This window comes from Uloborus diversus, chromosome 6 (assembly GCF_026930045.1).
Source record: "Uloborus diversus isolate 005 chromosome 6, Udiv.v.3.1, whole genome shotgun sequence".
NCBI lineage: Eukaryota > Metazoa > Arthropoda > Arachnida > Araneae > Uloboridae > Uloborus > Uloborus diversus.
The window spans coordinates 138,733,847-138,862,109 of NC_072736.1; the positions used below are offsets into that span (position 1 = coordinate 138,733,847).

Below are 128,263 nucleotides of genomic sequence, written 5' to 3' on the forward strand. Positions count from 1 at the left end.
AAAAATAATAATAGCTGTTTGGGGTGTTGTTATTTCGATAATATTAAGCCATAATAATTACCAAAAATGCGCCACACGAAAGTGGTAAGTGTAAACCACATAAGTGCCTCGATATGCTGAAATATTATCCAAACTTTTAATTCAATAATGTATAATATGAATTTGGTGTGAGATTTGAAGCGTTTAATAACAAAACAAGCTCAATTCATTTTTTAGAATTTTACAAGAAAGAAAAAAAAAAAAATGTCACGTTCCTCCTGCCTCATTTTCCGAAGAAATTAATTTGCGTTTGAACAGTCTTCGGTATACAACTTCATTTTTGTAGTCTTTTTAAAACTTAGCAGTATTGTACAACTATACAGATAAAAATAATTCAAATAGAGCTGGTTTTGACATAAATCGCCACTCCCCCTTTTGTTACCCATTTTCCTTTCGAATTCAATTTAATTTTTGTGGTATTTCCAAATTGCGCGATGTATTCGCCAGTAAAATAGAAATTGCGTGTTGAGAAAGAAAATTTTTATGAACACTACGTTAAATTTATTAATAATAGATTTATTTTTTAGAAAATAAAAGTGATTTTTCAAGATTTCGACTTAAACTCCTCTCTTGCTTGCTCAGTGGATCAGCTTAAAGTTTCTGATGAAAGCTTCTTTGGCAGTGAATTTACGGTCTGTGGCAACAAACCTCCCCCGACGTTATTATCACGTCGTAACGAATTAATTCTGTATTTCAATACTGATTATGTATTTACAAGCGGAGGAAGAGGATTCTCTCTGCTGGCGATAGCAACTCTCAATGGTAAGAACATATACAATTAAGTACAATATATTGTTACAAAGTTTGTAAATACGGTGTCATTTTTATGATTTATATCCTTATTTTGTTGTAATCTTGTTAAAATTAACTTTTATTCCACTAATTTTTACTGAAAATTACCTTACTTTTTTTTGAACTTTACCTACAGGTTAATTTTGCTTGCTTTATACTAGTTTTTAAAATATGAGCTTGGCGAAAAATTGGCGTGATTCCTTTTTGGCGACAAATTCTTGGGCCCAAATCTGGCAAGAAATCACCAAATGACGACATTTCGAGTTTCGTAGAAAACCCTAGAATTTACTAATATATTGAAGTGTAATTGCTTCAAAAGGTGTATAAATAGCAGCTGTATCGATGTTAATCAGCCAGTTTAGTTCCGAGTCTACCCCACGGGGGGGGGGGATACAAAGGGAGGGTCATGGGGGGTCATCACTGCCCCCTCCTTAAACCGTCGACAGTGTTATCCATCAATATCGTGTTGAAACAATTTATGAATAAAATATGAACAATTGCGGTGATCTTTTAAATTTATTTAAAAATTTTTAAATTAATTATTGGAAATACTATTTTTTCATCACTTATGAAATTAATTAGCAACGTTTTGTCCTATTAAATGCATCATTCCTTGCCAATTTGGTGCTTTGCATTGACACCCAAGCAGTTTCAGAAATGTTTTGAACACAAAACCGTATTTTTTTTTTTTTTGGGGGGGGGGGTATCATTCCTCAGCCTGATCCCTCCCTCTAAAATGATAGTATGTATCCGTCCCTGTTTTCGCCTGGCTGCGATTGCGTTTAGCTCTGTTTGCTTACCTGCTTTTTTAACTGTGATTTTTTTTCTGTTTATCGAATTGGGTGTAAATACGAGTTTACCGTTGCGCTATCGGTTTTTTTAAACTAAAAAAATATGCTGTGGCGCAAAGTAATCCGGACTGGCACAAAAATACCCTGAAAGACTTTATCCATCTCCCGGATCTCCATTTTATATGGATCAAATTTGTAAGAACGGAACTATAAATTACGTCAAATATTCGGTTTTTGTTTTGGTTAAAAGTACAGCTCCTGCATCGAATGCACAATAAAGTATAGTACTAATTTCACAAGCAATATAGCGTACTTTGGAGTGTCAGTCCGATACCATGGGTGCCTATATAGGAGGCGCCTATATCGGGTGCCTATATAGGAGGCGTCTATATCGGGTGCCTATATAGGGGCGCCTATATAGGGCACTTATATCAAACCTCCTCGCCCCCCCCCCTTAGAAATTATAACTTCCTTGCTTTTAGTACTTTTTTCTTTTCAACAACGTAAAAACATTCCTTCTCCAGCCATTTATGAATAAGTTATTAAAAATGTCAAACTTTAATAACTCTAATCTGTATTGAAATCGGTATCTATAAAGGAAAATATCCTGCTAAACCATGGAGAATATATCTGATCCCCCTTCCCCCTTAAAATTTGTTTATGGGCGCCCATGTCCGACACCCCTGCAATTGAATCATAATTGATAAAGTATTTGCTAGAAACGGTACTTTGTAATTTTGTTACATAGTAATAAAAGAAACATCTGCTCTGCAAAAAACGTGTTTTGCTTATTACCCGAATGATCCGGATTTTTGTTTATCCAGATCGTCTTTGGTCCCAGTTAGTCCAGATAAACGTGGTTGTACTGTATAAATAATTTTCTCAAGTTCTTCAAAATATTTTTTGTTTAATATTGATTTCAGATTCTTTATGTGAGAGGGGGTACACCGAGTGTGGAAATCGGAACTGCTATAAAAACAGCAAGAAATGTGATGGTATTGATGACTGCGGAGATGGCACAGATCAACAAAATTGTGGTAAAAGTTTATTTTCCTCTTATTGGCGGACTGATCGCCCTGAAAAAGAAGGTAGTTGCAATTAATTAGTTGCTATTTTAAAAAAAATAAAGGAAATGGGGATATAGAATTTTAGTTTTGGCCGATCACAAAAAATTGACCATTGTCAATCATTTGAGAAAACGAGTCCATTCCTTAAAATTGGTAAAGAAGATAGAAATGACACGTGCCATACTTTGGAGCTCAGCAACATTTTGGCGATAAAAAAAAATGTACTCCTAGTATATTTTTGGTAAGTGATTATTTAGACCTGAAAGGTTTAAGTTGCAGCAATAACAGCATTTAGTTGGAGAAAAAGTAAAAATAACAAGCTTTGCATTCTTTATTGCTATCCTACTCTCGCCAATTTTCAATTGAAATTAATTATAGGGGGCGTTGTTATATCTGATCAATGACTGCTGAGAGAAGTAAAACCAAGACCCACCTACTTACGTAGGATGTGACCTGTCCAATGAGACATCTGCCTTGACCGCACAAAATTAAAATTTTGTACCGTTTTGGCTAATTTCTTAAATTCCAAGGTGAAGTATTCAAGCTCAAGAACAAAAGACGCACTTGCAAATTCCATACTAACTTTTCCATCGATATAGCCAGTTCACGGCAAGGGACAATTCTGAAACAAAGCGGAGCCAAGGGCCAACTCTTCGCTGTCAGACTTCACTTTCATTGCAAAAATAGTTTATAGGAAGCTAAAAAGAGATTTAAGCTTGTAAAAAGTTTTTTAATATTTTTTTTTTGTTGATAATATGGTGTAGAGCTCTGTGTGGTAGATAATCATGATTTAGACTCTCTCATTTTCTACCCATGGCTAGAGGCCGAAGAAAATTGCGAAATCTGAGGAGCCAATAAACTGTTTTTGATGCCAGACAAATTATTTTTTATAGTTTAGAGGAAAATTCATGGCTTCTGAAAGAACTAGTCCCCCAGGTATTTTTTTTTAACCACCCGGGATTTGTCGGACTCTGCACATAGCTTCTCTTGACAATTTGCAAAATTTGGATCGATTATAAAGTATAACTTTAGCGGAGGCGGTCACCACACCGTTTTATTCTAAAATTGGCGAAAAAACAGACAATTTATCACTATTACACTGTTATACAAAAATTGACTATTAATTTTTTTCTAAAATGTAAATCTAATATTTCGGTTAGATACACTCATGGGCACACACAAATTATGGCAAACATATTTTCTTGGTTCTTAAGTTTTTCAAACGGAGAAGATGTATTTATGAATTATTACATTATCTGTTCTGGTTATTCTTCACTAAAATTTTTAATAACCTGCATTGTATTGGTATGCAGTTATGCAGCCAAACATATTTTAAGTGCATTAAATCAAGTACATAAGTATCTGTTTTCATTTATGTTTTCGTTCAGAAAGTTCTTTTGGTGAACCAATAGCAGCCGTTAGGCATTGCTTCCCAGAAGAATAGACATTACTTTTCTTTTCCATCAGTTTTCTCATTTAAAATCAATATACTTTAATGCAAGTAACAGTTATTTCAAGGTATTATAAGTTTATTTCCACCAAGCGCCAAAAAGGGAGGGGGAGGGGGAAGCTATGGAGGTCATGCGCCCACCTTAATCGACTAAGTATATAGCCTAAAACTGCAATTTTGTCGTCACCAATTTGATGTTTAAAACAATGTTTACAGGCAATTTAAATTAACGACCTCATTTTTCTTTTGTAAGTGCTCTGTGCTCTTGAATTTGGTTCATATAAACATTTTAAAAAGGTCCTTTTTTCATGTTATGAAATACTATGCAAATCAGTTATTTATTTTAAGTTCACGATAAAATTCGCTTTGCGACATAGTGTAAGAAGAAACTTATCTTAATGGATGCTACCACTCACTTTCATTAAAATTTTTGTGCAAAACCAAAGCACTATAGAAACCTCAAAATAGGTTCTTTTTAATTAAAGTGATAATATCTCTAAAATAAGAGTCAACTTCACTTTTTTATTAATGTTTTCGTAATTCCCACAGTGAAAAAACAATTTCAAAACGTTCCTGGAAAAGAAGGAGTAGCTAATTTGCCCAATTTGAGTCAGCAACATATCTTGCAAAAAAGCAGGAAAGGTTTCCTCTAAAATTCAGTAACGTTCCTGAAATTATCCTAGGCCCTTTCTGAACAATTCAGAAATCTCCCCGGTGAAAGTTAGTCATGTCTTCCATGGAACCTTCAGAGAAATCTATGGTAGGTTTCAAATAACAGCTTGACATTTTCCCAAGAAAGCTCCCAAAAAGCATTATTGTAATCATGGCCAAAACTGAGACAGTATTGCAAGTAAGTACCAAGCCTCTTTCTTACCTGAAATTCGTGCAAAGCTACGGAATCCAGGGATTTATTCGCTCTGATTGCGAGCTTAGTCAATCTGGACGGACCGTAATTGAACTGAAGCCGATATTACAACTACGCTCAAAAACTGGTAGCTAAAGATATTTTTCACAACAGTGAGAAGTCTGCATTCGTGCAACTTGTAGCAATTCATGAAATAGATGAAAAACCTGTGAAATCCCGAAACGTTCTACGGAAATAATCAGTGATGTTTTTGGGATTTCTTGCACTTGTAGGTAACCCATAAATTCATCAGATCAGTACATGCAAAAGTAGAAATCCCAATTACGCAATTATGGAAACCCCAACATTGCGCAACCACTTGAACTCCCACAAGGCTAACTGAGAATCTGCACTGGCTGTCAGAGGAAGATTGTCATTGGGAGGATGAACATCTAATTTCATGTACAGTAAAACCTGTCTACAACGATACTGTTGGGACCTAAAAAAAAAAATATCGTAATAGACAGGTTATCGTTATACAGTTTTATTATTCATGCTGACATTTTGCTGGGGCCAAAAAAAAAAAAAATGTTATAGACAGGTTATCGTTATAGACAGTATCGTTACACACAGGTTTCACTGTATTGAACAGTGATTTAACTCAAACCGAGTTATGTGGTCAATACCCCACTCCTGACACCACTGCATACGGAAATTTGTTAAAAATTCGCAAAAAAACATTTCTTGTTTATCAGTGTTGCAAATTTTTCCTAATTTTTTTATCCTTGGTTTCAACGCATCTGGCTTTTACTAACTTTAATTACTTAGGTTTGCCGATTGCTGTATCAGAATGCGGAAAACCTCCTATAGCACCAAATACGCATGACTCTACACGTGACCGCATAGTTGGTGGAGAAGTTGCAAGACCCCACAGTTGGCCTTGGCAAGTCTCTCTCAGAAGACAATATCTCATTCACATTTTCGTGGCGGCACTGTTCTTAATTCCTTGTGGGTTTTATCAGCAGCTCATTGTTTTCTCTTGTAAGTACAACGACACATTGTAATATATTTAGAAATAGGTAAAACACTATTTCAACTCTATTCTGCTGGTCTAATACAGAACCAGAAATTTAAATAAAGCATTTGTCTTGTCAACGCCTACTATATAAGCCTGACTTGCATTGCATCTTCTAGGTTTTTATTTTCTTCTGGTATCTTTGTTCTTTGTAATTTTTACGTCTTTTTTTTTATATATGTTACGGCCAAAGCCCGAAGTTCGGCCAGTTCGCGAATTGGCTGGCCAATTCGCGAACTGGCCAAGAGGTTTGGCCAAAGCCCGAAATACTTGCAATTAATATTGTATTTTCTACTTTGGCTGGCCATTTCGAGAAGTGGCCGGGAATCCTTGGCCAAAGCCCGAAATGATTACGGTAGATTTTAGGTTGACAGATAGATGACATATCTGTCGCTTCCAAAGGTACGGCGGAGCGTGCAAGTGATAGAAACTAGGAAGGAGGTTGGTCCAGGGCCGCCGAGAGCCAAAGCGAGCCCCTTGTCATTATCGTCACCTGCCCCCCCCCCCCCCCCCTCCTCACAACACCAGGAAAATTTATACTACCTTGATTCCGAGTTGGGCCCCTAGTTTTGGATTAGGCTGACATGATGGCATCTCGTCGGGCTCGGAGGATGCTACCACGTCCCTGAGAAGGTCCTGCCAATGGTTATTAAAAACTTCGATCGCGTTTTACTTGCCGTTAGTTCTTCGACGGAGCTATGAGTGTGTATTTCTCGTATTTGCACTTCTATATGTGAATACTTTCAGTTGAAATCATATTCGATAGCTAATAAGGGGTCATTCAAGTATTGTCTAAGCAACTTTTGGTCATTTTGTACCCCCTCCCCCTCTCTCACCTTGTGAGAAAAAATAAACATACGCTATACTCCCTTCCCCTTTTGCTTTCATAAGATTTTATGACATTTTGTACGTCACAGGATGCTCTTTCCCCACGTTTTTTGTTGTTGCACTGTAACTGCTTCGTTATTTAATGCTTACCTTAGAATTTTTGTGGCCCCTCACCTCTTCTCAGAGAAAATAAGTAGCCCTCGGGATATTTCCTTTCTGCTTACGTAATACTTGACCGACCCAGCTAAAATTAAACATAAGGCCGTGTTTCTCAACCTTTCAGTGTTTGCGACACAAATTTTAAATAGTATAATTTTCATTCCGAAACCAAACCTAATGACAAGTAAGGAATTTGTTGTGTCCTTAGAATTCTATTTAAGATCCCTCTACCACCCATACCCCCCAATAAGGGTAGATGTATGATCATTAGTTTCTATTACTCTAGAAACTTCAAAAAATCTTTACAAAACCATATCTCAGAGAAAATCTCCAACTCAAAATCAATTATGACTAAAAAAAATAACCATAAAATAGTGATAAGAGTCCAAATATTCTGGTATATATACTTAATTGTCGGTAGCACAAGTTTTGTAAGTGACTTATTGCATGAATAATATAGACTTGTTTCCATTTGAAAATTAATTAAATATCCATGTCTGATTTTTTTTCTTGAAATATATACTTTGTTGGGAGTAAAAAGTTTGAGATTTGGAAAGCTACAAATGTTTTTTTTTTCTGCTTTCAATTGTGTAGAATTGACAATTTAAAAACGAGATAGTGAAGAGGACAAATTTAGCCTGTTTTGCACCCAGTCCGTGCAATTAGTCTGTACCCACGGGCTATTCACACCGTTGCGTTGGTGCGATAAGCTATTTCGAAAATTATGCGAGTACTTTTATTAATTACGAGCTATACCTACATGACGATGCCCGTACAAAGAGTTTAAAGAAGGTTACTTGAATAAATGAAAAACTACCCCACCCCATCTCTCTGATGCAAAATAATTATTTTCTTATACTAAAATGCATACACTTTTTAAGAAAACCTAAAAACAATAATAATATATATCTGCAATTTAAAATATTTCACTAAATGAAAAGCAATTAAATTACATAAACAGTTGCTTTAAAATGTAAAATAATGAAAAAATTCCGTAGTTTTTTCTCCAAACTCGCCAAATAACAACGCTACCGTAACCCTGTCGATTAGCGAGCGAACCAAACTCGCATGGATTAATGATACCTTTCTTACGAAAACGGTTAAACGATAATCCCGCTCTTCCACCTTCCTCGCAGGAAAAAAGAAGGTAATTAAAAACCCGTTGTGTCTAGAATAAAAGGAAAATCTTGCTCCTTCATCCCCCTTAGAAAAAAAGAATTTAGCTCAAATACGCAGCACAATTTATGTAAATGATCACTCCGCATCCCCTAGAAGAAAAAGTTTTAAATTAAAATCCGCATTGCAAGTACAGCAAGACAAAAAGAAATTCAGTTAAGATACACACAATCAGATTAACATAAAATAAATGCAGTAAAACGTGAGTAAAAACGTTTGAAAAAAAGGAAGAATTAAAATAAATACTATGACAGTAAGAACAACATTTCCTTAATGTAAAAAGAAAAAAATAAGAAAAATGTGCTAAGTTTTCCAGATTGCATTCCCTTCCGAAATATTGATTCATAAAAATACGAACTGTTTTACAAAGGGAGAAAAACAATACTAAGTGTAAATTAAAATAAACATAATGACATTTATGTATAAAATATTAATAAGGACATGTCGGGGAATTTCGACAAAACGCGGCATTAAAGTAATGTCTTTAAATAATATTAACAAGAAAGCTATTTTTTCTTTATGTTTGTCTTAATGAACCCTTAGTATTGAGGCTTTGCAAAATACTTTAAAATCTTTTGAAACAATATTTCTTGGTACAATATGATCTAGAATCTTTAAAATTAGGTCTATGGAGCAGAAAAAGACTGTCGATCGTCCTTAATTCAATAGAGGCAGTGAGAAGCATACGGATGTATGTGACAAAATTAAAAATTTGGAGATAACGCGTACAAATGGTAGGTGAGCCCCTCCTTTGTCTTGGGGCAAGAGATAGTAATAGTAGCCCTGGTAGGTACTGCTGTACAGCATGATTTAGAAAAAAAAATCCATGAAAGCCTACCTAGGACGTTATCTTTATAGTCGTTTTGCTCAAAACTTGAAAATGTCCACTTACTTCCCTTGCTTCTCACTGCCTCAATTTACCTTTGTATTCGCACACTTAACACAACGCATTTATTTAAGATGTAATTCGCTCATATGCAGGCCGCAAATCCAATCTTCTTTACGCAATCACGTTGTTACATCATTTACTGTCACTGAATAATATCTATTATGGCTTTAATATAGAAACAGAATGACACGAGATCATATTTTTATGTGTTATAAGTTCATTTTTAACACAGAGGTATCCCTTATATTTGAACTCGTTTGTGAAACAAGTGAACTCCAAGAAAAAAAAACTGTACACAAAAGTACTTATTTTAAAATGCTACATTTTTAACAGTGAAACACAATCTAGTCTTGGTTTCTCTCTTCGTACTTTGGCCGATCGTCCATAGCCACTTCGCGAATTGGCCGGCCAAAGCCCGAAATGAAGAAAATTTCGGGCTAACTTTTCAGTAAGTTACTGAAAATACCATGTAACTTACTGAAAATACCATGCCTTGCCTGCAATTTTGAAGCTGAACCGAACCATTGCTTCGGTCACTCATCTGGTTAGTGCTAATTTATATTAGCTACCAGATTGTTGGCACTCTTGGCTTCCTAAGAGGTTTTCCACCTGCAGCTCAGTTACTTCTTACGCCGGGCTGATAAGTGCTAATAAGCACGAAACTGCAGTCCTCGCCTGGAATGACTAAGATGGCAGTGTATTTCATGCATAAACTAACTTCTTTTGCATCGAAAGTGTTCTTTGTAGCCAGCTCCAAGACATGTGCCTTCATTCTTTTGCAACTTTGTCTTTTCATAATGTACCTAATTATGTTTTCCAAACAAGCAGTTTCTAAGTAACTTTGATCGATCATAGCAGCAATAAATAAAGGGAAAAGTTATCCTAAAAAAAAACTAAGATTTAAAATGTACCAAGTGTAGTCCTTATCACGGATGCGGAATCGGAAGGAAAATAGATGACTCCAACTCTAACTTCGAATTCTTTACCTCAAAAGCAATTCAAATTCGACTCCACGACTTCGCTGCAGTCTTGGCAGAGTTACGAGCAAAACGGCTGATTTCGACTCCTGGAATTTAAGTCCTTCGACTCCCGACTCCGAATCTTTTAATGAAAAATCAGTTCGACTCCGTTCCACGACTCTGGCTCCGACTCCATAGCCCTGTTATTTACAACCAGGGCTGCTGAGTCAAAGTCGGAGTCGGACTAATTTTGGAGTACAGAAGTCGAAGTCAGATTCTGCAGTCTAAAGTTTAAAGTTCCAAGAGTCAGAGCCGGTCATTTTCTCTGAAAGTCCGAAACGCTGCCTGTTTCTTGCGAAGTTGGAGTCAAAGTCGAAGCCGGAGAGATTTCGGTGTAAAGAAGTCGCAGTCGGACTAATTTTGGAACACAGGAGTCCAAGTCGGAGTCTGGAGTCAAAAGTTTAAAGTTCCAAGAGCCGGACTCTGTCATTTTCCCTGAGAGTTCGAACTTCTCGTTCGAAGTTGCGGGTGCTTGCGGAGTTGTAGTCAGAGTCAAAGTTGGATTGATTTTGGGGTAAAGGAGTCGGAGTCGGTCATTTTCCTTCTGACTCCACAGACCTGGTTATAACCGAAACGTACCGTACTTTTTTTACCCACTTATTCAAGTTTATGAGCAATATAACAATGGAAAAAAAAAGCAGTAATAATAATGTATTTTTTTTTCCTCTGCCTGATATGGCTGACTGTATAATTCTGAACTAGAAACACATTCTAACAGAAAAGATAATCTTTCTTTCTGTTTCAGATATCAAAATTTTTTTTACTCGATGACGTCGCTTTGGTAAAGCTGAATGCACACATTCAATTCACAGATGGAGTCCAACTAGCCTGTTTGCCGGAGCAAGGATCGGAATTAGAAATCGGAGATGGATGTTTCGCTACAGGATGGGGCGAAACTAGAGGTAAACACGTGCGCAAGAAAGACTATAGCGCGGCTCTGGCAACTTGATACTCGACCTTGGACGAGCTCATTTATGCACTGTACCAGACAGCCCAGTTATCACATCCAGAGACTGCAATTTCGTTCTTAATAGAACTCATCAGTCTGGATTAGTGAATAACCGAGCTGGAGGCAGATGTCATTTCATTGAAGCTGAGAGTGCCAACAAACTGGTAGATAAAGTACATTTATCATCACATCCAGATATGATAACTGGGGCTGTCTGGTGTATTGCTCGTTGTTTTGCCTTAGCCCTGGCTTAGGGGCGGTAACTTACTGCTAAATACCAAAGTTTTGCCTTCAATTCGTGAGTCGAACCGCACCATGCTGCGAACGCTCTTTGGTGAGGATAAATTTACTTTATCTACCAGTTTGTTGGCACTCTCAGCTTCAATGAGATGACGTCTGTATCCAGCTCGGATATTCCCTATTCCAGACTGATGAGTTCTATTAAACACGAAACTGCAGTCGCTGGATGTGATAACCGGACTGTCTGGTATATTGCATGTAGTTCTGGGGCTTTAGCCCTGGCTTAAGGGTGGTAACTTACTGCTAAAGAACTCATTTATGTTTGGACTGAAAGAAAAGAAATTCCTAGTTCGGCACATTGCCACCAATCGTTATCGAGAGCTGCCTTTTCTCAACTATATTTTAACAATTGGAACCGAAAATTCAGTGGATCGGAAATCAACTTAGGAGTTGTCCGCAAATGACGTCACGCTTTGGGAGGGAAAGAGTTGGTGAAATTAAGACAGTTTGTGAGAGGGGAGGGAGAGATTAATTAACAAGAAATGTGACATCAAATTTTATTTGAAATAAAAACCCTTTTTGTAGCAATATGTCTGTCAGGATGCCCACGAGAGAGGTCCATGGCACAGGCTGCGCCATTGAAATTTTTAGGGGAAGGGGTAATTTGAGAGGGTTTTGAACTCATTTGAAAGGTCTCTCATTCTGGGAGGGGGGATTACATTGCATTTGAGGGAGGTACGCCATCGCCTACGTAAGGGATAAGCACCTTTGTGATTGTAAAATATAGCGTCACATGTGACAAGGAGTATGTGTAGGGGTATGGGGAAGTGTGATACTTTGAAAAAGGAGGAAGGGGGTTAAATATGCTGGAAAAAAGAGTGACATCGTTTAGGGAGAGCTCTTATTAACTTATCACAATCAGACTGTAGCTACACATTTTTGTGCATTAGTTTTTTGAGCAACTGTACTGCAGAATCAATCGAAGTTTTGCAATGCAAAAGGTAAGACATACCACCGATACCAAGCAAAAACAGCAATAGTAGGTATTTTGTAGTAAGTTACCGCCCTAAGCCAGAGCTAAGGCAGAAATACTTAAATACACCTCCAGCTCAGGCATTCCACCCGTGGACTGCAGTTTCGTGCTTTTTTGCACTCATCAGCCCGGAATAGGAACTACCTGAGCTGGAAGCGAAAAACCTCTTAAGGGAGCCAAGAGAGCCAAACAAACTGGTAGCTAATGTAGAATTAGCACACCAGATGAGTGACCGCAGCAATGCTTGCGGTTCAACTCAAAGATTGATGGCAAAGCATGGTATTTATAGTAAGTTACCGCCCTAAGCCAGGGCTAAGGCAGAAATACTTAAATACACCTCCAGCTCAGGCATTCCACCCGTGGACTGCAGTTTCGTGCTTTTTTGCACTCATCAGCCCGGAATAGGAACTACCTGAGCTGGAAGCGAAAAACCTCTTAAGGGAGCCAAGAGAGCCAAACAAACTGGTAGCTAATGTAGAATTAGCACACCAGATGAGTGACCGCAGCAATGCTTGCGGTTCAACTCAAAGATTGATGGCAAAGCATGGTATTTATAGTAAGTTACCGCCCTAAGCCAGGGCTAAGGCAGAAATACTTAAATACACCACCAGCTCAGGCATTCCATCCGTGGACTGCAGTTTCGTGCTTTTTTGCACTCATCAGCCCGGAATAGGAACTACCTGAGCTGGAAGCGAAAAACCTCTTAAGGGAGCCAAGAGAGCCAAACAAACTGGTAGCTAATGTAGAATTAGCACACCAGATGAGTGACCGCAGCAATGCTTGCGGTTCAACTCAAAGATTGATGGCAAAGCATGGTATTTATAGTAAGTTACCGCCCTAAGCCAGGGCTAAGGCAGAAATACTTAAATACACCACCAGCTCAGGCATTCCATCCGTGGACTGCAGTTTCGTGCTTTTTTGCACTCATCAGCCCGGAATAGGAACTACCTGAGCTGGAAGCGAAAAACCTCTTAAGGGAGCCAAGAGAGCCAAACAAACTGGTAGCTAATGTAGAATTAGCTCACCAGATGAGTGACCGCAGCAATGCTTGCGGTTCAACTCAAAGATTGATGGCAAAGCATGGTATTTATAGTAAGTTACCGCCCTAAGCCAGGGCTAAGGCAGAAATACTTAAATACACCTCCAGCTCAGGCATTACATCCGTGGACTGCATTTTCCTGCTTTTTAGCACCTCCATCTCAGGTAGTTCCTATTCCGGGCAGATGAGTGATAAAAAGCCCAAAACTGCAGTCCACGGATGGAATGCCTGAGCTGGCGGTGTATTTAGGCAATAGTGGTTGTTGAATATTGACGTAATATTTATACATAATGTATAGAATTGCGATACAATTTAATTGGGTAGCGTAATCATAAAAACTGAAAATTTGAACTACGAGTTAAACTAAAATTTATTAAATTTGTCCATCCCTAGGTTCCGGATCGGACGAGTTTTTGAAACAAGTCAAGCAAGTAGTGGTGATGGAAAGTGAATGTGGTTCTGACAAGTATAACCCAAAAACGCAAATATGTGTCCGTAATTACAGAAACACTCCTTGCATTGTAAGTACTACGCATATAATACACTCACTGGCCAATGAATTAGAAACCCAAGATCAGTATTCTATTGGACCACCTTTTGCACGGATAATTGCACTTATTCGTTTAGGCATCAAGTCCACAAGCTTCTGGAGTGCATTTACATCCAGAGAATACATGCATTGGCTATGCAGTTTTTTAGACCTTGTAAATTAGATGGAAGAAGAGATTGCGGTCGGCAGGCCTGGATTTACGTACAAGCTATAAGCAAGCTATGGCTTAGGGCCCCCGCTTTGCTAGAAGCCCCCAACTTCAAGGAATTAGTATGATTAATTCCAAAGAAAAGTACTTGAAAAAATAAATTTCATTTTCTCGTGCTTGAAAACCTTGAAAATTTGGAAAAGTGTGGCTTCAATCCATAAAGGGGAGGGGGTAGGGAGAAGGACTGCCAATAATGTCAAAATTCAATAAAATAAGTAAGAAGGAATAAAGTAGAGTAAAAAAAACATTAAAAAATGTACATACTTTTTTTCAAATTCAAAGTTTATTTCTGAAGAAATTGCGTGGTTTTTTTTGCAAAAGTGATGATATCCACTGTTTTACACCAAAAAGAATATATCCAAAACAAAATTGGCAATTTAGGTCTGACAAAATTGTGGAAAAATTCCTAGACTTAAGTCAATAATCACTTGTTATTCTACCAAAACATTGTGAAAAACTCGAAATTCTAATAGTTAAGTGTTTGTGTGTAAAACATTTTTTTTTTGCGAAAAAAATATAAAACTGGATATAATTCGTTTTGAAAGTATATAAGAAAATGCGTGTTTTTTTTTGCAAAAGGGATATCATCTACTGTTTTACATCAAAAAGATATATATCCGAAATAATATCGGCAATTTAGGTCTGATAAAATTAAGGAAAAATTCCAAGACTTATGCCAATAGTCACTAGTTATTCTACCAAAACATTGTGAAAAATTCGAAATTCAAACAGTTAAGTGTTTGTGCGTAAAACGTTTTTTTTTCTCGTTTTGCCAAAAAATAAATAAATAAATAAATATAAAACTGGATATAAACTGTTTTGAAAGTAAACTCCTCATATATTGATACTAGAAAATCGCCCGTCAAGGCATGACGGGTGAAAATTACTTCTACAATTGAACGAAGCAATTGCCCGTTTGATGATATTTTGATAGTTGAAATTTTTACCCTAACTCCAGTTGATGAACTCTCAACTCCAGTAGATAGCGTTCATTGTTATCACTTTTTCGTTTCTTCACTCCCCTGAAATAACAGCCTTACCATTAAAACAGTTAAGTTACAGGGATCCAGTTTAGCCTCGTCAAAATACAGCATGCTTGTCAAACATTACCAAAAAATATTATGAAATTATCATGCCACGGCGGGAGTTTCATTGTTGGTGACGTCAGGAGCATTACTCGATCAGTGAATTCGCTATTATATATATATCGTCACCTCAGAACAACATTAGGATATCTTAGTGTTATTTCTGGGATTAGAGGTCTTACTGTTGCTTTGAGGCGACGATATGAGGATATGAACTTGCGCACAAGGACTGATATGGTACTTTATATACACGTACGAGCAACGACGGTTTGAGTAGTATTTTTACAGTAGAAATTAGATGTTCGACGAATATTCTGATGTAAAAAAAAAGGTCTATTTAACTTTGAATTTAAGAAGCATTTGAATTTGTAACAAAGACCCTTTTGGACTGGTTTAACAGGATCCAAAGTTCGGGATTTCTTACGAATTACTTGAATCGAAACTAATGTGAATTTTATTAGAACGGAAGTTTTTATCTAACCACAGCAATGAATTTTTAACTGATTTTTGAAATTGAAAATCAAATATTTCACACGATACCTTAAAACCTATTTCTTACTTTTCAGGGTGATAGTGGAGGTCCTCTCGTTTGCAAGAAGGAAGATGGCAAATGGTACGTTTTTGGTGCAACCAGTCAATCCACTCTTGTCAATGGAATAGCAGCGCTTTGTGCAACCCCCGACTTAAATTTCCTCTTCGCAAAAATATTAGATAAAGCGAATTGGATAAAATTTACCATTGAAAACAACAAGTAAAGCTTCGAAAAGTAATTAATTTCGAACTTGTTATTTCCGTGGAGAGGAACAAATTTTGCTTTGTAATCCTTGATGTACTTCTTACAGGAAATTAAAGAACTTTAAGCACTTAACAAAATCACGAACTTTTGAAATGTTTCTTGCATTTCTTGAATTAAATATTTCTTGTCACAAGAAGTAATGAGAAAAACGAAGTTTTCAAAAATGAGTAGATCCGTGCTTTCAAATTTGACACCATGAAACTTTCATGGTGTCAAATTTGAAAGCATGTTTCATGAAACCTTTTATTTCAAAAATGAATATCCAATGTTTTCCAATCTGAAATTTTAGTGTGTTCAAATTTTAATAATAGGTACTAGATGCGTTGCCCGGCGTTGCACGACCGACCTTAAAAATTAAAGAGATGTCAAGTTGATGCTTTTGTAATACTCTGACACCAGTTTCTAAGGCGCTAAGGATTAAATAAATGCGTGTAATGCAGGATTTGCAAAAAAACAGTAAAACTTATTTTTGGCAAAAATCGCATTAGCGTTAATGATAATTGTCAATTATACAAATTATGAGTTTTTTCAATTAGCACAAAAGATGAAAATATATGCATTATCGATTACAACCTGTACTCACGTTAAACTGAATTACATCTGATAGACTAAATCCAAAGTATTTATATACCATAACCATCCGCTTTTTACATAAAATGACACATATTGTTTGGTGGATTACATGAAATTAAAGCATCAGCACATATTAAGTACAAATAATTGCATTCCTTTAATACGAAGTCATCAGCTTCCAATTAAGCGTTAGTTAAAATCACTAAAAGCAAACGGTTTTTGTTATGTTTTATTTAAACATATCTAAACAATCTGAATTTAACATGTTCTTTTAGCTATACAAAATGCATTTCAAAAGTAAAAACAGGAGAGAAACAGAGTTATTATAATTCGAAAACTCACCCCTGTGAAAGGAAAAGGTTCAACAAAATAAACATAATCAGTCGCACATTCTAAATTTGTTAAGATATGAATCTGGTCATGGTAAACTTACATTACAATAAAGAAACATAACTTAAGAAATAACTTTTATATGCTGAAAAAAGTTAAGAACTTTGGCTACCAAAAATAAACTAGTATGTTGTGGCCATTACAAAACTTTCTTGTATATCTTTCTTATAATTCTGATCCCTCCCCATGCTTGACGAGGAAGCAATATTCCCAATAAAAACAAAATTACACACGCCAAATCTTGACGATCTTCCCAATTCCCGATTTATCTCAAAAGCAAAGCAAAGAATGAAAATTGAAAATTATTTTAAAAGCCTTGCTTAAAATAGTTACAAACATTTATTTGTTAACAAACACAAGATGGCAACAGTTAAAAAGTTTAAATCATCGCAATTTTCTGGTCATTTTCCAACAATTAAAATCAATCGAAATACACAAACGACAGTCTATTACGATTTATCTTTCTTATTGTTGCAATTTCAAAGCTATTTTTATTCACAAATAAATAAATAAATAAATAAATAAATAAACAAAAATAGAAAAATGAAAAATTAATTTGAATTCTGAAATTTTGAATTCAAATTATGTTTTTCGCAATCACGAGTTGCGACTGGACCCTACTCATTGGAGTTACTGTTTCTGGAAACTGCTCTTCTCTCCCCCAAGCCTGTCCCTCCTCCTGGGAGGTTACGTGTGTATAGTTATGTGTGTGTGAGAGAGAGTAGGCGCGCGTTTGTGCATGTGTAGGCTTATGCGTGTACGTAGACTTATGTGTATGCACGTAGGCGTGTATGTATGTAAGTAAAAGCGTGTGTGTGTGAGGGTGTATGAGCATGTGTGTGTGTAGGACATGGACGCCACCAAGTGAAGCGGATTCCGGGGGACAGTGCTCAGGATCAGAGGTGCTGCGTCTGCACAGGCCGGTAGGCGGTCGTGCTGCAGAGGCTCTCGGACCAAGCTGAAAAAAGAAATACAACGCCAAGGACGGTCAAATGAAAACAATTAGCAATCGTGATTGTTCAAAAAAAAATCAGCCCCCTATGGAACGATTGGCGCAAAAATTGAATTAACGCCTGTTTACATATGGATTCACATTTATTCCAAATTTCTTCCAGAACGTAGCATTATTTCTTGCGATATGGCACTCACAATGGGGAAAAAAAAAACGTTCGCTTGCGCCACCCCTTTTCAGCTGTTGACGCCAAAATAAAATCAGCTCTTATACCCTCTAAGGGCTACTTGTCGATAAATTTTTGTTTGATTCCGTTCATTATTTCTTGAGATACAGCAGTCACAATTGACGGCAAAAAACGTTCTATAGCTCAACCCCCGTTTGAGGTATTGACAATAAAATTGAATCAGCACCTGTACCTGTTAGGAGCAACATATGGACCAAAGTTTGTTTGATTCCGCTAGTTACTTCCTGAGGAATAGGAAGCACGCATAACTCAAGAATCGTCCCATTCAAAAAATCAGTAATCCAACGTCAGAAAGCACAAATATTTGCAAAATATTGCAGACACGTGTTTCGGTGTTACAAGGAACACCTTTTTCAATGCAAAGAAATGTGAGCTTCTGGATGAAAAGTCATCCGAGAAAAGCAACTGGATTACTGATTTTTTGAATTTTCAGCACAAAGGTATTTATTCGTTAATCGTCCCATTGCTCCACCCCCTGGAGGAATTCGCGCCAAAAATCAATGGGCACAAGTTCACATAGAGGCACATATGTGTACCAAATTTCGTCCGACTTCATGCGGTAGTTTTTGCTGTTAAGCGGCCACAAAAAACTGGTCACACACATACGTGACACACACACACACATTTTCGAAAAATGGTCGAAATATTCTCAGCAAACCTCAAAACGTTCGAATCTGTCGAAATTCGAAAATTTGCACTAATCGAATACTTTCTTCTATGTATTAGATATAGAAGAAAGTAAAAAGGTAAACGGTAAAAATATATCGTTACGCTCGAATAAAGCAACCGTTTAACCCAATTGGTTGTTTTGATGACGTCAGTCCTACAGAAACATATTAAAATGTTATTTGTTACTTCATAATGTAAAATGGCAGCAGAAAAAAAAATAAATATCATTGCTTAGAATAAAAGAGAAACGAAGCTAATTTTTAAAATAGAATTCTAAACGAAAAAAATTCTTTAAAAAGTAATTTCAGGACTCCAGAATAAAAGAGAAATGATTATGATTTAAAATAAAATTCTAGGCGAAACAATTGTTTTAAAATTTGGGTAGATTATTATTCGCAACTCCAGCGCTCGAATACGCTACCTTGCGATGATTTACAAAATTACAGAAAAAGGTAAAACATTGCGTTCCACGCGTGTCTATTGAGGTAAACATAGGCAGTTTGTTATGAGTATATATTTAACATTCCCATGTGTCTTAGATTGCTTTTAGCAACACAAATTGATTTGTACCTCAATGGCATTCTCGAGCTTCTCAAAATAATGTAAGTTTTCATCATCTCTCCCTAAAAAGTTGAGTTGATTGTTGGAAATAGCGAAAGTGTAAATAGAAGAAAACTCTGGATTAACAAACTTCGCATCGACATGAAATTAGCGACGAATATGTTCGTCTGTTTGAAGCATTTCATTTAAAAGAGGGTAAAGTGTTTTACCAGGTTAATTTTTTTATCGTTTTGTGTGAATTTGTATAAATATGAGGTTTTTATTTTATCTAAAGCTCGAAAGGAGGATTTGATAACATTAGCTGAAGAATTAGGGCTTTCATCTCTACTTATTTTAAAAATTATTAATTTAACTGACCTTATTTTACTTCAGCATTTAGTTGGAATGGACAGTATGCAAAATATATTCTTGAAAATATTGTTGCAGAACGGAATGAAAAAATTTCACCGAGAGAAAGAATGTTCAGAATTTGAACTAGCAAAAAACAAAAGCTAAGAATTTTAATCGCTAAAATAGTGCGCCAACTTTACTTTATTGCTTACATTATCGGATTATCGGCTGAAGAGTTTCGAAAAACATGTGTTTAGGGTTATAGTTTTAGTATTGTGCTAGCAAGGAACCTAGCGAGATTTCGCTTATCAGTTAAACCATTTTTTACGATAAAAGTGGAATAAAAAGGTAGAAAGGTTATAGAATTCGATAACGTTGGATATTTCCTGTTATTTCTCGGCACAAAGGTATTTATTTATTGCTTAACAAACTACATGTTTTGCATTAATTTCTAACGTTTAGTAATGCTTCTTGATTTCTCATTTCTTTCTGCGTGGACCAGAATATCCACAAGACTCTAAAAACTAATTTCAAAATAATAAAACAAAAAACTCATACATACAAACAAAAATTACTAGACTTTTTTGCATTTTATACGATACGGCATGCGTTTGTTTTACCTTTTTCATCCACCATTTGACGGTGGCTGCAGTGCTTCCTATAGTTTATTGCAGTTGCGAATCAATTTGTTTCCTGTGGCTCCCAAAAGTCTTCGTACACCTACGACTTTCAACGAAATAGGCCCCAATCCATTGGTTAGAATTAATATTTCGGAATAGGTATTTAATTATAAGATCTATGATCAATTTTTAACAAAACAACATAAAAAGTTTTTAAAAAATATAAAAACTTAATTTTTTAAAAATCAAAAACCAAAAAGTTCCGGAAATTTTATCTCACAAAAGTCTTCGTACACTTTATAAAATGTCTATATATTGTTGAATAATCTAACTTTTGATTAGATTATTAATTACTAGAATATCATACAGTATTCATAACACTTTTTAAACGTCTTGGAATAGATTTCATTCTTTTTCTTTCTTTTTTTTTGCGTAATTTCTGAGTAAGTGTTCAACCACACTTCGAGTCTTACTGTTTCTAGCTCTATTTTCGTTTAAAAGCCCTATTTTCGAAATCTAGCCTCCAGATATCTCTAAATACGTTACATTAAGTTAAAATCTGGAGATTGAGGGTTTTATTTTCTAAACTTTAGGACAATTTTCGAGGCACTAGACGCAAAAGTTGAAAACCGTGTGCTTCTTATCGTTATCTTGATAAAAAACAAAGTTGTTTCCAATAACCAAATTTTTGGCTAAGAGTTCAAAATTGGTTTTTAAAATATAAAACGGAACAGCATGATTCATTATTTCATCAAAAAATTACAAACTATCAAGTCCTGATGCTGATATGCACCCTCACACTAGATCACCTCCACCGTACTGATTAACTGATCCAAATAAGTTCTTAAGATTAAGTTCTTAATTTTTTCTTTTACTTACAGTTTAACAACAATTTAACCAAAAATGGTGAATTCAATTTTATATGTAAGTAAGACGTAATTCCAAAACGTTTTGGGCATATTTATCATTGATTTTGCGACGAAGAGCATAAGCTTTCTGTTTTTCGCACGATCAAGAAAATTTCTGCGGGAAGAGGTCCCATTTAATCCAGCTAATCAGAGAACTTGGCGAACAATTTTAGGTGAAAATTAAATGTAAAATGTTTCACTTAACTCTGCAAAAACTTTGACAGCACTCAAATGTGTATTTTTCATAAATATTTTTACTGTAAATCTCCGATCGCGCTTTGTCAACTTTACCGGTTGACCTCTTGTTACCTTGTTTTCGGTCCGATTCTTTTCTTTAAAGCATTTTATCAAGCACTTTACTATAGAATGAAATAAATTAAGTAATTTAGAGACATTTCAAATCCATTTACCATTACTGTGAAGAAAAAATTCAAATTTCGAATGGTGTTTGTGGTTTTTACGAATACCAGCAACTTTAAAGTAATAAGCACAATATTCAGGAATAAATAAACAAAAAATTAAAGCCAAATGACTTTTAAGGGTCAACACAATGCAAAAATAATCAAAAAACGACATGTGATCATTTTAATCATGAATTTATTCGAAAATATTTGAGTGTACGATGACTTTTGTGGCGTATTATTTCTCTGTCTCTCCATTTTTTTGACCCATTTCAAAAAGATCAGTCAATATTTTGAAAAAACTACAGGGTTTTATTTAGAACTAATGGTACCCGCACGGCTTTGCCCGTAATAGAAAATTAAAAGGTCTTTTGGTTCGCCTGTATATTTATAAATAATGTATGGTGAATTTTCTCGCCAATTGGCTTGTACCAATGTTACGGTCCCACGTTATGATAATTTCGTAATTTACTCGTCCATCTTATGATATTTTCGTTCTTAAAATTGGATTGGAAAAAGAACCACATCGAATTTTCGAAAAATCACTTCGAGGTGCACACCCCCATGGTACAAACTAACTTTGTGCCAAATTTCATGAAAATCGGCCGAACGGTCTAGGCGCTAGAGATCCTGACAGACAGAGATCCGGACAGAGGACATTCAGCTTTATTATTAGTAAAAAAATAAAATGAAATGAAATAAAATAAAATAAAATAAAAATAAAAAGATAAAGATGACATAGGAATGATGTGAAAAAATATTGGACTTCATATTCGAATTCAGTTTCGCGTTATTTTGTTTTTACTAAAAAATTTCAAAGTGTACGAACACTTTTGGGAGCCACTGTATATGCAAAATGGCAACAGGAAAGAAATAAAAATTCCTGAAATGGAGATATTAATTGACGTTTTAATATCTCCACTAACTGAAGTCGTATAATTACGAGATTGGTTTTATTGTTTTCTTCGGAAACTTTCGAATCGATCGGTACCTGGATTGATTCTCGACTCGCAACGATTCTCGTTTCAGACGGACAGACTGACGGACGCGAACCGATTTGAATAGTATAGATTACTTTTAATGTACTTAATATTAGCGGGGTAGTTGAAATCTTTCATATTATTTCATCTACTGTTGCTGTTAAATAAAATGTAGTGAACTACCTTTTAAAAGGCTCGGCGTTTTAAAGTCGTAATCTGTACTGATTGCGGAAGCATACATACGCATTGAGTCAAAATGGCCGACCGTGTGAAGAGCAAGCAACGTGGAATTTAGAAGATTCTTTTATAGATTTTGAAAGTAAGTTCATGAATTTTGCAAAATTGAAAATATTTTCCTGTTTTTATAGTAGTTACTGTTATTTCTATAAGGTACAAAAGTTGAAACTTGAAAGAAAATCAAGGCATAAAAATGGTTTGGAATAGTAAATTGGCCCATATAATCATGAATATATGTTTCGTAATAATTTCCCATATTTAAAGGAGACAGCTTATTATTTTACACAAGGCATTCTTAAATTTTTGGGCTCTGCGCCCCCCTTTAAATATTAATGTGAGTTTACGCCCTCCCCCAATCAGACCGGCATATCTCACCCCGGCAAAGAAAGTGACACAGCACAAAATATGATAAAAACGTACTCTAGCTGCAGATTAAAAATCTAAATTTAATACTCTCTCTTACCGCAAAACTCTCAGAACGTTAGCTAACGTACCTGGTGCGTGGTGGCGTACAAAAATAACCAATACTGAAACATCATTAAATTTTCATAATTTAGAAGAAAATTTTTCGAACTAAAAGTGTGCAGTAGTTTAGACAAGAAAACTTAGCAGATAACAGCATTTTTACGCGTATTGTAATATTTGAGACAAAATCACTAAAATCTACCATTGCGTAAAACCTTGATTTTCTCGAATTCTGTTTTTTTTTTGGGGGGGGGGGGGGGTCGTCACTTTCCCTGTCCGGGTGCGATATGTGGTCAATACAAGACTACAATCAAAATTTGAAACTGAAGCCAACGGGATAGCTGAAGCTGGTTGTTAAATAAAAATACAGGTAATTTCGTAAACAAAATTTGATATTGCTAAATATAACTTTATACTGAACATAGTTATTAGAACACATGAAATTAAAGAACTAAATACGAATAAGTTGAAATTTATGTAGGACCTAGGTGAGGCTGGCATGTGTGTGTGTGTTTTATGCCAGTCACTTTCACAACAGTAGGAAGTTTACTACTGTTTGCTCTCTGAAAGAATTTGAATATTAGGTTGTAACGTGTGAAAATTATTACTCTGGTCACTTTTAATGTCTATCCTTGCTCAATATTTTGACTTTATGGTAGCTAATGCTACAAATACAGATTCGCTTGGATATGTTGATAAAAACCGCACTAAAAACTTCAAAATTGGTGATAATGTCAAAAATACTTACCCGTAACCTCAAAGTTGAGTGAAATATAATTAGTTTTACCTTATTTTTTGAAGACATTCACGTATCCTTGAAATTATTCTATGCCCCCCTATGGTCACGTCACCGGGTTGAGAACCCCTGTTTTTAAACCATTTTTAAGGTTTTTTTTTCTTTCAATCTTCAACTTTTTACAATTGTCACCTCAAAAGTAATTTAATTGTTACTACATTGCGAAAGTAATTTATAATCACTACATTAAGGAAACAGTTGTAGTTTCCCTCTATAGCCCTCGTGCTCCATAACTAGCGACTCTGATTTTTTAAACTTTTTGCTCTATCTAGCTTCCATTGGCACGACGACTACAACAACAGTTATTGTTGTTGAAGACACAGACTGCATTTTCTCAAAAATATTTGCAGTTAGCTATATCTACTAAATTAGTTATAGTTGTAGTTAGCTGTATTTGTGCAAATGTAGTTGTAGGTGCATTTAACTACAAACAAAATGTAGTCTTTCCGATCTCTTTCATTGAACTTTCAAGTACTGTTGGTTTAGGACTATAAACCTACAAAAAATAGACTGCATATGAAAGAACACACAGACTCAATTCACCTCAAACCAGTAAACTAGTCAAATTATCAGATCCTGTGAAATCAACTATCGATTCTAAAATTTTGGCTGACTTACAAATCTTAAGAAGTTGACCATTTTTGAAAAACCTTTATGTTTACGCAGAAATCTTTGTGAGTATTGCAACTCAAAACTTAATGTATGTAGTCGAACGTAATTTGCTACATATGTGCCCCCTATATGAACTTGTTTGCTAATTCCTAAGTTTTTGGTATACCAATTTCGATAAGGAGCAGATAAGGCAATCAACAGATTTTCTCAATAAACAATAGTTATCTCTTAAAAGGTATTGTGAGGATGCAAGTAGAGCTTAGTAAACCTTGATGTGAACAGGTACTCATTTGTTTCTATTGCTAATAATCGCTTCAAGGAACGTCGACATTGGACGTTTTTTTCGTTAAGCGTGACCATTCTATGTCAATAAGTAATGCAAGGGTTCAAAAAAAAAACTGGAAGGACACCAGATAGGGACTAATATTGATTAGGTTTCGGTAGTAATCTCAGCAGAGGAGTAGAACCTTTTGAGATATATAGAATGTAAATTCCAAAGTTATAGAAGAAAGTTTGATAATGACCACAACATACTAGTTTGATTTTGTTTTCATAATCGAGTTTTTAATTTAAAACATCGTTGTTAAGTGATCACAATTACATCTTTACTAGTGGATAACATGACTTCTCCGTCTTGTATGTTTATGTTTTAATGAACTTACACATGCATATCATTGTTTCTTGAAAGTACTAGTTTATGAATAAACGAAAAAAAAAACTACTGTAGGTTTTTAGAAATATAAAATAAAATATAGAAAAATTGAAGAAAGGAAATTTATTCTGAAAATATATTTTACAATATTCAGCTATATTTGTTGACAACAGTCTTGATCCAATCAGCCTTGGTAGCAGCATTGGAATAAATTGTCTTCGAATCCGGTCCGGTGCAAAGACCAGTCATCATATTCGAAGTTGTCCCAGTGCTTGTGGCGCCAAAAACAAACCATCTCCCGCCAAGCAAGCAAGCAAGTGGACCTCCACTGTCTCCCTGTTAGAAAGAATTTGAAGTTAGGCACGCTTTTCCAAAGAAAACACGGAGTAGTTTTTCCCTGAAAATGATTCCCGGTTCCCCTGTTTTTTCAATTTGTTCTGAAACTAGTTTCTGCCTGAAGATGAAATAAACCGTAATTTTTGTTCTTCTAATGAATCGCAAAAAGTTGCATCATAATTAAAAATATTATTATTTTTTAAACATGAATCGTTTTGGACGGCAGTGAAACATGAAATTCTGCATTGAATTGACTGATTGCAAATATCCCGAATGAATCTTGTACAAGGTAAGATTAAAAGTTATCCCCTTAGTAACGGAAAGAAAATTCCTATAGAAAACTTACCGTTAAACCGGGCAACATTGCAAACATTTTATTTCCTTCTTGTAATTTTTCTACAAGCACCCGGAGAAACTACAGTAAGTTGGGACAATCCTAATCTGGTAGCATTGTGAAGGCTATACAGATCCTAATCACAGTATTACGGCGTTGCCAGGTTAGGTTCGCCCCAACTATTAGGTATACCAACTATACAAATATATCGAGTTCAGTAAAACCTGTGAAGTTGACCACCTGTCTAAGTTGACCGATTTTTCATGCACGGAATTGGCCCTTATCATATAAATCAACCTTTGTAAGTTGACCACCTGTTTAAGTTGAGCACTAAAGTAGTGCACCGCAAGTGGTCAACTTACACAAGGTTCACTGTATAAGACAAAAAAAATGGTTAAGCTACAACTATTGGGGGTAAATTTGATATTTTCGGGTTTAACTTTGTGCCATTTCATGTGTTTTAATATATTTTACGACTATAATGTTTTAATAAAAAAGTATATGTCCTAATGCTGCACTCTGCAGGTAAGGTAATAGTATAAGTTTTGCACTTTTTTACTTTGTAGAATAAAATGGCAACACTGCACACAGTTCATTGTACACTCCAATAATTCTTCTTATTATTGGTGGAAGAATGCTCAGATTGGAAGTTTCGCTATTATCCCAAGGGTCAATTTGTTTGGGGAATACGGGTGTTAGTGGCTGAATGACATTGAATTTGGTCAGTAACTCATTTTCAACTGGTTTTGTAACTATTATTTTTAAATTATGGATAGCTATGCAATATTCGAAGAGTGTTTTTTCAATTTAGATCTCTATTGATGCAATAAAATTCTTACAAAATGTTAAATGGATAAATTGTGAAAAAGGTTACCTTAAATTCTGCGACAGCTTTACAAATCGAATACTTAACGCAGTGCTGTTTAAGTCGTTGGATGTGACTATTGTAAAATTGATGGGGAAGTCGTGGGGCTGAAGGTATACATTTGCTACAAAAACTGGATGCACGTGTTTTAGAGTTGCGAAGAGGAGAAAAAAAAAACTACGTAATAAAATTAGGGTATTTTATATCAACTTGCCCCTAGCGCTATTTTCTAGGTTAAAGGAAAGAGGTTTTTTTGTTACTCTGAAAAAAGCATATGCAATTTTAATACAAGCTTATGCTTTATAATTTTTCTTTTATTTATTTCATCGTTCGTCCAGTGAATTGTACGTAAAACTTCTTTCAATCTCGATGCAATTTAGATCCTTGAACAAAATCCTCAACTGAAAAGGATAAGGTATTGCTTTTACGGCTATATCAAATTTCGATTTCAACAAGAAAAGGGAAAAAAAGAGAAGAAAAGGAAAAAAAAATTATACTTATGGGAGGGGTGTGGAGGGAAGAGAAGAAAAGCACTCTTATTTATGTGAATATTATTTGCACTAGAGGCACCTAAATATGTTAATGCTATTATTAAATACATTTTCAAGGCTTTTCATCTTTTTGAAATACACATTAACTTAAAAATTCCAAGTAATTATCAATATTTTTTAATTACAAATTCTCTAATCAATATAAAAATTTGCCATTGTTTCCCAAACTATATCTGATTCTGTTCTGCCATTGTTTCACTATTAAATTGAGAATACTACACATTGTATCAGGCTACATTTTAAAATATAATTTGCAATTTAATATCGAAACTACCGCAGGCACGGCAAGACTTCTTACCAAAGGAAAAACTGAATAAATTCGACAATGAAAATATATTAGTTTTAATCTAGTTTATATCACGTTTAGCTAATTTAAGTTTTAACTTATTTTGTCTTATTAATTATTTTTTTAAGGTTTTATCCTACTGATTATTCAACCCGATTCTATTTTGTTTTTTCTTCCCAAACTATTATCATCATCATTTTCTATTTTGCACTGAATAGGTAAGCCATAAATAAGACATTGGTCTTGCATCGAAAAATTGTTACTCCGTGAATAAAATTTCCATGTAGAGGCACCTTTACCAAAATAAAATTTCATTCGATTATTCGTCTCTCTCAATTTCGAAAAAGTTCCAAATAGATCATAATTTTTCCAGTAATTATCAGTTAAAACTGTGGAAGAAGACAAAAATAGTTGATTTAATGTATCAAAAATTATTTGAAACTGCGTTTACTTAATTAACAGCATTGAAAATGTTAGCTTCAATAAAATTTCTAACATTTTTAATAAGTGCTCTAAGTCATAGACATTTTTAAAACGTCTCAATTTGGTGTAAAGACTAGACGCATGGAGGTTTTGAATTCTTGGAATTTATATATTACTGCTTCTTCTTCCGTAACTTGATGTCCGTTGGTTTTTATGATTTGTGTATTTTTGTGTTTAAAACTTGTATATATAAATTATTGTAAATTAATGAAACTTATGCATTTTTATGCAGTGCTATAAAAACACTTGTCAAGTGAATTGGCAAAGCAACATGATGATAAACTCCCAACAAAAAATAAATAAAATCTCGAAAAATGCAAAAACCTAGAAAACAACTCCAGGAATACTTGAAATTTGGGTTTAAAATTAATTGAAGTTACGTAAATTGAATAGAGTTAACAGTAAAAAGTAAATTAGTTAAGTCAGTTGGTTCAATTTTTTATGTGTGCATTTTATCCTGAACATAAAACTTTAAATTTTTTTTTTTTAAAGTTTAGCACGGTTTTTTGCAAATCGTTAAAATCAAGTTCTGCGGAATATTTTTTCTGGTATAAAGAAAAATTTAAAAATCCGTATGAAACATTTTTCTCAATGCTTAGCTATTTTCTACTAAATATATTTAACGCTTAAAGTTTGTGTTATACGTTGATTGGATTAAATGCTATAGGGCTCAGTGCACATGTCAGATCGTTGGCTTCAGGCGATGGGTACGTATCCAACCCTCGTTCTGGATGAATTTTCACTATATGTTGTAAATTCTTTCACATATGAAATATGTATCAATAAACTGATTGTTAGGGGGGCTAAAAGCAAAAATTCGCATAGCCCTCGTTCTGGTCAAAAGCCCCAGCAGAACCTCCAAGTGTAAATGATAAATGTTAGATGAATGGCACAGCTCCAGAAAAAAGTAACAAGAAACAATTTGTTCAGGAACAAGAAATCCTTTTATTCATAATATTTACTGATAAAACCAGATTTTTTTTTCCCATATTTTTTCGTTGGTTTCAGCAATCGATGGGTGCTACTAATCAAGTATTTTATGAATATTTATCAACAGTGGTTCGCACCCAATCCACTTTATCGGCTATATTTGCATAGACACTCATTGACTCGGGTCCTGTGCATAAACCCGTCATCATGTTTGTAGTGGTTACAAAACTAGCAGCTCCATGGACAAACCATTTGTCTCCTTGTTTGCAAGAAAAGGGTCCGCCGCTGTCACCCTAGAACGAATTAATTGACATCTGAAGCATGAATTTGGTTGTTAAATGAACTGCGAATTTTATACAGGTTAGTGATGAAGACTGAGTGTTTATTTTGTACAGGGTCCATGAATATAACTAGTTTACTTCATAATTATAAAAAAAACCATTTTATTAATTAGAATTTTTTCTTAAATTATTTAGTTAGGTACATATATAAAGTGTTGCCTTATACAGTTTTGAGTATCCCGTCAGGTTGGTGTTATCCTGTATTGTTCATATGCTGACAAAAACGATTCCTGGCGGTTTTCCTGACTCTTGCTGTGATATCTATATGGGTATGCCGGCAATCTCTGCCTAAATATTTTCAATTTTAGTTAATCCAGATTTTTTTTTCTTGAATGCGAAATAAAGAAGGCAGTCTGTAATCAATTTACCGCTCGAAACCGAAAGGCCGACAACTTTTATCCGCGCGCAATCTTTTAGCGTAACGCCAAAAAATTCTCTCTTTTTCAAATCTAATTTTAACACATTAACAAGTCTCTAAATAAATTTTTTCAGTGTGGATTCTCGGGAAAAAATACATACGAAACATCGCAAGACATCAAAGATAATTCGAAATTTAGGCTTCTTGCATAGGTTGAAGACGAAAATCAAAAAATAAATAAATACATAAAAAATAAATAAATAATAATATTTCAAAAAAAAAAAAAAGGCAATGGCACAACTATAAATAGAAATCGATTTAGGGTAGAACGAGTTCGTTTTTTTTTTGTAGCAAAGTAGTCTGCCCACGGATTATATGGAATTGGCAAGCGTCCAGTTAAGACGAGTCTATCCGAATGAGGGGGGGGGGGGGAGTAAAAAATTTGATGCTCGTGTTCCGCTCATTTGAATCTGACTCTGCTTGATTTAGAAGCTAACATACATCTGGAAAAACTAACATCCCTGAAGACTTAATAGATAGATCCATTAAACCAGATGTTTGCCTTTCCATCTAATTGGAGGTCAGAATCTTTGAGAACTTTTGTTTAGAATATAATATTGTCAGTTAAAGTTTCTTACGTGACATGGAGAAGCCTTTGGATTAGCAACACAAATTTGTGTCTTCACGTCATAACTGCAAGTCGCTGTAGACTGCACCTTCTGCAACTGTTGCTTGAGTGCTGCTGAGCCTCCAGTACCTAACGGTAATTAATTCAATATTAGCTTTATTTAGTTAAAATGTTAATATTTACAATTATTTTCGCTTGCAATTCAAATATTATTTTCTTTTCTTACATTTAAATTTTAATTTCATTCGACTATTATTTTCTTTTGTTGTATTTAAATATTCACTTCAATCAACTTTTATTTTCATTTTTTAAAAAATTCTTGGAAAAAATCATGCGTTAAATAATAATTAATAATTTAAACTGGAGGGCCTGCATTTAGTCAAAAAAGGAAACGTTTTCATTCAATTCTTCTAATACAAAAATGTTTGGATTAATACCATTGCTTTAAAAGCCCGGTTAAAACTCAATAGATTTGTTTCACGTTTTCAATAGGGAAAAATGTTTCGAGTTTACCTCTCGTCTCGCCCCATCCTGTGACGTAACAGTCCATTCCGGGTGTTAACGTCGTACCTAAACTCGGCAAACAAGCGGGCTGAACACCATCATTGAATTGCACTGGAGCATTAAGTTTGACCAGGGATATGTCATGGGTAAATGAAAACCGCATTGTCTGAAAGGAAAAAGAAAGTTCATAATTCAACAAGTAATTGCTTCCTGTATGTATGAATTTAAGGTTTTAAAAAGCAATGAAAAGCTGTTATATTATTTAGAGCCTTAAAAAAAAATTCTAATTTTTTTTTATTATTTTGTTTTATTTTAAAAATTGACAAGTTGTGATAGATGATGATATGAACTTTCATAAAACAAATTTGGATTGTCACTATATTACTGTAGTAAGAAAAAGTGTAATTTCTTTTGTTTGCTTTTACGTAGTAAATTTTCTTACAAAAGTATTCTGTTACGTTTTCTTCTCTCTTTTCAATTTAAAGCAAGCTTTTGCAAAATTCTGTTCGAACGGTAATAATAATTCTAAATTTTACAAATGCAAAACCTTTATGAGGAATAGTGTGTTTAATAGGTAACATTTAGGTCTTAAAATTAGGTTTAATATTCTACAATGTTGCCTGGAAAATAAGTAAATATAATCAGGCGTCTTGGTCTTTAAGTATGACCTTTTGCAAAAAGTCCCGAATTCATTGTCGAAATAGTACCTTCTTAATAACTTTTCAGTTCAACTCAATTTGCTCTTTAAGGTTTTGTAACACTTTAAGGAGTAAAAGTTAAAGTGTTACAAAAGTAGATTTATTTTCAAGCAACATAAGCTATTCATTCAAGAGAAATACAAAACTTTTGGATGACTAATTCCGTCGATAGCAAAGCAATAATTGAATAGTTAGTTGGTTTGAAAGTATGTGTCTTAAATCTCAGGGTCAACTATCTGGTATTCAATAGGACTTTGTTTTTGAAATGCATTTTGAGAACATTACATTGTTTGTGATTAAAGCGACGAAATATGATGTTTCTAATATGAGTAATTGGGTTTTCATTGGTTCCTGGCCATTTGCGGTCCTAGTGCATTCCCCAAGTAATGGTATTCATTCTTTCATGTGTATTCTCTATCAACGAATAACCATTGCCATTTTGAGAGTTTTAGCACCCAGTTTCTCACCAGATAAAAACCGAAACATCATCTAGTAGCAAAAGAACAACTTACATCTTCTCCTTCTAGGTCAGGATAGGCGATGATTTTTATTGCTCTCCTAACCTGCTCATATTTCGTCTTATTCAGAGGGCTGTGCGCACCCAAGTGAACTTTGACACCATCAGGCGCCCTCCTATAAAAGGTTCGAAAATTAGACAAGCATATAAGCTTTTTGGTGAAAGGATAAAGTAAGATTTCGGTTGTGAGTTGAATGATATTGATGACAAAAATAACAGTAATGATGGTAATGTTGAATATATTATCATTATTATATTAGTTATTTTATCATTATCACTATTTGTATATTAGTTTATATCATCATTATCGTTATTATTAGTATTATTTTTATATCATTTTCTGTAGATTATTATTATTGATATCACCATTATCATTAATAATAAATTTTCGCCAGTGATAAAAGCGCCAACTCTCAAAGTACTCATTGGGGTCACTCCTGGGCGTCTGTGCAAGCAGAAAAATATTGTTAATACTTTGAAATCTCGAATATATATACTCCGTAACAAAATTCCGTTTTTGCTTCAGTTTACCCAGAAATGCAAACGACTTGCAGTGAAAACCAGGGCATTTATAAAAGCTCCACCTCCAAAAGTGATCACTGGGTTCCCTCCAGGACATATGTACAAGAAACAGCTAGAACTTAGTAACACTCCCTAATTGGATCGCGAAGTGTATTGGATTCGGACTATTATTAACTTACCCACACAGGGGCGGACTGGCCCGACGACCTATAGGGCCTCTGGCCGATGCGCCATCCCTCCTATGCGCCCTAAAGTAAAAACACCTTTTTCTTCATTTTAATAATTTTATTTCATTTATTTATTTTTTTGGTGCAACTTTCTTTCTTTCCTTCTTTTTTTTTTTGCGCTTGCAAAACTGTGTACCATCTTTTTTTTTTGTGCCTTTTTAATTTTTTTAAACTTTTTTTTGCGCCCTTTAGAAGCTAAGGTTGGTGCCCTCTTGCGGGACCCAGTCTGCCCCTGACCCAGCAATGCAGTGACTTGCAGTAAAAATACATTGAACATTGATAAAAGCTCCGCCTACAAAAATGCTCTTTAGCCGTGTTCCCATCAAACTTTTGTACCTCGAATTTCCCTGCTCCAACTCCGAAAAAAGCCGGCCGTCAAATTCACCGTTCAAGTGCGAAAAGAGCTTGTACATTGTAAACGAGAAAGTGGTTTTACCCAGCATCCTTAGCTGCTATCACCAGCTAGTAAACAAACGCGTTTCGCGAAGTGCATTCTGGGTAAAAAAAAAACTCCGCATTTACTCCAGTCGAAAGCAAGAGGAAAAAAGATCCACATTTACCCGGGAAATAACCGGAATGCAGTTCAAAGCAAGTTTTCTCCGGGGTAGAAAAGGTTTATGTGAACGGGGCTATAGGGCTCACTTCTGACCCAGGACTTACGAATACAAGGGCTAGCTCGTTCCTTTGATCTTTTCATCCGCCGCCAAATGGACAGCGAGAGGAGAAAACTCGTTTTTGACGTCATCGGGTACACTCCGCGGGACAATTTCCACAGCGTATGCCCAAAGAACTGTGGTATGCCTTAGCTAAAATAGAATTTAAGAATTTTTACATTTGTACAAGGATTGTTGAAGAGGCAGTTGAAGGGGCCGAGGCCACTCCCAGACAAGGCTAAAAATCACTCATTATGAATAAGGATATGAATATTGTTTTCAAGGTTTGATTTTAATTTGGAAATATCTCATAACATTTGACTAGGGCTTCTTCAGATCCTGCGCTAAATCTGTTGACAGGTTATTTTCCCTTCACGTTAAGCTAAAGTAGACATAAAGGTCACATTTTTTAGAATCGAAAATATTTGTGGGTAATTATGTTTGAAAGTATTGAAAATGCCTTCACGTGCTGATGGCCTAGTTATTGAAAAAGTTCTAGAAACTTAAGTTTTCCCTCAAGATTGTCAAAGAGCTCAAAACACACCCAAAAAATTAGAAATACAACCTTCTTTTCTGTTTTGAAATGCTTTTTTTTTATTTTATTGAATACTAACTTTGAAGTTGCTTCAATAAATAATTGGGGAAGAATTTTAAAAAGTTAAGATATAGAGCAAGACAAATTTTATAAAATGTGGTATGCGAAGTTATTTTTTAATGCTGGATTTGGTTTAACCCTATCACAATGCAACTTTATGATATTTAATTAATTTAGTAACTGCACTGTGAGACCGTAATAAATTTCCTTCAACCGTAAAATTATAATGCATTTAGATGTAATGCACGAAATTTCTTTATAAATATTATTCAATAGATTTAACTTAACAATTTCTTGAACACTGTATCCCCATGCTTAAAATATATAATAATTCGCATTGATGCGACAATGACTCAAAGATGGGAGAAGGGAGATGAAAAATGAGCACTATATCGTGATTATCTCAATCGTGTATCTATTTTAGTATAGGAGCTTTTTTTTTTGTGATTATTTAAAGCTTCCAAATCAGATACATTAGTGTTTTTATGATAGTACAAAAGCTAGGCCATTTAATTGTTCTTCTGTATTGAAAGACCAATTTCCTGACCCATATAAAAAGGCTATTGAACTTTTTTCTCGAGTAAGAACATATGGAAGAATCCGATATTTGAATGAAAAACTTTCTGACGACAAAAGGTAAGCCGGCAATTTTTTTTTTTTTAAATGGACTTTATCACAGAAGAAAACTTTGTAGAATATTCGGAAAGATTTCATTTATTACTGTAACGTAATGTTTTGTAGAATTCAGACATGAAGAAATTTTTCAGTCTACAAATAAGTTAGCTTTATAAATTTGGTGATAATCATTGAAACTTAAAATTTGGTTTACGTTGCTAAATTTCAATTTGTTATTTTTAAATTGAAGTAATTAAAATACTGATTAGCAATTTCAGTAAACACCTATTAATCTGGACTTCGCTTTATCCGGACAACCATTTGAATGTACATACGGTGTAAATAAAGAACGCGTTAGCGCAATAATGTATTTTTGTAAGGCTGTATTTTTATTTTTTTAACTTTTTCTAATACAGCTTTATATTTCATTCTCTTGAATTAAAAACACAATTTTTACTGTGTTCAAGTATTTTACTTATGTATATTGGTTCATTTTATAGGTTATTTTGCTTAATTCGTTTTAAACAATCTAGAAGACCTGGATCCTCTCTTAGTCTAGGTTAATGAGGTTCTACTTCAGTTTTCAAAAACAACGTTTGTTAAGATTCTTGGTCAGAGTTATAGTTATTCGTAAAAAAAAAAAAACACTTCCTCTAAAAATTATCGGCAGTATTTATATTCAAAGGAGGTATCACGAAATTCAAATATGTTTAGTTATTCCTTATATCTATCTTATCTCTTTCATTTTCTTTGAGACAAGTTTGAAATAAAAATATTATTTTTTTTTTTAAAGTCTAAACTGACAAAATTATGTACACACAAGAGGAAACTTGACAAGCATAGTAAATTATTTTCATTTCTTTATAAGCTCAATTTTATTGTGCAAAATATCCGCTTTCTACCCCATTAAAACACGCATATTGGATAAAGAATATCCATAACTAAGCAAGAGAAACTAAAAATTTGTATTGTAGATTTTAATTATGTTTATAGTTTTTAGTATCGCTTATTAACTTGTCGATGGGACTCAAAACATTTACCCTTGTATTTCATTTCTTTTGAAGCTTAACCTCAAAAAACTTTTGAACATAAAAACGGGAAAAGAGAGTGAAGAATTACGCGCGCACTCACTATACAAAATTCAAATGTCCCAGATCGAGTCTACCCAGTGACGTCACTGGCACTTTCCCCCTCGTTCCTTCTTTCGCGGCGCTAAGACCCAGCCCTTCTATCTTCTATAGTCCTGCTTCTGACCATGTGTACAAGAAGCAACTAGAACTTATTAACAGTGTGAACTGTCGTTCATACGCCGTAATTGGTTTGTGATAATTATTAACTTACCCAGCAATACAGTGACTAGCAGTCAAAACCCATTGGGCATTGATAAGAGTCCCGCCGCAAAAGTGTCCATTGGGTTCGCTCCAGGACATCTGCAGGGATGCTTGCCAAGGCCAGCTGTTGGGTCGAGCTATATCTCCTCCTACCATGCGATCTGAACCGTTGAAGATTGTATTTGGTTTTATGGGAGTAACTCCGCACTCAGAAGGCGATGTGACAATTGGGAAACCTAAAATGGAATCAAAGTTCTATCTTTACTAATAATAAAGCTGAAAGTCTGCTGTGTATCTGGATCTCGGGATGTCTGTTATGCGCATAGCGCCTAGCCGATTGGGCCGATTTTCATGAAATTTGGCACAAAAATAGTTTGTAGCATAGGGGTGAGCAGCTCGAAGCGATTTTTTGAAAATTCGGTTTTGTTCTTTTTTTTGTTAAAATTTTAAGAACATTTTACCTAGCAAATTATCATAACGTGGACGAGTAAATTACCAAATTATCATAACGTGGAACCGTAACATGGGCGATCAAATGAAGGTAGCAAATTGGCGAGAAATTCATCATCCATTATTTGTAAATGTACTGGCCAATCAAATGTCCTTTTAATTTTCTACTACGGGCAAAGCCATGCGGGTACCACTAGTTCTTTATGAAACAAGAACGCTGAATATTAATAAACTACAGTGAAACCCAATTCCATGTTTTCCAAGGAATTAGTTATAAAAAAAGTAAAATACTTTAAATACATAGAGAGCAAAAATTAAGTAGAAAAAAGCCTAAAGGTAGTTTAAATGGCTCTTGCAAAAGGTATGACATCTACATTTTTCTAAAAAAGTTTTTTCCTGGGGGGGGGGTGAGCAAGAACGGTCTTTCATTATTTATAAGCTCTTCAATGTAATATTGAAAAAAAAAGGGCGAGCTGTACGGTTCTTCTCGTTCATCTTCATCGGCAGACGAAAAGTTTTTACGCATTTTGACGTCATTTCTGTACAGAACAAATGATTTTAAAATGTCCAACAGTGGGTCCGCAAACAGTGAGAAAAAGAAGAAACCAGTTTCAATGGTAGGGGCCTGTGAAATGTATTTCTGTTTTCATGGATTTCATAAACGTGGATTATTGCTTCAGCAATGAAATATTTCCGCCACTCATGCTATGGCGCGAGTTTCATTGTTGGTGACGTCAGAGCGTTACTCGATCAGTAATTTTGACTATTATTTATATGAGGATTTCCAGTTTGTTTTTAGAAACGATGAACATTACTTGTTTACATTATCTAACATTTAAATATTGATTTTCAGTAACGTTCCATTAACGTACCACAATTTTCTTCATCTGTTCCATCGCCACAATCATCAACTCCATCGCATTTCTTTTCGTTCTTGTAACAGTTACGGTTACTGCAGACAGTGTATCCCGACTCGCAAAGACCTGTAATTGGTGAAAAAAAAAACAAAGCATTAGTTTAGGGTTCTTAAAACGTTTTTTCGTAAGTCAAACAATTCATAAGTTTAAGAATGGTAGGAAGGGCAACCTTTGATTTTTGTAAATATTTGCGACAGTAGAACTAAAACTGATGTGTGAAAACAAGTGATATCGAAGATAGAATGCAGAAAATTTGCTGTATGATTAATATGTTTTAAGCTTCAGATTGATTTTCAATTTCTCATGTGCATAATCAAATTTTCCATAAACAAATTCAACAATAAGGTAAGAAACATATATACTAATAATTATTTTCATTGCTAATAGCTTTTATTTGCAAGTATGTAAATACAGTTTAGTTTGCAAAAAAGGTTCGATTTGCAGTGAGCTCGAATTGAACAGGATCATATAAAATACAAAAATTGTTTACTATTGTAATTATAAATTGATACTACAGCATTTTACGACATATTTTTAATCACTATTTTTTAAAAATATTTTAAATTTTATTTTCCAAAAGTTGTAATCATGGAATATGTGAGTGTCTTGGTTAAATTGCTGAAGATGATTTCATCACCATGTACGGTTGCTTGAAATAATACGTAAGATTTTATTTGTAGTTTTTAGTTTTATTACTCGTAGTTATTTCCAAAGAAATTTAGTTAACGTATTAAGAGTTCCGCGGATGTTCTTTCGCATACTCTCCAAAAATTTGGATATCTTCACCATAGAATTTTTTTATTACTGTCTGGAATTACTTCAAAATGAACCAAAACTACAATAATTTAAAATGAATTACTGATTGACATATCTATTTGGCATAGTTAAGAAGCCACTAAAAATATTTATTCCTAGTTACTAATAACTTAAATAAAAATCAGTTTCTGGGAATCCATCAGCTATGTGGTATATGTTAAAATAACCAATGCCATGGGGGCATTTTATTAGTATTTCATTCAGATTGAATATACTGCATACATTCTTGGTTATTTTTAAATTTTTAGAAATAAAATTTCAATTAATTAACCGTTTGTGTAAATACTGTTTAAGGCTTTCACGGCCGGCTTTAATATGGGGAGATAACATTTCCGGGTTTATTGGCAGTGGTCTAATTGGAGTAGAAATTCCAATGGAATTTCTACTCCAATTAGACCACGGCCAATAAGTCCGGAAATGTTATCTCCCCATATAACCGTTTGTGGTACGGTGGCTTCTTTAATCCACCAGTTGTTTTTTAGGCGATTGATACAGCGAAATCAACAATTAATTTGAGTGAAAATAAAAATACAAGTGGTCTCAAATGAAGCCAGCGAGCTCCAAAGGGTTTAAAGGGAAGAAAGTCGTAACTTGATACCACTGCTGCGTAAATTTCTTACACGTAAACTATTACGGTATCCTTCTTCGGTCCCTCTATTTCTCTTCTTCATATTTTTTTCTATTTTAAGGGAGGCGGTAATTAGAGTACAGTATTACTTCTAGTAATTAATCATGCAGTAAAACCTCGTTTATTCGGCCCTCGTTCATCCGGATTTTCGAATAATCCAAACAAATTTGAAGAATTCATTTATAATTATATTTCCACTCATATAACAAATTACAACCAAGATAGCAAAAATCTAACTATAAGTATGCCAAACATTAAATTTTTATTTTGATTAAATAAACAGCTTCTTCCTAGATTGTACCATAAATTATGGTAATCTAACTAAATCAGAGCGTAGAATATAAGCCCGCCGTCATATGCAGTGACGCCGTGGTTGAAACAAAAGACAGGAGAGTAATTCGTTGCTAAGAAAGGATAATTTTGTAAAAAGTTTTTTACAGTGTTGTTATCAATATTATATAATTTGGTTACGAAACATTATTTTAGACCGTAATAAACTGTAAGTGTAGGTTGCTTTGCTTATTAAAAATAGGATTATCCGAATTTTGGTTATTCGGATTGCCTTTGGTTATAGTTAGACCACATAAACAACATATTGTATGATAGAAAAATAAATTAATGACTGATCGTTACCGAGGTTAATTCCAGACTCGAAAGTTGCAACGAATCCTCTTCCTCCTGCCATGAAATCCGTCTGTATCAGTAGTCGAATTTCATTTTCACCTTCGTTCGAAAGAATAGGGTAGGGTTTCTGGGATCCGCAGAAGATGCCCAAAACGGACTCCTTGTCTTTACCGTAAATGACTAGCCTGTCTTGCATGCAACTACCTGAGGCTTGTAGATCGAAGTCCTCAAAAGTCATCTTAATTCGCTAAAGAAAAAAAAAAGTCCTATTGCATAAATAAAAAGAAAATATTTAAATAACGACAACTTACGATAGGGGATGATGCGGTTATAAGACAGAAACTAGTTTATTCAACTTCTTTTTCATACAAAAAATGAATATATTAATAATACGTTTTAAATTAAACTAGATGACCTGTGCAAAACATTAGCACTCGAAATTTATAACCCTGCTGTAAAATACCATGTAAAAGCACCCTATGTAAAAACTCGAATATTTCCCAGTTAGAAAATTAAACTAAACTCAGTGGTGCAACAGCACATGGGGGTCAAGGTCTGTGCCCATCTCAGTATTTGTGACTCAGGGCTCTAGGGTGACAGGCAGATGTTCCGGTTTGGTGGTCAGCCTAACGCGAAATCCCCAGTGTTTAGTTCATAAGCAGGCTTGGTACTCATTTTATTGACCTACTGAAGGGATAGAAAGCCGAGTCGATCGTGGCCAACATGGTAATCAGGTAGAAAATTACCGGACTCAATAACTCACGAGCTAGTTTCGATAATGACTTAAATATGCGTGATCTGTCACAGTTCAGTATGCTTAATGAACTTAGCTGTATAAGAACTGTTGGCTAGATTAAAAAATAAAAAAATTAAGAGCATTTCCGCTGCATTAATTTTAATACATAGATGTTATCTTCAAAATGCTTGCTTAAAAAATGCTATAAAGGCAGGCCACTCGAACAGAGACTTGACCCCGGGACCATTCGGTTGAAAGTTGAACACTCTATCAACTGAGCTATCTCGCCCTCCTTTTTAATTATCTAAGCGGAAATTTGTCATTTAACCGAACGAATCCATCCGGTTTCTTTAAATTAATATTTTTTGTAAATAAGTACTGTACACAATAAAGTTGTATTTTTAATTCAAGAGAATGAAATATAAAAACTACATTCGAGAAATTTGCAAAAACACAAAATACTTCCTACGGAAGAACATTACTACGCTAACTCGCTTTTATTTATACAGTATGTTGAAAACTACAGGTAAAAAAAAAAAAATCTTCTAGATAACAGGACACCCCTCAATATTTTTAGACTAGTAGATAGTAATATACTGGACGAATTTTAGCTTATTTCAACTGAAAGAGGGTGCTAAACCCCCTCCCCCCAACTTCATAAGTATGGGGAGGGGGTTAAAAAATACATTGAACTTGAAAAACAATGCTACATATTATAATATACACTAGTAATAGGCATTTACATGGCAATAAAATAATTATTTATAAAAAAAAAAAAAAAACAGCTGGGGAAATTAAATGTTTCTAAATTTGTAGCATTTTTTTATGCTACGGCTAATGTTAAATTGAGGGGTCATTGAGCACCGTTTAGTAAGAAGCTAAAACTTTTGTAGCATATTGCTATTATTAAGTCTAGAAAAAATAGGGGGTGTCCTGGACTCTAACTAAAAAAAATATATATATAATTTGAACCTCTCTAATGTACATCTAAATAGCTGTTTAGATTAAAAGAAGTCATGTTTAATGGGATCCGGGTTAATGAGGGTTTACTGCATCTTTTATGGTTTGTTAATATGGGAGAATTACTTAATACAGCTTGACTTAGCATATATTTCGTACTGAAAAATAATAAACTGAATCAGAAATGTTGTAAACTAGTTTCAAGACATTACTTACAGTTCCTGGTGGGGATCGTATTCTGTACTCGCACCACAATCCATTGTGATATTCAGGCCGCTTTCCATAGTAAGGACTGGTGACGGTTACTTTGTTCGTGGCATCGTATTCATACAATATGTGGCATTGAAAGTCATCCCCGCCATCACCATCATCCCAATCACCAGCTGAGAGAAAAAAAAAAAACATTGAACTACAGTAGACCGTTGTTTTACGCGGGTTTATTTTACGCGGTTTAAGATTTGACACCTTTATTTTATTTCACGCGGATGAGTTTCGGTTTTACGCCGATGTGGCAATGCAAACAGATAACATTTTCCCCTCTTTCAAATTCCAAACTCCTAAAGATTGCAGATTACGCGTAAACAACTGCATTTTGGTTTGCTAATACTCGAGCTGGGACCACTGGAGACATTTTATGCGATTGGTTCCAGAACTCTTTCCAGAAGTTGCGATTGGTTCCAGAACTCTTTCCAGAAGTAAAGTAATTAAACTCACACAGCTCAGAACTCACTGAAAGAAGAGCTTTTAGGAGTGATAAAGGGGGACAAAACCAACGAGGATACCGACGTCGGTGACGCACAACCGAAAACGTTTACATTGAAATTTTTGAGCCATTCCTAGACAATAGAAATGATCTGATTTGTTAGTGATGGAAGATTCTATCACGGAAATGACGCAAGTGATCATGGATGCGTTAATGCTCTGAGAAGAATTACAGAGAAAAATTCTTAATGACTGCCGAAAGGCTATCATAGCCAGCTCCTCTTTATAAACAGGACACGAAATTAATTTATGTTTTCCTTAAAAAGTCCATATAAGTACACATTAAACTTATTATACAATTCGTCATCACTAGAATGAAGTATTTTGTTATCTACGGAACCAAACCCCTATTTTAAGACTAGTATTAGGTCTCAATTTACGCGGTTTCGATTTATGCGGCATTTCTGTGGAACGTAACCCCCGCGTAATACGAGGGTCTACTGTAATACCGCTCCAAAAATACAGGCGTCTCTCGTATAACACGGTTAATACGTTCCGTGTAGTATCGAACCCGTGTTATACGAGACTTTTTTAAGAATAACTTTTAAACTTATTTTTTACACTAGTTAATCATGTACATAGTAAAATTCATGTCACTATGTATCGTGTTGCATCGAAACTGTGTGTCGTGTTATATCGAAATCGTGTTATACGAGACTTATAAATAATGTGAATCAAGGGATGTGTACCGTGTTATATCGAAACCATGCTTCATAAAAACAAAGTAAAAACTTATTAGAGTAATTATCAAACATTAAGAGAATGTATTAAACAAAAATGAAATTCAATCTTTTTCAAACATAACTTTCGTGTTATATCAAAACCATGAAGTATTAAATTCAAGTTTCGTACCGGTGTAATATCGAAACCGTGTTACAATAATCGCAAATTTGGTACATCGAAACCGTGTTGAACAAGTACCGTGTAATACGAGGGACGCCTGTATACCCGAAATCAGGACTGCAGAGTCGGACTAGAGTCGGAGTCGGGCTGATTTTGGGGGGTTAAAGAGTCGGAGTCTTGAGTCGAAGGTTTAAAGTTACATGAGTCGGAGTCGCTCATTCTCTGCAATTCTACCAGTGCTTGTAGAGTCGGAGTCAGAGTCGGAATCAGGCTTATTTTGGGGAAAAGAGTAGGAGTTGGGAGTCGAAGGTTCTAAAATTTCCGGAGTTGGACTTGGTCATTTTCCCTCCAAATCCGCAGCTCTGTACGAAATACCTCCAAAATAACCTTCAGAGTTCATTCTCCGGTTAAACTACAAACTTCTTACGTTTATGAAAAAGTTTATTTATTTATTTATTTATTTGCAATTTTAGGTGCTTATTTACATTTAAACATGTCAGTATAGTTCCGCCTATTTTAACTTTGATAATCGCCTCATAGTAGGTAAAAGTATATTTTTATCAAAAAATTATAATTCAAAATAGTATTCATTGATGCATCAATTTCTTTCATTCATAGGATGAATTCAAATTATTATGCTATATATATTCTTTAACCATTGATTGCACTATCAATTCAGTTTATTCTACATGTTCAAATAGAAAATCCTAATGTTGAAGAAATTCAACGAAACTGGTCTAACACAGGGAAATTTTCAGAAAAATTAATGCAATTGTAGAATAATGATAGTTGAAATTTGATAGCTGATGTGTTCTAACACATTTCATTTTTAGTGAGATCAAGAACAAAGTTTTTTTTTTTTTTTTTGACTGATTAAACTTCTTAAGCACTATTGTTAAGCTCCGTTAAGATAAATCGTGCTTGAAACGAAGTGATACGTTGAGAATCTTGAATGAGCATGATACGTTGAGAGTGTGTTAGAACATAAGAAATGTATTCTACTTCAGAAAGTTAATTACACTGATATTTTTCTTACTAGGGCAAGAAAATTATATTCAACTGTATTCTTTCATTATTATACGACACTCATAATGTGTCATTTTGTTCTTTCTTTATTTTGTTACTCACCTAGCCTATTTTGTTCTCCATGTTCAAAGGGCAAGTCGGACTTTTGAGGAAATCCTAGAAAAGAGAAAAGGTTAATTTTTTTATATTATTAAACAACCTTTTATAGAGATACTTTTGGTCCTCCACAAGCGTATGTCCCAAATTGAATGTCGGAAATACACCTCAAAAACTTAGACAAGTGTATTTTCACATTTTGCATTGTTTCAAATAAAATACGAACATGAAGAAAAATTGAAAAATTAAAACAACGTGAATTTTTGAAATGTTTCATGGAATATTTCGTACTTTTTTTAAAGTTCAAAATGAGGAACACTCTAAACGTTAATGATCAAAGCGTTAACTACACACAGGGGCGGATACAGAAAACTATTTTAGGGGGGGGGGGGCATGTTGAAGAATAACCTCCTCCCCCCGCCCATAAACGAACCTATGGTTTTAGGTACGAAAAATTTCTGATGATGCTTGGAGGTCAATAAAAAGCATCAAATTGTCCTGGAATAAGGGATCTAATTGGAGATAAACGTTGCAAATTAATTTCATAAGAAATGAAACGAAGTAGTAGTTCAAATATCTACTTTCAAAAATAATTAATGAAATGAAAAGATACTGTAGTCGTTCACATTTTATGCATAAAGTGTTAGAACACAATGCGGACGGAGACTGTTGTTGACGATTTAGGGGGGTTCATGACCCCCGTGACCCTCCCGTTGTGTCCGCCACTGACTACACATCTCTTCTTTTTTCGCCATCTTCTATTTCATCTACAGAAAGTTAATCATTTTATGGGACAGATCACTGTTTTCGTGTATTCCATTCCTCCAGAATGAATTATTAGGTTTAAAGTAACTCTTTATGAAACTGAGATTTTTTACGACTTCTTTTTCTAACTAAAGAGATCAATCTTTAACATGCCGAAATAACATGCCCGAACGCACCTTAAGGGCAAATTTTAAAATACTTGCAATTAGCTAAACCAGAATTCTTTTACATCAATTTTATCCAATATTGATTCATTATTCGTGACAATAATAAAATTTTATTTTATTTGAAACGCAAAACAGGTTTTTATTGTGTGATTGACTCATAGTTCCGTATTAAAAATTAAAAAAAAGTGCCGTAAACATGGTGGGGTTTACTGGAGCATTATGGTCCCCTTGAGAACCGTCCGCTGGATTTCCCAGCTAAAAATATAGAAATACAAGAGCTACGAGGAAAGCCAAAAGAGCCATGTAATACTTGTATCCCAGCTGGTAAAATATTTTGATATTTTGCATAGTTGAGACCAACTTTATTACAGGTGTAGAAATGATCAAGTAAGATTCATCTGTTAAAGAGTAGCAAAGCCTATAGTTTCAGTTGACTAAACACCCAATTTCTCAAAGTACACTTTTTTTTGTTGAATTGAAATAACAATCCCACATGCGTTTTTTAATCTTAGGACCAAAATACGGTGTATGCACTAAGAGGGCGGGGAGGGGGGGAGGACTCTGAAGCCTCTGATTTGCAAGTATTGCTTCACAAATGTTTGTTTTACACGTATCGCAAGTGTTTAAATTTGTGTAGTCTTTTCTTCAAATACAAAAAAAGTTACCACGGTTAAGTAGCCATTGGTTTTCTAGTGTTTGTTTTCTAACAGTTTATTTTAGATTTTATTGCAACAAAGTTCTTAAATTATAAAAAACTATATTTTTGATTTATACTAAAAAATATTGGCATATCAACACTCAATAACAATGTAATTCTTTAGTTGACCGTGTTATTCATCAACACTATAATTTATATAATCTTTTCAATCATGTAATTTACATAATTGTTTTCTTGACAATTATTTATTATAAGTTTTTAATAACTCTAGTAATAAATAGTATTTTTTGTAAATTATTTTACTTCTAGAACAGTACGTCTAGTAATTATGCTTTTACCCCCTCTAGTAAATGTGTGTATTTATCTAGTAAGTATATTTTAGTCCCTCTAGCAAAATATACGTAGTAACACTCAACGACAATGTAATTCTGAAGTAATCAATGAAGCTTACATGATCTTTCAGCATATTTTTTTCTTGATGATTATTTGTTTGAATTTTACTTTTTCTAGTAATTTTAGTATAATAATTTACTCCCTTCAGTAAAATATAGGTAGTAGTATTAGCACTCTATAACAATGTAATTCTGTAGTTGAAAGATTTTTTAAACAACAATGTAGCTTCAACAAATTTTCCCTTGATAATTATTTATTATAATTTTTTAATCCTTCTAGTAAATGCGTGCATTAATCTAGTAAGTATTTTTTACTAAAATATAAATATTAACACTCAATAACAATGCAATTCTATAGTTGAAGGTTTCATTAATCAACAATGTACCTTTCAACATATTTTTTCTTGATAATTAATTATTAGAATTGTTTACTCCCGATTATTATTACCGTTCAATCTGCCTTGCTTTCGGCTAGAAAAATTTAATTTTTTTTTAATGTTTCTAATTTCAGGTGCCAAAATCATTTTTGCTGCACTCAACGTTCTTCTACATAGAATGCTTTTTGCTCAATCCACTTGGACGGGCGTGACGTTTTTACGTATGTATTTGCACTTATCTGTTACAATTTTAAGCTTTGTTTTTCAAGTGTTTTTTTTAATATAAAGAACCAATTTGTAAAATGATATTAAGTGTCAACTTTCTAAAACATATATATAAAAAAAAAACGAATTCGCGTGTGTTGCCGGTGTGACGTAAAAAACTATGAGCGCCAACAAAAACGGAGGATCAACTGTCCTCAGTCTCCCCTAAAAAAATTAATATCCAAAAATGCAAATGAATACACGCATTTTATATGCTCAAAAATATGCATTAAAGAAGTTTATATAACTACTGACCTTTAACAGAAGCAATTAGGAAAATTCCTACTGCTAGAAGCCCGATTTTAGCCATAGTTCTCCACAATTGTCCCAAAAGTGTAGTAATCGATCTACACAACACTCAATTCATAGGCAGTAGTGAAAAGAACAGATGAACCGTTTCACATTCTTATCCGGAGTAAAGAGAAAAAATGCAGATGTCTTTTAATGTTAAAGATTTCGGGTTTATCGTTTAATTTATGTATATGAGAAAAACGTTTCAATTCAGCAACAATTTATGTAAATTTATGCAGTTACAAAGGAAACAGGTGAAGTTTTTGAAGAAATTTTACAAGTTTGAAGTTGTTTGTTTTAAGGACATTTTTTTCTGTTTTTTTTTTTTTTTTTTTTTTTTTTTTTTTAATTCCATGAACATTAACGGAACTAAATAAAAAGAAATTTCAAACATACATACATCTTTAAAAAAAAATTGAAATCTTTTTGAAATAATGTAATTACTTTTTATATTAATGCATTAGTCTCCTGAATGGAGCCTACGAATAAATTTTAGTTATTTAGTAACTATTAGGCAAGTGTAACAATGTTGTGAAATATATGTTTAAATTTATCAAAATGAAAGATGTAAATGGATTAAATTTTTGCCGGAAAAGCAGGACAAGGGGTCATTGTTTTAAGCTATTTAAATCTCAGGCTAACTTGGAAATCAGGAAAACTACTACTTTAGCAGGGTCGTCGGCACTTGGAATAGCTTACCGGAAGAGGCGGTAATGAGCAAGGGGGTGGATAGCTTTAAGAGGGCCATTGATCTCCATTGGGGACTAATTAATTGACTAGGACCAGCCTAGCTGGGCCCAGAGCCTGTTGCTGATCGTCACATTTGTATTTGTAAATATAGATGTACTGTTATTGGGTTATTCCATACCGTATATTGTAAGAAAAATATTTCCCCATGAGAGCAAATTTTCGTTAAAAAAATTACCACTAAAAGTTATGGTGATGAAACAGTCACATATCAATTTGTAAAACATTCAGTTCTTGATTGGCTGAGACCTAGACACTTGAAAAATGGTCATTTTTACAAAATTACTGTTTTCAAAATTACTTTACAACTGTTTTTATTACTGTTAAAAATTGCACTTCCTTAAAACTATTAGTACAAATTCAATAATTTTGTTTGTTCAATAATTATGTTTAAGTAACATAATAAATAAGTTAAACATACGTTTTACTATATTTTTGCATGATTTTTCAAAAAAATTTCTATTCAGAATTCAGAAAAATTTAATAGACTAAAATATGACACATTACATTCTTTCTTGAAATTTGGTAGAAACACTAACCAATATGTAGGGGATGTGGAGTTGGAATAAAAGAGTTGGAGTCGTTGGAAAACATGCCGACTCCGACTCCGGGCTTCTATTTTCTCCTCACATTTTCAAAAAAAAAAAAAAAACTAATTACATATTGGTTCGATTTATGTACGAAGACCTACAAATAAGAAAATAATTGCCATTGGCAATTAGCTGGCTTCTTCATTTATCGAACTTTCACTTTCTATAATAGCTACCTCCGCCGGCCGGCTAGTTTGCTCGTTTTTATAACTTTCTTCAACTAATAGCAACTGTCAGCAAAAGTTTTGTTCCTAATATTTTCCAAGTAGAAGCAGTTTTTGAATAGAAAGTAATTACTTTCAAATATATATTTTTTTTACTTTGATTTCAGTAATGAAATAGTAAAAGAAATGTATCCCTGGGGCAAGTCGGGGCTCGTACCCTGGGTGAAACTTCTGAGGGGCGGCACATTCAAATAAGTTTTGGCACGAAAGTATTAATATAAAAGATCCAATAGAGTATTAAAAATGTTTTTTAAATTTCAAGACTATTCTCGGTTCTCATTAAAAAGGATGAAATAAAATCAGTATATGATTTCTTGATTACAACGCTCAATAGAAGTTAATCTTAAAAATATTTATCTTAGGGTTAATTCTAAAGCACACAATAAAATTTAAATTCCAAATTTAGAGAAGAAAAAAGATAGGTATAGTTTTTAAAGCTATTCGTATACAGCTGTATACCGTTGCATTTTATGTAAAATTTGCACCAGACGCAAAAGTATGTAAGCATCCATCCTCTCTCAGAAACATAGTATCCTATTTGTTTTGAAATTCAAAAGGAGAAATATAATTTAAGATTTGTTTGGGGAAAGTTTCAAAATTTATATTTTTTTCTAAACTCTTATTTAACTTGAGGTGTACCCCCCCCCCCCGCCGACAGATGGATGTCAGTTGGGGGCTTTGAAAGAAAACTTCTTTCTCTAAAGTTACAGCTTTCAAAAACTGAATTTACACGATTTGATCAACATTAATTCGTTAATAATTAAAAGAAGAGCAAATTAATAATTTTCATTCTTTCAAAAAACGAAGTTTTTGAGTAATCCCACGTTAAAGATCGCAAATATTGGAAAACTAGATTTTCAAATTGAATTTTCATCGTTGTATGTATCTTACACTTGCAAAAAACACGACTTGAAAATTTCATAAAAAGGAACTAATATTTTTACAACTGTGTAGGGGATTTTCCCCTTCCAATGAGAGGGGAAAATGGGGGGGGGGAGAAAAAAGCCGGAGTCGTACGCTTTAAAATCCAGGAGTCGGAGTCGGCTACTTTCCATCCTACTTTCAACATGCGTACATCTTTTTTTACATTAACTTATATCCCTGAAATTGAAATTCACGGAGATGCGAATTGCCAATAATCACACTTGGTTTTTAAAACAAAATCTATGTTTTTGTTTTTCAACAAACATCTCACAGCTTCTTTATGGCTGAAAATAAAGAAGGGGGCTTCCTTGTATCATGGGAAATAAAGTGTGGCATAATTACAGCCATCTGTTAATGTGAACTGGCATTTTGTGTTTGGGTAATGGAGGTGAGAGTTTATTACGTGACGTAATTCCTTATCCTGCTAAATCGAACTGAAATACAATATTAACAAAATCAATATTGTTAAATAATTAGTATTTGAGACATTTGTGAAAGAAATAATAGATAAATAAGTACATACTTTTCATTAAACAAGATATTAACCAACATAAACTGTCACACCTGGTGTGTGACATACCACGGAGGTGAGAATTCTCATACTGTGAACCAAAAATATATTAAAGTAAAAGTTATTGCTAAAAAATTCTTGGCAGGTTTAAGTAGATATATTTTTGATGAAATTATTGTTAAATTAATTGTCCCTTAAAGGTTTTACTGTAAAAGGCATGTGACTGAAAAGTTACTTTTTGAAAAATGACCCATGTATGTATCTCTTTAGACAATAACGCTCAAGATGCTAGTGAATTTTTAAATTACGAGTTATCTACTCTGCCAACTGCACTATTTGACGATAGTACTCAGTACTCTACTTTTAAAATCATTACTTTTTAATGAAATATATGAACCGTCACGTGCGGAACAAAGGGTTGACTTTTTCGTGGAATGGCCCAATAGCTGCATCAGAGTATTTCCTACTTTCTTGATGGTGGTGCATTGGTTCATCAGGTACCATAATGTAAAAACATTTGGAGACATTATAAGTCAACATAAAGCATATGTAAGCAAAAGATGTGGAAATTATTTTTAAATTTAAAAAAAAAAAAAAAAAAAAAAACCGATTTCAAAAAACAAAGAGGAACTAAAAAGTAAAAAATAATTGGTCATACTTACATACGCTTTCCTACCCAAACCTACAAATGAAATTTATTTTACAATTCCAGTACAAAAATCAACTAAACTAAAATCCCAATAATAAAAAAAATACTGATTTTAATTAATATACGATAAATTATTTTAATACCTAACTAATTATATACGATCTCTTAATTTTTAATAACTTTTTGAAGTAGATGCCTCCTATAAACTACTACCTAACGTAACCGAGTAGGTTTAGATTTGAAGACTAATTTCGCGTTTAGTTATATTAGTGTTTTACTGAGGATTCGGTGGGGTTGTCAGTTACATTAGGTAGTAGTTTATAGGAGGCCCCGACTTCAAAGGGTTATTAAAAACTAAGATATCGTATATAATTATGTATTAAAATAATTCATCGTATAATAATTAAAATCAGTGCTTATTTTATAATTGGGTGTTTAGTTTAGTTGATTTTTGTACTGGAATTGTAAAATAAATTTGATCTATAGGTTTAGGTAGAAGATCAAATGTAAGTATGACTAATTATTTTTTGATTTTTAATTATCCTTTGTTTGTTGAAGTCGGTTCTTTTTTTATTTAAAAATAGTTCATTCCTAAATCCTGCTGTATAGTAGCTCTTACCAGGGCTACTGAAGCAATCTCTTGGACAGAGACAGAGCAGAGGTTTTCTTATAGCCAGCTTTCGAAGCACGTAAGATTAAGACTCCATTTGAAAAATATGGGAGGGAGAAGCCAGTTTCCTTTTGCAAATATGACGTTACGACTGTTGTTAATTTTGTGTCAATGTAATAATTCCCCACCTTCCTCCCCAAGGTGAAATGAATTCTTTCAAGTTCATGTGTTACAGAGACATTTCAAACTGTGAATTTTATTTTTGGTTTTATTTTATTGTTTTATTTTTGACGAACTTCTAGTTTGCTACATTTGGGTTGTTTTTTGATGTCATGCTTAAACACATTAAGCTGCTTTTGCAGATGTTACAAATTGCGCTTAGAAATGAAGTACCCCCCAACAGTTTTTTAAAATAACGTTAATCAAACGATCTATAGTTAAACAAATACACAGCTGAAAACCCCCAGAAAATTTCACAGTGGGGAAGGAGTTCCCATCTGGTTAATTCTACGCTGAAATGTAGCATTCAACTTTCTTTTCTCTGATACTATGACACATTCTATTAAAAAAACAAATCTTGGTTAAAAACTATTTTATTCGTATTACTTTGTATTGAAAATACTACAATTCGCTATGAATTTCTATTTATCAAATTTATTTTTGAACTCAACAGATTTGGTGCTGCAATCGCATATGTTGGAATTAGCATTAAATAATGAGATTCATCCTAATTTTTTTTTCGCTTTGTTTCATCGATTTTTTGTTTTTCTTTCAAAATTTATTTGAAACTATTGAAGATTTGAATACTATCTTTAAATCGAAAAGTCAGTAAGAAATTAAGAACTAGACAATAGAAAGAAAGAGCTTTGAAGACACATAGAGAAGAAATAATATCCAGTCATGGGGAACTGTCCAACTACCAAGTTAGCCAGCAGTAGTCATCATCATTATCAACTGTGAGCATCACAAGTCTTCATTAGTGATTAGTCGTCATTCTCGTCATACGGACTTCGTCAAAACCAGGAATTAGTCATCTTGGGTGATGGTTTGACATCAGTTAAATAGTCCGACATTATTTCGTTCTTGTAGTAGCTCCTTGTCCAAGGAAAAAGTAAAAACAATATGTACACAGTCCTAATTATTGGTCCATTGAACCTTTTGGTGAGCCGTACACACTCACATAGCAAACAATCGCCGTTTTATCAAGCAGCATCAAAAGCCATTCACATTTTGCAAAAAATTATCCGTAGCGAAATCAGTAAAAGCACTATATACACAACTATAATCATTGGTCCATTGAACCTTTTGGCGAGCAGTCAATAGTCACGTAGTAAACAGTCACATAGTTAACAGTCATCGTTTCATCAAGCAGCATAAAAGTCATTAACATCTTTCAAACAATTATTCATAACGTTATAAGTAAAAACGCTATATACACAGTCATAATTGTTGGTCCTTTGAACCTTTTTGTAAGCCATTAAAAATCACGTAGTAAACAGCCATCGTTTTATCAAGCAGCATTAAAAGACAATTACATTTTTCAAAAAATTATCCATGACGAAATAAGTAAAAAGACTATATACATAGTAATAATTATTGGTACATTGAAATTTTTGGTGAGCCACCAATAGACACGTTGTAAACAGTCACATAGTTAAAACTTGACCGCGAAGAAAAGACGGATGACCTTGAAGCAGAAACATCATTTGTATCGTTCGTAATGAGTTGACTGTTATTATTTTGTAATATATAGGATCAGTGAGAACGACTCTTTTTTTTTAGGTGCTTTCTGGCTGATTGTACTTATTTCAACTGATACAAAATCTGGTTTCATTTCAAGGTCATCCGCCTTCTCTTCGCGGTCAAGCTTTAATAGTCATCGTTTCATCAAACACCATAAAATTCATTCACATTTTACAAAAAATTATCCATAATAAAATAAGTAAAAACGCTATATACAGAGTCATAATTAGTGGTCCATTGAAATTTTTTGGTGAGCCGTCAATAGCCACGCAGTAAACAGTCAGCGTTAAAAGTCACATTCTTTGAAAATTCCCTTTTTGGTAAATTAATATAAATTGGTAACAATAATTAAAAAAGAAATCTATACAGCCATCGTGCTTAAAGGTTAATTCATACTTTAATATAGTAACCAGAGCTGCAAGTTTTTTTCACTAGAAACTGCAAGCTCTTTTAAAATGATTTTTTTTTTTTTGGGTAGCCGCAGGTTTTCGCGGCGGTTTTTGAGGTGGAGTTTGCGTGACCTCATTGTTTTTGCTGTAATTTAGTTTGCATACATTAACTACTGTCAGGCATTGCTGAACAGTTACTTGTGAGGCCACGTATATTTTATTCACCACCGACTTTGTGTGAAGTACTTTAATATATTTCCGTGTAGAAAAAATAAGGTCGAGAGGCAGAAAAGGAATCCAGCCCCATCTTGATATCCGATGTAAAAAGATAGTTTAGCTTCGAGATAGAAGAGCAAAGCAAGGTAAAAAAAAGATAAGTGAGTCCCGTCATCATTTTAAATATTACACTTGAACAGTTCGAAATTTAATCGCAAATCAAAACGCAGTTCAAACGATAACACAAACGTTTATGCTATAATCGAGTCAACTTTAATACAAATGAAAATAGACTCAATTTACTTATCAATAATGCGTTAAAGACTTCAATTGTTGTTGCTAACAAAAATGTATTGTTAAGTTTGTGTATTCATGAAACAAAAATATATTGTTGCAAAAACTGAATTCCAAAAGACAACAATAGTTTATGAAAAATATTACCTGGTTGGTTGGTTGGTTGGTTGGTTCGATTTATCCTCAGTTTTCCGACACTTCAGATCGCCCCATTCTTGATATATCAAAAGGTATGATTGAAACTGAAAAAAAAAGGGGGCAGGATTTCATGTCGGCGAAAGTGGGGGAACACCGCTTGATTCAATTGGTTTAAATTGCGAAACGTTTTAAAAAGATATACGGTGCCAAACTAAAGTTTTAAGTAGCTAAAAATGAATGGTGTTTAGTTATGTAGATAGGATTTCTCTTATCCATATAACTGAACTCCTACTTGTTGCTCAGTAACAGCCTTTTGTCACTCATGAAAAGTCACTGTAAAATCTGATGTAGAACATCTGCATCCACGTGGCACAATTTTGCCTCGTACTTGACATAACCGTCATTCATTAGATACCAGGAACAGTTTTGTGCGTTTTTTCAATAATGGTCTTGTATAACTCCGAACTACAGTCGACTCCCGCTACAACGCGATCCGACTTACGCGAAATGGCTATAACGCAAGTTTTTTTCATCAGTAAAGAATTTTAGACATAACGCGAATTCCTCGCTAGCAACACGAAAATTTTTGGAAAGGAATCACGGTGGCCGTATCGGCTTTGTTATTGGCTACTAAAAATGTTTTTTCATTAATGGACTTTCATCTCTTTAGTATCACTGAGAGCGGAAGTTCTCACACCGTACAAGTCTGATACATCGTATGAGTGAATCTTCCATATGGGCGATTAAAAGTCAAGAAAAGTAAGCCCGTAAAAGTACATTGAGTAGTATCTAAGCAAAATGTAAAAATTATGAAAATGGAGGCTGTTCTTGTATTCTGAATTTAAGAAACAAGGAAGGGGGGTGTTGCGTTGCCATAGATGGAAAGGTTATAAAAGAACTAGTGAAGCAACTGTATTGTGTATTTTAAAATATATAAGAATAACGGTTTGATCATGCAGCATAAATCATCATCTTCTTCACTTTTTTAAGTTACAAATATCATTACAGGATCTACTGCACAGTAAATAAAACTATAGTGCATTTGGTCTTTCTTGTCCATTGATTATTTATTTTGTGTATCGTAGCCGTAGCAGCATTTTATGTTGAATAAAACGTTCCTTTTAAATTTAAAATACAAATAAAAATTCAGTTCTTTATGTAAGAAACAGTACTGTATAGTTAAGAAATGGTTTTCATAATTTGAGGTGGTGTTTACAAGTGTCTAAGATAATTGGATATGTTTATAAAAGTTTTCACGCATACCCTTTTCCACAACGCGAAATTTCGACTTACGCGAGGGATGCGTTCCAAGACCCCTCGCGTAAGTCGAGACTCGACTGTAATTTTAACTTGATTAAGAAAAAATGCTTTAGTTGAAGGCTTAGATATCACACATGAAATTTGTTTATTTTTAAATTTTTGTTCATGAATTTTCAAAATCGGCCAAAAACGCATTTGTCCAACAGTAAGGATGTATATTTTTAGTATGTTCATTAGGAGTGTATTACCTACCATTTACCACAACAATAATTTCTGTTGCAATTTGTTTGACTCCAAGGTGTTTTTTGACCTATTTCTACTGAACTATATGGCGCTGTAAAGGAAGAAAAAAAATTCTGTACGTACGAAAGTGGTTTGTTGACATTACCGGTCCTTTAAATGAACCAAAACACTGTTAATGCTTTTGAAATAAAAAGTTCTGATACTTTTGCATTTTTGATGAACTAGTGTGACTCATCGTTAGGATAGACCGTAAGTGTTCTCTCATGGATGTGATCTTTGATTCCTACCTTATTCAGTGGAATGCCAACAGGAAAAAAAAAATAAGATAATGCTTTTACAGTACATATTTTTTATTTCAAGTATATTTGTTAACAATAGTTCTGATCCAATCAGCTTTGTCTGCTACATTTGCGTATACTGTCATGGCTCCAGGTCCTGTGCAAAGTCCACTCATCATGTTGGTGGTTGTAACATAACTGGCAGCACCGAACACAAACCACTTGTCTCCTAGCTTACAAGAAAGGGGGCCACCACTGTCACCCTGAAAGAATCGGTTGAGTTTCTGTAAATGGTTGCAAAAAGAAACAAAATTCGCTTGTTCCCAGTTTTCAAAAATATTTTCTTCTATTAAAGAGCATGGTCGAAAACATGGAGTGAGTTACTTTTTTATCTGAAGTCTGACTTATTTTCTCTCTTAAAAAAACTATCTTGAAAGACGTTTTCATTTTCACTGCTGAAGTCACAAGTGAACAAGTCGCTAGGGTTATCAGAACAAAGTTTCAGGAACATTGAAAAACTTCCTCAAGTGAATATTTTATTTAACGAACAAATCTCGTTCCGTTAATGATTGCTCGTAGTGAAAAATTACTAAAGAAATAAATAAAAATAAAAATAAATAACTGGTAAGAAAAGACGACCACGCGATTCGATCCAAGATAACTGTCTTCACTTGTGACGTCACTCGACGTCATCTTGTTTCAGAAATCTGACATTTAAAAACTTAATTAAAAATCAAATGTTGGGGTAAATAAAAGTATTTTCTACCTCCATAATCTACTTTTGCTTATTCTATCAATTTCAGTGACTAAAATTAGTATTTTTGACTGTAGGAAATACCCCCCATTATTCTCATTCATTATTATTTCTCACGGAGATTATTTGTGGAAGATGATTTCGAAACTTTTTGCTTTTGACTTATCTTTTGTGGCAATAACTAATATCATGATATATAATGACGTGAGAAATGCAAAATTGTTGTGGAACTACGATGCTGCGCAAGCTTAATTTTTCAATAGCTAATAGGTTTGTAGTGTATGTAATATTTCTTCTTTAAAACATTCACTCATTAGTGTCTTTTTTCTATATTGCTTTTCAATTAGATCGTTCGATTTAGTGCGATCAAAAATGTGAAATTATAAAGCATCATGCCAAAACAGGTTGAACAAGCAACTATCATTTGCTTGCATTGGAATCAAATGTGGTTCGTGTAAAAAATTCTTTAAAATTCAGTTATGACTACAAAATTTAAGTACTTTTTTACGTTGCATGATTTTTTGTAATTTCACGTTTTTACTCATCCTAAACTGAACCATCTAATCGAAACATAATATAGAAAAAAGACAGTAATAAATAAATGTTTTTAAGAAAATATATTACGTAAAACTCAAGTTAACCCAAAGGCACAAATCGCTTTTATGTATTGATAATAATTACTAAGAATATTACCGAACTCATCATCTCTGTCTTTTACGAACTAAGCCGATTTTAGAAAGAGTTTGTTAAATAACGGAGCAATAAAACTGAAATAGTATTGGTGAAACTGCAGACATACTGTTTATAAGAAAAATCAGTTTTGAAAAGCTAAGGTTAGCTGAGACGATATTAGTATACAAAGAAAGAATACACAACAATAACAACTCTTTGCCAGTATTGCATATTCAACAAAGCGCTAAGTTCTTACAACCTTGGCGAACTTTTTCTACTATCCTTTCGAGACGAAAATTCCAGCGATTAATGACTTATGAAAATTGCTGTTGCATCCATATGGAGAAAAAAAAAATCCAATGGCTTCTAAAACTCTTATTTTGACGTCTTAACCGATACTTGCTAGCATATTTTCGGATCAAAGCTTGATAGCTTGTTTTGCCCAGTCTTTCATAGAAACCTTATTCCAACTTTAAAATTAAACATCAAATCATTTAAAGTGCGTGTGTCGTGACTGTGTGTGTGTATGTTGCTTATACGAATCCACATTTTACGTCGGATTTTACCAAATATGGCGCATAGGTCCTATGATGCTTAGGGATAGTTTTCGTGCAGCTATGGAAGTCAGCTTCCAGTAGGGGTTTTTTCCTTAAACAAGTCCCCAGCTTTTGTCGGATCTTTGCCAAATTTGGCACAGAGGTTCTTTGATGCTCAGGAGTTTCACCTCCTTGTGGGAGAGTGCAAAACACTCCACGGGAGCTTCTCGTATGAAAATCCTGTTTACGTCGGATCTTTGCCAAACTTGATACAGATCTTTTATGCTAGGAATGCACATGTCGGGATTTCCACCCCCTTATAGGGAGAAAAACACTTCAGGGTGTTTTTCCAGAAAATCCATGAAACGGAATGTTTAAGCTTATTAATAAAAATGACTGATTTTTTGGAGTTAAAAAAAAACCACAAAGATATTTAAATTAAAATTTTTAGTCATGAAGTTGGTCTTTTCTACATTTTCAAGGGAAATTTTACATTTTTTCCTCTCTTTTAGTTAAGCCATATTGCTAAACATCTCATCTTTTATTTTCTAAGTAGGCCTGGCAATGCAGCTAGAGATAAAATATGATTTAGAAGTTTCGTGTTTTGCGAACTATAGGAAAAACTACTTTGAACCTAAAGGAGCATAAGAATCTGTTTTACGAAATGCCTGAAAATCTTAAGACATAGGAAAAAAAACTGAAATAAAAATTTATGAACAATAGACAGCTAAATTGGCGTTATGAAAGGGAGATTACATGACAGGGCGAGTTGTTGCGCTCCTCCTTTACACAGATTTGTTTCTGCTTGTCGAAGCTGCAATTGCTGTTTGGTTGAACGACTTGCAGCTGCTGCTTCAATGCATCTGCGAATCCAGATCCTATTAAGTAAAGAACAACTTCATTCAGATTTTATTGTAAAAGCACTTTTCAACGACAAACAAAGTTGCATTAACAAACTTTTTAATTTATGTACCTCAGAGTCGGAGCAACGTAAGTCACATAATCGCTACTTTACAGGAGAGATGGAAAACGTTTATCTGGTGCATGCAAAGAAAGGGATGCGCGCGCTATTAACACTGGTTAATAATTGCAAAGGTTTCTTTCTTTTTTTTAAAATTTCGTTTCGTGACTCGATGTGGAATAGGGTTCTACTTACAATGCACTAATTAACAGAAATTCGTAATTTTTTGACTTAAGCTAGTCTGAGGTACAGATTTTACAAACGATTAATGAAAGTATAGTGTAGTGAAAATAGTGTTGCTCTGTGAAAATTTTAACTTTTCAATAATTTTTTGATTATTTTATTTATTTTTGGCATGTTTTTGTTTTTAGCAATGCTTATAAGATGCATTAAGCTTTTTTTTTTCTTCCTTTCTTTCATTTTTACTGGAAAGTAGGCAAAGAATACCATTCCTGAAAGCACTCATGTGGAAAAGAAAAATTGACTGTGAAAAAAAATCTGTCTAAAATTTTCTAAGCAAAAACCCTTACTATTCTGAACATCGTTTACGTTTTTTGAAAACGTTTGTTCTATGTAATTCCTCCTATCAGATCGGGAATATTTATATGAAGGATAAAATTTCCCAGCAGAGCCCATTGCTAAGTTTTTTAAAAAAAATTAATGACCGAAATTTAATGAAAATGTTCCAGAAAAAAAGAAAATGAAACATAGAACTGAGCTGGCCGAGATCTTTCGAGGTTTTTAAATTTTTTTTAGAGGTGAACTACTCTCTTAAGTATTTAGGGGTCCTCCACAAATGATGTCGCGTTTTGATGGGGGAAGGGGATTCATGAAATTTGACCGTTTTTTTTTTGTGATTAGGGGGAGAGAAGGGATTCGGAACTCTAATAAACTATAGGGGCGCTGCAGCCACTGCCTAATGGCGGAAGAAAAAGGTATAACAAACAAATGCCGTAACTTATAACTTGCTTTGACGCTTTGTGAATGACAGTAATTTTTCATCTTGTTCGTAGGAAGCTTTCTTTTCTATTCTTCTGAAATTACCTCACAAACTGTCTGAAGCCAGTAATTTACTCCAAAGAAAACACGCGGAATGGAATGTTTTACCATTTTCTTTAGTATTGTTAATCACCGCAAGGTAGCGTATTCGAGCTCTGGAGTTGCGAATAACAGGGAGTGTGCCATCACATTTTTAAAAAATGATAATATATGTATTAAAAATAGCGTGAATTATAACAGGGAGAGAGAGTGGATTTAGTGAAGTGCGACACTTTGTGAGGAAGGTTAAGAAAATGTGTTACATCATTTATAGACAGACAGACCCCTTAATATGAAATAGAAAGATTTATAGACACACATTATCTCATCCTGCAGCGCTGTTTTGAAAGTATTATTTTTCCAATTTTCCAATTATTTTTTAATCCATTTTCTTCCTTCTATTTTTTTCTCTTGATTGTCTTCATTTTAGAGATATTTTTTGCGTTAACAAGAGAACGTTTTTTCTATCACTCTCTCATTATTTTATTTTAAATAAATTTACCTTTGATTTCTTGTTTTGTTGATCTTTAACAAATTTATAATGATCGAAAAAACAAAACATCTGAAAATGGAATGCGAAAGGAATGAGTTCAAAAAATTACAAACCATAAACATGTTTAATTATTTATTAAAATAACGAATCAGAAATAATTCACTTACCAGGGAAAAGAGACTTTTTCTTAATCATGTACCTTAATTAGTTGTGAAGTCCTTAAAAAATATTTAACTACTCCACAGAGGTAATTAGTGCAATTTTATTTAACAACTTAATTAAAAAGAAGTTAGTTCTAAACATTAAAAAAAAAAGAACTCATATCAATTCATTGATACGACACGAAGACACGATAGGAAAAAAAAAGTTTTAATAGGAACCTAAATATAGGATGATGTCGCATATGCTAACGAAAATAAATCCATTAACAACTTACTGGAACTTGAAATGTGGAAAAAAAAATTGCTTTTCCAAAGTGAGGAAATTACAGAAATTTGAAAGTTTGGTTTGAAGAAGAACTTATTATTAAGTGGAAGAAATATTTATAATAAGATGAAAATAACGGGGTCAAATTATTACTGTAAAATAAGTGATCAGAAAAAGTGACTTTGATTCTTGTCTATGGCAACCGTAGTTAGAGATATTACTAGATTTTCTTTTTAAATGTGTCAAAATATTCCTTGAAATTTTCTGGAGGGGGAAATTCATTTTTGAAGAGTGAAATTTATGAAAACAGTCAAGATTATTATAGAGAGCAAATCCGTAACTGACTTTATGATGAGCAGGGCCACCGAGAGCGAAGGCAGTTTGGTCACCATGCCCCCTCCCCTCATAAAACTTATAAAATATACAACTCGAACGCCGAACTGGGCCCCTAGTTTCCGCCCAGGCTGACATGGCCTCTTGTCGGCCCTGTGGAATGGATGCAAGATGGTAGGGAAAGAAGAGAAGTGTACTATTTTGATTTTTAATTTTTAGAATGTTTGACATTTTGAATTAAAAATAAACATTCAAATGTAAAAATTTTTAAATTCCCATTTTTTTTTCAGCTATGTTCAATGACGATAAATTTTATTTAAAACGCAAATCTTGAAAATGCATTTGCCTGATTTTTAGAGTTGTATTTTCAATTTTACGCTTGTAAAGGCGTGGAATCCGCTTGGTAAAGGCGTCAAATGTGTCTCGGATCGTAGTACATAATTTTCAGCTGTATTCCTGATATCGTGATGTGGAGCCTCTTAATTTCAATATGGAAATGAATGACCCAACACCCCTGATCCAGCACCCCCTCCCCCCCAAAGGAAAATATTTATAATGGGAACTTGGAAGTAATTATGATGTCAATAGATTCAGCATTCACCAGTCACCATAAGCGTTCACGAATGACCTTTCACCAGCAGGCATCGAACCCATGATTCGCCAGTTACGAGACCAACACCTTACCGGTCAGCCCACCCCAGGCAGTAGTTGGGAAATATTTTAGGAAACCCACCGAAAGAACAGGTGGTTTAATACCAATTTATATTACATTTGCATTATTATCACAATCTTCATTCGAATGATCGAGTAACGCTCCTGACGTCATCAACAGTGAAACTCGTGCCACGACACGATAATTTGATAATATTTTTTGGTAATGTTTGACATGCAGAAAAATGCTTTATTTTGACAAGGCTGAATTGGACCCAGAAACTTAACTGTTTTACTGGTAAGACTGTCATGAAGAAAAAACGAAAAAGTGGTCAAAAATGAACGCTATCTATTGGAGTTTAGGTTTAATCCACCGACGCTAGGGTTAAAATTTCAACTCTCAAAATATCACCAAACAGGCAATTGCTACGTTCAAATGTAGTAGCAATTTTCACCCGTCATACCTTAACGGGCGATTTTCTAGTAAAATAACCTTTACTAAAAATAAAGCTGAAAGTCTCTCTGTCCGGATATCTGTCTGTCAGGATGTCTGTGACGTGCATAGCGCCCAGACCGTTCGGCCATTTTTCATGAAATTTGACACTAAGTTAGTTTGTAGCACGGGGATGTGCACCTCGAAGCGATTTTTCGAAAATTCGATGTGGTTCTTTTTCTGTTCCAATTTTAAGAACATTTTCCAGAGCAAAATTATCATAAGATGGACGAGTAAATTACGAAATTATCATAACGTGGAACCGTAAAATGGGCACAAGCCAATTGGCATGAAAGTTCACCATTCATTATTTGTAAATATACAGGCGAACCAAAAGACCTTTTAATTTTCTATTACAGGCAAAGCCGTGCAGGTACCACACTAGTAATAATAATAAAATAAATATTTCGGGGCACGATGTCCCTTTTACCCCAACTACAGCAATGCCCTTAGATTTAATGAAAAATAAATACAATGGTACGAGCATTAGGATAAATGGAAGTTGATTAAGAAACTTTCGAATGACGTATAGTGCAGCTCTGATTAGTTGAGCTGTGACCTTGACTATGTTTACCTGTTTTAGGAGAGTTTAGTAAAAAATAGACGTGTTATTGGCTCGGATTTTAGTTGGATTATTTTTGAAAGCCAACTAAGAAAGTTTCTCAACTCAATTTAGCACCAATACCCCTCCCCATTTTCCGAAGCAGAGGTAAACATTGTCAGAGTCGGAGCTCAACTTCTCAGAGCCTCACAATATTTGTATAATTTCGTAGTTATTGTATACTTACCCCTCGACTCTCCCCAGCCAGTGACGTAACAGTTCCATCCGGCTTCCGCTTCCCATCCGAGACTGGGTATACACGCTGGTTGCACCCCATCGTTAAACTTTACGGGAGCGTTGAGCTTTATCAAGGAAATATCATCGGACATGGAGAATCTCCTGATCTAGAAGAAGCAAATATTGGTAAGCATTTGACACTTGCATATTGTATAGGGTGATTCAAAAAATAAATAAATAATTAAAAAAATAAAATAATATAAAATAAAATAAAATAAAATGTGGGGTATATATTTCTAAGAGTAAACATGATATAAAATGAAATCTTTTTGACGTATTTAAATCCTTCAATATACACTATAAAAACAATTTCAAAAATGACGAAAATGTACTCAAATTTGAACATATCGTGAGTCAAAAATGGCTCAGACTACATGGTATTCAAATTTGAAACATTCAAATACTCAAATCAAAATGTGTGCTCATTTTTGAGGTATTTGTGCTCATTTTTGAATATGTAATAATTTCAAAACAGAGTATTATGTACTCATTTTTGAGTATAAAATAATTCAGCACACTATTTGAAAACAGGAGTACCTACTCATATTTGAAACAAAAGGTTTCAAGAAAATTTGAAAGCATGAATGTACTCATTTTTCAAAACTTCATTTTTCTCAGTGTAGGGATGTAAGTGGAGAGTTTCAAGTTTTGAGTGAAACACGTTTAAAGTTGCGGTCCTAGATAGGCTTTCATTGCTTACGTTCGACGAGCTCGACCGGTGGCGCCCGGTTAGTTAATCACGTGACAGCTAATGATCACGTGCTGCAATCCACCAATCAACAGCTTAAAATGGTAACCGGTGAGGTAACCGATAGATGATAGAACGCTGCGGTTTGTAACCGGTTACTTACCGGTCGACGGGTGAGGTTCGTCGAACGCAACCATTGAAAGGTTTTCCTAAATCGTGCTGTATAGCAGCACTTGCCCCAAGGCAGAGGAGAGGTTCTCCTACCATTTGTAATGGTTATCTCCAAATTTTTAATTTTGGAACTTTTATCCATTTGCCTCTTACTGCCTCATAGTATATTGTACAAGGTCCGGCTAATAATTTCCAGGACTGACGTAACTGTAGGAGTACGAAAAGCCGGAAGATGGCGCTAATGATTGCATATTGAAGAGCGTTTTCTTGCGCATGTGCAGTGCAATCGGCGTCATTCTAAAGTAAGTGGTTCTCATGGAAAAGCGCATTAAAACGTAGCTCTCAAATTCCTGTCGTCTAAGTGAAAATGGAGCGAAGAATTAACATTAAATTTTGCTTCATTTTGTGCAAGACAGCTGCAGAAACATACGAAATGTTGAAACAAGTCCACTAGAACTTTTGAATGGTTTAAACACTTTCGAGACGGGCGCAAAAGCGTCGATGATGATCCACACACAGGTCGAGCGCAGTTCGTACTTACGCTGGAAACAATAGGAAAAGTTCACATTATGGTGACAACAGAATTGAAGAGCTACATTTAAACACGTCCTTTCTGCGAGAACCACTTACTTCAGAATGGCGCCGATTGCACTGCGCATGCGCAAGAAAACGCTCTTCCATATCATTCCTTCATTAGCGCCATCTTCCGGCTTTTTGACCTCTTACAGTTACGGAAATTAATAGTCGGACCTTGTATGTGCAATTCTCTTGACGCCTGAACGATATCTCACCTGTACTCAAACTGTTCTCCTACACGTTGTAGCATGTCCTCAGTCACAGAAACAACTGCTGCACTAATCTATTTTTCAGTTCGTCACGATTAGCTCGTTTGGGGTATAAACACAGTATCCTTCACATATCCCCACAGAAAAAATATCCCATGGTGTTAACCCTGGTGACTTAGGGGAGGCAATTATAGAGTGCTTCGAGTATATCACCTATCTCTTGATCGTCATTTTAACTGGCTGAATAATAAATAGCAAGTGGGACACGTCAACGCCTCCTTAATACTAAATGCCTATCACATTTGCTTCTAAAAGTGATCCTCCACCGGTATTCTAACAACGCTACCTGGCGGCAATACATGGATGACGTTGCTATGACGATGGATCCAAACAATTCAAATCAAACTGTTAGTTGGTCGATTTCAAAATGTAAATTTAGAAGCTAACCAATTGTGTTCTACGCTATTAAGTTCTAATACTTTCGACCTTCGACAGATGGCAGTCGCGAGAGTACCGAAATTGTGTTTACTGGGGTAATTTTGTTCTATGCTGAAAGCGATAGGCATTTAGTATTTAGGAGGCATTGGACACGTACGATAACACTCAGATATTTTGTGGTATGTACTTGCAACTTTACAACTTGTTATTTCGTTCAAGCTCCATCAAAAAGCTGTAGGACCAATATTCCCAAATCGGTAGCCATATGAAACACTACCTATTTTTACTTCCTTTTAAAAAAAGGAAGTATTGTATTCGCGAAAAAATTTTCACTCGAAAATCGGCCTTAATTTCCATTTTTCTCACCCCCGAATGAATGTTGAGTTTTTTTTTTCGACCTAACCACACGTGGATATACGTCTAGGAACCTACAGACACCCGAAATATTCATTTTGACGACCCCCGAGCTAATTACAACGAATTTTCTCGTGACGTCCGTATGTACGTATGTATGTGCGTATGTGTGTATGAATGTCGCATAACTCAAAAACGGTATGCCCTAGAAAGTTGAAATTTGGTACGTAGACTCCTAGTGGGGCCTAGTTGTGCACCTTCCCTTTTGGTTGCATTCGGATGTTCCTAAGGGGGTCTTTTGCCCCTTTTTGGGAGAAATCATTGTTAATTTCGATGTAAACTCAAGTGGTGTTATAATTTGTTGGACGCTTGGCGATATATCGACAGCATTTTGGTCGCCAAGTTTTGTCGCCAACTTGGCAACAAATTTTGAGTTTTTTTTTTAAAATTTGGTTTCAATTTGGCCATTGTTGGGGGTATCTTAGAGAGTAAACTACTGAATCACATTAAAACTGCCAATCATGAGGAAATGACATTAAATTGGAGTAAAAGGAAGTCACGTGATGCACACATCAGCTCGTTTTTAATCACATTGTATATGCATGCACGTTGATTTAACAGAATTTAGATTGTCTTTATTTAAGACGTTTGGGTATGCAAACGTACCAACTACATACTTGTGTACGGTTATAAGGATATCACAGAAAGAAACGACCGAATGCTTTTTCAACTGTGAAATTCGTTTTCTTTTTACAAAGATTGCTCGTTTGATGCTTCCAAAAGCGACATTTGGCTATGTAGGGTTAAAATTACGAAATTTCGATGAGGGCCTTGTTTAATGGGTCTTTTAATGAATACACATCGCTGCAAATTTCAGACCGAAGATTTATTGATGTTACTACATGTATACTGAAATCTATTTCAATTTAGTTTCATTATATTTAAAGGTGCACTAAAAAAGAGCTAATTTGAAAGTGCTTCAAAGCTAACACACAAAAAAGTTTTTAAAGTTGGCATCTTTAAATCAAACACACATCTAAATTAAATTAGAATGAGTTTGTCTTCTTAAGAAAGAAAATTCATTCTAAATTTATTTTATAAAATTAGCAATACTTTGAATATTTTTTATTTTAAGATTCCAGATTTATAATTTTTTGGGTAGCAGATTTAGGGCACTTTACCTTAGTTTTTGTAGAATAAAAAAAAAGAAAGAATGTAATGAAAATTATTAAATAATGAAAGAAAATACAAAGTTAACTTTTTCCCATTGAATAACTTGACTGATTTAGGGGTACATTCAACTCGTAGTTGTGTCTAACAATAGGACAGCTAGAAATTTGTTCACCCACCCCCCTCCCAGAAGGAAATTTTTCGCTACGCTACTGATGGATAGAATTACATCGAGTCGAACGCAATCGAGTTGAATAAGCCCCTTGTCCTGCATTTTCAAGATTTCTTTTGCTAATTGCAACGTTTTTAACTTACATCATCTCTCTCCAAATCGGGGTAAGCAATAATTTTTATTGCTCTTCTCACTTGTTCGTAAGGGCTCTTCAACCACTTGCTATGGGCCCCCAGATGCACTTTCACAAACTCCGGATAAGCATTTCTGGTAAAATAAAAACATTTTTTAGCAGTACGCAACATAACTGATATTGGTCGTACACTCCCATATCAAATTGGGCATGTTCGAATAGAGCAACAAGTGAAACCGGGCTCGCTAGTGACTTGAACCAAGCGCGACCATTAGCTTACTAATTAGCCGATCATACATTCTATGAAGATTCACCATTACTACTAACCACTGACGTCCTCAAACATCATGAAATCAATCGCCCCGGTAGCATATGAGCAACCTATACTCATCTAGGGACCTTGTAATAGTTTTGAGATTTTTGAGTGGATAGTTGGTGCAAACGTGTCAGCCATGTTTTTTCCAACTCCAACAGATTGAACTAATTTCATTCTCGGAAGTTCCGAATTCGCATTTGAATGTTTTCAATTCTCCCCCTCCCTTCGAATAATGTCTAGAAGACATGTCTTCTTGTTTCGAAATGAAACAATTATTAGAACTTGCAAATTAATCTTTTCAGAAGATTGATGACGTTTCCACGAGGTGACCAATCAGCAGTTTCCAAATTTTTATATGATCTCTAGCAGAGTAAAGGTTGTTTATATGTGCCCCGGTAACCAGTTGCTCCATCCGAACATACCTATTGTAGTAATGTTAAAAAAAAAAGTTTCACTTCTTTACAAGTAACTACAACTTCAAACTATTACCAACACGAGAGTTATGGCAAATTTATAATTTTTATTTTGGATGTTTTTTCCCTTTTTCATTAAATGAGATTTTTATGGCAAATAAACAGTTAACATATTTTGAGTTTTAATCGATGAGTTTTTAGTTTCCGCAATATTCTTTGCAATATCCAAGAGATTTTTGTGATGGAATAATCGGGAGTTGGCGAGCACTAGTGAGCACGGGACGAAGCCTGTTAGTAACAGAATAATCTCAGTAATGATAAGAATTGGATTTAATATTCTTAAAGCATTAGTGCTGTCTGCAATGGAACGTTTTAACGCTAAACCTATTACAGAAAAAGAGACATTTACCATTCATATTTAAAATATTAATATTGTATGCGTACCCCACTACACAGTGAGTGGCTGTTAGGACCCACTGCGCATTAATCAGAGTTCCTCCGCAGAAGTGGCCATTCGGTTCGCTCCAAGTAGTTTGCAGGGTGGCTTGCCATGGCCAGCTGTTGGGTCGCGCTGCTTCTCCGCCGACCATTCTGTCGAATGAGGAGTAGATGGTATTTGGTACTATGGGTGTAGTTCCGCAGTCGTTAGGGGCTGTTACAACTGGGTACCCTGTAGAAAAAGAGTTTTTTTTTTTTTAATTTGTAATTTTTCAAAACATATTTAATTTATAGATTTAAAACAATTTGCTCTACCTTTCTGTTTTGATTTTTACCACAGTTGTATCTCAGTGCAAAAAGATATAAGTTCATATCTCTGGGGACCTAGAGCAGGATCAGCGTTGGTTTTATCGCCCTTCATCCTCTTGGCAGCAAAGTCGATTGTTTTCCCTCCCTTATGGTGCTGCCTTAGACTATTTTAAATTTTGCAGAATTAAAGCGATCCCCCGATATAGCATCCATTCTTTCATTTGGCCCAATTATCGACAGTAACCATAACCACAAGGATTTTGTAGCCCAGTTTTTTCACTAGATGGTGACCTTTTACATGCCATATACCCATACGATATGGACGCTGTCGATTTTCTGCATCTTGAAAGTAAACTGACTGGAAAAAAGCTACGAACCTGCTCCTTTGGGAGTAAGGTAAATTAATATTTGGATCATGCGGAAGACTAAAATATAATGCTCAGTGGCATAGAGCAAATGAAATATTTTTATCTTTGAAAAGATCGTAGAAAGTTTCAATACTTTTTACAGTTTCAAATGTTCACAAAACGTTTACTAGAAACATCTGTTTTTAAAGAAGCTGTATGCCATAGCGAAAATTTTAAAGTTTTTTACTGAAATTGACTTTTGACTTGTAAACTCACTCAAAATAATTCTAACTACCCGCTAAACTAATTTAGATGTTTAACAAAACAAATGAATATAAACGAATAAATGTTTAAAAAATTTATTATTTTATGTGAGCTGATGTGAGAACGACAAGCAGTTAGAAGTCTGAATGCATTACTCAAAACAAGAACCGTTTAAATTAGCTTATTAAAGTTTTTACAAATGAATTAAAATTTAACTTTAAGAGCAGAGACAATTTATGTTTCGAAGCAGCTTTTGTCAAAATATAAAAATTTTAACGAAATTTTTTTTTCTTCCTACATAGCATGTTTTGATTTGTTTTTATTCGATCATACTGTAAAAGCACGATTTTCACGAGCTCGTCGTAATCACGAAAATTCACGCCTCGCGAAATACATTTTTGTGGCGGATTTTCCTTCTAATCATATAAAAATCGAGAAATTTTCAGCCCGCGAAATCACTGATATCTTTGCTTTCGCGAAAATTGCGGATTGCGAAACTAAGAGCTTTTACAGCAATTTGAGCATAAAACATACTACTGATACTCACCACAGTTCTCCTCATCTGTTCCATCTCCACAGTCATCATTTCCATTGCATTTGTCGCTGCTATCATAGCAGTTTCGGTTACCACATACCGACTGTCCAGCACGGCATAGTTCTAAGAAGAAAGCATAATATATTTTTATTAATTTGAATCGTTTACTTTCGTCATTTAATTTGGTTCATGACATGGTTTTAAATATCGAGATCTGTTCATAATACTAAATACTATTTTTTTTTATAAGATATTCAAAAAAAAAAAAAAGTACTAGTTTTGTTTACATTAATTTTCCGTTTCACCTCTTCCTTAAATTTCTAACTTTTTAGCAATTGCATATTGTCGCATCAAATATTAAATGCATTAAAAATATTAAATTGATATCATAAAAAATACTATAAACCATTAAGCATAAACCCCATGTAATTATTTAATGTGGAAATTACGTATGGATTTATTATTTGGCGAAATTCTTTCACTCCCCTTGCTCTATTGGTGTTTTTATCTACATTCTTGTCAATTATGGAAAATAACGGAGTCAAATATGGAGACAGAATTCAACCTCATATAATTATTGGATACCCCAAGAGGATACCCTTAGGGATCCCTGTATTGGATTACACTCCCAATAGAAAGAACTCGGGGTATTTGGGGGAGGTAAACAATTTGCATTTACTTTTCTTGAAGACATACTAGGAGAACCGTTAAAAGAAATAAATACCTGTAGAAGAGTAAGTAAAATATGCTCATAAAAAGTAAGCTTTATTGACATTTAAAAAGATACATCACAATTGAAGTTCTAGACTAGTATATCTGAATAGCAGCTACTGGATACTTGAGTCTCAAAAAATGGTAGCCACTTTTCAATTTTTAGCCCAGTCAATAAAGGTTTCGTGTCGCAATTAATTTAGGGAAAGCTAAATTTTTGCAGATTGTTAGTACATAAATTATACACTAAAAAATACAAAGTCCCGACCTCCACCCCTCTTGCTCCCCCCCCTACCCCCTCCATTGTCAGAGCAGTACTATGATTATACGGTTTTCGTGTTACAACTACTTAAGAGGAAGCCAAGTTTTAGCAGGATGTTAGTACGTAATGTATTCTTTAAAAAAATACAAATTCCCGCCCCCACCACTCTTTCTCCCCCCCTCCACCCCTCATCCCCTATGAAACACTGCAAGAACAGTACTATGATTGCACGCTTTTTGTGTCGCAACTAAATAAGGAAAAGTTGAATTTCGGCAGGATGTTAGTACGTAATGTATTTTTTAAAAAAGTACAAAGTCCCGATCCCCACCCCTCTTGCTTTCTTCCCACCCCCTCCGAAACATTGCAAGAGCAGTACTATGATTATGCGCTTTTCGTGTCGCAACTAATTTGGGGAAAGCGGATGGTTTTCAAGATGTTAGTACAAAAAGTATACACAAAAATAAGACAAAGTCCCGACCCTTTACCCCTCTTTCTCTCTCCCCCTTTCCCCACCCCTTCCGAAACATTACAAGAGCAGTACTATGATTATACGCATTTCGTGTCCCAACTAAATAGGGGAAAGCTGATTTTTTTTTTTCAAGATGTTAGAATACAAAGTATACACTAAAAGAACACAAAGTCCCTACCTCTATTGCTCCCCACCCCACCCCACCCCGTCCGAAACATTGCAAGAGCAGTATTATGATTATACGCTTACAGCTCGAAAGCTAATGATGATACCGGAGTATTCCTTTCTTTATTTCACTTTTTACAATATTATAAACCAGTGGCACCCAATCTACGGCCCACGGGTCACATACAGCCCATGAAACTGATCAGTGGGAACCGTTATTTTGCGAAATGTTACAACTCGAGGACTATGTTGCAACTGGTTTCTGAAAAACAGGTTGCATTCAACAAAAAAAAAAAAAAAAGGCATCAAGTTATTACAACTACCATTTTTTTTATAAGGGGTCATCTAACAATTCGTTGGCTTGGCCTGAAATATTGTTACAATGCATTCCACTACAATATTCACACATAGACGCACAATCGAACCAAGTTTTACGACAGCTACAGTTTGTAACACAATGTTTTACAGCTGCAAGTTATGAGTAGCAGAATTTCACTTGGAGAAGAGGTAATTGTCATGATCTTAGGAATCATTCTGTTGCTTGAAATATATTTCCAAACCCATTCTTCTTCTGGAAATTTAAAATCTTACCAAGATTGAATAAAAGTTTGTGAAAAGCAAGTAATCGCAAAAAATGTCCCTATAGTCCACTTTTGATTTATCAAAACTTTCACCAACTTCAGACGTCACTCGTCAACATCTTTTTAAGGTTTCCACCAGAGTTTTTAGTGCCAACACCAGATTCAAACTTGGTTAGGTTTTAAACGTCCCCCAGAAGAGAGGGGTTGACATTATACTTCATGCAACAGACTGATTCCTAAGTTCATGAAGATTACCTCTGCTTCAAGTGAACTTCTCCGATTAATATCTTGTAATTGAAAACATTATGTGTTTCAAACTGTATCTGTCGTAAAGCTAGGTTCGATTGCACGTCTATGTGTGAACACTGTAGTGGAATGCACTGTAACAATATTTCGGACAAAACCAACGAAATATTAGAAGAAGGCCCCTTATATAAGACTTAAAAATAATAACCAAAAGTAATATTAAACGTTAATAATATCCGCTGCGAGAAAATAATCTCAGTTCAAATATACTGTTCCTGATTTATTTAAAGCTTAAATAGTTAGCCAAGCATTAACATTATTTTGTAGACTATCGCCGTCACAAACGAATTATAAACTTTTGTAACAAATAATTGCATTATGGTAGTAAAAACTTTAAGTGAACGTCATTACATTGTTGATCTATTCCAAGAAAATGATTATTATCATATTATTATCTCTAAATTTTGTTCAAACATTTCTTTCCAAGACGTAATGACAAAAAGCTATTAATTTATTGAAGTTACTTTTTTCGTTTTTGTTGTGAGTTTTCTGCATATGATTAAGTTGGTAAAATGGTGAAACAGAGCTATCTACATAAAAAGTGTATGGTTCAGAATTTGTGAATAACAGTGGTCCCCAACAATGTTTTCAGAAACCTATTTCTAAATATTTGGCGAACAATTTGGAGCATTGTCATTAATCGTGCTCTTCGAGTTGTAACATTTCACAAAACAACGGGCAATACGGAATAGCTTCACGGGCCAGATACGGCACCTGGGGCCTTAGGTTGGGCACCACTGGTTTACAATATTGTTAGGAGTGAAATAAAAAAAAAAGAACACTCCGGTAACATCATAAATTTTCAAGCTGTACGCGTATAATCATAGTACTGAACTGATCAGTGTGCAATGTTTCGGAAGGAAGGGGGGGGGAGCAGCAAGAGGGGTTGGGGTCGGAACTGTCAAGGTTTTAGTGTACACTTTATGTACTAACATCGTGCAAAAAATTCAGCTTTATCTTAATTAGTTGCGAAACGAAAAGCGTATAATCATAGTACTGATCTTGATGGTCTAAGAGTTTCGGAGAGGGTGGGGGGGGGGGGGAATTAAGAGGGTTAGGGGTCGGGACTTTGTGTTTTTTTTTTTTTAGTGTTTTCTTGATTTACTAACGTCCAGACAAAATTCAGCTTTCTCTTAATTAGTTGCGACACGAAAAGAGTTATAATCATAGTACTGCTCTTGCAGTGTTTCGGAGCAGGTGGGGGGGGGGGGGGCAAGAGGTGGAGGTCGGGACTTTGTGGTTTTTATAGTGTATACTTTATGTATTAACATCCTGCCAAAATTCAGTTTTCCCCTAATTTGTTGCGACACAAAAAACGTATAATCATAGTACTGCTATTGCAATGTTTTGGAGGGGGTGGGGGAAAGCAAGAAGGGTAGGGGTCGGGACTTTGTATTTTTTTAGTGTATACTTTATGTATTAACATCCTGCCAAAATTCAGCTTTCCTCTAACGAGTTGCTACACGAAAAGCGTATAGTTCTACTCTTGCAATGTTTCGGAGGGGGTGGGAGGGAAAGCAAGAGGGGTGGGGGTCGGGACTTTGTATTTTTTTAGTGTATACTTTATTTGCTAACATCCTGCAAAAATTCAGCTTTCCCTAAATTAGTTGCGACAAAGCCTATTTTTTTACCTTCTTTGACTGGGCTATTTGGTAGCCATTTATTTTTTGTTTAATATATGAATGCTTCACTTGCCAAATCGACTAACTCCATAAAACAAAAAGTAGAAAAAAGTTATGAAGAAGATGGTGTTACCCATAGGACTAAATAGACACTCGTGTTACATTTTCTGCAATCACATGGTCAGAAATGTATTGAACCAAATCTTTAATATAAATTCTAATGCTAAGCATTGATAAAGCACTATTAAAGCAGAAATGAGGATTTTTTTAAAATGGAGTTAATCGATGTGGCAATTGAGGCATCCATATATTCAGCGCAAAAAATAAATAACCTTAAGGGAGTTTATTTTGTCAAGGTGGAGTCGACTGATGCACTGAACGTCTCAGGGTAGGAAGCATGTTTTCATAGAACGATATACGATATGTTTTTTAACAAATACAGAAACATATGGTCGCCACTTTTGGTGACTAAGACTTGATTTTTGGTAGCCGTGTTGGTAGTCCCGTTGACGACTGGTGACCGCTAATCTAGAGCTTTAACTACAATGCCTAACTACTTACGCCTCAAGGTCGTCCGTAATAGTAATTACAGCGAGAATTTTGAATGAAGACTTCTCTGAAGCAAACATAAAATTCATTCACTCTCTTAGCTCTAGTGGTATTTTTATCCTCATAGTTCTAGTGATATTTTTATCTTCATTTTCGCTTCTCGGCAATAATAGGTTAATAACGGGGCTAAATATGGAGACTGGGTCATAAACCTCATATAATTACTGGACCCTTTGGATTATACTTCAAGTAAAGAGTTTTCCGGGTATTTGAGGGAGGAAAACAAATTTTCGTTCACATATCTTGAAGACGTTCTAAGAGAACCGTTTACAGAAATGAATACCGGTAGAAGATTAAGTACAATGGGCTCATAAAACGATAGCCTTTATAGACATTTTAAGAGATACATTATATTGCATTGCGTTACACCCCAGGGTCCACCGTGCCGGCTAAAAGGGGTGGATTACCGGTTTAAAATATATAGCATTTACAGTACTTTTTATGAATAACCGATGACATTTTTCTTTGATTTGTTTTACTGTATGACCTAAGGAAACATTGATTGCTATGTTATTATAAAGCTATTGTTATCGAAAACGAAATTTATAATTCATCAATTCCTTTACTAATGTGCATAATCTTGTGTAAATTATATTCTTTCAAGTATTTCTTTTTAAAAAATCCTTTTGTCAGTAGACTATTCTCGCTTTGATCACAGTAACATTATTTTCTATTGCACAAATTTAAATTACACTGCATACAACAAGCATAAAATTTACTCGCCACTTCTCTACGGGCAAAAATATGGCGAACAGTTTGGTTAGATTAACGCAGAGGTCTTCAAACTTTGTCGATTCATTTAAAACAAAAGGAAAGAAAATGTATGTTTAGAACTTACGTAGATCACGTCCGGATTCGAAAAGGGCTGAAAATCCCCTTCCTCCTGCCATGAAATCAGTTTGGATCAAAAGACGGATCTCATTTTCGCCTTCGTTCGAAAGAATTGGGTATGGAATTTGTGATCCGCAGAAGACCCCGAGCACTGTCTCTTTGTCCTTCCCGTACACTACCAGCCTGTCTTGGAAGCAGCTACCCGATGGCGACAGATCGAAATCTTCGAAAGTCATTTTGATTCTCTGGAAAAGAAAACGAAGGAATCTAAATATTTTGTGATCACTATCCTGTCTGGGGGCAACTCTGAAATTGTAACGACTAGGGCTGCGGAGTCGAAGAGGAAATGACAGCCTCCGACTCCTAGAATTTTTGAGCTTTTGACTCTTTTACCTCAAAATAACTCCAACTCCGCGACTCTATCTATGACTTCGCAGCCAGAGGTGGATACAGACTACCATTTTAAGGAAGAGGGGCGTGTCGTGCTGAATAATGTAGAGTTTTGTGTATGATAAATTTCTGAAACTGCTTGGATGTCAATAAAAAGCACCAAATCGGTCAGGAATGGATATTTAGTACGGCATAAACGTTACTAATTTATTTCATTAGCTAAGGAAAGAAGTAGTATTTCAAATGTATACTTTAAAAAAAAAAAAGATCAATTGAAAATATGGCGGCAATTGTTTATGGTTTATATTTTATTCATAAGGTATTCGAACACAATCTGGAATGGATAATATTGTCGATGCTTGAGAGGGGGATAAAGGGAGGGGAGGTTCAGGACTCCTATCCCCCTCCTCTGTCCGTAGCCATGGCAGAAATGCAGACTTGATGGAAGGAAAATGGCCGACCTCAACACTTGGAATTTCAAAGCCTTCAATTCCCGACTCCGACTCCATTTCCCAAATAAATCCAACTGCCACTCCGCAGCCCTGGTAACAACCACGTATTTTCAAACATTTTATTCGCCTATTACTTGATCTGGTAGTTTTTCTTAACGAATGCACAAATTACCAGAAACGCAGCATAGTAAAATTCCAAAAAAGTTTTGCGTACTCATATTTTTTGCGTAACTTTGTCCTTAAAATTTTAGAGACCTATTAATACTCGCTACAAAGATATTGATTCTAATCCTTAACTGATTGTCTCAGAGAGCACATCGCTTGAATAGAGTCCTTCAGCAATAATCTTCTAAACAAATTTGAAAACGAGTTTTATAAACCACTACTCGTTATCTTGTACTAAAATTTCCATTAGGTCTGGTCAGTGTGATTTTTAACTTCCTGTAGTTAATAGGGCTCGACCGATGGCATTTTTTGGCCGATGGGCCGATGCCGATTGTTGGCCGATTGTTCAAAGACGGCCGATGGCCGATTGTTTTCCTCCAAATGGCCGATGGCCGATGCCGTCGGCCGATGGCAAAAAAAAAAAAAAAAAAAAAAAAAATCAAACAGAAATAAATTGATAAGATTATCAGGGATTTAAAAGATCGCTGATTCATTTCATTTTACTTTCTTTCTACGAATAAGGAATCGTATAATCACAAAAAAAAAAAAAAAAAAAAAAAACAGATTTCGAACTAAACTTCTAGTTTACGGTTTAAAGTTCACAAGTTTTTCCGGCACATTTGTACATGCATATGTATTTAAGAACATATAGATGACCGAAATATCCATTTTGAACGCCTCCTCAGTTAATTATCGTAAATTCTCTTGTGATGTCTTCATGCGCGTAAACTTGCGTCACTCAAAAACGTTATAAAATAGTAAGTTGAAAACACATACGTACGTAGTATGATCTAAAGGTTCAGGACAAATTGTATACAACTTTACCCTGCATAGTTCACATTACCGAAGCACATCTATCTACAAAATAGTCACCTTGGACGACTATGCACTTCTGCCAACGTTCGTATAGCTTTTCGAAGCACTCCTGGAAGACATTTTACGCAACCTCCTGTAAGGCCTCTTGCGCTGCTGCTTTTAACTTCATCGTGGGGAAGAAGGCGACTTTCATGTTGAGGATGCACGGTTCGATTGGTCAATACTCTGATATGACAAACAAGTAAAATAACGTTTCGTTGAAGTTAGCTCCGTGTGACTTTTACCTGTTCACAGCAAAAAAACATTTGCATGGACGCCGCTTTCTTCCGTCAGGTGAAGATAAAGCTGCATCACAGAAGATAGCTAAAAATGGCTTCCAGGAGTGATTCCAAAAGTTTTATGAACACTAGCAGAAGTACATAGTCCCTCAAGGTGACCTTTTAAAGGTGGATGTGTTTCGGTAATGTGAACTATTCTGGGTAAGGGTCTATACAGCTTGTCCCCGAACTTTTGGATCGTACTACGTACAATATGTATAGGGTGTAGTTATGCTTCTCTTTTTTTGGCTGCTGTATGATGAAAGAGCAAGAACAACAGCCAAAAAAAAAAAAAAAGGAAGAAAAACAAAGAGACTGTTTAATAACCAATTGATTTTTTTTTTATTTTTCTTAAATTGAGCATGTAACTAAGATTTCAGTAATATTGTAATAATGTATGGATTTAGGTACACTAAAATAGTTAAAAAACATTAAATTATGTTGTTTAATCATTCAATAAAAAGAATAAAACTATGAAACCGTCAACAAATTACGCAATTAAAGTGAAAAGATTGCACGTAGACATTTTTTAGTCATCAAATTAAACAAAAAAGGTAACAGGTAAATTACAATATTAAATCATAATAGGAATATTTTTGCACTTATTTAAAATTTATGAAAAGAAAAGTTTGCATTTTTCATAAAAGCTATAACAGGGACATACAATTTGCTGAAAAAAGAAATAGTCATAAAAAGAGCGATGTTCTTTAAAACGCAGCTACAAGAAACAAACTCAATATTTACACCAAGTTAATAACTGAATAAATATACTACTTGATCTGATGTTTGCACACATAATATTGAAAAATGTGATTGTTTAATCTTTTATGAAGCTTTACAAACACGTTCAAATTAAATTTTTAAATTTAAGAATAATTTTCTGAAATTTAAAAAATTGCATAATAGAAAATCCTTGAAACATTTCTATAAAAACGAAAATAACTTATTCATTGATTTTATATAAATACATAAAAATATTTACTTACAACAGAAAAAACATCGATCACTATTAATGATGCAAAAAAGATGACGCATTACGAAATATAAGTGAAACAAGTATGACAAGGACGCAAAATGGCATTTCTTGACCAAAATAAATAATCGCTATAAATATTTAAGAAATGCTCGAAACGACGAGGGAGGGTTAAGGGGGGAGGGGTCACCCTCTGATTTTTGAGTAACTCACACTTCGGTCCCAACCTCGGCTCATTTTTTTAGTACAGAACCGCTACCACCAACGCCTCGGAAGAATTTCTGAATCTACTTCAGCACTTCTGAAGAAAAAATTCAAAAGTCCCTTTGATTTTCGAATTATGTCACCATTCAAAACGTCTTTAATTAATTTCTTACATTAATGCTCTAAATTATTTCTAAACAATAAATTAAGTTTGAAAAAAAATCTCTAATTTTATTAATTGTGTTAATTTAAAGAGCTCAGAAGTATAACTAGAATTTAATTTCAGAAATTGAGGGAGTGGGAGGAGGGGCACGCAAGTGTTCTCGGAAATTCAAAAAGTAGTCGTAAAAAATAGAGTTCAAAATAATCATAAACATGGAGCAGAAAAAAATTTTAAAACTTGCACCCGAGTTTGTTTTGACGTGCAGTGGCGGATTTAAAATATAGCAAATGTTGCAATTGTACGAGAAGCCCCTTAACCATCGGGGCACCATAGGAGTTACAAAAATGCTTATGATAAATGTTTCACAACTTCTGCGATAGAGAAATAGGGCCCCAAAATGTATTTCGACGGACCCTAAACTTGTAACTCCGCCGAAGCGATACAGAAAAGACTGCATTACTGTGATTCATATTACAAGTATTGAAAAATTAAAAATTACTGTCGGTTCAACATGAATCTACCAAAATGACACAAAAACCGGTTTCACCATCTCATATTTGTTTTCATGATCTCCAATTCGGCAATATATCACCAAATGATTGTCAGTCTGAGACGCTAGATTAGTTTTGCATAGAAATAAGTAATTAATAGCTACAAAAGTGAGTAAACCGGCTTTTCAGAACACCCGATCGAAAACAAAAAAGGAAGTGCACAACTGGCACGTACGCACACCCCACACGCGAAAACTTAACCTTCTACAGCTTACCATCTTAGAGTTATGACTTATGAGAGATATATACGTACATCCAGCTGCAAGAAACAACGCAATAATTAACTTGTTTGGTATCTGAATGCAGTATTAAAAACTCTTTCAGGGGTGACTAAAATAGAAATTCATACTGAAATTTAAGTAAACAATTTTGTATGAAAACAATAACTCTCTTTACTTTGTATTGAAAAGTAGAACAGCAAAGGTCCTTTTTTTTCAAAAACATCGGCCAATTCCATCGGCGTAGGCCGATGGGCCGATGTTTCCTGCAAGTTAGCATCGGCCGCCGATGCCGATGCCGATGGCTAAATTGTTGAACCATCGGCGCCAATGCATCGGCCAGGCCGATGCATCGGTGCCGATGCATCGGTCGAGTCCTAGTAGTTAAGCCCTTAATGTTACTTACCGTGCCTGGTGGTGACCTTATTCTGTATTCACACCAAAGCCCATTATGGTATTCGTCTCTCTTTCCATAATAAGGACTTGTGACTCTTACTTGATTAGTGGCATCATACTCATACAAAATATGACACTGGAAGTCATCTCCACCGTCACCATCATCCCAGTCACCAGCTGGAAGAAAATACACATATATTTAGCCAACTGTTTGAGCATACAAAGCGCGGAAAATACTTTATTTATATGTTGTGTAATTAGCGTATATATTAATTAGAAACGTCGTTTTCTTCACTCGTTTCTTCGTCGGAAATCTCGTATTTGCTACTGGCAAATTGCCAATAATTCCTCTCTCTCTCTCTGCTTAAAAAGGATGTGACTATGTAGCCGGTAGGAAAAAAATGACATTTTAATGGTTCGAGTGAAAGTGGGTTACGTTAGAGGCACTGCATGCCGAAAATTAATTTTCTGTTCATTAATTAATGCACCGCCGCAGACAGGAAGAAGGGGGCGAAGCCGTCAAAGTACACCACCGTCGGTGGCAGTGTACACCAAACCGCTGCACGATCCGCCGAAGGCAACGAATCTTACCACCCCAGCGGCGAGTATTAATTTCAGTCATTACAGTACGGTGAAAATTTATATCGTCAATTGAAAACAAAACACTCAGTTGGTATTTTGCGTTACGGCTTTGCTTTAAAGAAATTACTCTTACTATATCTCACCGTCTCAAGTCGCCCTGACGTCACATCCAATTGCTCCAGCTCCAGACATCATGATGCCTGGAGCATGCTCACGACAGTACATAGGAACGACACCTAATAAAATAGTAATACAGTGATACAACAAACTACGAGGGACAGCAAATTTTGTTCGTTGTAACGGAAATTCCGTTGTAATGGAGTTTAAGTAATGCAACGACAATTAACTCGGAACTGAAAATGGATATTTTGTTGTAATAGTATTCGTTGTAACGGGATTTCACTGTATGGTGAAATTAGCTCTCCTACCTGCCGCAACGATAGTTAGTCGTCAAGTTAGGAGTTTATGTCTTTATCATTGGTTTAGATATATATTTTTCTACAACTGCTAAACGAGTCCTGCAACTCATCATTCACAAAACAGTAACTCTTAAACTATTTACTCGCAGAAATAGTATGATTAAGGTGAATATAACTTAAAGACTTTAGTTTTCTTCGTACAAAAGTAAATTTTTGAGATTACTCTTATGTTACAAAATTTAACATCAAATCGAAATAGATAGAATGTATTTTTTCCCCAACGGAAAGTGGTTCAAACACATACGACCCAAAGAAATTGGATTTAGATTAATTTAATTTTCCAATTTTGCGCATCAGTTCAAAATTGCGAAACACCATCAGAGTTACTATTACGTTAAATGAATTCATTAAATATAAGCTCGGGTTCAGTAACTTCTAAAAAGTTTTCACACTAATGAAATAAATGGATTACTCTAAAAGCAATATCTTGGGGGAAAAGTGTTAATGGCTCGAATGAAATTGTTCATTTTTGTATTACTCAATTTATAAAAACCATATATTTAAGTAATATAAATTTAAACATTTTTTTCTCTATCCAACGGAATGGATTTTTCCCCCCAAGTTTCGAAATTCTGAGTGTTCTTTTCAATTGGTAGAAATGGTGGATATGAAAATATAATTTACCTACATTGATATTTTATTACATTGCTAAATGTATAGTTCCATTTTAATAACGTAAACTAACATTATAAGAGGGACAAATATTAGTTCTGTACTTGGTAAGAGTAAATAAATAGTTTCATTAATTTCAAGAGTACACCCACTTGTTCTTTTTTTTTCTAGATTTAAATGTAAAAGCTTTTCCTCTTTTATCGCAATTTCAACTGGTTAAATGCATGTTAATGTTCAGTAAGTTAGCGCCCTATAGCCAGGGCTAAGGCAGAAATACATGAAATACACCGCCAGCTCAATCAATTCCAGCCGAAGACTGCAGTTTCGTGCTTATTAGCACTCATCAGCCCGGCGTAGGAGTGACTGAGCTAGAGGTGGAAAACCTCTTAAGGAAGCCAAGTGTGCCAAACAAACTTTTCCACCTCTAAGCTCAGTCACTCCTATGCCGGGCTGATGAGGGCTAATAAGCACGAAACTGCAGTCTTCGGCTGGAATTGATTGAGCTGGCGGTGTATTTCATGTGCATGTTAATGGTTTTAAACCGAAGTTATATGCACTAACACTGAAGATATTAATTAGATTTGTAGCTCCGTTCGGTAAAATTTTCATAATTCGGTGAAATTTGGAGTTCTATTTCGCAAAATTTTCGTCATTCCGGAAAATTTGGGGTTTCATTCAGCAAATTTAGATGCCCCCCCCCCCCGCATTAAAGTTCAGGGCGCCCCTTAACGTATAATAGCACAAATAGCAGATTACTGCAGTGTTTCTGGGTTCCAAGGAACCCCTCGAAGGTATTAATTTAGCTTTAATATCACAATTATTTGAATTTGTAATAAGTGCGAAAACGAAAAATAATTTACCCTTTACAAAGGCTAGCAAGGAGACTGCCAGTACTAAGCGGAGAAAGGCCGAGTTCCCCATAGCTGCTGCGGACTAATTCAGCTATGTGGCGTGCTAAATCACTGTACCATTTTACATTAATATTACAGATGGTTAGGCTCTCAGGATTATCTTCGAGAATACAGAACGCTTACAGGTGATTTTGTAGACATCGCATCATTTTTTTCCTAGTTTGAAATGCAGTTGTTTCTTCTGAGTGATTGAATATGTTAGATAATCAGTGCTGTTTGCTTTGTCTAACCCTTATACGTAATATGTGAATGATAATGTCTTTTTTTTTCAAATGCAGAAATAAATTACCGAAAATAACATTTAATTTGCGAATAAGACGTAAATATGTGTATTTACCTAGCTATTAAGGACCGTACTCAAGATGTGGGTTTTTAGCGTTTAGACCTCTTTCAAAAATTTTCAAAACATTATTGCTATTTATTTTTTAGAACTGTTTTTGTTATTAAATAATTGGGCAAACTCAAGGTCGTATATTTAGTATTATTATTGAGCAAGAATTTCGTATTAAGCTTAATTGAACGAGATTGATGTTGCTCTGATTTTTCAGATTGCCATGACGACGAGAAAGAGCTAACTCGTTGTTTTAATATTTATTACTAGTGGTACCCGCACGGCTTTGCCTGTAGTAGAAAATTAAAAGATCATTTGGTTCGCCTGTGTATTTACAAATAATGGATGACAAATTTCTTACCAAATGCTATGTTAATTTGCTCGCCCATGTCATGGTAATTTGCTCCTCCACGTTATGGTAATTTGCTCGTCCATGTTATGATAATCTGCTCGGTAAAATGTTCTTAAAATTGGAACAGAAAAGGAACAAAATCGAATTTTCGAAAATTCGCTTCGATTTGCGAACCCTCATGCTACAAACTAATTTTGTGCCAAATTTCATGAAAATCGGCCGAACGGTCTAGGTGCTTTGCGCGTCACAGACATCTAGAGATCCAGGCTTTTAGCTTTATTATTAGTAAAGAAGAGGATAAATTTTCTGTTACAATCGTTTACGTTCATTCAAGGCTTAACTTAATCAGATTTAACTTTTAAAAAAAAAAGGGGGGGGGGCGGATTTTGTAAAATTGCGTCTTTTCAGGAAAACCATCAACATAGATGAACTTAAAAAGTAAAACTTCATGCAAAATTTCCGGATTATTCATCCCTACCATTTAAGATTTATAAGAAATAAAAATACCATAAAGGTATACACTAATTCACTCTTCCTGATGAGTGTACGGGTGCAGCTTTTCCATAATAACCAGATCATTATTACCTAATCCTAATGACCATTTATTTTTATGGATTTGCTTCGTATTACGCAATCTAGAAAACTAACAATCATAATTAGTACAGTAAAATTAGGCCAAAAAATGGCCAAACCCAAACATCCAAAAAAAAAAAAAAAAGCGAAACCTGTTGCAAATTACTTCTTACCCTTCCAGCAAGAAGAGGTAAAAAGTCCCAGCACTTTGCGCGTCGGGTTTTGGGGGGAAAGGGGGGGGGGACGAAATAATCTTCTATTTAAATAAAAATAATTTCTATTACTTAAAAAAAATTCTCAAACCCCGCAGAAACCACTCTGTAATAGTAAAATAATAAACTCTCACAGAAAAAAATTCTAATTAACAGGGTTGGACAGGCGGAGGGGGGTGGTGATTGGGGGGGGGGTCCATGGAGCAGCTTTGCGTCATTGGAATTTTTAAGGCAGTTTTTTCAAGGATTATTTCTTTCTTTTTTGAGGGCTTTTATTCTGGATGGGTACTCCGTCACCCTTAAGGGGTGAGCCATCGCTTTTGGAGGGGGGGGGGATCCTGAATTTACATTCTAAAATCAACTATTGCAGTGAAGTTCACGAAAAAATTTCCCTGATTTAAACTTTTCCGAAGTACAAAATGTCACATAATGATATGGTAATATCAGAATGATAATTCTAAAAGATCTAAGCGAGCTCAGTAACCAAATTATTTGTGACTGGAGTTATTAAACTGTTTAGAGCGCTGGAAAACCAAATTCCTGTGCAGCAAAAAAAAGTCCAAATTGACCAAAGTTTCCCTACTTCTTCTTGATTAACTTACTTCACCTTTTCTACAATCTTTTGCCATCACCGTAAGGGGGGGGGGGTACAAACCGAAATTGCCAATAGTGAACGGGCAATGCTGCAATTCTGCACCCTCTAAGTCGGTGGGGGTTCTACTATTTGCAAACACCAAGCTACCTTTCTTTTACGCAGCTGGTTATGTGAATTATGCTAAATATGCGGACATATACTTGCAACACTATCTGAAACTTTTGAGTACATTACGCGATAAAAAAAAATTGATCACATTAAACATCAGCTATCCAACGATCTAACGCAATGACAAATTCAGGTGGTCTAGAACCTGTAGTGGTTCAACGATAGAACAAGTCTTGATGAGAGCAACGAGCAATACAACAATAGAATGCTAAATATTTACACCTTTTTGTCTCTCAGTTTGGAAATTACAATCTGTTTCTAAAGCCCCCAGAAGTTTCTTCCCTCTCAAGTTGGTAGTAGTATTGCTCGCTGATGTTAATGTGAGTTGCGATGAGATCTTTAACGTTCGTGTAGTAACATCAAAGGATATTGAAGGCGAACAATTTTGTGGCATTTCTTTGTAAAGGAGGTAAGCAGTTATGTCTTTAGCTTCTGTTACGAGAGTAGTTATTATCTGTAAAGATGTGTAAGCCCAAACCATCTTTTACACCGAATAGTATGAACAGTAAAGATGGAATAACAAATTGCTAAAAACTTCTGGTACGAGTTATGCGCTGATCCTCCATCAGTATTCGATGAATCTGGTTTCAGAAGGAAAGAAATCCAGTATCGTTAAAGTGCTATTTATTATGTGAAGCAAAAGGTTCATCCACCATCACAGAACGAACAGCTGGTGTCATATATGAGGCAGTGAGAAGCAAAGGGATGTAAGTGGACATTTTCAAGTTTTGAATAAAAAGCGTTTAAAGATAACATCTTAGGTAGGCTTTCATTGATTTTCTTTTCTAAAATCATGCTGTATAGAAGCAACTACCAGATCTACTAGTACAATTTCTTGCCCCAAGATAGAGGAGAGGGTCACCAACCATTTGTACTGGTTATCTCCAAATTTTTAGTTTTGCCTCTTACGTCCCTTTGCTTCTCACTGCCTCATATGTAATAGATGGAAGATACCTGCTTGATCATATTTTTAGTAATGATATGTAAGCTTCAAGGAAATATGTCAGCAATGCATTGTATAGGTCACTTGTAAGTGTGGGAAAGCTAGTGTCATTTTTGATGGGTGCAAAGAAAGCACCACAGAAATATAATCTGCGTCCTATTACAACAGCCAAGCCTTCTGCTCTAGAAGACTTTCTGCGTCTCAAATCTTGTGCTTGCTCTGAGGGGTTATAGTGAATGCTTGAAAAGTCTGAAAGTGGACTGAAGTGCTCAATTATATGCACAAACTGCGTTAGACATAGCTGCAACAATAACGATTTTGCTGAGGATCTAGATTCCAAAAAACATCTTGATAACGAAGACTTTTTGTTACAAGCTTAGGAGAAATCATTTGAAAGCAAAAAACAGTTCAGCGTAATTTTTCTGGCCATTTAATCAAATGTGCACCATCAGAGGGGGTGGGGGGGGGATAATATTTTAGTATATAATTTCGTTTTGGTATGTGAGCTACTGTTCTTATGGGGTGGACAGTCCTGATTTAATGCATTTTAGATTTGCATGAAATAATACTTCTACTTGAAATAAAAGGTGGGAGGGGGGGGGGAGTGAGGATTTATTTTATTTGGCTGAGGGGGGGGGGTGCTGTAGCTTTGAGAGGAGGTGCACCATCGCTCTTGGAGGATGGACACACTTGATTTCTAACTTTAACTTAGCATAAAATAATGTTTCCATATGAAATGTATGGAGGGGGGTTCGGGGGTACTGCTTCGTTTTACGGGGATAGGGGTGCTCTGTAGCATTGATGGGTTATGTCATCCCTTTTGGGGGCCAAACACCTTTAATTTCATGCTTTTAAATTTAGTATAACATAAAAAAAAATCACTTTAAATGTACTCTAAAAATTCTGGAAAAATACCCAAAACAGCAATTTTTAGATGCCCCCCATTCCAAAACCCGACGCACAATGGGGTGGGACTTTTTACCTGTTCTTATTGGGAGGGTAATAAACAATTTGCACCAGGTTTAGCTTTTTTTTTTTTGGATGTTTGGGTCCGACCCCTATTTTTACTGTACTAAATATGACGGGTGCAAATTTTCTCTCCATATCCATTCCAGTCCATTTGTAGAAACAGGAACTCAACGGGTAGGGTCCTATTGCAATCCGTCATTGCGAAAAACATAATTTGATTTCAATTCGTCAAAACTTAGATGATTTTTTTTCTTGTTTTTTTAATTGCTTTTTCTTTTTGTAGGTATTGCGAACTTCATTTCTTCTAAAACAATGCAGCGTTTTTCTTCAGGTTTTAAAAAGCTGACGCTAACAAAAGCATCTAAATATTTTACGTTTGATAGGTCTAAACTCTAGATTTAGCATATTAGGATTATTGTCAAAAGCTATGGATTTAAGAACCATTATTTCGCATGCGCATATGAGTACTCGTATGTACAATAGGGTGGTTCAAAAAGCTTTTTTTAAGCTAGCGTCCACCCCACCCCCCTATTTCTCTTAGACTTACTAATAGTATTATGCTGTACAAGTTTTAGCTTCTTAATAAAATTTTAAGAGGGTGCTCAACGACCCCTTAATTTAACATTAGCCGTAGTATAGAAAATGCCAAAAGTTTAGAAACATTTAATTTCCCCAGCTGTTTTTTTTTTTTTTTTTTTTTTTTTTTTGGCAAATAATTATTTTATTGCAATGTAATATGCATATCACTATTGTATATTAATATGTGTAGCATTCTTTTTCAGTTCAATGTATTTTTAACTCCCTCCCTTTACGCGAAGTTTGGGGGAGGGGGTTAAGCACCCTCTTTCAGTTGAAATAGGAAACTAAAGTTCTTCCAGTATTTTTCTTTCTACAAGTCTAAAAATATTTAGGGGTGGCCCGTGTGTTATCTATGCTTACGTTCCACGAGCACGACCGGTAGCGACCGGTTGGTTAATCACGTGACAGCAATGACCTCAGCGGTTACTAACCGATTGTTCACGAACCAATGTTCATGGAACGCTTTCGGTTGATCACCGGTTACTTGCGCAGACGAATAACACGCAGGTGAAAATTACTTATAATTGGTCAAAAATGTCACGTGGTTCCCTCAACCAATCAACCAGCTTAAATTGTAGTTTACCGGTAGATCAACCGGTGAGGCTCATAGAACGACATCGGAAGCAACCAGTTTACCGGTAGCTCTCAAGAACGCTGCGGTTAGCAACCGGTTACTCACCGGTCGACCGGTGAGATTCGTCGGACGCAAGCTATGAGAAACTTTTTTCTTTTACATGTATTTTTGAAACACCGTAATGTACAAGGAGGTTATGCAGTGTACGCATCATTTTTTTTTTTTCTTTTTTACATAGTATAGATACGTCATGTTTTATATTTATTTTAACTAACCTATTGAAACAAAAATGATTAGAGGATGGAATCAAATTTAATTGATCACATAGTGTTAACGAGAAATGGGTTTGGAAAAAACCCTCTCCAAAACAATTCTGGTTACTGCCCTTTTCCAACCTATCAATATTATTTATGCATCTAACCAGGGAACCACACGGCCTATGCAAAATGAAAAACATTTTAAATGGCAGCGTTCGAAAAAGCATATTGAAGCATTTTTTGACCCATCAATTAAGTACCATCGTGCCCCGCGTTTTCGAGATATAGTGTCTTAACGTCTGCAGAAGTATTAAGAAAAGTCGCCAAATTTAAAGATTTTGCAAGAAATTTTAAAAACACTACGTGATTTCATCGTTTGCATCTTGCAAGACATCTCATTCCCATATTTGGTCATATACAAAGCGTGTGAAAGAAGTTTTGCATTAATCCTTTACACTGTAACAAATTTCGGAAACGTTTCTGGATATATCAGAAACGTTTCCGAAATAGTAGGAATCCTTCATCCAATAGCGAACTCCTCAATATTCAGAAAGCTTTTTGTTATTTCAAAAAAAAACTAGAAGCGGAAGCGATGACGCAACGCTTCGAAACCTATTTTATCCTTTCAACTCGGGCGCCAATGAGTCGGAAATAACGAGAACTCATTTTTTTCATATCTATGTTTGCTGCAGTCAGCAACTGTTTAGCATTGGATTGCTTGTTATTTCATGTCTAGAGAGTAGTAAAATGTGTCGAAACTAATTTTACGCCTTTGCATTTTGGACTGCCCTTGATTTTTTAGACGATGTACGCAGCTATTAAGTTAGTTAATAACCATTTGCTTCTTTACAATTTCCAATGCGACCATAATTAGATATATATTGTGTGTTCAAGCGTGAATAGTTTCAACACCCGTGTTTATACTTAATGAAACGAAACCCTTTGGATTACTTATTCAGTTGTAATGGAGGTACTTGGATTTTCTTCCGCTCATGTTCACTTGTAAGTATTACTGAATATTTTAAAACATGTTGTTATATACATTTATATTTTTGTTGATTTGCATTTGATGAGGCTCCAATTGTAACTGTTTTTGGGTTTATCGAATTAATTTAAAGTTATCCTACATACCTATGTGCGCGGTGTACTGTTTGTTGTAACTAACTGAAACTGATTAATTACGCAAAAGAAAAAAAAAATCAATTGTTTAATTCATTAAAAATATGGTAATGCAAATATTTTCTAGTATTGTAATATGCTTCACAAAAAATGTGCCAGTATTATCTTTTTTTATTATAATTTATTCATTCATTTAAAAATATTTATACCATTAGAAAATGACCATGTTATCTATTAGTAAGAACATAGTTATGCAATTAGTTCATCTGCTTATTCATTTTGTTAAATGTGGTTAACAATAAAAAAAGTCCTTGACATTAGTTGTTCCGAAAATAACATTTCCTTCGTGGATATACTAGTTTAATGTAGGACAGTCAGGAGGAATGAGTCAGTGGCAAAAATGGAACAGCTGCATTTACATGCCGAAATAAATAGTAATATTATTTCATGTCATCGTTTTAAAAGTGATCATTTTTTAAATACTATGTTATTAGTATGCAATGCACATATGGGGAGAAGACGAGGGGCGTTCACCACGCAGACTGTGCCATTGACATTTTCAAGGGGTTGCTTTTTTAAGGGGGGGTGCGCTTTATATCATTTTATGGGTGCAACATCACTCTTATGGTGTGGGGGGGGGGACTCTCGTATATATGAAATGGAATAATCATGTAATAGAGTTCAATGTTTTAATAAATAAAATATATAATGCATTTTGCGCACACAATAAAAATAAAATCAGTAACCTATTTTGATTAAGTATCTATATTTGTGATAAACTGGAAAAGGGCAAGAACAGAAGAATAAACCCGAATGGTTCCAGCAGGGGAACTTTGGTGTCATATTTAAATTCATCAATTTCTCTGTTGGTACTTTTCGGTACACTTTGTTCGTCAAAGAAATTGACTTGACGTGAACGAATTTCGGAACGCAAAGTGTAGGTAAGTTCTGTAAAATTTTATCCGAAAATAAAAGCTATCAAGTTTGATACAAGATATGTTTTGAAGTTCTGCATTGAAAATACAATATGTTGATAATTTTGTCTTGAAAATATTGAGAGAAAAACTGAAGTTTAATATTGTTTAACAAACAATCCCACTTTTGAGAAAGTACTCCCCTTCCCTCCCCCGACGATTTTGTGATTATGAATGAAACTACTATATTATTTCATAAATTTTCAAAAATTTATAACTGTGCATATGTTATGCTGTTAACCATGCTATTTGTCATTAGAAATTCAGAAAAAAAAAATCCACGAATGATTCTAAAATTGCTCGTTTCATTGCTCTTAGATATGAAAGAAATGAAACTGATATGGCATGCAATACTATAGTAAAGAATAATTTTTTAGAAAAAATCACGGAAAAAGGATTCCGAAATTCTCAGAAACGTTTTTGAAAATTGTTTGGAGAATTCCGAAATACTCGGAAACGTTTTCGAAACTTTCATGAACCACAGCTGCACAGAATACTCAGAAACATTTCTGGAAATTACGGAAAGAGGATTCCAAAATGCTCAGAAACGTTTCTGAAAATTACAGAAAGAGGATTCCAAAATACTCAGAAACATTTCTGGAAATTATAGAAAGAGGATTCCGAAATACTCAGACACGTTTCTGGACATTACAGAAAGAGGATTCCGAAATACTCAGAAACGTTTTTGAAAATTTCATGAACCGCAGCTGCACGATATACTCAGAAACGTTTCCGAATTTTTTTTACAGTGTACTTATGTGTGTTAAATTAAAGAGTCACAATCAACCCATATGAAGTGGAATGTAGAAAGCTTTATCCGTAGGAACTACAACGTTACAACTATGTATATTAAACGTAAGTGTTTTTCTTTCGTTCGTGATAATTATACATTTCAGAATTTTATGGTATTTTAACTATGTAACTTGTTTTACGTGATAATTCTTATTAATGAAACGTGTTTCAAGTATTTCTTAATAATTTAGAAAAATTAGTATGAATAAGTATAAAAAGCAATCTAATTTGAGCTCGTTTATAGAAAATAAACTGGATAGTCTTTGATGTTAAAATAAAATGGTCATGGATTATGGCGAGGGATTGGTGGTCGATAGCGTTTGTAGTACCCCATCGTGGTCGTTAGAATTTACCGAGACTGAATCTTATTGGTTTCAGAGACTGAATTTGATATGTAGTGTTTTTATTAATGGTTTTTTTTTCTTTTTTTTAAACAAAAAAAATCGAGCATCTTGTTTTCAAAACTTATTTTAACTAACAACAATTGAGAAGAAAAAATATCGAGAGAGATATATTAGAAGATTTTGATGTACGAAAGTAGACTTGTTTAGTTCTGGACAAACTGCAGTTCGACTTACGTGTATTTAAACATAGCTCCAGTGTCAATAAAGAAAAAGAGGGAAAAACAGGAAAATGTGATGTTTTATTCTTAATATATTATGCATAAATTTTGAATTTTAGAAGCCTTTAGTTTGCCGTAGTTTTGACAGTTTTCAAAATATATTAGAAATACCAGTTTTTTTTTTGAGATACAGTTCCATCTTTTTTACTTTTATTTTGAGCCAAAAGAGAGGCTTAGTGGTTAAGAGTTAGCCTCTTACGCTCAGGGGCGGGGACAACCGTTGGCCCGGGTCCAAGCCTGAAAAAGTCCCGAGATTTTAAAAATGAAGGGTGAAATATATGTAGAGACGTAGGGGTAAACAATATCGAGGAGGGGGGGGGGGCGTAAAAATAATTTTGGACGGGCCCCAAAATTTGTGTGCCCCTTCTTACGCCCACGGTCGCAGCTTTAAACCAAGCTCCAGTTGATGGACTCTCAAGATACTTTTCAAGAAATCGTCTCGTCCATGTCGTATTGTAATGCGGAATGTAAAAGAGGCTTTGAAAATTCGCTTGGCCTTGAATGCTCACGGTAAAATTAATTTCAACTGCAGTTTCATATCGAAAAAATTTAGATGCCTTCATCTGGTAGGAAAACTGAGTGTCAAAATTATCGTGGTCATGGCTATCCACCGATAGAGGTGGTACATGAAATAATGTATGTCAGCTCTTGGGAATATACTGCAAATGTTGGAAAACTAATACGCAGCCCCAACAATACAAAACAACTTATTTTTTGGGAAAAGTGTTTTTAATATAAAAGACCTCATAAACGTTGCTTTAGTGCTCAATCGATTCAAACAAGTCAGGCATTTCTGCAAAAAAAAAAAAAAATAAATAAATAAATAAATAAATAAATAAAAATTCCTGAATAAAATGCGAAAAAAATCCCCAAAAATACCGTACTACCAATGGGTTGAGCATCAGACAATCATCAATAACTTTAACTCAGAGACAATTATCAATAAGATATTTTATTATATCTTAGAATTCAACTGAATCTTTGAATCATTGCTTTAATCCAATCGACTTTATCTGACACTTTGGAAAAGATAGTGCTTATTCCTGGAGTAGCACAGAGAGCGGTTTCTTGGTTGTCTCGCGTTGCTCGGCTTGTTGCTCCAAAAATATACCATTTGTTTTCTATTTTGCAAACAAGAGGTCCACCGCTGTCACCCTATAAAACGAAGCATAATCAGTAAAGAGGTCTAAAACTGTTTAAAATGTTCCTGTAATTTTGTGGTAAAATGTATTGCATCCATGTTGCAAAAACTTTTTACTGTAAAATTGTACGACAGGAGAAACAAAAATGCTGTGGCTAGTTGCACTTATTAAAACTAACAAAATGCAAGCAGTGGGGTTCGAACCTGTCTTCTTATTATTGCAGACCGGTACACTATCCCCCATACAAAATATGACTCGAGGACAGAGCGAGATTGGAAACTTTTATGCTTTACACCGTGAGTCAGGTAATGTACCAATTGGTACTGTAATCGCTTACTTGTCCCGGTAACATTACTGTAATTTTTTTTGAATATCGTAGACACTATATTTTACAGCAATACTTTTCTTAAAAGTTTCCTGAATTTTTACCAATGTACAGTAAATATTTTTGTCTTCCTTAAAGTCCTTCACACGCGAATGACAAGCAATTAAACATACACTATTAAAATGAAGATTCAACGTCTAGCAAAGATTCCGACTTATCCACGGACCTTCAAGATACCTAATCATTATTTCTCTGGTTAAGTAAAAGTGATAGTAATCAGCGAATTCTTACTTTCGCCAAAATGTCGGTTCAACTCGGAAGATAAATAGCGGATCGGAAAACCGTTTCGTCAATGGTTGGGACAAACCAAACCTGGCAGCATTGTGAAGGCTACACAGATAATAATTGCAGCATTACGACGTAGCCAGGTTAGGTTTGCCCCAATTATAGGGAAGAAATTTTTTCTAACATCTCGCGATGCAAAAGGGAGTCCATTTTATAACTTTTTTTTTTTTTAACTTGGGCAATTTGTTTTTAGAAGACCACTTTGGATTCCCTTCTAGGCCTTGCTGTTTTTTTTTTATCTTCTACGCAAAATGCCACGAGAAAACGTTTTTTGTGACTTTCGTCGTGATGATATGTTTCTAAATATCTATTTTCCACACATTTTATTGACCTAAACACTTTGGAGCTCTTCCAAAGATTTTTTGAATAAAGTATTTAAGATTTACTTGACAAATTTTCAAGCTAAGGAATATTTTTAGTTCTGTAGTCGGGGCAAACCTAACCTGGCGGCTTAGTAATGCTGTGATTAGGAACTGTGTAGCATCCATCATGCTACCAGGTTAGGTTTGCCGCAACTATGAATATAAATATATCATAGTAGCAAGTCCATTGACGTGGTTTAATTTCTTGTAGTTTAATGTAACGCTTCAATTAGGAGAACTTTAAAATAAGACTGCTTAATGTAAAGGAGGAAGATTAGATTTTTTATCTGGAAAACTTTCTAACCAAGGAACAATACGATAGTGTAATAATAGAAAAAAAAATGCAATCAAAAGAGCAAAGTAAAACATGTTTTAGACGCATAAATTGTTTGCCCACGTATCCCCGTAATCGAAACACGATGCCTCAAAGTTTGCCAAAATGCTAAGAAAAGTCGCCAAATTTAGCGAGTTTCGGTATGTAATAGAAAGCATCTTTCACGCACTTAGCAGACGGTGAAATTGTTGACGAGAAAAAGGGACCTTCAATTTCTTGCAGGGCCTTCAAAGATTGCTCTTTCTTAAAATTTCGTAAACTTCAAGGTAAGGGGACAAGAGAGTAAATAATTTTTGCACCAAAAAAGTCTCGTGTGCTCTTTCGATTGCTATTTATTTTAATCTTTTTTCATTTTTACACAATTCATGTGGCTCCCTGGTGTGATATTTTACAGCATGAAAATACTCACTTTGCAAGGAGTATTCCCTACATTTTCTACACAAATCTGAGATTCTGTATTGATATCATCGGTATCGCAATCTTGCTCAGATACAACAACTTGCTTAGTCTGTTTTAAGAGCACATTTGAGCCAGTTCCTATTTATCAAAAAATTAAAATAAAAAAAAAGTTACAGAATTTTCAAAGACAATATGAAAATTAATTAATCAATAAACAAATAATATTCAACAAATACATTGAATGCCCATTGCAACAAACTTTAAAGGACCTCAAATTTTGTTCGTTGTAACGGGAACCTTGTTACAACGGAATTCAAGCAATATAACGGAAATTTAAACGACGTTTCATTTTATATAAACGGATTTTTCATTGTATCGGTAGTCGTTGTAATGAGAGTTTACTGTACATAAATAAAAATAGATAATTTTAAAAAATCCTTAAAATAACAAGTTTTTTTACCTTGTGGATTTTTCGTATTAGTTTAATGAAAATAATTATAACACCTTAATACTAACCTTAAAAGCGCTAAAAAGTAATTTGAGAGCTCTAAATATTTTCTTGAATGTAAAACATGAATAATACGCGGAGTAACAACATTGTTACAAAACTTACCTTTTTATATAGTTTTACAGAGCTTATACTTCCTGAAAAAAAAGAAACATTATCGCTAGGGGCTTTCCATAAATGACAATACTTTCCATCAATTTTTGACCCCCTCGCCCTTTGTCATAACGTCGTGTCACAAGTCACCATACCCCCTCACCCCCCCTTGTTATATGTCACACTGTTTTTCATAAACATGCTCTTATAAAAATGTGTGATGTCACTCTTCTTGTTGTACCCTTGTACAACATTATTATATATACAGAACTATAGATACAGAAAAACAAACGATTAGTTTCCTCAAATATTTCAGAATGAAATTGCATTTAACGTTTTCAATTTCCATGAATATTGCTTTTTTTTTTTGAGTTTTTTTCACTTGAGTTAAACATATTCGTTAGTCTTTTGTTTGGTTAATAGACTTATTTTTATGATTTCCTATGGAGAAAAAAAAAGAATCTTAAGAGAGATACATTATCCCCGTTTCCTTCCGGTTCTCCTTAGAAAGAGTAATGACAGAGGAACACTCGAAAATATGATCTGGGGCTCTTTAAAACTTGACGCAAATTTTACTTTTCGTAAGCTATCACATATTTCAGTATTCAACCACGACACAAAAATAAAAGGAAGTTTTAAGTTTGACATGTGTGTTTGTGTGTCTGTCTGTGGCATCGTAGCTCTTAAAGGGATAAACCAATTTGATTTAAAAAAATTAATACATTTTTGAAAGGGGCTTGATCGACAGTGTTCCTAGCTATGTCACATCTTCATCTTTGCAGGACTTTAAATTACCGGAAATAATTAAAAACTACGATAATTCGCACTCTTCCGCAGTTCAGGGAGCGAAAAACTACTCACATATTTTAAAGTATTAGTATCAATTTAAAAAATATTGTTTTTATGTATGATTTTAACTTCTAAGTTATATAGAACTAAAAAACCATAATCTTTTTTAGCAAATTTTAAATGTAAGTCGAAGTTTTTATTGACACGATCAGTAACGATTTTATTGTTGAAAGACAAGAAGAGAGAAGGAGAGAGATGAATGTTTATAAATGCTCGTATGTTGCCATTTTCTATTTCTTAAAAAATAATAAAATACTTGTAACTGATTTTAGTAAGCCAAGGCATTCAAAAGGAATTTCAATTTTCGCGCTTGATTCTGCTTTTAGGAATAGCAAAGCCTTCGCATTATCTTTCATTTTTCCAGCTTTCCTATATTATCTAGAATTTTTTTATTGTATTTAAATACCCGCGAGATCATTAGAAAATCTTCCTTCAGGGACGGTTTTAAATTTTTTCGAATTTAATATTTAGTTTTTGTTTTCTCTTACCTCTGGTTTCTCCCCACCCAGTAGTGTAGCATGCAGTTCCTTCTGGCAGTTCCCATCCTTGTCCAGGCAAGCAAGCTGGTTGTACTCCGTCTGTAAATTTGACGGGTGCATTCAATTTTATTAAGGTCATGTCATGATGGGTGTCGTAGTTTTCCATCTGGAATGACAAACAACAAACTTTTTCTTCGTTTAATTTTCATTATCATCATAGCAACTATGTTTTTAAAAAATGTTCATAAAATATGTTCAAAACGTTCTTCATGCACCTTTTAAACCCTCCGTACATTGTCGTGGCACTTCTGCCATAAATAATGAGCAATGGATTGATCTTTCCCTGTTTTTCTGCAATGTTGCGAAAAGAAAACTTCTCTTCTAGTCTGATGTTTATTAATGCTGTCAAAGTATTTTGTCAGCATATATTTGACCCCTCCCCCTCCCCCTTGTCAATTTTGCGGGTGTGGCCGTGAGGTCACACCCGCAACACGTACAAATCATTGTTTTTTTAAGTACAAAAAAGACGTTTCAGAAAGTCAATTACTTCATAGTAATAATGTCTCCTTGCATTTGAATATCACAACTAAAAGCCGAAGTTCAACATTTCAGCAATAAAGTGCAAATATATGCTTAAAAATGTCACACCCGTGCACAACATAGGCGGCTCGTACGCGGGAGGGGGGAGGAGCAAGGGCATCAATTGCCCCTCAGACTTTCAACAGTAAAGGGGCTTTGCCCCATTGAGAAGAGATAAAATGGAGGGAGTGAAGACTCATTCATGAAACCAAGACCCCAAGTCACGTGATAGATTTTAAAGCAAAGCATTGGAAGAAATCGGGCTCCCTTCGCTTGTTTCACGTAAAACATGCCAACTATTCGTTGTTGCTGAGTCACGTGACTTGGGATCTTTGGATTAGCTTTTGCTGAGCCAATGATTGGACTTGCTTTCCCCATTTTTTTTTTTTTTTTTCAGAATAAACGATTAATAAAAAAAATGATAAAATTGATCGAGAATCGCTTTTAAAGAACAAAGAGCAATAAATACCGGCTATAAGATAATAAAAAAACGGTTATAAGATAACAAGGTCTTACTTCTTTTCCTTCGAGATTCGGGTAGGAAATTATTTTCACTGCATTTCTCATTTGGTGAAAGGAACTTTCTTCTCTTTTATTGTGACTTCCCAAGTGAATCGCAACGTAGAATGGATCGCTGATGCTGGAATTTAAGATAAAGCAAATTAACAATTTCTATTACTTTTATGCCCATTTAAATGCACACGATTTCATATGTTAATTTATTAGTTAAATATTTTAATGTTATAATTAGTTAAATACTACGTGTTACTTGTAGTATATTAAAATAACTACAAGTCAAGAGAACTTTTTTTTTTTTTTTTTTTTGTTCAATTTATTTTTGGCAATTTTCTGCGTTCAGCATTTAAGCAGATTGTTTGTTAATGCAAACTCAATAGGAAAATATAAATTTAAATGAATTTAATGGAAAATACATACGAAAAATAGCTTTTAAGAAGTTTTACTAAAATCTAGCACATTTTTGTGAATGTTGAGATTATTCAATTTCCCAATATCCACAAGTAATTGTGGCGGAATTCAGCTTCTTGCAGGAGCGTAGAAAAGTGCGTTTTTGACATTATTTCCAACAATTCTCGGTTTTAAGCCATATTACCCATTCTATACGGAAATATATGTACTTGCAAAAGCTGTCCTGAGACCCCCAGCCCCAGCCCTTGGTGAAAATTAATTTAGTGTTATTGGTTTACAGTAATCCCGGTAGCATCCTTTTTTTTTTCAGTAGTCAGCAACGGAGATTTAAAAAAAATAAATAAATTAATTAATTAAAAAAAAAAAAACCTCAAAAGTAGTCTGCAAGGTAGAACATCATTAGATTAGTCGAAATACTTGAATCGGCAAAAAGGAATGCTTGAAAAAAATTATTTTCAAATAAAAAAAGAACCGCCTTCAAAAAACAAAGAGGAACTAAAAAGTAAAAAAATAATTGTTCATACTTGCATACGATTTCCTACCCAAACGTATAAATCAAATTTCTTTTACAATTCCTGTACAAAAATCAACTAAACTAAACACCCAACTATAAAATAAACACCCGATTCTAATTACTATAAGATGAATTATTTTAATACCTAACTAATTATATACGATCTCTTAATTTTGAATAACCATTTGAAGTCGGGTCCTCCTATAAACTACTACCTAACGTAACTGAGTAGGTTTACTTTTAAAGACTCGCGTTCTGTTAAATTAGTGTTTAACTCAGGATAGGTGAGTTGTCATATACAGTGGTGGACAAAATTATAGACTCAATTTTTTTTCTTTTGTTTCAATTACAACATGACTCAGTTTAAATTATTTTCATTGAAGTAAAGATGAATAGTTAAAGAAATAGTTCTAAAATTAGTACATCTTATCAATTAAATTAAAAAATTCATGAAATTAGAAAGTATGCAAATTTAATATTTTATCATTATGTGAAATCTGGACAAAAGTATAAACTCAGAGGTAAAAAATCCAGGATTACGAGAAAGTTTCGTTCCAAAATGTTAATTTAACGCCATAGAATGAATAAATGTTGCCATCAGTGATTGCTAAAAGTTTTGTTTTTGGAAATTTATGAGAAGCATATAAATGCACCGCTGGACAAAATTATAAACTCTTTTTTTTTTTCATGTTTTCAATCATAATTTAACTCAGTTAAAAAAATTTTGTTCCAGTAAAGATAAATAACTGACTAAATAGTCCTAAATTCAGTATAACTCATAAATTTTATAAAATAAATAATTTAATTTAAAAAATCTCAACTTTAATATCTTTATAATACATGAAACCTGGACAAAAGTATCAACTCAAAAGTAAGAAACTCTGAAGTTTGGTAGAATTTTATCCAAATACTTAATCATTTAATATCCAAAAATGAACCAATGCTGAATTAGAAAATTACAAACTTACAATACTGCATAAACACAATTATAAGCTGACAATTTTTTTTTTTTTTTTTTTGAGTTTAGTTAAGTTACATTTGCAATTACTTCAGTAAAACAAAAGCATAGATTTAGGAAAATGTAATTTTGCTATTAACATGGATAGTATTGAAAAAAAAAAAATCAATATTTGAAATGTTTTAAAAATTAACACTGCATTAAATCTAGCCATTAGTGTAAACTACAAACTTTTAAAAACAAGTTGGGCCCCCAGTTTCCGAATTACCTCGAATATGCGAATGGGCATGTAGGTTTCACAAGAGTTTCCAACAGCTGATGAAAGTATTGCCATTTTTAATTCCTCTGTGGTTTGGTGCTGCCGATCATGATAAACTTCGCGAACCGTGGTCCCCTAAAGATTTTCAATCGGATTAAGATCCGGACTACGAGCTGGCCAATTTGATAACTTTGATACCCCAGCGCTTGAACCATTCTTTTGTACTTTTCGCTGTGTGTACACTCGCGTTATCTTGCTGAAATAATCAGTTACCTCCAGGAATCAGATGAGCAAAAGGTAAGAGATGATCTTCCAGTATTAATTGGTAATCTTCAGCGTTCGATCTTCCATTAAGAAATGCCAATCCTGCTTTACCATGCTGAGAGAGTTATTTATCTTTACTGGAACAAAAATTTTTTTAAACTAAATTAAATTATGATTGAAAAAATGAGAAAAAAAAGAGTTTCTAATTTTGTCCAGCGATGCATTTATAGGTTTCTCATAAATTTCCAAAAACAAAACTTTTAGCAATCACTGATGGCAACATGTATTCATTCTATGGCGTTAAATTAACATTTTCGAACGAAACTTTCTCGTAATCCTGGATTTTTTACCTTTGAGTTTATACTTTTGTCCAGGTTTCACGTAATGATAAAATATTAAATTTGCAAATTTTCTAATTTTATGAATTTTTTTATTTAATTGATAAGATATACTAATTTTAGAACTATTTCTTCAACTATTCATCTTTACTTCAATGAAAATAATTTAAACTGAGTCATGTCTTAATTGAAACAAAATAAAAAAAATTTGAGTCTATAATTTTGTCCACCACTGTATATTAGATAGTAGTTTATAGGAGGCCCGGACTTCAAATGGTTATTAAAAATTAAGTGATCGTATATAATTAGTTAGGTATTAAAATAATTCATCGTATAGTAATTAGAATCAGTGTTTATTTTATAGTTGGGTGTTTAGTTTAGTTGATTTTTGTACAGGAATTGTAGAATAAATTTGATTTATGCGTTTGGGTAGGAAATCGTATGCAAGTATGAACAATTATTTTTTTACTTTTTAGTTCCTCTTTGTATTTTGAAGGCGGTTCTTTTTTTTATTTGAAAATAATTTGTTTTTTGCTTTTTAGTGCTGTAAATATAAAATAAGTACGTAGGGTAGAGTATATGGTACACTCCTTACGTACATCTCGAGTCAGAAAGTGTCTAACACAGGAGTCTGAAAACAGCTAAGATGAGCAAAATAGAGAAAGAAATAGAGCACAACGTCTCGGAGATTTCCGAAGACTGAAGAAAGACTTTTTTAAATGCGCAATTATTTACAAAGAAAATTGTCTTCATCATCAGTTTGACTTTATCAAAGTATGCTTTCCGAAAAAAATCACGAGTCACTAAAAAACAACAGAAATCGATTTAACTTTGCCCATATAATTTGAAGAGTTTTCTTGATTTTTCAAGAATCCCATCTTCAGATACTGACCTGATGAAGATGTGATCACCTAGGAAGTATATACCTTTTTAAACGAGAAATAAAAAAATAGAATTTTCCATATTGGTCTATGCGTGTTTGAGTTTACGGGGGACATACATAAAAAGATTTCGACGAATCGAGACCGCCTTTTTTGAAGTCGATTAAAAAAAGAAAAAAATCTTAATGCGCATAACATTTTATACGATTGGCACTAAAAACTGATTTTTGTTCCTCTCCAATATTTATTTGTGCGCTAGTTTAGTTAGAACCATTTAAACGCCAATGGTTTTCCTGACTATTTTATATTTCACAATAATACGTGTCACGTAACTCGTGAAAAAAGTAGCATTTCTTCTTGCTTGGCCACGTTCAACATCACACTAGAAACAGAGTATCTACTGTGATGTTGTATATATGAAGATCAAAATACTACTAAAGCAATGATACTAAATGAATTTCCTGTTTGCTTCAGAAATCTTTATGCAAAATTTGCGATATGACTACTACTGTCTAATACAGGGTAATATTTAGGGGGGGGGGGTTTCCCCCAAGGCAAGAACCCTTCTAAAAAGGAAAAATACCCCTCAAAACACCCCCCCCCACCCTTAACATGCTCCCCTGATTAATATTAATGTTTTATGGTACTTTCTTTAACATTGAGTAATGAAAGTACCTTTGTTTTATGGCACTTTCTTTAACAATGGATTTTATATTTAATCGTTTAATATTGAAAATAAATGAAGTTTATTGTTTTTTGCCCCTAACTTTTTTCTGAAGAACAAATATGGTGAAGCAAAGGTTTGGGACCTAAGTTAGATCACTCCATTAAACAAAAAAACTATAAAAATCGGTTCACTAAGTGAGACGCTTTGAATTTACAAACAACAAAGCGCGAATATGAAATTTGAAGAGTTTCCACGATTTCTCCAGTATCCCTTATACCCGGACTTGAAGACTATTAGACGACCGGGAGAAGTATACCGTTTCAAGCAGAAAAAGAATTTTTCTAATCGGTCGAGACATCTTCTAGTAATCGGGCATCATAGTGCATAAAAAAGTTCCAACGAAGTCTGTTAATTAGTACTGCCATAACTGTAAATTAAACTGAAGGCGTCATGAAATATTAAATCTAGAATAGTCAAACTTCAGAAATTGGACATCAGTTACGATATACAGTAAAACCTGTGAAGTTGACCACCTCTCTAAGTTGACCGCTTTTTTCAGGCACGGAATTAGCCCTTCTCATATAAATCAACCTCTGTAAGTTGACCACCTGTTTAATTTGACCACTAAAGTAGTAAACCGCAAGTAGTCAACTTACACAGGTTTCACTGTAATAAATAAGGAATATAAGTTTAATCAGCGGGGGGAGGGAATTTTTGTCTTCAATTCCCCTTGAATTGAACGCTAAATGTATTTCAAAACTGAAATATTTGAAAAAAAAAAAAAAAAAACTTAATGACTAAATGAAGTTATTTATTAGCAAAAATTTTTTATATTAAATTAATTAACTCAACTATTTTTGTAGCAAAATAGATTTAATTTACTCATTTGCTACATAAGTAATTAATACATTAGTAAGACTATACTTAAAATTAACGGACGGCTCCGTGAAAATCAAACATCCCGATGTGTGAGAATTAAATATTGTTCAAGACAAGATTCCTCCGTCGAAAATTCACCGTTCACGCCAAACCATGTGACCTGTAAGTGACGTATTGCGCAGTGACGAAAGCTGTTCTACGTAGCCGCAACGTATGGAATTTAAAGTTTCTTAGATTTCTCCGAAACCCCTCATCAGATCCAGACAAAATTAACATGGGACCATCTGGAAAGCATACCCTTCCAAACAAAAAAATATTTTTTCAAATCGGTCCAGTATTCTTCAAGTAATACGAAAACACACATAAAAAGCCGCAAGACGAAATCATAACCTCCTTTTTTGAAGTCGGTTAATAAAATGCTAAATAAAAATTTAAGGGTAAAAGGAAGGCTGAAAAGCTGTAAAATAAATAGAAAACTGAGATCGGGAGCAAGTGCTGTTAGCCTCTTTAGCCACTCAGAACTCTCGCGTAAATTCAGGTGCATGTTTTTCTTTTCACATTTTTTTCCTATTTCACTTTTAACTGCATTTTTCTGCTTTAATTTTGAGAAATTTGATCAGAAAGCGGAAAAAAATCTTTTCAATTTAGAAATCGTAAAAGGCCTGCTCGATAATCTGCAGCAGGCGTCGCAGCGTTGCGCTGTTTCTGCTACCGGTATGGAAACTAACAATAAAATTTAATTTTATAACAATGCAAAAACCTTACCGCATATCAGTCATCATTTAAATACTAAACATTAATTATGTTGTTGTTACCTTCTAAAACTGATGAAGGAATATTATTCACATTGGTTAATGGCACGGCCATTTAATCGCAATTCAAACTCGCTGACTTGAAATAGTACTTAACAATGGCGCCAGGGTGTTTTGGGGTCCCAATTCCCTACTGCCCTGTCTTTTTAGGACCAACTTACCCTTACCCTATGAGGAAAAACCTTACTCTTACGTCTGTTCCTGTGCCACAATTGGTGACCCGGACGTTATCAACCTTCTGATCCTGCTCTCTGAACTTCCAAATGGTCTCTAAATCGAACCAAAGTACAGAAAGAGCTCGAAGAAATATCAGAAATAAGATGGTTTGGTCAGATATGATTTTTTACGCATATATTTGCCTCTTATTCCGGGACCTGTAAAATTTGACTTTTGTTTTTTATATATTTGAATATAAGAAGTTTTCTTACATCATTACATGAAGTCAAAACTTAATGGGAAAAAAAAAAAACGTGAAAAATGATTTGTATGTGTTGCGGATGTGATTGTACAGACACACCCGCAACACATGCAAATCATTATATTTTACAAACAAATTTCTTTTATAAAAGCGGCACTTCATGTTATGCTACATAACGGCTCCTTATGTTGAAATATTTGAAAATTAAAAGCCGCAGTTTAAAACTTCTGGAATGTTGTGCAAATGTATGTGTAAAAGAGTCACGCCCGTGCAAATGGATTGAAGTAAAAAGAAAGTTGCTGTCGTGCATCATACTTACGAGATAAAGCAATGAGCTGCAGTCAGTACCCACTGATCATTGATGAGAGTTCCCCCACAGAAATGAGAATGAGAATGAGTCTTTAATCTGAGTGACACTTGCCACGGCCAGCTGTGAGGTCTTGCTACTCGACCTCCTACCATTCGGTCTGCACTCGAAAAAGTAGTATCGGGTGCAAAGGGTGTGTTCCCGCATTCGAAAGTACCATGTGGTATTTGTTCTCCTTCAGAAAAGAAAGAAAAAAAAAACATTCAAAATGTGCCTAATGGTTGGTTTTGTTCTTTTTTCGATAACAGCTTTCTGCTGTTTAGGTCCCTCAGTTCCAAATTAGTCGCTACTATTTGCCAACATTTTTATGGAATTGGGGAACGTCCAGTCAGGAAGAGTCTATCAGAATGAGGGGGGGGGGGGAAAGTAAAATTTTAACGCGCATGCTTCGTTCATTTCAATGTGACTGTGCTTGACTTATAGGCTAGCACACATCTGCAAAAGCTGGCATCCCTGAAAAGTAATAGGTGAGTCCATTTTCGTTTGTAAACCGGATGTCCGCCTTTCCATCTCATCGGAGGTTGGACAGTAGTTACATCGACGCTTTTGCTCTAAATTATTTATTGAAATTTAATAACTATGGGCTAAATATTGAAATAGCTTGTTTTACGATTATGACTGAACATTTTTCAGAGATTTCAGGGTGATATGCTATCCATCAACAACATTTATTTTTCATGCATGCCTTAATTAAATCAGTACGAAATTAGTTACAAAAATACAGGGTTTGCATATCCAACACAAACCGTTTTGTAAAGACCCTTGCACCAGTAACCGCAAAAAACTATCTTGAAACTACCAACTCGTAGGTTTATTATGAAGCTAACTGATTTTTATGGTTCTCTGGTGAATACAATCCTTACAAAATGAGGCGTGGCTTAAGAGTGTACGATCTTTGGTTCTTTGAAACTAAATGATCCTGATCTAAGAAGGAAAGGAGGGAATGCTTGGAAATGATGCTGACTGATAGCAAAGCACCATAAAATCTATAAAAATTGTTGAAACAAAGTCAAGAAATAACCAGTATCAAATATCGGTACAAAAGTATGCAAATGTAGCAACTATTTTCGGACGAAGGGAGTATATGTCATACAAGTTAGTTTTACCACATTCTTCCTCGTCAGAGCCATCTCCACAGTCATCCATACCGTCGCATTTCTTTTCATTGTGGTAGCATTTTCTATTACCGCACTGAGAAAACCCTTCATCACACATTGTCTCTGAAATGATTCGTAACATATTATTAATTTAATTTAAATGTAACGTTATTGATTGCAATTTCTTTACATATCGCTCATTTGGAAGAAGAGTGCCACAATACGAAGAAATGAAATTTTACAGGGGAAGCGTTTGAAGTTTAACTCTTCAGGCATTTTGCACTAAGAAAAGTAAGTTCGCTGTGCTCTCCAGTGGTTAATAATCAAAAAAAAAAACTGTCATTATTTTTCAAAGAACAACGTCCTTTGAAGGCCTTTAAGCGAAAAAAAAATTAAAAATTTCGTATTGTAGCACTCTTCTTCCAAACGAGCAAAATATCGTCACCTCAGAACAAGTAGGATATCTTAGTGTTATTCCTGGGATTAGATGTCTTAGTGTTGCTTGAGGCGACGATATATAGTATATATATATATATTAGGGTGGTTCTTTTTTTGAAGTTGTAGATATTTTATGCAACGCCCCCTCAATTCATTGTAAAAACCTTAAGGAACAATTCATTAAACAATGTTTTTTAATTTTATCAAATATAAAGGGTGTCCGAAAAGTCCTTGACACATTTAAAAAATTCATATAAACATATTGTCGTATGAATTTGCGGTTTGCACCATAAAAATAACTTTTAAATCGTTTTTGGTGACATGGGAAAACGTAAAAAGGAATGAAAATTACTGAACGAAGAATACAAGCATAGCATACCCTGACTGCGAAATGCTTTTCTTCTCCTTTTTTTTCTCCTTTTCATTTTCTTTCTTTTTTTTGAGCAATTACGGTTGCTTATTGCTTTCATTTGACTGTTTTTGGCGTCCTATCATTTTATTTTCCCTTCGCCACCCTCCGCACCAGCACCGTCTACCGGCTCCTCACGATGCTGCTCCTACAGCGAAAACCGTCTCAATGTTGCATCCATGTCCTAGACACACGCATATACATACACAACTACACACACACACACACACACACACACCTACACACATACACACACGCATACATACAGACACCTACACATACACACACGCATACATACAGACACCTACACATACACACACGCATACATACAGACACCTACACATACACACACGCACAAACATACACACACATACACACAACTACCCACACATTCATGCCTGCACACTGACACAAACACATATGCCTACACACGCATACACATATCCCCCCCCCACACACATTCATACACACAACTACCCACACACTTATGCCAGCACACAGACACAAACACACATGCCTACACACACATATACATACCCCCTACACACAAACACACATACCCCCACACACAAACACACACGCCTACATACACACACTCGTGATTGCGAAAAACATAATTTGAATTCAAGAGGTCAAAATTCAAATTAATTTTTCTTTTTCCGATGTCATAAAAACTCTTGAACCTGTGAAGTATTATGGTGCAAACCGCAAATTCATACGACAATTTGTTGGTTTTCTATGAATTTTTTTAATGTGTCAAGGACTTTTCGGACACCCTGTATATCTATCTAAACCTGCCAACATTTTTTTAATATTATTTTTTTCTGTATATTTTTGGTTCACAACATGTGAACTCTCACCTCCGTGGCATGTCACACACCTGGTATGACTGTTAATGTTGCCTAATAACTTGTTTAATTAAAAGTATATTCTTATTTATCTATTATTCCTTTCACAAGAGTCTCAAATACTAATTGTTTAAGTATATTTAATTGTTTAATATTGTGTTTTAGTTCGTTTTAGCAGGTTAAGGAATCATGACACACAATTAATTCTCACTTCCGTTCCCTAAACACAAAACGCCATTTCTCATTAACACGTGGCAGTAATAACATCGCATTTTATTTTCCATGATACAAGTGAAACCCCTTGTTTATTTTCATCCATAGAAAAGTTGTGAGATTTTTGTCGAAAAATAAGAAGATAGATTTTGTTTGAAAAACTAAGTGTGGTTATTTTGAACTCTTACCTCCGTGAACTTGAATTTCAGGGATGTAAATTAATGTAAAAAAAGAAGTGAATATGTTTTTATATGTTTAATATGTGCAGATTGTAGCAACGGAGAAAAAAATATTTTCCTAAAAAATGTATCCATTAGGCCTATATTAATGGAAAATTCCTCACCTCCGTGACAGACCTTATCAATGTCATTATTTCTGAGGTGAAAATAAATGATGGAGAGGAAATACATCAATTATAGGTATTTACCAAAATTATAAATTGCCAGTATATCCTCAAATTTACTAAATACAGTTTTTAACATACATTTGAAACTACTAATTAAACCGTACTTTAATTAAGAGGGCTTAATATTATATTCCCACTAATCACTAAAATAGCTCATTGTTTGCACAAGTAACAAAATTACTACTTTGATTTTAAATTGGCCTCGATTTTTAAACATTAAAAGTTTTTTTTTAATTATTATTTCCGTGAACAAGGCATTTTTTTATTTAGGAGTAAAATAATTGGAACTTAGCTGGGCCATTGTTTAAGGTTACTTCTAGTAGGTAACACTTTCATGTAAGAATGAAAAGAAAAAGAAAACAAAAGGTTTCGAAATTGAAAAATATTTGCGCTCAAGTTACATTTTCTGGAGAATGATCCTTAAGTGCTCATTAGCATCGGAACTAATTGGAATTTTCCATCGAAATTTCGCCAACATATTCTTGAATAGTTTTTCTAGCACTTTATGACATAAAAAAGTGGATTTTTTGACCAGTCTAAACTAGTTTCCTACGATCTAGGGTTTTACATTTAGTAGTTTCTTATTTGATTGTTCGGAGGTAAGTCTCTCTCTAAGTCAAACTGTTACGTTATATTGAGCATATCAATCGTAACTTTTTAAAGAGTATACCACAACTTGATATTTTTCTGCGTCATTGTGATTTTTCTTAAATCAGTCTATCAAAGTTCAATTAAGTAAATAATACTTTAACACTTTAAACTTGGTATCTATTTTTTTTTTTTTTAATATCGTGACGATAACCATTGCTTTGGGCCAATCAGGTTGTTTTCATAATGTTCCACTAAAGTATTGGACTGTCACTCGTTCTCTGTAGTTTGAGAAAGATGAACTACAAATAGAGTTAGTGCATCTTATTTAAGTCGCATTTTTCATTGTTGCGGAGCTAGGGTTACCAGAGTGAAATTTAGGGTTTTGCCAAATTAGCCAAAAATAATATTTTATTTAATAAATAATTCACGTACCGCTCATAATTGTTCCCAGTGAAAACTCAACAAACGCGATAACTTGCCAGAAAAGACAACCACTCAAACACTCCCTCCGACCCAAAATGGCTCATCTTAAACTGATGCGTCGGCTCTTATATATAGGGGCCTTAGGCCAATGTAGTCTGCTCACAACGTCATGTTAAGACGAGTCTGTCTGAATGAGGGAGAAAAGTAAAAATTGGACGCGCATGGTTCGTTAGCTTCAATGTGACTCTGCGTAATTTCGATGCTAACCATAGAGTAAAGAAATTACATAGAGAGGCCTCCGGCTCAAATAAATTGAAGCCAGAAGTTGCACCGCTGTATCCCAAGATCCTTAGCTTCTTGCTAAATATTTTGAGATACATTTTGATTCAAAACATTCCATTACTGAATCTCAATTGGTTGTTAGTTTAAACTCGGATACTGTTGCAAGTTTATGAAGCACGTTTTTGAAATTGCATTAAAGCATGAATTAAAATGCAAACCAATCCTCCAGCTACTTTATTTGGTCTCTTTGCGAGATTGGTGAAAACTATTCTCGCGAAGCGATAAAGTTATCATAACCCCGTTCATCATTGCACCGTTGTATCCCATAATTTCGGCTTCAATTTCATCTCATTTTTACGCGAGACGGGGCCTCTCTGTATAAATTTCTTTACTCTATGATGCTAGTACACATTTGCAAATGCTGGCGTCCCTGAAAACTAATAGATGCGTCCATTTCCGCCAGTAAGCCGGATGTAATAGTCTTCCCATTTCATCAGTGGTCAGACTGTAGCCGAACAAAAAACCAAGCAAATGAAAATGTTTAAAGAATTCAAAAAGCTCTATTAAGGGTAACTTTACTGACGAACCAAATTAAAAGAAAATCTTTAAGAAAATTTTAAATTTTACCTCCGAATATTGAAAGTGTTACTTCTCACTTACCATTTAACGTAGCTACAACATGTAGCAGAAATCCTCTGCGACCTCGAGAAAATTGATAATTCGTTTCAAAGGAAAACACAACTTCATTGGTGGTCAAGAAAATAGGATGAGGTATCTGACTGCCGCATAATGAGAGTGCAGGTATTTCGTTTATGTAAAGACGAAGTTTATCCATTTCACAGAACTCAGAAGGATTTATGTCAAAATCTTTAAAATCTATTTTGATGCTCTGAAATTAAGAAAAAGTATATTCCATAACGAAAAAAGCACACTCGCTACAAACATATAATCAGAGTTTGTTAATCCACTTGCAGTATGCCATTAAGCTTCCTGTGATTCATTTTGAAAGCTTTTTCTCTGAATAAAATTATTACATCTTGATTTTCATTGTACAAAATATCGAATACATAAATAAATATATACATAAAAAAAACACAGCGGGTTCATATTACTTGCACCTGAAGTCAAAGACACCACTTCTAATTGAATAAGTTACCGCCCTATAGCCAGGGCTAAGACAGAAATACATGAATTACGCCGCCAGCTCAGTCAATTCCAGCTGAGGACTGCAGTTTCGTGCTTATTAGCACTCATCAGCCCGGCATAGGAGTGACTGAGCTAGAGGTGGAAAACCTCTTAAGGAAGCCAAGAGTGCCAAACAAACTGGCAGCTAATACAGAATTAGCACTAAGCAGGCAGCTATAGGGCGGTAGCTTATTGAATACACCTTCCTTGCCTTCAATATTCGAGTTGAACCGAACCATTGCTTCCTGTCTGGTTAGTGCTACTTCTGTATTAGCTGCCAGTTTGTTTGGCACTCTTAGCTTCCTTAAGAGGTTTTCCACCTCCAGCTCAGTCACTCCTATGCCGGGCTGATGAGTGCTAATAAGCACGAAACTGCAGTCCTCGGCTGGAATTGGCTGAGCTGGCGGTGTATTTCATGTACACCACTTCTAAGTTTTTCTGTGATCAAATTTTATTCATTTAGTGGAGAAGAGTAAATTTGAAATTGATATTGTACCTCCATAATGTTTTAAATTGGTAATTACAATATATGGCAATAAAACTGTCAGAAACTTCTAGCTGTGGTAAGTCAAAAAGAAAATGGGGTCCCATGTTACTATCCCCTCCTCTAGTATTTGAAATGTTATGGATCAACTGTAGTCACAACTTAAAGACTGCAAATACAGGAAATTCACAGCAAAATAACGACGTAAAGAAAGAGGTAGGGGGGCACAAATGAACACGGGCTGATGTAAGCATGGTATATTTCATTAAGATCACTTGAAGCAAAAACTTTTAGAAACTCTTTATTGATGGTAGTTTTAGTCCTTGTGAAACTTTTAGAGCAATATGCAATTTTCTGTTTCTGTGGTGACAACTTCTTCATTTTAGCAGGTGGTGTACGTAATTTCGGTATTCTTCACGGTAAAACACATTTCAAACTGCGTAAATAATAAGCTAAGTTTAATTATTGCAAGCCACTGTCTGAACGTTTTAAACATTTAGGTAAATTTGTGACACTATTTAAATCTTTTTATTGAATTTAAAATTCTTCAGTTAGCAAGTTAGTCCTACGGCAAATGATGGGGCACTTATGAACCCAACATCTGGGTCATTGTGGGTGAACAGTTCATATATCCTTTCCATATTATTAATATTAGAATACAATATTATAATTGAAAACAAAAATGCAAACATTTGTAGTTATAATTTTTTTATAATTATGAGTTCATTCAATTTATGAATTCACTGTTATTTTTTTTTCAAAAAAATAGTTATTTATTTATCTACCTATTTACAGTGGCTCCCAAAAGTGTTCGTACACCTTGAAATTTTGTAGTAAAACCAAAATAACGCAAAACTGAATTCGAATATGAAGTCCAATTTTTTTTTTCACACCATTCCTATGCCATTATGATTAAAACCCAGTAGTTTTTTTCAAAATATTTCCGAATTTTACTTTTGAAATTTGTCAAAAAACGATGAGACAAAGAAAAAATACGCCACAAAAGTCATCGTACACTGAATAAATTTCGAATAAATTCATGGTTAAAATTAAAATATGTGATTTTTTTTATTATTTTTCATTGTAATCACACTGTAAAGTCATTTGCCTTTAATTTTTTGTTTATTTATTCCTTAAAATACTGCTTATTATTTTTAAATGGCACGTATGCGTAGAAAACAACAAACAAGATTCGAAATTTGATTTTTTTTTCCCTCACAGTAGCCATAAATTGATTTGAAATGTCTCTAAATTAGATAATTTATACCATTCTATAGTGAAGTGCTGGATAAAATGCTTTAAAGATAAGAATCGGATCGAAAACAAGGTAAGAAAAGGTCAACCGGCAAAGTTAACAAAGCGTGATCGGAGGTTTATAGTTAAAAAAAATATGAAAAGTACACATTGCAGAACTGAAAAAGTTTCTGCAGGATTGAATGAAAAATTTTACGTTTAATTTTCACCTAAAATTGTTCGCCAAATTCTCTGATTAGCTGGATTAAAGAGGACCTCTTCCCGCAGAAATTTTCTTGTTCGTACGAAAAACAGTAAACTTACGCTTTTCGTCGTAAAATCAATGATAAATAAGCTCAAAACGTTTTGGAACAACGTCTAACTTATAGATGAAAATAAATTCAATATTTTGGGTTAAATTGTTGTATAATTGTCAATAGAAGAAAAAATGAGGAATTTAATCTTAAAAACTTAGCTGGATCAGTTAATCAGGACGGTGAAGGTGTTCTTGTGTGAGGGTGCATAACAGCATCAGGACTTGGTAGTTTGGAATTTTTTGATGAAATAATGAATCATGCTGTTCAGTTAAATATTTCAAAAAACAATTTCAAACTATTAGCCCAAAATTTGGCAATCGGAAACAACTTTGTTTTTTTTATCAAAATAACGATAAGAAGTACACGTTTGCGTTTGGTGCCTCAAAAATTGTCCTTAAACTTAGAAATATCTCTTCAATCGCCAGATTTAAACTTCTTGGAACATATTTGGAGATATCTGGTGGCTAGATTACGAAAATACACCATTGAAACGAAAAGCGAACTAGAAACAGTAAGACTCTAAGTGCGGCTGAACACTTATTCAGAAATTGTATAAAAAAGAAAGAAAAAACAATGAAATCAATTCCCAGACGTTTAAAAGCTGTTGTTGATACTGCATGATATTCTACTAAATAATAATTTTGTAAAAAGTTAGATTATTTACTAATTTTTTGACATTTTTTCAAAGTGTATGAAGACTTTTGTGAGATAAAATTTCCGGCGCTTTTTGGTTTTTGATTTAAAAAAAAATAAGTTTTAATGTTTTATTAAAAAAATTTGCGTAGTTTTGTTAAAAATAGATCATAGATCATATAATTAAATACCTATTCCGAAATATTAATTCTAACCAATGCATAGGGGCCTATTTCATTGAAAATCGTAGGTGTACGAACACTTTTGGGAGTCTTTGTATGTATTTTGTTGCTGAATAATTAGTCAACAATTTCGTGTTATTGAACAGATACAAGAAATAAAAAGATAGATAATATTTTAACTTGCTTAAAAACTTAAGTGAAGCTCAGTGGCTTAGTGGTGTAGCCATTCGCGCTACCACGCCGCAGGACCAGGTTCTATTCCCGGGTCGGCCATGGTCGATTTAAGCGTTCATCCGGTTCATCCCTTCATTGGGTCGACACAGGAGTGCCCTTTCAGTCGACACAGTAGAACTTGGCCCCCGTGCCACTGGGTTTGGTTTTAAAATCACTTTTATGATGCTCTATAGTATGAAGCCAAGAAGCAATATAGTCGCATAATGAGAATAATCTTTGCATAATAATATATTTTCTGTAGTATGCAGTAAGTTTTTTTCTTGTCTATTCAGCGGTCCGAGCATGCTGCGAAATTTTGAAAATTTGACAGGGTTACATATTTAGGGTGAAATATTTTCTTATTCATACATTGCTGTACATTTTAACCTGACACAGTATTGGTTGTAAACCCTTCAATGTTTAATAATGTTTCACATTATAGAGTTTTTCTATGAGATATTATGATTGTTTTGGTTTTTTAATCTTTTTCAAATTTGCCGTCCTATAGTGGCAGATGTGAACAACATTTACAAAATATATACTAAAGTAAAGGAAAAAATTCAAAAAATTCCATGACCAAAAGAAAAGACTATTCAGTCATGGGGACACACTTGCCCTGAGAAATCGATAATATTTTTTTGAAAAATGAACGAAAGAAAAAAAAGAGAAATTGTTTACTCATGCCCCACCCCCTTTCCTTACGTGACTTGGCATTACTGTGGGTCCCTTTGTGGGTAAAATTCTCACTTGATCAAAGTTGATGCTGCTCTGATTTTTCAGATTGCCAAGACGACGGTTGTTTTTAATATTTATTAAAAAGTGAAATTTTCACGAGTCAGCCGTCACGAGTTACAAACCGTCTGCGGTTTGATTTTATTCACGATTTTTTCAAAGCCTTACGCAAGCAGACTTTACACTAAAAAAAAAAGTTTCGTTTTTTGTGTAAAATTACGCGTTTTTTTATAGGAAAAAACACTTATAAAAATGAACTTAAACAGTAAAATTTCATCTAAATGTAAAATTTCTAGATTAATAATTCTATCCTTTAAGATTGATAAATAACGTTATACGCTGTAAATAATGTTTATAATAGCTGTCTGAAAGATATTGCCCAGAAAACCATTATCTTCCTTGCCGCATCCGAATTACCATTTATTTTTTATGGATATGCCTCGTAGTACCTATTCAAGAAAACCACCATCATAATATGACAGGTGCAAATTTCTTAACCATTTCCATTCTATTCCATTTGTACGTAGAAACAAGGAACCCAACGAGTTGGGTTCTATCGCAATTCGTGAAAACACATAATTTGAACTCAAGACGTCAAAATTCAAATAATTTTTATTAAGCACTTTTATTATACTTGGCCTGATTGTCACGGAAAAATCTGAGGCCTGATTTTGCTTCTATCTGAGCAGCTAGACTACTAAGAGACTACGGGATTTCACTAAATGATTTGCTTAATCTTAAGGTACAACTTAACGCTGAAATATTAAAATTATAAAATAAAATTATTATTTCGGTCAGGATGGAAAACAGCAAATTTCACGTATTTCCCCGTTAAATCTTTGTATATAAAACCTATTGTGACAAGTTTTGTTTCCTTGCAACAGCAATATTAATAGTGATAATAATAAAATATTGAATCGAGGCTTCTCTGGAGAATGCATGAGATTTATCCAGTCTTAGCTTTTTTAGGATTTTTATCCTCATCTATGCCAATAATCGAAAACGATGCCAAGTAAAGACACAAATTAGGATCTTTATCATGAGTAACTTGTATGTTGTGAAATATGAATTAGTTTTGCAAACCTTTAATATTTAAATAGTTTTGACTAAATTAGTTCACAAACAAATCCTAGAGGGGTACAAGGATTAATTTTTACTGCCAAATGCTCAACGTTTTAGACACGTTTATAGGTTTTTTCCTTTTAGTACGAAGCATTTATATGAAACATTAAGGTGAAGTTTCGTGATGGTAACATTATTCTATTTCTGAAATACATTTACCCTAAAAAGAATAAAATAACAGGATTTTTAAAAAATACTAAACACTTTTCATAATGCACTCAAAAGGACAAAATAACTGTTCTGGGCCAGAAAGGACAATTTAAGTATTCCTGTAGTTTTCAAAAACCCCATGAAAATGACACCACAAACGAAGAAAAGTGCGGTTCTAATCATTTCAAACTAAACCTTCCCGATAAAAAAATATGCATGTTTCAACACTTCAAGTTATGATTAAAAGCTAGATAATGATAAAAAATTCTCTTCATGACGTGAGCCGCATTTTTCTTCGTTTGTGTTGTCATTTTCTTGGACTTTTTGAAAATTATAGGAATACTAAAATTTTCCTTTCTGACCCAGAACAGTTATTTTGTCCTTTTAAGTGCATTATGAAAAGTGCTTAGTATTTTTTAAAAAATTCTGTTATTTTATTATTTTTGAAAGTTATCCAGTTGATCTCAACTTACGTAACCTTCGGGAGCAGTTAACCTGTATTTGCAGCTCAGATCAGTTCTATACTCATTTTCTTTGCCGTAAAATGGGCTGGAAACAGTTGCTTCTTTATTGATGAGAAGGTGATATTCAGGTGGACATTGAAACTCCTCATCGCTTCCAAACTCTGCTCCTGAAAATTCATTCATAAAGCAAAAAACAATAGAGGAAAAGGTGTAAATATGGGCTCCCCTTCCTAGAGGCTATGGGAGGTACTGAAGACTGGTGAGGATTTTATATGATGCCACTTACTAATATTAGATAGCATATAAAGCAGTTGGAAACTTTATTTCAATGAGTGTAGATGCAGCGTGAGTTATTGTGCAAATTGCTGTTCTTTTGGACTTTTAAAGATGCATGTGAAGTTGTTTTCTTTTGATGTTGTAATGTTTGTTTAAATACAATATTTCATAGTGATATCCGTAAAGCGGAGATCTTACATTAATCTTTGAACTTTTACGTTACATTTGATAGTGTCCATCTTCTTTAGGTGTAGTTGGTGTAAATATGGGCCCCCATTTAAAGAGTTCCCATCTAATCATACCACTTTTTTTTTTAAATAATAAAAATTATTTCTCAAGCGATACAACTTGCATTTTTCCGTGATGAAAAGTTCTCTGAAGGCACCTCGGGAAGAGGTGTGGGTTAAATGTGTGTTGTGTGGAATATGGACCTACTTAGATTGTTCCGGGGCTGAAAGAGTCATTTATGTCTGCGATTTCTGCAAATATCCCCCCCTCCCTGTAATAAATAGGGGTGGGTGCCACAAAGCGGATAGGTTTTCGAAGAACGCTCGAAAATTGTAGTTTTTGGATTTTTATCGTAACAGTTTCGGTTTTATTTCCTAGCAGGGTTCTTGAACTTCAAAACAAAAGTGATTTTTGTATTATTTCAAACCCAATATTTATTTATTTATTATCAAACTTTACAAACATTTGAAAAACCCGCTTTGCCCTACCAGGGAACCCAAAGCGTGTAAGCTTAACTAATTGTGATTTGCTGCACCTACCAATCAAATATGAAGTTATAAATGATTAAAATAGTTGACTATAGCTACCTGCCATTATATAAAAAATATAAAACAGTTGTAATTATCCAATTTAAAGTCAGCACATTTGTTTGTAAAACATAAAGAAATAACTGATTCAATTCATAGAATAATTAATTGCCATCCTAAAAAAATAACTTTTCAAAGTTATACTTGTCCTATTGAAATAGAAAATCTAAGTCAGCACACGAGTCAAGAAATTATAAATAAATATATATTATTGAATCCTATACCCGCTTTGCCCAAAGGCACGTTCTTCATTTCAATAATTATAACCTTAAATTTAAAAAAGAAACAAACGAAATGACTATCATAACATGACAATTAAAAAAAAGAAGCTGATCGTCGATTAATCACAAGTTACAAAACTTCAATTTTTTTTAGAAATGCATTATTTTTTTAATTTTAAGCATGGTTACGCCTTGCCGCTTCACTGCTGCTTCGCTGGGACTGATTAAAACTCGGGGGTGTTCAGGTAAACACACCATGAGGGGGGGGGGATACGAAGGCCTACCCGCTTTGGATGACTTACCAGGTTTGAGCCACCCTCCGCTAAATTCTCTACCATTTTGTATAGTTTTTAAGCTATTTTTAGTGACTTTTTTGAAGGGTGCCCATATTTACACCCCATTTTTTCTAGAGCTTTTCTAAAAACTTTTTTTAAATCGCCATTTTCGAAAGGAAATAATTGATATTAATTATTGTTTTGCCTTTTCGCGTTTAGAATACTTGTTACTATAGTTACTAATGAAAGACAAAAATTTAGAATTTTTCGAACTTTAAGTAATTTATAGTCGAAAACAAAAGAAGATGCCCATATTTACACCTTTTCCTCCAATAATAAATAAATAAAATGAAAAAGATCTCTTGTAGACTGGACACAAAAAATATTTAATGAACCAGGTTCTAGAACATACTATTTCTTTAAAATAATAAATAAGCGTCATACAGCTTTTTACGAATTAATTTTACTATACCGCCTCTATTTCTTTTTTGCTCAATTTTTAATTTAAATTTAAATTGGCTGCTTTAAAATTAGCCTAAACATAAAGATATCAAGATTAACTGCAATTTTTTAGTGTTTTAATCATGAAATCATATACTTATTTTATTGTATACGTTTTACTGCGAAAGCCAAGTTTACAGAAATAGTTGTTGGATTTTAAAGTCATTTTGAATATTTATCTATAAAACTGTGAGCTCCATGGAGCAGTTAACTTTACAAAAACAAAACGATATCTTACCATAAAAAGCAGCAAAGAAAGTTAGAAACAAAAATACTGTACGTGAAATCGTCATCGTATCTCAGTAGGTTTTAATTTAGAGCAATCCTTTTAAAATTTTTACTCATTTTAATAATCATAAAAGATTTCGGAACAGGTGAAAAAATTCTCTCTTTCGAACAAATCAACAAATGGAGATTGTGTCTGAGATTGGATCAAAGTTCACTTTTTTATTGGGTTGCATAATTTCTCACTTGCTTAAGAAATATCTTTGTAGTTGAAGAATCACGTTCTTTTTCTTCTTTCAATGGGCTTCATAGGTGGGAATTAATTCAAGTAACCAAAAAAAAAAAAAAAAATAAAATAAAAAAATTAGTTTGAATTTTGAAATCTTGAATTCAAATTAGGTTTTTCGCACTCAAGAATTGCGATAAGATACAACTCGTGGAGTTTCTAGCTTTTACTAATGGCTTTTACCTCTACCTTAATTTGAATTAATTTGAAAATTCAAATGAATGCCAGGGGCTGGATGTTGTGTGCTGGATACTGTTCTCGCGTCAAAAGGATTGTGTATAGAAGGTCGTTTATAAATAATTCGATTCCGAGGCACATGGACGCCTGTATTATAAGCATAGAAAAATAAAATCAAAGGACGGGCGTCGTTCAACGGTCAAGTGAAAACAATAAACAATTCGTGATCAAAAACTGTTTCAACAAATTTCTGCAGAGTATCGTTTAGCCGGATCTCCGGATAATCCGCATCAAATTTGCAGCCTCTAAAAAAAATCATGTTGAGACATAATTTTAAATTCTGACAGCAAGAACGTAACTATAAGTGCGCCAGACATTGTCTTTTCAATTTGATTAAATCATGGCCCCACTAGATGGCGCTGACACTTAACGGGCCTTGATAATTTATGACTTTTCTGTGTTAAACCATCACCGTACTAGAGTCAATGTCTGTTAACTGGCAACGATACATTTGATGACGTAAGCGCAGATCGACCAGTTTACCTTTAAAATTTCTCTTTAGTCCAACGAGAATCTTTTTGGTCCATAAATATGTGTTGTCTAACTTCGCAAAGGAAATTACTTTTTCGTTTCTAAAGGAGAGCGAAAAACGTCATTTTTGCCCTGGATCTATACGAAGTGATCCAGATGATGCTAGATTTGGGAAATAATGCTAATTAGCTGGATCATAATAACATAAAGACAACTTTGAATCCGATTCATAAATGTGGTTGCAGCAGACTGTAAATCAGTTTTATGGCTCCATATGAGTTTTGTAGCATTGTGAATGATTTTTATGATGGATTGCCGAGTGTGAACATAAGTAATCTGTCTCATCTTATTGATGTTTTACCTCAAGTACAAGTACATAATGATGACAAAAAAAATGTGATTCTGTGTTACCTGTTATAATATTATACTTAACTGGACATTGCATTTTCTACATTAAAGTTTCAAGTGTGATGTCGGCTCAAAAAAAACTGACCGTCGATAGAAAATTATCTTTGAATTCCTCGCATCATTAGATTAAAAAATCCTGACAGAGAGGGTTAATTTACCTTTATTCCGCATGTAAGAAATGTAGTAGTTTTTTATAGTTACAGCATTATAGGTATTCAAAAGTTGCTACCTTATCCACTTGGGTAAGTATTTTTGAAGTATTCATATAGGAGTAAAAACTTGCCAATCGACAATGTTATCACTCAGTGAGTATAATTTTGATTTTTTTCCCCTAGCCAACAGTCTTTGAACTAATTTAACTCTATAGTATAGTAAATAAAATAAAGTTTTAGCTAACTAAACATGTTGTTGTATTTTGAAAAGTTGTTGCTGTTGCTACGTCTAATAAGTCTTAGAAACGAAAGTTTCTGACACTGAAGACACATCCTTAAGATTTGTTTAATTTAGTTGGCGATTTATTTCAAAAGAACCATTCACGGTTTTCATTTAGCTTGTTTTTTGTTTGGCGGACCATTTTCTTTTTAATAGCTTAATTCAATCATTAGGAGAACTACTTTTTATTTTAAAGCAACATTTAGTCTTATTTAATGGTTCGTTTTATTATAAGTCCATTAATGAACAAAATAGTGCATGGTATCGCCAAAAAAAAGTAATTTCATTGTAAGTTTAATCAAACTTGGCAACAGTAAATAAAATGAAAAATAATCGCCAAGATGAAAAATATGCCTTTTGAAACTGTACTTCTGCTACACTAATACCTGCAATACCTTTACGATAGATATTTTCTCTATAAATATATAAGTAGTATACTTATAATTTTTAAATTGGAAGATTTTTCGTTTTCCTCTTAATAAAAATAAGAAATGTTTGCTTTTGATTTAATTGCTTGTACATTCAAACTTTTTATTTTAAAGAAGTAAATCTTTTTACTTTTCTTGAAAAGTTAAGTGTCCATAATACCTTCCTTATCAAAAGAAAGGTCATTTTCAGGGCCGAATATTTTGTTCTTTGTTGCAGGTGAAGACATGAAAAGCAAAACTGTGTCAAATGACGCACTATAACAAAAACATATATATATATATATATATATATATATATATATATATATATATATATATATACATACCGCTATATAAATTGCATCATTAATTAATATTAAAAGTTCCATAGAAATGTAAAACTCGAAAATGAGGAGCAAACATAAACGATATTTTCTTGTTTCGCCAAGGTAGAAAATAAACAAGTTGCCAAGTAAAGTGACGCACCTATAATAAAAGTCTTTTTGGCGGATTATTATTGATTTATTTTTTAATGTTGGTTTGTTTGTTTTCAGAATTACTTTAATCAACTTTTTATGTTATTTAATGAATTAGTTTTTATTTGGCGGGTTTTAAAAGCTTAATTTAATTGTTTGGTGGATATTTTTTCATTGTATTGGAGAATTTAGGCTCATTTTATTGATTGTTTTGTTAAAAATTAAAAAAAAAAAAAAAAAAAAAACGCACATAGATTCACCAAAGTAGTTTCAATGTAATTTAGGCTAAAAATTGAGGCAAAGAATAACATCAAAAATTCTCACCAAGTTGAAAATTGGGTCAAAGAAAATCACTCCAAAATTTTCAATAATTTACACTTTTTGTTGTTGTAATTTTGGAAAAATATCGCTTATTACGGATTTTGAATCCAACTTTGATTTTCTGTTTCGAAATATCATATACTTAGAGATTAAGAGAAGCGGTGATATGAAAACTTTAACATGTAACAGGATTTCCGTAACACAATAGTATGGCTGACGATCGGCCCATGCATGATGACGTCATTTTTCAGTTCACAGGTATTGACTCTAGTGCGGTGATGGTTAAACCGATGCAGCTCATGCAACCACCAAACAATGTCAACGTTTCAAAATTTGTTTATTTAACGTCGTCCATTTTGACCACAAGAGGTGCTGAGCGGAGCCTCTGCATCCACCAATCAGTGGCAACGTAATGGAAACAGGGATTCCCTGTAGCGCCCTCTTTGTTGCCATGAGTTTCGGCGATTGTCACGGCCTATAAGAATTAAGTGGGTCCATGATTAAATGTACAGCTCCTGCGTAGGTTGTTCAATAAATTATGGTAATCTAACAAACATCACTGCAGCTGAACTACAATGCTTTAAGCATTGGTGTGATCGTGCTTCATTCAAAAACCACACGTATTTAAGCCAGAAGACAGTAGGTCAATTCTTTGTTAAAAAATGTGAAAAATTTATTTAATATTTTTTAATGTCTTGTAAACAACTCTTTATATTTTTTAAAACAAACTATGAATTTTTGTAGTAGTTAACGGTAAATCTGCTAATTTAAAGATTTGATTCACTTTTTTGGATTATCTGGATTTTCGGTCATAAGGATTGCCTTTGGTCCCAGGTAGTCCGGATAAACGAGGTTGTTCTGTATCTCTCCCCCCCCCCCCTAGATATGACACCATAAAAAAATCTATATAAATAAAACACAGAATATTTATGTGTGTGTATATATATTTTCCATGTTTCCTATACAAACCCTCAGTTTTCGTCGGGTCTGGACTAAATTTGGCAAGGGTCCGAATATGGCTCTTTCTCTATCCGAAAGATTTTTTCAATCAGTTCAAATTTAGCGCCATTCAAAAGCCCGCGAAAAACACTCTTGAAATTGTCTTTCTTCCTTAGAATTTCAAAAAGAAAAAGAAAAAACGAGCTGATGTGATCTGTGATGAATTTCCCCCATTACTGGCAATTTTAATGTGATTCAATAGTTTACTCTCTAAATATCACCAACAGTCGCCAAATTGAAATCAGATTTAAAAAAAAAGAAAAAAAAGTGACCAAAAGACTGGCGATATATCGCCAACTGTCCGCCAAATTATAACACCACTTGAGTTTACATCAAAATTAACAACGATTCCCCCCCCCCAAAAAAGGGGCAAAAGATCCCTTTAGAAACCCCCGAATGCAACCAAAAAGGGAGATGCACAACTAGACCCCACTAGGAGTCCACGTACCAAATATCAACTATCTAGGACATCCCGTTCTTCAGTTATGCGACATACATCCGCACATACGCATATACATACATACATACAGAAGTCACGAGAAAACTCGTTGTAATTGACTCGGGGATCGTCAAAATGGATATTTCGGGTGTCTGAACGTTCCTAGGCATATATCCACGTGTGGTCGGGTTGAAAAATAAACTCAACATTCATTCGGGGGTGAGCAAAATGGAAATTAAGGCCGATTTTTGAATAAAAATGTTTTCGCGAATACAATACTTCCTTTTTTGTAAAAGGAAGTAAAAATATGCGAAAATCTTAAATAATTTTTTTAAAAAATTGTAAAATTAAATTGTCTTTTTACTTCCTTTTACAACGAGCTGATGTGTGCATCACATGACTTCCTTTTACTCCAATTCAATGTCATTTCCCCATTATTGGCAATTTTAATGTGATTCAATAGTTTACTCTCTAAATATCACCAACAGTGGCCAATTTAACACTAAATTAAAAAAAAAAAATCGCCAAATTTGTCACCAAGTTGGCAACAAAACTTGGCGAGCAAAAGACTGCCGATATATCGCCAAGTGTCCGACAGATTATAACACTACTTGAGTTTACATCGAAATTAACAATGATTTCCGCCCAAAAAGGGGCAAAAGACCCCTTTAGAAACGCCCGAATGCAACCAAAAAGGGAGGTGCACAACTAAACCCCACTAGAAGTCTACGTACCAAATTTCAACTTTGTAGGACATACCGTTCTTGAGTTATGCGACATACATACACACATACGCACATACATACGTACATACAGACGTCACGAGAAAACTCGTTGTAATTAACTCGGGAAACGTTAAAATGGATATTTCGGGCGTCTATACGTTTTTAGGTACATATGTACATGTGGTCGGGTCGAAAAAAAAAACTCATTTTAGGGTGAGCAAAATGAAAATTAAGGCCGATTTTTGAGTGAAATTTTTTTCGCGAATACAATACTTCCTTTTTTGTAAAAGGAAGTAAAAAGTTAGAAGCATTTTTAAGCCTTGGAACAGCATTTTCATATCGGAAAATTATCGTTTATGCGATCTCATTTTAAATTAGCAGCTAGTTTAAAATAAAACGTGTGTATTTAAGAATTCCATTGATTGCTGCTGCAAATAAGATTTTGATTATTTTAGCTGCAGTGACATCTTCCATGTTTTATTTATTGGTAGGGATAGAAGATAGTAAAATTTCAGATTTTATTGAATGCTATAGTACAGAAGAGCGTCAAAAATACGAACTGATTGAGTCCATAGGTTGTGCGGATTTTCAAATTGTCCGGATTTTTGAAAATAACTAAGAAATTCCGGTTCGGAATCGTTAGTACGCCATTTAATCAAATTAAGGGGTTGTTTGTAAATAGCATTTTGCTGCAATATGTGATTGGGCAATTCCACGGGTAACTGGCTGACATTTTTAGAGCAAAATATTCAGCATCTTGTAACGTTCAACGCAAAATATACGTTGTGCAAACGATCTTTTCTTATGGATTATTGTATTTTTTAGGCTGAATTTATTGGTCGTATTAAACTCTCAAATTACATTTTTGGTGATTTTTAAAAATTTATTAAAAACACGGTAACTGACTGACATTTTAAAAAGTACCATGTTAGTCAGTTACCGTGCTTTTGATAATTTTTTTAAACTCTTCCGAAATGTATTTCAAGTATTCAATTATACCATTAAATTCAGATTATAACTAGTATGTTGTGGCCATCACGAAACTTTCTTCTATATTTTTCCTTTTTCTGATCCCTCCCCATGCTTGACGAGGAAGCAATATTCCCAACAAAAACAAAATTACACATGCAAAAACTTGACGACCATCCCAAAATCTGAATTATTGCAAAAGCAAAGCAAAGAGCGAAAATTGAAAGTTATTTTAAAAGCCTTGCTTGAATTAATTACAAATATTTTATTTGTTAACAAACATAAGTTGGCAACAGTTAAAAATTTTAAATCACTGAGATAATATTTCCGATCATTTCCATACAATTAAAATCACGAGAAATACGCAGACGACAATCTATTACGATTTATCTTTCTTATTGTTGCATTAATAAAGCTATTTTTATTCGCTAAAAAAATAATGATAATAAAAATAAATCAGCACCTCTTGGCGCGATTGGCGCCAAAGTTGAACCAAAGCCTGTTTACATATGGATTCACATATATTCCAAATTTCAACCAGAACGTAGCATTACTTCTTGAGATAGGGCACTCACAATGGAAAAAAAGAACGGGCGATTGCGCTACCCCCTTTTTAGCTGTTGACACCAAAATAAAATTAGCTCTTATACCCACTAAGGGCTACTTGCCGATAAATTTTTCTTTCATTCCGTTCATTATTTCTTGAGATACAGCAGTCACAATTGACGACAAAAAACGTTCTATAGCTCAACCCCCGTTTGAGTTATTGACACCAAAATTGAATCAGCACCTGTTCCTGTTAATGGCAACATATGGACCAAATTTTGTTTGATTCCGCCTGTTACTTCCTGAGGAATAGCAAGCACGCGTAACTCAAAAAACGTCCCATTGCTCCACCCCCCTTGGAGGAATTCGCGCCAAAAACCAATGGGCACAAGTTCACATAGGGGCACATATGTGTACCAAATTTCGTTCGATTTCATGCGGTAGTTTTTGCTGTAGAGCGGCCACAAAAAACTGGTCACACACAGACGTGACACACATACACACACACATACACACACACACACACACACAAACAGACAGACATTTTCCAAAAATAGTCGAAATGGACTCAGCACACCTCAAAACGTTCGAATCCGTCAAAATTCGAAATTCGAAAATTTGTACGAATCCAATACTTTCTTCTATATATTAGATATAGAAGAAAGCAAAAATGAGAAAAAACTCCAATAGAGGAGGGGAGGAAAATTAGAAAAAAAAAAGAGTGACATCATTTTCACTTAAAAACAAGTTTGCTAAGTCACCAAGAGAGGAGGGAATCAAAAATGGTGTTAAAAGGGGAAAAATCGTTTACATGTGAAACTAGTATGTTGTGGCCATCACGAAACTTTCTTCTATATTTTTCTTTTTTTTTTTCTGATCCCTCCCCATGCTTGACGAGGAAGCAATATTCCCAACAAAAACAAAATTACACATGCAAAAACTTGACGACCATCCCAATGTCTGAATTATTGCAAAAGCAAAGCAAAGAGCGAAAATTGAAAGTTATTTTAAAAGCCTTGCTTGAATTAATTACAAATATTTTATTTGTTAACAAACATAAGATGGCAACAGTTAAAAATTTTAAATCATTGAGATAATATTTCCGATCATTTCCATACAATTAAAATCACGAGAAATACGCAGACGACAATCTATTACGATTTATCTTTCTTATTGTTGCATTAATAAAGCTATTTTTATTCGCAAAAAAAAAAAAAAAAAATCAACACCTCTTGGAGCGATTGGCGTCAAAATTGAACCAAAGCCTGTTTACGTATGGATTCACGTATATTCCAAATTTCAACCAGAACGTAGCATTACTTCTTGAGATAGGGTACTCACAATGGAAAAAAAGAACGGGCGATTGCGCTACCCCCTTTTTAGCTGTTAACACCAAAATAAAATCAGCTCTTATACCCACTAAGGGCTACTTGCCGATAAATTTTTCTTTCATTCCGTTCATTATTTCTTGAGATACAGCAGTCACAATTGACGACAAAAAAACGTTCTATAGCTCAACCCCCGTTTGAGTTATTGACACCATAATTGAATCAGCACCTGTTCCTGTTAATGGCAACATATGGACCAAATTTTGTTTGATTCCGCCAGTTACTTCCTGAGGAATAGCAAGCACGCGTAACTCAAAAAACGTCCCATTGCTCCACCCCCCTTGGAGGAATTCGCGCCAAAAACCAATGGGCACTAGTTCACATACGGGCACATATGTGTACCAAATTTTGTTCGATTTCATGCGGTAGTTTTTGCTGTAGAGCGGCCACAAAAACTGGTCACACACAGACGTGACACACATACACACACACACACACACACACACACACACACACACATACATACATACATACACACACACACACAGACAGACAGACATTTTCCAAAAATAGTCGAAATGAACTCAGCACACCTCAAAACGTTCGAATCCGTCAAAATTCGAAATTCGAAAATTTGCACGAATCCAATACTTTCTTCTATGTATTAGATATAGAAGAAAGTAAAAATGCAATAATCCAGGAGAAAAGATCTTTTGCACAACGTATATATTTTGCATTGAATGTTGCAAAATACACAGTTTTGCTCTATAAATGTCACTCAGTTAACCCGTGGAATTGCATAATTCCTTTTTTTTAACAAAAAAATAATTTTCCTTGTTTACCAAACATAAAAGAAAAATATTTACAGCTCTGTATTTACTCTGTGATTAACTGTCATTACTTCTTTGTTTATGCAGACCAATTGGAGTCGAAAGCAATCGGGATAGTTCGGCTGAGTAATAAATAAAATGCAATCTATATACATAAATGGCAACTTCTGTATGTAAGGATGTCCGGGGTAAACTTCAAAACTACTGGACAGTAGAGATGAGACGGGACCGAAGCGGGCTCGGGCTCTAAAACCGAAAATAGGTTTCGGGCTCGGGCTCAAGCAAAGATATTCAATCGTCAATCTCCAAACAAATTCAAAGCAAATAAACATTTTCCCACTGTGAGAAAATGAAAGGAACATTTAAATCAGTTCAATCAATATGAAAATTAAACCAAAAAAAATTACCCCTTATTTATAGTGTTTTTTGCGATTACTATTGCAATATGTCATACAGTAACGCATTTGAAGTGGAGCATTTTGAGAAAATTTAGAAACTTCTGTTAATGAAGAACATTTGACGCAACATTTTTCATTAACAGAGAGATCATGTCAGATTGTAGAAGGTTCGGTTTTTGATACAAGAAGGTTTCCTTCGGGCTCGGGCGGACTCGGATTTTGGTCCGAGACGACATCACCCAGGCTCGGGCGGGCTCCGTTACAAATTTTCGGGCTCGGGCGGGCCCGAGCTCTCAAAAATCAGCCCGAACTCATCTCTACTGAACAGATCATAATAGTACTCATATTGAAAGTTTTGAATCAAGGCTTCTCTGGAGCAAACATGAGTTTCAAGTCAATTAAACATTTAGAACCTCTACTTTTTGCACACTTAGGGAAACATGGTAGAGAGCTTTTTTTTTTCTTTTTATGTGTGTGTGTGTACTATTTAATTAAATAAAGCACACGGTTTTCTTAGTCATCTTTGTTTTTGTTAGTTCATATTTTGGAAATTCTTCAAAATTTTAAATGCTTAAATGTCGTGCTTTTGTTTCTAACTGAATACTATTTCGTGCTTTATACTTATTGCTATTTTACTTTTATGGGTATTTTTAATCATGTCAAAGCGGTGTGTTTTGAATTCTTTCAGCTAAAACAGAAAACGAATGAAAGTAGCGATTGTTTCTCACAATTATTACTGACCGCCGGATATTTTTGCTAGTCTTAAATAAGTCTTATCTTTTATTGTATTAAAAAATTGATTAGTAACACAATTGCATGGAACCGTTTCTAGCAAACACTTTATCATTTATATTTCAGCTACAGTGGTTCGCTGAGCAGTAGATTTCTGAAAGGTAAGAAGCTACCATACAACCTCAATTATCCGGTCTCCTTTTATCCAGATCAAATTTGTAGACTTACAGAAAAATATATATCCACTTAAGTAATAACTATAAATTGTGGAAGCAAGAACGGAACAATAAATGCGTCAAATATTCGATCTTCATTTCGACTAAATTTTTAACTTCTGTACAGTTCATGCACTAAATTATAATTTTTACTAATAATAAAGCTGAAATTCTCTCTGTCCGGATCTCTCTCTGTCTGTCAAGATCTCTGGGACTTGCATAGCGCCTAGACCGTTCGGCCAATTTTTATGAA

General features: G+C 34.4%; 4 protein-coding genes across 5 annotated transcripts; 1 reads left to right on the top strand and 3 right to left on the bottom strand.

Annotated features, from left to right (window-relative positions):
• Positions 1–4,962: 4,962 nt before the first annotated feature.
• LOC129225005 (chymotrypsin-like elastase family member 3B) lies at positions 4,963–15,988 on the top strand. The gene is made up of 4 exons (XM_054859552.1): positions 4,963–4,989; positions 10,875–11,031; positions 13,784–13,911; positions 15,800–15,988. Exons 1-4 carry the CDS (start codon positions 4,963–4,965, stop codon positions 15,986–15,988), a joined length of 501 nt encoding a protein of 166 aa, XP_054715527.1.
• A 9,550-nt stretch (positions 15,989–25,538) lies between these two features.
• Positions 25,539–47,027, bottom strand: LOC129225214 (chymotrypsin-like elastase family member 2A). Of its 2 annotated transcripts, none has more exons than XM_054859782.1 (10): positions 46,933–47,027; positions 44,061–44,114; positions 41,544–41,710; positions 39,641–39,878; positions 37,519–37,629; positions 36,207–36,432; positions 32,249–32,369; positions 31,048–31,204; positions 30,545–30,663; positions 25,539–25,758 (listed from the first exon to the last, which is right to left on the bottom strand). In XM_054859782.1, exons 1-10 carry the CDS (start codon positions 46,985–46,987, stop codon positions 25,573–25,575), a joined length of 1,434 nt encoding a protein of 477 aa, XP_054715757.1. In that variant the 5' UTR covers positions 46,988–47,027; the 3' UTR covers positions 25,539–25,572. The 2 variants fall into 2 exon arrangements, with proteins under 2 accessions (XP_054715757.1, XP_054715758.1); XM_054859783.1 differs by lacking the exon at positions 25,539–25,758 and adding an exon at positions 29,216–29,500.
• Positions 47,028–55,849: 8,822 nt separating this feature from the next.
• On the bottom strand, positions 55,850–82,349 carry LOC129225215 (chymotrypsin-like elastase family member 2B). Its single transcript, XM_054859784.1, has 9 exons — positions 82,247–82,349; positions 79,724–79,890; positions 75,076–75,313; positions 69,525–69,635; positions 68,064–68,289; positions 66,901–67,024; positions 62,930–63,086; positions 58,503–58,624; positions 55,850–56,047 (listed from the first exon to the last, which is right to left on the bottom strand). Exons 1-9 carry the CDS (start codon positions 82,305–82,307, stop codon positions 55,862–55,864), a joined length of 1,392 nt encoding a protein of 463 aa, XP_054715759.1. The 5' UTR covers positions 82,308–82,349; the 3' UTR covers positions 55,850–55,861.
• A 9,977-nt stretch (positions 82,350–92,326) lies between these two features.
• LOC129225216 (plasminogen-like) lies at positions 92,327–117,903 on the bottom strand. Its single transcript, XM_054859785.1, has 9 exons — positions 117,805–117,903; positions 115,488–115,645; positions 109,424–109,652; positions 105,163–105,276; positions 104,009–104,231; positions 97,289–97,412; positions 96,203–96,359; positions 94,275–94,402; positions 92,327–92,512 (listed from the first exon to the last, which is right to left on the bottom strand). Exons 1-9 carry the CDS (start codon positions 117,857–117,859, stop codon positions 92,327–92,329), a joined length of 1,374 nt encoding a protein of 457 aa, XP_054715760.1. The 5' UTR covers positions 117,860–117,903.
• Between the last annotated feature and the right edge of the window lie 10,360 nt (positions 117,904–128,263).

Coding starts and splice junctions, on each gene's coding strand:
- LOC129225216 (XM_054859785.1), bottom strand. CDS start 117,859: ATGACGATTTCACGTACAGTATTTTTGTTTCTAACTTTCTTTGCTGCT. Junction 94,403..96,202: donor TGGGTGGGGAGAAACCAGAG/GTAAGAGAAAAC, acceptor TTTGATAAATAG/GAACTGGCTCAAATGTGCTC. Junction 92,513..94,274: donor TAGGGAATACTCCTTGCAAA/GTGAGTATTTTC, acceptor TTCGTTTTATAG/GGTGACAGCGGTGGACCTCT.
- LOC129225215 (XM_054859784.1), bottom strand. CDS start 82,307: ATGGGGAACTCGGCCTTTCTCCGCTTAGTACTGGCAGTCTCCTTGCTA. Junction 79,891..82,246: donor CTTGCTAGCCTTTGTAAAGG/GTAAATTATTTT, acceptor ATTTTCTTCCAG/CTGGTGACTGGGATGATGGT. Junction 58,625..62,929: donor TGGCTGGGGAGAGTCGAGGG/GTAAGTATACAA, acceptor TTTACTTAATAG/GATCTGGATTCGCAGATGCA.
- LOC129225214 (XM_054859782.1), bottom strand. CDS start 46,987: ATGGCTAAAATCGGGCTTCTAGCAGTAGGAATTTTCCTAATTGCTTCT. Junction 44,115..46,932: donor CCTAATTGCTTCTGTTAAAG/GTCAGTAGTTAT, acceptor TCTCTTTTCTAG/GATTTCCTCAAAAGTCCGAC. Junction 37,630..39,640: donor CGAGTCTGGAATTAACCTCG/GTAACGATCAGT, acceptor CACCAATTACAG/GTCTTTGCGAGTCGGGATAC.
- LOC129225005 (XM_054859552.1), top strand. CDS start 4,963: ATGGCCAAAACTGAGACAGTATTGCAA. Junction 11,032..13,783: donor AGGATGGGGCGAAACTAGAG/GTAAACACGTGC, acceptor GTCCATCCCTAG/GTTCCGGATCGGACGAGTTT. Junction 13,912..15,799: donor ACAGAAACACTCCTTGCATT/GTAAGTACTACG, acceptor CTTACTTTTCAG/GGTGATAGTGGAGGTCCTCT.